We start from the raw sequence: 144,179 nt of genomic DNA, 5'->3' as shown, positions 1-144,179 counted from the left end.
GTCCTCCATGAGTATTCCAGCTATGAGGGCCTGAGAGCATCTGCCTTGTCTGGCCAGTACAATAGCCTCATCGTTGGCATCCTCACCTTCGAGGACCTCATCATCATCGTCCCCTTCCATGTTCTCCTCATCGGAGGAGATGTGCAGCTCTTCCATCTCCTCATTAGCCAGGTTCTTGTTGCAGCGCCAGTTTATGGAGTGTGCAGCAAGTAATGATGATGCGCGACACCTTTTTGGGACTGCATTGCAGAGCAGCACTGGGCCTGTTGAGGCACCAGAACTTCATTTTCAAACTACCTATAGTTTGCTAGTCTGGGTCACGGCATGAGCCTCGTTTTACCGTCGCTGTGCTGCAATCTGAGACCACTGCACAGGCATTATCAATCACATCCTCTGTGGGTAGCCCTTGTCCCTGAGGAGCCAACCCTGCATCCTCTGTGGATGCTGGAAGATGTCAGGGGTCTGAAGCCTGCTAAGGATGTAGGAGTCATGGATGCTCCCTGGGAATTGTGCACAGACCTGTAGGATGGACAGCGTGTAGCGAGGTCATTGGCTGTGCCCACCTCCACCCCACTCCACTTGACCAACTGGTGGCAGCTTCGGACACTGGACTGCATGCTGTGCTCTAAACTCAGGTGCAGGCATTCTCCAAACCCACACTGCAAGGCTGCACTGTTAGCATGAACCATGGGGGGACCCTGGTCCAAACCTGAATAAAGACATTGCAAGGGGCTGTGAGCGCCTCCACCAGTGACTGTGCCATGGGCAACTTTAGCAAGGGGATTGTACAACTTGCCCAGTCAGCCAATCACTCTGCTGCCCCCTAAAACACACATTAATTTGCAGCCTACACTTGAGGGGTGAAAAGTTCATGCTTTTGAGCTTCTTGAGTGGGCAGAAAAGCTTCGAGGGCCCGACTCCAAGCATGCCAATGGAGGTGCTGCTGAATGGCCTGAGCTGTGGAGGAATGCTCACTTTTGACAAGCTTTTCCAAGTATGTGGCCACTTCCTTCACCTCCACCCCCTCACCCCAACCCCCCCCGAAATGAGCTTGAATATTTCCTTCAGTCTGTGCTGTCTTGCTCCCCCCATATCCCCCTGTACCCGCACCTCCCCGCACCCCCCCCCCCACCGACTTGCTTGTGCCCCCCTGCGAATCCACGGCATCACTTCCTTGATGCCCTCCAGGTGATGCTCGCGAGCATGGCACAAGGTTGTGGGCACTCACCTTCGCGTTCCCTTTGAAGTTCAGGTTGCCAGGTGCATATCACTTATGTACAGTGCAACTGCATACCTATGTGCCCAGATGATCCAGTGTGGGGGGATGATTCTGGCTAGCCAGGCTTATAATTGGTTGCAAATCAATTAAAATGATGTTTCCAACATGCGGCGGTGGGAAATGCAGCCGCTATTGATGGGTAGAGTGGATGATCGCAAACTGGTGTAAGACGGGTTTTTGGCCTTCTTGCCATACTGTTAGCCCCCCTTTGCCCACCATGACGCCAGACGCCACTGAGGTCGTAAAATTCAAATAAAAGATGCATTCCGCAATATCATTGTTGTTTAGTTTGTGCCTAAAATTTATATTTCCTAAAAGCGCTTTGTCATTTTTTGTTTGTTGACAATATTTATTCATTGCCGATTAACTGAAACGTGGTTTGATTTCTACTCAATGCATACCCCGAACAGAATAGTTAGTGGTCCTTTGTCTTTTCTTCCTCTTAGTTCCATGTAGAAATGTAGCTGTAAGATTTAGCAAATTTTAGAAGAAAGCCTAAAATATTTAGTTGTCCTTTTAACATTACTAAAAATTGCAAAAGGTATCATCTTTATATTACAAAACATTCGGTATCAGGTTGCTATGACGATAGAAGAATTTTGCACTTACTACTTTAGTAATAGCCATAAGACCACAAGAAAACTGATTGCTTTCAAAGTCCACGTATCTGCAATGTCTTAATCTACCGAATGTGACGATTAGTGTGTTGCTGAGCTATAAACAGAAGCTATTTGATTCCTCTGTGTGTTTTCAGCGCACTTGTTTGTAACAAATGCTTGTGCAAGCTGTTCTAACACCCTCATCAATCCATTTAGTTAAAATAGGTTGGCGACTTTGTGAAATCTCTAATTCTTAAATGCATCTTATCAACTTGTTCAGCTGTTGGGGAGCCTAAAGGTGGATGATTTAAGAATTTATATAAAAAAAAGCACGCATCTAGAGATTGAATTGTCATTGATCTCATTACCTAACCCCTGTTGTCTCTTATGTCACAACAGTTCCAAACAGTCAAATTGCTGAGTGTGGAGCCTCTTAGCAGGAATCCCCTCAGAGTTTTTCCCTATCCAGCAACCTTAATTTAGGGAGAAAACCTGTTTATTCATCTGAATTTCTGCTGCAGTTACAGTGCCTGGAGAGGGAAAATCTCTGAGAAAATTTCCAATTTATGTTTTGAAAAGGTGGCATTTTTAAAATGAACCTGTCCAAAATGGTCCAAATACCTTTCAGCTTCTCTTTTTGGAAATAAATCGCAAGGACTATAGGATCTGAGTGATTCAAAATCTTTTAACATCATAATAATTCAATTTCTAGAGGGTTTTTTGGGGGAAAATTTCAAAGTTTCTACTTTTAGGGATCCATGGTGTTGCTCATGGATTATCCGATATTTGTAGCTCAGTTTGGATGTTTAGTTGTTAACTTAGTGAGTCTCTTTAAGGCTAATGCTCTGATATTCCTGGTGGAATATAGACTTAACAGGTCTTTAATCAGTCAGGATTTTATTGTTCTTCAGAGTTGACTGCCAGAGGCTTATAATTTTCCATCTTGAGATCATTTTTTTTTATCCCTTTAACAATGAGAATATGATTTTTGGATGCTCTCAAACTTTTAAATAGATAGCTTCTAGATGTGAGCATAGGAATTTAATCTAATATTGCAGTTATATTTTTTCCCATATTCTCATTTTTTGTCCTCACTTGATATATTGACTCCTGCTTAAGCACAATTCTGTAGGTTCAGTAGTCATCCAGTGGTTTACCGACATAGACATCATTTACATCGGAGCCTAAGCAATAAAAGTAAACAGGCTATTCATCTGTGAAGTTATCATAGCTAAGTTTTCTCCTGCACTCAACAGAAGCCCACAACATTAGCACGAATTGTTGAATAATGACTGATAGAGGGAATTCCCCCGCCCTGACCAAATGCTACCTAATCTGAGTGTTCAAAGCATTTTCTGTTCTTAATTTCAGGTTTTAAATAATTGGTAGTACTTTTTTTGTAGCAGCCCAGCATTGCCCCAGCTGAGATATCAGAATTCAGCATTGGGAATCTCGAGACTTAAAGATAAGCACGTAATTAACTTTCAGGCTTATCGCTAAAGACGTTTGTTTGATCCTCCATACAGGAAAGGCGCCAAGAGCATTTTGATGCCAAAGCTTAGACATCAGTTTTTATATAATGCTAAGATTGTTCAAGATACGTTAAACAAAATGTGGCAACATTGCAATGATTTTATGATGTGAGTAATTCAGTGGAACCCTTTCAAATTCCATGAGCTCCAATGCCCAAAGCACTGTGCTTGGTAATGCAATGTCATAGAAGATTATTCATGGTGTGCTCTTAGTGACATAAGACTTTTTGAGATTACTTGAATAAAACATTGATACGGGAAACTAATATAGATCAAGGACTTTAGGGTAGGGTTAACTGGCAATTGGGATGTTACTATTGTTAAGATGTAGCTGCACATTTATTTCTTATTTCTTGTAATAGCCATTTGGGCATATTTTAAGGTTAGAACTTAAGGAGAATTTTTAGAAACAGGAAAATATTTGCACAATAATTGCCCTGATTTTACAATGTTGAAATTCTGTCCTTTTGAGAAGATAATTGGGGAAAAGTCTCTGAAATGTTTTATAATGGGGTAACATGGAATACCAGCATGTCTCCATGTTGACCTACTAGGAAACGTTCTCTGCGCTGGAACAGATATATCTGAGATACAAGTGTTCCCATTAGTGGAAGGGTTGGGAACCAGAGGACACCGATATCAGGTGAGCAGCAAAAGAAACAGTGACAACATGAGGAAAAAACACTTTTACGCATCTAATTGTTAGGATTTGCAATGCACAGCCTCAGAGTCTAGTGGAGGAAGATTCAATTGTGGCTCCTCAAAAGAGCATCAGGTAAGTACCTCAAGAGAAAAAACATATTACAGTGCTACAGGAAAAGGATGGGGGAATGAGTTGCTCTCGCCAACAGGACTTGATGGGCCAAACGCCCCCTCTGTACTGTAACCATTCCATGACTCTATGATCGAAACTTGCACCTTGGGTCTTACTTAAGTGAGACCAGCAAGCTGCTTGGAGATGTCTAGCATGTGTTATTGGATTTACCATACTGTATCACTAGGGTACTGCTCAGGTAGATCCTGGGAGGATGGAGAAGTGATCAAGAGGAGGTCCATTGGGAGGGGACAATGCTTTTCAGCAATGAAATAGTGGAGGGGAGTGCACTTTCTGGCTCCATTTGGTTAAGTATTTTTAAAACAAACTTACCATTTTGTTAGCAGCCCTTTAAGGCCCAACACACCGACATGTAAAATGATGCACCATGGCGACGGGTGTGCACCCCGACGTCATTATGCTGAGTTGTGATGTTTCGGTCAGCCGGCGCACTCTGGAGTCGGCTGTGCACCTGCCAATATGTAAATGGCCAATTAAGGCCATTGGGGATTTAATTAAGGTTGGCGGGCAGGCGAAAAGGCTAAGCGGCCTTTGCGTTTTTTTAGGAAACCTCATCCACGAGTAGGATGATGTTTCCTAAAGTTTTTATTAAATAAATTTTAAAATTGTCATTAATATAAAAACATGTCCCAGCTCATGTGAAACAGTCACATGTGGGGACATGTTTAAATTAATTTATCAACCTTTTATTTAATTTTTTGAACATCGATTCAATCTCCCTGGGGAAGCTCCATGCCTCAGGGAGATTGAATTGCTCTTTTGCACGCATGTGTGAAAGAGCGCTGGCCCCAACTCTCCCTCCTCCCCCGCCCGCACAGGTAGAGCGCTACCAGCCAGGCATTATGCTGGGTGGGCCTCAATTGGCCCGCTTGTGTAAAGTGGCAGCACAGAGCCGATTGCAGGTGGCAATTGGCTCCGCGCCCGCTCCTGCAGAGCCTTCGTGTTATATGAAAAATCCTGCCCATTAACTTTATTTCTCTCGCCAAAGATGCTGCCAGACCTGCTACGAATTTCCAGCACTTTTTCTTAATTTCAGACTTCCAGCATCTGCAGTATTTTGTTTTTGTAGACCTTGTATTCCTCAAGGCAGCTGGCCAGTCATCAGTTATGTTCAGAGGCAGACCAATTTTGCAACGAAGGTCTCATCCAGGCTTTAGGCCTCCTTTTTTTATTCATTTATGCAATGTCAGCATTGCTGGCTAGGCCAGCATTTATTGCCCATCCCTAATTGTCCTTGAGAAGGTGGTGGTGAGCTGCCTTCTTGAACCACAGTCCATCTGGTGTAGGTATACCCACAGTGCTGTTAGGAAGGGAGATCCAGGAGTTTGACCCGGCAACAGTGAAGGAACTGCGACATAGCTCCAAATCAGGATGGTGATTGGCTTGGAGGGGAACTTCCAGACCGTGGTATTCCCATGTGTCTGCTGCCCTTGCCCATCTAGCTGGTAGTGGTCGTGTGTTTGGAAGCTGCTGTCCAAGGAACCTTGGTGAGTTTCTGCAATGCATCTTGTAGATGGTATCCACTGCTGCTACTGTGCGTCGGTGATGGAGGGAGTGAAGTTTGTGGATGGGGTTTCAATCAAGCAGACTGCTTTGCCTTAGATCGTGTCAAGCTTTTTGAGTGTCGTGGGAGCTGCATTCACCCAGGCAAGTGGGGAGTATTCCATCACACTCCTGACCTGTGCCTTGTAGATAGTGGACACACTTTGGAGAGTCAAGAGGTACTTACCGCAGGATTCCTAGCCTCTGGTCTGCTCTTGTAGCTACAGTATTTATATGCCTATTTAAATATGCAAAGATCCTAATGCCTATTTCAGACATGGGCCATTACTGCAGCATTAATCAATTTCAAGGCTACTGTGTTTTACTCTGATCACTATATCTCTTAATAGATTTTTTTAAAATCAGGGCTACATGGAAAACCTAAATAAGTGAGCACAGAATTTTCTGATCAGAGTTAATAGGAAACAGGAAGAACAACTATTAAATAGGCAATAATAAATTAAATGAATTATTTTACCATTTATGTTTATTTTCTCTTGAAATTCCATTATTTGCTCTAATTTTCTGTCTTTCCTGAAATATCCTAATGATAAAGTTATACTTGCTGCTACTGCTGCCTCCATTCAAATTAGTTTTCCGAAGAAAGATTCTTTGTTTGATTTTTTTTCTGATCTATATTACCATTATCTGATTTGACTGCAAATGATAAAATTTGTATATGTTCATTCCATCTCAGCAAAGTAAATTCTAGTAGGGCATCTTATATTAAATGATTCATTGTGCTATTTCATCCTTATTGATCTCTACATATGGTAATTTTAATTAAAATTTTATTAAGATTTGCAGATTTTAAAAGCATTAATCTTGCTCAAATTAAGTTGTGTATTTATTAAGAATGGTTCCAGGAATGAAGAACTTCTGTTATGTGGATAGATTGGAAAAGCTGGGCTGTAACCTTGGAGAACAGAAGGCTGAGAGGAGATTTGATAGCGGTATTCAAAACAATGAAGAAGCTGGATGGGGAAAAACTGTTGCCATTGGCGGAAGGGGGCATAGATTTAAGGTAATTGGCTAAAAAAAAACAGGAGGGAAACTTCTTTTATGCAGCGGGTGGTTAGGATCTGGAATACACTGCCTGAGAGTGAGGTGGAGGCAGATTCAATCATGGCCTTTAACAGAGAATTGGATTGTTATCTGAAGAGAGAAAAATTGCTGGGCTATGGGAAAAGGGCAGGAAACGCAATAGATTAACTTTTCTTACACCGAGCCAGCATAGGGAGGATGGGATGAATATATTCCTTCTGTGCTGTAACATTTCTATGATTTTTCCTGGATATGTTACTGAACTAGTAACCCAGAAGCTTGAATCTACAACCCCTAGATTCAGGGAGACATTGGTTCGGCCACCTGTTAGAGTGTGCCAAAAGCAGCACCAATTGAACTTGTGAGTGAGATGGCAGCCTGGTGAAGCCCTATCCATCAGCATCGTAGGGATCACCATTGACCAGTAACCCAACTAGATCAGCCACATACATGCCACAGCTGCTACTTCAGGCCAGAGGTAAGTGGCTAACTTCATCACTCCCAAAGCTCTTCTAAGACACAAAACAGGACTGTACTCCACTTGCTTAGATCAGTGCAGTTGCAACAGGACTCAAGAAGCTCATTATCAATCATGAAAACAGTCCACTTAATGGGAATCTCACCATCTTAAATTTTAACTCCCTCCACTAAAGCATATTTTTTTCATGATTCCCGTGGGGATTGTAAACCAAGCAAATCAAATTTATTGAACAACATCAAATGAAGAAATTATTGAAGAAGATTTCAGTTTTTGTACCTTTTATTTAAAAAAGGAATCTTTTATGTTTTTGGTTATCAGGTTCGCTTTGTCCAGTGAATGTGAGCTGTGCCCTTGATATTAACTCATTAGTTGGTTCTTGAAACAATAAATGCAGAGAGACCGATTAGCTGAACAAACACTGTTGGTTTATTGGAACTAAGAACAATGTGTGTTTCTTCAATCATCTCCAGCTCTAGACTTCCTCTTTTCCAAGTAGCCCGTGCTGTATGGGATGTGAGCCCGTGGTCGATATGGTCACGTGGTCAGTTAATTACATTCTCTTAAAGGTACATAGCACTCCACTTTACCACATTCCTCCCCCCTTTACTTGAAAGTACAATTGACAACCTTCACAACATCCCAATTATTTACATGAATAACTATTTACAAGTCAAGTCTCTCAGGAAGCTTCCTTAGGTATGTCAAGCATTGTGGTTCAACAGCCTCGGCTGGGTTTTCTGAGACCCCCTTCTCAGGGGTTAACTGTTCACCAGGCTCTTCAGTGGAAGTGGGAAAGTTTTTGTCTTTGACCCTCTTGGGTCTAACAGGCCCCACTGGTACTTCCAAATCGTGTGACATTTCCTCCACGTGCAGTGCAGACTCAAATGCCAGTGATGACAGCATTCCTTCTTGTGGGACTGTCTCTCTGACACGAGCACCTCTGGTAACCCATGCAATGCAAATCTCTGTCACAAATGGTCTATGGTGGCAGCAGATGTGGGCGACCAAACTTTGTAAGCATCCTTCCACTTAGAGTAGGCATCTATTAGTAAAAGGAACATTTTACTAGTGTTACAAGGAGGGCCCCACATAGTTGATGTGGAGGAGCACCCATGGCTGCCCTGGCCATTCCCAGGGGTGCAATGGAGCTAAGGGTGATAGCTTTTGTACCTGCTGGCATTGAAGACAACTTTTGACTGGGGTTTCGATGTCCACATCCATCTCTGGCCACCACAGGTAGCTGTGTGTGAACACCTTCATCCTACTAATGCCAGTATGAATGCTATGTAATTCAGTCAGTAATGGTCTTCGCCCTTTCAGGGGCATGATAACCCTTGCTCCCCAGAACAATATGCCATCCCGGCAGGTGAGCTTGTATCTGCGATTGAAATAATGCTTCATGCCAACAGACTTTGGCTTGCCTAACCATCCATTCAAAATCTGCTCCCCAGATGTGAGATAAAAGTGGATCTCAGCTTGTCCACTCATGGATTTGTTTGGTCTGGATAGGGGAGGAACCCAAAAAATTTAGTAATAAGACAAGTTGCTGGGGAATTGGAACCTTCACATTATTATCTGGCGGGGGAGGCGGCTCAGCGCGTCAGCATGTGCAAGCTGGCTTCCTGATCAGTGAATAAAAGTGTACTCGTAAGCAGCCAATATCAATGGCCTCTGGATGCGATGGGGGATATTGCCTTATCTTCTACACATAATCCCAGCAGAGATTTGTAGCAGGATATTATGTGAAAATGATGACTGTGAAGGTGTTGATGGAATTTTCAAATACCAAACACAACAGACAAACCCTCCTTCTCAATTTGAGAATATCATTGCTCTGCAGCACTGAGCATGCGAGATGTATAACAAATGGGTCATTCAAAGCCATCCAGTGTGAAGGTAGAGTCACTTTTCCATAAGGGGATGCATCACATGTTAAAATCAATTCTTTCTTTGGGTCAAAGTGGATCAGTAGGGATGATGATCTTAATAACTGCTTTACTTTCAGAAATGGCTGCTGGTGCGGAGCTTGCCAAATCCATTTCTGGCTTTTCTTAAGCAATGCATATAACAGAACCAGTACAGTTGATAGATTAGGGAGAAATCGCCCATAATAGCTTATCATGCCTAAGAAGGCCTTTAGTTCTGCAGTGTTCTTCAGTGTAGGTGCCTTGCGAATAACATTGATCTTTTCTTGCACAGGATGCAGGCCCTGCACTTTGACCTTATGACTGAAGTAACCTACCTCCTTGGCTTAGAAAACATATTTCTCTTGTTTCAAGTGTACCCCTGCTTATGAGAAGCATTTCAGCACCTCCTCCAAATTAGCTAAGTGTTCTTTGTTAGTTAGTCGAGTGACTAAGACATCATCCCGATAAACAACGACATGGTCCCTGAAGTAGAATTTCCATAGTAAGCTAGAAAATAGCATATGCCTATGAGACCCCAAAGGGTATTCGAGTATATTGATACAATCCTCGATGTGTATTGATGGTCACGAATTCCCTAGAGCCTTCTTCCAACTGTACCTGCTGGTAGGCATGGCTTGTGTCGAGTTTTGAATATGTGATGCCCGCTGCCAATTTTGAATCTTCAGTATTGGGTGTCCATCAAGTTTGGCCACTCTGTTTACAGTTAACTTATAGTCACCGCATAACCAAACACTTCGGTCTGGCTTCAGTATGGGTACTACGGGTGCTGCCCATTTAGAAAATTGCATCAGTTATAAGATGCCCAACTTTTCCAGCCTGTTTAGCTTGGTCTCAACCTTGTCCCATAGAGCATAAGGCACTGGTCTGGCTCTGATAAATCTGGGGTTTGCGTTAGGGTCTACATGGATATTAGCTTATAGCCCACGAATCCTTCCTAGCTCGTCACTGAAAATGGAAGCGTACTTTTGTAACAATTCCTGTAAGTTTCTTTTTCTGATCTGAAAAATCTCGGCCCATTGCAATTTAATCTTTTTGAGCCAGTTGAGACCAATCAAACTGGGGCCTGCCCCAGCTACTACTATAAGGGGTAAATTTGCAGACTGATCCCCATACTGCACCAGGACTTGACATATCCCTTTCACTCTTGTTTCTTTGCCATATATGTTTTTAATTTAGTGTCCAATTCTTCCAAACTTAAAGGATGGACTCCTTTATTCAACTATCTGAACATATGTTCTCCTATAACAGACATGGATGCCCCAGTATCGACCTCCATCTTGATGGGTTGTTCATTGACTCTAATGACGACCTGGATTGGCTCAGCTCTGCCCACTTTCAGGTTGTATAATGAGTAGATGTCAGATTCTGCTTCCTCTGATTCTTCAACAAGACAAATGTCATGATTTTTACCTTTGTTTTTAAAATGCTGTCTCAGCCTTTCTTGACAGTGCCGCATCATGTGACCATTGCTGTGGCAGAAAAAGCATTCAATATTTTTGAACTGTCGATCGCCTGCAGGCTGCCTGGCTGTATTCCCCTCATTAATGTCGTGGGTCCTCACTGTAGTACTGTTGTTCTTCAATGGTCTGTATATAGTGGGCATTTCCCGCCTTTCTGCGGAGTCTGATGTTTTCATGCCTTTTGTTACCGGCCCTTCCTGTCCTGCAAGGTGGACATTTTGTGTATCTTTCATTGCCTCTGAGTCTCTAACAGCACTCTCCATGACTGTTGCCAATTCTGATGCTTTACTGAAGTCTAGATTAGTTTCAGATAGCAATTGCTTTTGAATAGCATTGTCCCCAATTCCACATATCAGTCGGTCTCTCAGCACGTCATTAATTGAAGTTCCGAACTCACAATATTCCTTCGATTCCTTTAAAGCAGCTACATAGCCAGCGATTGCCTCTCCTGGAAGCCTATTCCTCAAATTGAATTTAAAATGCTGCATATGACTGAGGGCTTTGGCTTCAAGTGCTTTTTATACACTATTTACAAACTTGCCCAAAGTCTTTGTATTGGGGATGTTTGGCGACGTGAGGCTGCAAGTCAGCCCATATAACTTGCTCCCACATGTGGACAAAAGAATCACCCTCTTCTTGTCTTCCCCCGTGATGTAATTAGCAATAAATAAGAACACTAGGCATTCACTGTAAAGAGACCAGTTATTGGAAATGGGGTCGAATGGTTCAAGATGCCCAAACTGCAACATGCTCGATGACTAAGGAGACTGAGTTTCAAACAGCGTCAAGGTAGTGGCAAAGTAATGTAGCTGGCTTACCACGGCTTTCTTGGTTGCCGTCAATTGATCCGGTTTATCCTCGTTGTCAGTTTTAAGTTTTTGGTTATCAGGTTCGCTTTGTTTGGTGAACGTGAGCTGCGCCCTTGATAGTAACACATTAGTTGGTGCTTGAAACAAAACAGACAGAGAGACCGATTAACTGAACAAACACTGGTAGTTTATTGGAACTAAGAACAGGACATAAACACAAAGTGTGCATCTTCAATCACCTCCAGCTCTAGACTTACAGTTACCCAAGGATGTTTCATTTGGAATTTGGAACACACTGCCTGAGGGGGTGGTAGAGGCAGGGACCCTCACAACATTTAAAAAGCATTTAGATGAGCACTTGAAATACCATAGCATACAGGGCTATGGCCAAGTGCTGCAAAATGGGATTAGAATGGTTAAGTGCTTGATGGCTGGCAAGGGCATGATGGGCTGAAGGGCCTGTTTCTGTGCTGTATAACTCTGTGACTTTATGACTCTAAGTAGCCCACGCTGTATAGCGTTTGGTCGACATAGTCACATGGTCAGTTAACTACATTTTCTTAAAGGTATATAGCACTCCACTTTACAACAGAATTAAAATCAACATAAATGAATCATAAATCATGGTTGATTAAAGGTATATATTACACATGGAATAGCAGATCCAAAAAAAACTCATTAAGTTTCTAGGTGGTTCATGCAGGCTGTACAGCCAACATTTTCAGCCACAATGTTCTTCCTCTCTTCAGCTCTTCCCTTTCCTTAGTTCTTGTGTCTGCCGTTCAGCTTCAATATTTTAACGAAGTCCACATCCCGTGAATGAATTAAAAAAAACTTCCTTCCTATGATATTGCTTCCAGATAAAGGATCACCAGGTCACATGAACCAATATTACTTATCCAAAGATTGTATTTCACCAACATTTATATAGGTTGTGCAATATATACCAGGCATGACCTACTGAAATGATAACCCTGATCATGAAACTTTTAAATGGAAATTATCCAAAGATTGACCCTGAAGGTTTCAAGTTTTGGAGCTGTGACTATTTCCTTTGGTAGCTTTTCCTATTGTGGTGAAAAATATCCTTGAATTCTCTATCAAAAGCATTGTGGGAGTACTTTTCCCTCTGGGCCGCAACGATTCAAGAAGGTAGTTCATCATTACCTTCTCATGGGCAATTAGGAATAAGCAATAAATGCAAGCCTTGTGAACAATACCATATCCTGAGAATGAATTTTGTTAAAAGTTCAGAAAATTTACAGCCTCTGATGATTTTCTTTGTTTGCTCCTCCTTGACAATAATTTATGTGAAATTTTTGAATAGTTAATTCAGGTATTCACAAATTAATCCAAAATCAGAATTTTTTGATTATTCTGAATGATCAAATCATTTGCAGCAAAGTTAATTTACTTTGAGGCAACTGTCACCCACCATCTTCAAATTGGTAAAAAGAAAAAGAAACTTTGCTCCTCACTTGAGGATATTTTGTTCCATTTGTTGTCTATGCCATTCGTTTGAAGAAGCCCAAAAGATTTTAGAGCAATTCAATACCTCTAAACTACTCTCCACATTCTTGTACTAATTGGAAACTATTTTTCAGAAACCTTAGATTAACATTTTCTGGTGAATAGATGCATCAATCTAACCATTTGTCTTTCCTGCTTCGCTTGCTACCTATTCAAAAGTCAACATTTGATCCATTGCTTTTCAAGCGTGATATAACTTGTTTTGAATAAATGCAGTAATAAAACTGAAGAATATAATTTTTTACTCTTCCTCCCTCCTCACATTATGATTGAGCTTGTAGATGATTTAATAGTACCCTTGTCATGACATGATATTTGTTAATTTCTGTGGTAAAGCAATCCAGAAGTCTGACACAGCATGGCTGAGATAACATATTTTCTACAGCTAATGGTTGTGGGGGGATGAAAGTACCAGATCTCACCAGCATTGTTAATCTAATAAATTGAATTATTATGATTTTTTTTAGCTGCAGATTGATCCTTACAAGGAACTTTTCATACTGGGTCCAATAAAGTTTAACTGATCTGTTCCCATGTTTTTTCATTCATCTTCCTGTGGAAGCTGACAATTTTAGAACTGGATAAATGAAAAATATTTTGATCTCACCATGTGGCTGAAGATACAAGCATAGCATCTTTTTATATGCTGTGCTTTGGTAAATCGAATCCATCCACCTCTTAACAATTTTCTGCTACTTTCTAAACAATAGAGAGTAAAGCCCTAAGCCTGGATTTCTGCAACAATGGCAGCTATCATTTCACGGGGGCAGGAATTGGGATGGGTTGGGATTTGTGCATATGTGTTTCACAGAGGCAGCTGCCCATATAAAACAGCAGCTGCCTCCAGTCATGCCAAATTTTTGTTAGCCAGTAATGGGGATCATAATGGGCAGAATCTTGTGCTGCTCCTGGGAGGAGAAAGCAAGGCGGTCGGGGGAACTTAATTGAGTGGGAGGCCAACAATCAGCTTCCTGATGGCAGGATGGATGTTTGCAATAAAGTTCAGGAACATTTGAAGGCAGCAAGCATCAGGGAGCACATTTGCATGTATCTGCATGTCATGCATTCAAATTAAAAGGCCAGTTCCCAGAATTAAATAATTGGTAAGAGAACAATAAATACCTTCAGATTTACAACTGCACATTAGTCACATGCAGCAGGTGAAGTGGTCAACTTGCTGGAGTTGCAGTGATAGCCAATGTTTTTTCCCATTTTGGGGAATATTGTTCAGCGAGGCAATGATCGCTGGTGGCAATCAAAGGGGCATGGGGCAGGGAGGCTGGCAGAGCCAGAGAGGGAAGGCGAGGGTGGGGGACATGGGGTGGAGGGAAGGGCCTTGCATGTTGGGTGTGGCTGTTGTGTGAATGGGTGGGGAGGGAGCTTTCTGGGCAGGGATGGTGGGAAAGAGATTGTCCTAAAGGGCTAGGTTGGTGCTGTCGACATTGGGGCCCTAAGGGTTGAACAGAAGGTACTGCGCAGCAGAGGGACCAATCACAATGAGAGGGGGTAGTGAGATGAGGTAGGGTGGCAGATCCAGGGTATGATCAGATAGCAGATGGTCTCATGTGGGGGCTCATTGAAATGGATGAAACTGGTGACACAGAGTGGTCAGGGTCAAGGTGGGCATGTGGATGGTAATGGGCTTAGGCTCAGAGGGGAGAGAAAGCATGTTGAGGGTGATAATTATAGGCACAATGGTAATGGGAGGGAGGGTTCAAGGCTAACAGAGGAAAGGAATGTTTATGTTAGGTGGGTCAATGGTAATGGAGGTGGGTATTGATGGGGAGGGTAGAAGGTGGTGAAACATGTCTGGAAATCACACACATCATTTTCTCTAGGCTCTTCTTCACAACACAGTGGCTCTGTACATGTGAATCCTCAAAGTGGGAAGAGACTCTTTGCATGGGTGGGGTTAAATGTGAGCACAATTGGCCAAATAAAGGACACCCTCATAATCATGAGTGAACTGAATGAGATCCCATGCTGAGATGTGTTATCTTCTCAATGGTGAAGCTGGTTTGCTCCCTGATTCATGGGTCTCAACACATTGAGGTCCCAGCAACGTTCGAAGCTATAGTAAAGTCTGCGCTGAAAAGAAACTCAAGTTGACAAAGTCAGGGGATGGAAGGAGGCATGGAGGGAGGGAATCAGGGGCTAGTTCCCCAAGGCCTGGGGGTGGAGAGAACAACAAAAAACAGATTTAGACACTCAAGTGTCTCAATAGATATTCATGGCTGATGATGGTAAGGCAAGAGTCTCCCAAATGTGCCTTAAGGGTGATGGATGGAAGCCCAATAGTATTTCAGTGAAAGCATGTGAACATGGCTTTCATTACCCAGATCAGTGCTGCAGTCTCCATGTACATGGATGTATGAATGAGAGGAGAACTTATCTGTGGTCCTCCAGAATGGGCTTCACCATGGTGGGATGAGGGGAGGCCAATGGTGGACCAATGCTTGTTATAGGGTTTTCCATTGACTGAAATGTTAAGGGTCAGAGAATATTCTGACTAGATGGATCACTGCAATCTGTTCACAGATCACCTCAGGCGTCCATGCTGCTGACTCCAGACAACTATGCACTTCGACTAGCTATGGTCTACTGGCCATCCTGCCACAAAATATGATGTGCTCCTCTCATGTGCATACCTAATGAGCTGACCAGCATGAGATTGTACATGGCCAACCCCCGCCCTGTGTGGAAATCGCACTCACTTCCACTCCCACTTCCAAACTTACAGTCCAGACCAGACCAGTATGAAGATTAGACCTGGTAGGAGTGGATCTAAACTTAGTCATGTTCCTTGGAGAGGTCTGGTAACCTATTGGAAATATAGGATACCCCTTTGGATACCGCCCTTTGGAATTGTTAAAAGGGAGCATGAATGTGCATAGAAAGTTCATTAACTCATTGGAACTCTCAAGTCAGCTGCCAAAAGGGCCCGTCTAAAGCAACAATCAGAAGTGTCAAAAGGAACTGTCAAAAGTAACTGCTAACTTTTCAAGGCCTTTAAAACTCCTACCCTTTAAAGCTTTGAAAAAATAAATGTGTGGTGTGTTCAAAAAAAATCATTGCTTGCTATCTCACCCTGTCTGTTGAAATAAGCCTGTGGGGTATCATTACCAGATTAGCACTATTTGACTGATTTCATAATGTTCCATTATCACATTGGAGTGCCAGCTACTTCGGTTGACAGTTACAAATGGTTAGAGACTCTTTGAAGTGGCACTATTGTGATGAGCCCTGGGGAACTTACCTTAACTAGAAGTTGTAGATCAAGAGTTTGGAGGCCAGAAACTATAGTTCCCGGCAGCTCTCAGGACTTTCATGCATGCCCCAGCTTGGAACTGGCTGTGCATGCGCTGTTCGAGTTTTAACACGTTGTTCAGCCAGGAACCGGCCCAGCATTCATGTGCAGCTGAAAAGGAAGAAAAATGTGAAATGGCATGAAAAGCAGGTCAGCTGACCTGGAACCGGAGCGCCATTGGAGAGAACGTGTCCCAGGGAGCAGAAAACAGGGAGGGGAACAGGGAGAAGGTCCCAAACCAGGAGAAAGTCATAGGATGTGTTAAAGACAGGGATCAGAGATAGATTCCATTGAGTCAAGATGAATGACAGCAGCAGAGAAAAAAGGGTCCAAGTTAAAGAAAGAGCTTCATGGAGAAGACTGGAAACAATGCGGGCTTGAAAGAAGCCCAGAAGATCCGAGGAGGCAGATGAAGGTTGGCGACTCTTTATTGTATACCTTTAGTAGCAATGGTGTTCTGCTTGGCATGACCGAAGATCTGGCATTGTGCTTGGAAGGTGAAGCTTGAGTTTACCTTGAGATCCAGGAAAGAAAAATCTCAGAAGGTGAGATTGAAACCCTGGAGCCGGATCATTGTTGAAGCAACATTTGGAGAGAATTCCAAGGCACAATCTTCAAATGTGGAGATTTGAAATCCTCCCAAGAAAGACAAAGTTTCAGTGAAACTAGTTGGCTCATGGTGTGACAAACATCTAGGTGAGTTGTTGAGAAATCCATAGAATCTGCTTTGGTTACATCTGTCATTTACTTTAGAGTGCGATGTTTCTGACCACAGTTTGCCAGTTGGTTCACATGAACTGCATACTTACCCTGAATATTATAGTATAAGATAGATATGTTAAATTGATTCATCTTTCTGAATTTGTATGTGTCTGTTAAGATATAGCTGGGGTGAACAAATAGTGAATATTTGCATCATATTCTTGTGTTGTATTGAGATCTTTCCAATCTTTTCTTATGGTGTAATATAGTTCATTGACATAGTTTAATAAATGTTTTATTCTTTGTGTTAAAAGTTCATCAGCAGACTCCTGGGCCAGAGTCTTCCATTCGGCGTGTGAGGACGGACCCTGCTCACTGACACGTAAAATGATGCAAGGTGACGTCGGGCGTGTATCCTGACATCACCGCACATCATTTTGATCTTCAGTTCGGCGGGTATGCACCAGAGTCGGCTGTATGCCTGCGAACTGTCAAAGGCCTGTGAAGGCCATTAATTAACTAATTAAGCTGATTGTCAGGGCTGCAGTTCAATCTTAAGGTTGGCGGGCAGGCAAAAGCTCAAGCAGCTTCGCATTTTTCATGAAACCTCATCCACGGGCGGGATGAGGTTCCATGAAGGGTTTATAAGTTAAATAAAATTTTTTATTAAAACTCATTGACACACGAGGGGTCTGAATAATTTTATTTTTAAATTTTGAACATCTTTTGAACTGAACTTAATCTTCCTGAGGCACAGAGCTGCCTCAGGGAGATTTCTGCGCTCTTTCGCACGCATGCGCGAAAGAGCCCAGGCCCTGACTTTCCCTCCTCCCCCTGCCCGTACAGGTAGCACTGAGTGCTTCCGGGTGTGCATCACGTTGGGCGGGCCTTAATTGGCCCGCCCATGTAAAATGGTGGCGCGCAGCCAATTGCAGGTGGCGATTGGCTACATGTCCATCTGCGTCCGCTCCCAACCCGCCCGCCCAATGAGGAGAAATTTCTCTCCCTGGGAACTTGTTCAGTAACTTTACTCCACGGTTTCAAGAAAAATAAAAGGCATTGTCAAGTCAGGTATCATTGTGGGATCTGATTTTTTCCAGTATTAACATCAGCTGGGATTATAACACTATATGCATTCCAATACTTACTTTACAAGCGGTTGAGCATTTGAATGGAATGTCTGTTTCTTAGAGGATTATGTAGTTGAATGAATGTAATTGTAGTGAATAGGTTTTTATGAATGAGATTTTTTTTAAAGTCTGTAATAGACACTTAAGAATTTTATTTTATCTCAGCTCAGTATGTGCCCTAAGGTCTGCCCATGATGGTTACTGGTTGAGCTGGTATGATAGGTGTAAGGGCCATGTGGTGTGGGTATTGAGGCATGGGTTGGCACTAAGTTGGAATGGGGCTATAGAGAGCTTTGGGGGTGCGTAGCGGGCATAAGTTGGCATGGGACCATGGGGTGTGAGGGGGTGAGGGCTGGATGGCTGTTTCATGCTTTTTTTAAAGCCTCTATGCAGTGCTGGTGCACTGAGGCAGGACTTCCGCCCAGCCCTCCTTCAACCCCCGGCATCCTCCTCATTCTGGGGTCACCTGTCACAATTTGCATTTTCACTTGCCCCCAGATCGAAACTCCAATGTTCCAGGGCAACTTTTTCTAGGTTGGGTTTCCAGAGCCAGGAGTTGTCCTGACCTCATGCTCCCAATCTGGGAGCAAAATTTCAGGCTCTTGTCTGAATCATAACTATTCATATTATAAATTTTCAGCAGGTACCTGATACTTTCAGCTTCTTAAATGCTGACTAGCCCTTGCATGAGATAAATTTTTGATTTCTGCAAGGTTCAGTTCCATAGTGCATGGTTTTACAGTGCTACAAGTAGCATTTTGCCTCCAAAATGGGATCTGCAGCATGCACGCTTTTGGTGACAGCTAGGCCGGACACCAATTTGGTGAAGGCATTAGCACTCAGGCAGGGAGCATCCTCAGAAGTATGCAGAGTGGGCAGATTGTAGCACTAATCAGTGTATAGCACTGATTTGATGTCAGCACTGCCATTTTGGACCCTCCTCTTAACTTTGCTCGCTTTCAGTAACTGCAAGCCCACCTCTCCTACCAGCCTGCGCTATTTAAAGGGACCGTCAACTACTTTCAGGCTAGTTGCTGATTTATTTCTACTGGCTGTTGCTGTGATTGCGGAAGCGCTTGGTGGTTTCCATAGTTATTTAAAGTTGTTGGAGTCTGTCGGGAATGTGCAACATGCGCTGTAGGACTTTGTTCTTACTTCAAGGATTCTGCACAAACTACTTGCTTCCAAGCATGAATGCTGTAATTTTCATCCCTCTTAGGCTACAGCATGACAGTGAGAACGAGCAGAGAGAACATAGAATAAGACAAGCTGCGAGAAGAAGGAGGAGAAAATGAGGGAGGAGGATCCTCAGCAGGCGGGTCATATACGCACAGAATGTTCAGAGAACAATTCTCCGAACTGAATCTCAAGGAGAAACAATGGGCTGGATTTTCAACCTTGAAGCGTGTACAGGGAGTCAGGAAAACTCCTGGCTCGGCCCACCTGCCCTGGGCGAAGGTACTCGCAAAGACAGGATTTTCACTATGAAGGGCTGAATGCAAGCTGGAGTCGGGCCAGCCAACCCGGGAAAAGTTCGGAGGCAGCCACAGGTGCAGAGGCAGGCAAGGCCCACCTCGGTGCTGTGGGACTTCATCCCAGTTATAACAAAAATAGAAAGGCCCTCCAGCCTTCAACTCTCATGCTCATCCTTGCTCATTCATGACACCTCATGCCCTCCCCCCCTCCAGTTGAACCTGCTCCATGCCCACCATACAGTGGGCAGAGGGAGGTATAGAGGAAGGCAGAAAAGAGATAATTTCAATTGTTACAATTGCGGACAACAAGGAAATTGGGCTTGTAATTGCCCTCAGCCCCGAGCACCTCCCCTCCCTCGCCATGGGCCATTAGTGATGACACTATGAGTTACATTGTACAGCATATTACGATAAGGAAGGCCATGACCAGGACTATGCACTAATGGCAGCCCCACAGGTGGGATCATTCTTTCTTTTGGAAACAGGAACCGTTTATATGGGCCAAGAAGGAATAGCCTTGCAAATTGACTTGCTAGCAAAAGCGAAGCTGCTGTTCCATCATGCAGACATATCGGCACAGCATTGCACCTTGTATGTTTGTCTCAGCCGCTACGCAAAAGATTTGGGCCCAATGGTTAAGCGACTCTCGACTCGGAAACCCACATTCTCAAGGCTGACGCCTTATGGAAGAATCGGTGTTTTACCAGACTCCGAGGTACAGATCGTCATTACTCGAAGGAGGATCCCCACAATGCTTGAGCGCAAACAACCAGGAGATGATTCCACCCCGAAAACAACAGGAAAACAGGAACAGGAATTACTTCAGCAAGTACCAGCACAGCTGTGGGCTAAGCACTTGAATGAGGTAGGACGAGTTCTATCTGCCAAACCATTTTGCGTTCAAGTTAACCCCGCCAAACCATTGCCTCAGAAAGCGCAATACCTCTTAAGTCCGGTGGCGGAAGAGGGCATTCAGGAGGTAGTAGCGGCCCTCCTCCAGCAAGGAGTTCTCGTCCCGGTCATAAGCCCTTGCAATACCCTTATCCTACCTGTAAAAAGACCTGGTAAGGAAGAATGGCGATTTGTCCAAGATCTGAGAGCTGTTAATGACTGTGTAATCCCAACCTTCCCAGTAGTGCCTACCCAGCCACCATTCAGAGCTGCACAGGCTGCGGAACATTTTGCGCTTACTAGGGCCTCCATCTTATCCCAAGGGAAATCGGTCAATATACATACTGATTCGCAATATGCTTTCAGGATAGTTCATGATTTTGGTCCACTTTGGAAATTGAGAGATTTTATTACTGCCCCTGGAAATCCAGTCAAACATGGGTTGCTTATCAGAAACTTGTTACAGGCTATTTAGTTTCCCAAGTCTGTAGCTATCATTAAGTGCGCTGCTCACACCAATCAAAAAAATGATGTTTCTAAAGGAAATGTAAAGGCAGATTGGGCAGCTAAGGCTGCAGCAGCCCAACCTGACCGGATGGTGGTCAACCAATGTGTGGCAGCCCGTTCCAGTGCTCCCTCTAACCCTTTAACAATTGACAAAGTGTACCGATTACAAAGCACTGCTGATTTTGAGTAAAAGAGAGTTTGGCTTGCCGCTGGCTGTTGCCAGAAGCCTGATGGTCTTTGGATCTCCCATGATGGCCGTGTGGTGGCTCCAAAGAACCTGCTCCCCTGGCTTGCACATGTATGTCATTCTTTCATGCACGGTGCAAAAGGGGGAATGAATTATATTATGCAAAAATCCTGGTATGTACCTGGATTTGCTTCCAATGCTGAAAGCATTGCTACCAAATGTATGATTTGTCAAAAGTATAATGCGGGAAAAACGCCTTGTGTTAAACCTGCATCACAACCCCAACCATGGGGCCCCTTTGTACATATGCAAATGGACTTTATACAAATGCCCAAATGTATGGGACTACAATATGTGTTAGTAATAATGGACTTATTCTCTAGATGGGTAGAAGCGTGCGCCACCAGAAAATACGATGCTACCACAGTAGCCAAATCACTTTTAAAAGAATTTATCTTTAGGTTTGGAGTACCTGAATGGATTTCTAGCGGCAACAGACCCCACTTTACAGGTCAAGTGGTCAAGGAAGTGATGAAAGGACTACAACATATGCAACACTTGTCCTGCATCTACTACCCACAATCAGCCGGAGCAGTAGAAAGACAAAATGGTATTCTTAAGACAAAAATAGCAAAACTCTGTACAGAAACAAGATTAAAGTGGCCAGAAGTACTTCCCCTAGCACTTATGCTAATGAGATCTAGCCCCAACAGAGTGACAGAGCTGTCCACCCATGAGGTAATAATGGGCAGTCCTGTAAAATTGTCTATAAGCGCTCCCCTGACCATCAAGGAAATGAATGTACACGACATGAGTGAAAATATGTTAGCTTTCTGTATAGCACTGACTAGGACCTTGCAAAGTTTTCATTCTCAGGTAAAAGAAGTGCAGAAGGAAGCAACTGCTGAGGTCTGCCATACCTACGAGCCAGGGGACTACGTATTCGTAAAGACCTTCAGTCGGAAGAATTGCCTGGAACCCTGTTGGGAGGAATCGTACCTGGTGCTTTTGACTACCTATACGGCTTTAAAGCTGGAAGAGAGACTAACGTGGATACATGCCTCTCACTGTAAAAAGGCCCCTGCAACAGAAGGACATACGGAACTCTGTGACAGCGTAACCAGTTCTGAAAGGAATAATCCAGAGCGCTAAAACCAAGAGACTAAGCCATTAACTGCTTCAAAATATACAATACAAAGTAGAAACTGTCACACTAGAAAATGGCACCATAATGCTTTGCTAAAATTATGGTTTTGATGTTTGCAGGAACATCTATAGTAAAATGTAACCTAAAGGCGGGAGAGCCAAATTGCTCTCTGAGCCAGGGGACTGGCCAACAGGAAACAGGCACCAATGGAAAGCAGGTATATGATCATTCAGAATCAATAACATGTGTCAGAGGGAACCTAGGGTGTTACAACTGCACAGGCAAGTTTGTAAATTTAAAATCTAACCATGTGAATCCTGTAAGGATTATAAATATAAGATAAACTGCCGAGCGGAGCCCCAGTTAGGAAAAGGATATGTTAAGAATTGCGATGACCAGGTACTGAGGTGGGTTACCTACTATGGCAACATAAATACCCCAGCACCAACAATCACTCCTGTGTCAGAAATGGTTAGCCATAATTTGATCACCACGAAACTACTGCCACTTCAGTAACTACTCCAGGGCCCGCGGAGTGTCTCAGAAACAACACAGTCACAGTGCCCCTAAGTACGGGATTGGTGGCAATACCTGAAAGAGAAAGAGTAGTGATAATACTAGGGTTCATTCATGTAAAGATAGTAAAATCTGACCAAGCTCAATATGCCAGAATGGTGCCCTAATGGACTAAGGAACTTGCATACTAAACTACTAAGAGAAGAAGTTAGCCAAACATGATTAAAATTGAAGGTTGAAAAGGAACAATTAGTAAGTGCCACGACCACAAACCCCACTCAAAAGCACCGTGAGAAAAGAGGTATTCTAGAGGTAGCAGGATATGCAGCAGGAACTGCCACGGTAAATACCTTAGATATAGGTACGTTGCAAACGGAGATTGACAAACTAGAGGCCTGTATGAAACAGATAGTTCAGGAACAATATGATGTCCAAGGAGAATCAGCCCAGACTAGCAAGCCATTAACTGTCCTTATCCAGGGAGGGTTAAAACGCCTGAAGCCAGTAACAAATACAATAAATGTATTTCAACACCTCTTTGTCCTTTTGTCTATAACATTTTTTGGCTATCTTCACCTATCACTGGCCCTCTATCCAAATCTACTTGTCCCATCCCCCCACCTTAAACCAGTTTATATTTCACCTCTTTTCTATTTTTCCTTAGTTCTGTTGAAGAGCCATACGGACTCAAAATGTTAACTGTGTTCCTCTCTGCAGATGCTGCCAGACCTGCTGAGTTTTTCCAGGTATTTTTATTTTTGTTTTGGATTTCCAGCATCTGCAGTTTTTTGCTTTTATTTACAATAAATGCACTGATAGAGCGGGAGGAAGGTGAGGAAACGAACGAAACAAGGGATGCTGTATGCACCTTGTATGGGTCTTGGGTGCTGGCTCAGGTGGACAAAAATTTACTACAGCTTAAAACCCATCAAGTGCCAGATTGGATAGGAGAAAGGGCTTTACAGAAATGGACAGGATCCCTCTTGACAAATGTTAAGAATGTCTCCCTAGCAACCCGCATTCCTCACTGCGCTAAGAATAATGCAAAAGGGAAATAATAATTTTAGGATTGGTTTTGCATATACCAAAAACTAAGGATAATACATTAAGATCACGATTATATAGAATTGAGAATGTTTTCCCATGTGCTAGTAATCATCCAAGCATTGGTTATAGTCATTTTGATCATCCTAGCGATTGTCTTAAAGAAAAAGATTAATGCTTGACAGTAAACCGACTTAAGAAAGACTTGGCCTTGTTAGAGGTTAACACCCACTGGTCTGAATATGACATACTGTAAGGATTGTCCTTTAAAGGACAAAAGGGGCGAATGTGGAATAAAGCTTTAGTCAGCTAAATTAAATGGGTTAAATGGTTTAAAAGTGATTATATTGTAGTATGGTAATTTATGTAATCTTTACTAATCAAGCAGTGTAATCTAATTACGAGAAGTATCTTTGAAAAGTTTGTGGTTACAACTGCATCCTGTTATGTGCTAAACAAAACAATGGTGCCCTGATTACATCTGCTGATATGGTAATTTATGTAATCTTTATCTAACATAGTTATAGTTAAAAACAAAAAAACTGCGGATGCTGGAAATCCAAAACAAAAACAGAATTACCTGGAAAAACTCAGCAGGTCTGGCAGCATCGGCGGAGAAGAAAAGAGTTGACGTTTCGAGTCCTCATGACCCTTCGACAGAACTTGAGTTCGAGTCCAGGAAAGAGCTGAAATATAAGCTGGTTTAAGGTGTGTGTGTGGGGGGCGGAGAGATAGAGAGACAGAGAGGTGGAGGGGGTTGGTGTGGTTGTAGCGACAAACAAGCAGTGATAGAAGCAGATCATCAAAAGATGTCAACAACAATAGTACAATAGAACACATAGGTGTTAAAGTTAAAGTTGGTGATATTATCTAAACGAATGTGCTAATTAAGAATGGATGGTAGGGCACTCAAGGTATAGCTCTAGTGGGTTTTTTTTTATTTTATATAATGGAAATAGGTGGGAAAAGGAAAATCTTTATAATTTATTGGGAAGAAAAAAAAAAGAAGGGGGAAACAGAAAGGGGGTGGGGATGGGGGAGGGGACTCACGACCTAAAGTTGTTGAATTCAATATTCAGTCCGGAAGGCTGTAAAGTCCCTAGTCGGAAGATGAGGTGTTGTTCCTCCAGTTTGCGTTGGGCTTCACTGGAACAATGCAGCAAGCCAAGGACAGACATGTGGGCAAGAGAGCAGGGTGGAGTGTTAAAATGGCGCACTGACCTCTACCACGCGGAGGCTGAGCGTCAACTCGCAGACACTTCCTCCTACCTCTCCCTGGACCATGACCCCACCACTGAACATCAAGCCATTGTTTCCAGGACTGTCACTGACCTCATCTCCTCTGGGGATCTCCCTCCCACAGCTTCCAACCTGATAGTTGCCCAACCTCGGACGGCCCGCTTCTATCTCCTACCCAAAATCCACAAACAGAACTGCCCCGGTAGACCGATCGTCTCAGCTTGCTCCTGCCCCACAGAACTCATTTCTCGTTATCTTGACTCCCTTCTCTCTCCCCTTGTCCAGTCCCTTCCCACCTACATCCGTGATTCCTCTGACACCTTACGTCACATCAACAATTTCCAGTTCCCTGGCCCCTACCGCTTCCTCTTCACCATGGACGTCCAATCCCTCTACACCTCCATCCCCCACTAGGATGGTCTGAGGGCCCTTAGCTTCTTCCTCGAACAGAGGCCCGAACAATCCCCATCCACCACTACTCTCCTCCGTCTGGCTGAACTTGTTCTCACGCTGAACAATTTCTCCTTCAACTCCTCTCACTTCCTCCAAATAAAAGGTGTGGCTATGGGTACCCGCATGGGCCCCAGCTATGCCTGTCTCTTTATGGGGTATGTGGAACATTCCTTGTTGCAGTCCTACTCCGGCCCCCTTCCACAACTCTTTCTCCGGTACATCGATGATTATTTCGGTGCTGCTTCATGCTCTCGTCAGGACTTGGAAAAATTTATTAATTTTGCTTCCAATCTCCACCCCTCCATCATTTTCACGTGGTCCATCTCTGACACTTCCCTTCCCTTCCTTGACCTCTCTGTCTCAATCTCTGGTGATAGACTGTCCACCAATATCCATTACAAACCCACCGACACCCACAGCTATCTCGACTACAGCTCCTCACACCCCACTTCCTGTAAGGACTCCATCCCATTCTCTCAGTTCCTTCGCCTCCGTCGCATCTGTTCCGATGATGCTACATTCAAAAACGGTTCCTCTGACATGTCCTCCTTCTTCCTTAACCGAGGTTTTCCACCCACGGTCGTTGACAGGGCCCTCAACCGTGTCCGGCCCATCTCCCGCGCATCCGCCCTCACTCCTTCTCCTCCCTCCCAGAAACATGATAGGGTCCCCCTTGTCCTCACTTATCACCCCACCAGCCTCCGCATTCAAAGGATCATCCTCCGCCATTTCCGCCAACTCCAGCATGATGCCACTACCAAACACATCTTCCCTTCACCCCCCTTATCGGCATTCCGTAGGGATCGCTCCCTCCGGGACACCCTGGTCCACTCCTCCATCACCCCCTACTCCTCAACCCCCTCCTATGGCACAACCCCTTGCCCACGCAAAAGATGCAACACCTGCCCCTTCACTTCCTCTCTCCTCACCGTCCAAGGACCCAAACACTCCTTTCAAGTGAAGCAGCATTTCACTTGCATTTCCCCCAACTTAGTCTACTGCATTCGTTGCTCCCAATGTGGTCTCCTCTACATTGGAGAGACCAAACGTAAACTGGGCGACTGCTTTGCAGAACACCTGCGGTCTGTCCGCAAGAATGACCCAAACCTCCCTGTCGCTTGCCATTTTAACACTCCACCCTGCTCTCTTGCCCACATGTCTGTCCTTGGCTTGCTGCATTGTTCCAGTGAAGCCCAACGCAAACTGGAGGAACAACACCTCATCTTCCGACTAGGGACTTTACAGCCTTCCGGACTGAATATTGAATTCAACAACTTTAGGTCGTGAGTCCCCTCCCCCATCCCCACCCCCTTTCTGTTTCCCCCTTCTTTTTTGTTTTCTTCCCAATAAATTATAAAGATTTTCCTTTTCCCACCTATTTCCATTATATAAAATAAAAAAAAAACCCACTAGAGCTATACCTTGAGTGCCCTACCATCCATTCTTAATTAGCACATTCGTTTAGATAATATCACCAACTTTAACTTTAACACTTTAACTTTAGCAGTTCTGTCGAAGGGTCATGAGGACTCGAAACGTCAACTCTTTTCTTCTCCGCCGATGCTGCCAGACCTGCTGAGTTTTTCCAGGTAATTCTGTTTTTGTTTTTAACTTTAACACCTATGTGTTCTATTGTACTATTGTTGTTGACATCTTTTGATGATCTGCTTCTATCACTGCTTGTTTGTCGCTACAACCACACCAACCCCCTCCACCTCTCTGTCTCTCTATCTCTCCGCCCCCCACACACACACCTTAAACCAGCTTATATTTCAGCTCTTTCCTGGACTCGAACTCAAGTTCTGTCGAAGGGTCATGAGGACTCGAAACGTCAACTCTTTTCTTCTCCGCCGATGCTGCCAGACCTGCTGAGTTTTTCCAGGTAATTCTGTTTTTGTTATAGTTATAGTTAAACTGACTCCTGTCTTATTGTGAAATGTACCAACTGCCTGTAATTGTATTACAACATTCTCCCTTTGATCGTGCTAACCATGGCATAACTGTGATTTCTTGATGTACGAACCTTATTTGGTATGAATTTCCTGTTATGGGCTGTATAAACGACACTGGATTCTCTGTTCAGGGTGTTACACTGACTAGGAATCACGTGTGGAGTCCTGAGCAGCCGACGCCCAAGCATGCTCAAATAAATATAGTTTTGCTTCTAACATGTCAGTGTTCTTGTAGTTGTGTCGCGATTCGACACCTCCCCAGCTGGACGAAAGATTGTGGTGGAGTCAGAACAAAGCCCTTGAGTGGCCATTAATCAGGAGATAAGTCGAGGTAGGTAGGAAGGCAGCAGGCAGGTAACCCATTTTATTTCACAAGCATAACCCACCACAGCCCTCACCCACCGACCCCACCCCACCCCCCACCCCGCCTTCAAATACACTGGCAGAGGGCCATAAAATTCACCCGTGTGTGTAAGGGTTGCAGCAGTGCTAAGTGTGTGAGGGTGAGGTGAAGCTATGCATATTAGAAATGATCATAATTACCTGGAAAAACTCAGCAGGTCTGGGGCATCGGCGGAGAAGAAAAGAGTTGACGTTTCGAGTCCTCATGACCCTTCGACAGAACTTGAGTTCGAGTCCAAGAAAGAGCTGCTGAGTTTTTCCAGGTAATTCTGTTTTTGTTTTGGATTTCCAGCATCAGCAGTTTTTTTGTTTTTAGAAATGATCATGTTTGATAGAGACTATTGTGTGAGTAGTGGAAGTGTGATGCATTGAACTGTGTGAGGTTAGTGGTGTAGTTGGCAGGAAAAGACTTTTGAAGATATGCTCACTGACTTTGACCACTTGTGTGAGATCATTGAAATTCTTGTGACTGCATCCTGTTTCTCGGGGTTGGACTCTTAGCATTGGCTATCTATGGTTACCTGGTCCTACTGACTGGCTGGCTTTAAGTAATGCAGGCGAGCTTTAGCTTGTGTCAGCACCTCATGATTTTGTACCCCCTGTTCAAATGCAACCACTCAATGACTCTCTTAGTGCTGGTTGCATGTTACAATCAAAGTAATGAGCAGGCAGCACAAAGTTTGCAGGTTGCCTGTATAGAAAGCCATGGGTGCGGGTTAATCGTGCATACACCTGTTTTCGGCAGCTTATCAAATTTCATGCTGAGCAAGTTAACCAACTGTGAATACTTCAGATTAATGATTACATTTTACAGAGAAAAAACACAAAGGAACTGAGCCAAGAAAAAGTGTTTAGCTCTGTATTAACTGTAACTGCAGCTGGCTGAGGGCAGTAGCCCGTGCCCAAAAAGTAAGATGCCTTGTTTCCAAACTAAGTATATTAGTATAAGTGCCTGTGTGTCATAATATCAGGCCTCCTTTATTCACCACAAATGCATATTCCATTTTATAAAACAAACCCAGCATGAGCAATTGAATAATGTGGCTTCAATTCCTTTTCCACTTTATTTGCAGCTAAATGCATCCCATTTTAATATTGTTATTCAAAGCTCTCATTTTGTGGTCTAACTTTCAGAGGAAGGTTTTTCTTCATTTCACAGAATGAATGCAAATTACTTAAATATGTAGTATGTGGGATTTGTGCCATAGTTATACTGCAATGTAAGCATAAATAAGATTCCACTCAGGAATAGATTTCACTTAACATATACTTGAGTTTCTGCCATATTGCCTTCCGTTCTGGCTGTCACAATTCTTATGTTACTCAACATTTGAATAATCCTCTTGTCTTTGTTAAAGGGTTCACAGCCTCTACAACATCTCCAGACTTGTCAATCTGTTATCAAGTTAAATGGAGTCTTCAACATTGTCAGATATGTGAAAACAGATATGGCTCAACACAGTCTCTATCATATGCCACGATGAGAATCATTCACGTTTAAACAATGTTTGAACCAATTGCAAGAATACACATAACCAAGCCTATCACCAGGCTAGCCTATGACTAGTTCTGATGAAGTATCATACGGACTCGAAACATTAACTGTGTTCCTCTCTGCAGATGCTGTCAGACCTGCTGAGTTTTTCCACCTATTTTTGTTTTTGTTTCAGATTTCCAGCATCCGTAGTATTTTGCTTCTATCACTAGGCTTATTTTGTTTTTGAGAAAGGCAATCATAAATTTAACTGAAAGAAAAATAAATCTCATAAACCATTAATATGTTTCACCTGGATTAAAAATCTTCACTTGCAATATAAACTATTTGTTAAAAATGTGATACATTATACCATTTAGGTGGATCATTGTAATATAATAGCCAGAAAGTTTTCAGCAGAATAAACATGTTTACTCCCATTCACATATCTTTTGCTTACCTGAAGCCAATCAATGGTTTACTTTTATTTAATGAATGACAAAATGTTCTGTGAAAGTTGTGGCACTTTAAGTTTTTACCAAAGTGTATGAATTGGAATCTTAGTAGAATAGAACGAATCTTCAATTTTGTTCTTTTGTTCATTCGCTGTAGTCTTGCATACAATTTTTATCATTTTCATGACAGTCCCTAAATTGTATGGCATGAGAAACTACAGCCAATCAAATACTTGTTGCCTCTCCTTACTTACACACAATTCAAATGGACGAATGTGTGAACAAATCTAACACGACTAAATTTGTTTGAACTATGCCAAGACAAAGATTAATATCAAACATGGGAATCAACATAACTATTTATTGTGGTATTGCCACATTTTAAGATTTTGGATTAGGTCACCACAAGGGACCTTGGTATAATACATGTTAAAATTTTACTCTTGAGCAAAACATAGCTTTGAGGATTTGAATTCACAGGGCAGTATCTGATAGGTGTCATAAGGGAACTCTGAACCAGCATACAGCAACAATGAAAGATAACTTTATGTTCCAGTAATCATTCACACTTCTACCGCAACAACTCTATTCAGTTGGCCTCAGCAGGGGTCTTGCTGAGTCAGGCTAGTGGACTCTGCTGGGAATCATCAGTTAATATCGGGGTAAGACTTTGGAACCTGAGAGAACTATAAAAATTAGGGTCTGACAAGCAATGAAATGCTGTGAGAAGTATGGAAATATAAGAGATATCAAAAATTAGCTTTAATGCAAGCAAGATTTGAATGATGTATTGCATGAAGACAATATCAACAACTTTGATTTATTTGGCACCATTAATGTATTAAAATGCCCCAAGGTGCTTCACAGGAGTGTTAACAAACAAAATTTGTCACTGAGCCAATAAGGAGAAATTCGGACAGGTGACAAAAAGCTTTAGTCATAAAGGTAGCTTTTGAGAAGCTTACTAAAACCTACCTTGTAAATGATCATCGTTTATGAACCTGGGCATTGAACATTGGGAGATTATTTGACCATGAGCTTTATCACAATCAAGTTTGACCCTGGCCTCCATCAACTTTTATGTGTGTGCAATTCCAGTAAGATTTATAGATTAGTCATCATAAGAACTTTAACTAATTTGCCTGTTCATCATGACATTTGACCAAAAGTCCTGAAGAGAATGCATAGCTCAAATAATTAGTGATGCTTGTTTGGAAGGGCTACTGGGTCTCACAGTATGAAGGAACATTTTTGACATCTTCAGTGGAAGTTAAGTTGTCTCTTGGATTAACACTGCAGTCAAGAAATTACAGTTGGTGATATTAGTTGATGAAGCTTGGTGCATTGGTGTCTCATTCCTTTGTCAGCTATTTCAGTGGAGGCATTAGCACATTTACTTTAATAAAAGCAAAATACTGCTGCTGCTGGAAATCTGAAATAAAAATAGTAAATGCCAGCATTTGTCTTCATTACTTCACTGAAACAGATGGCAACTTCAGGAGTTCAGACATGTGCAGAGTAACGTGGAAATCTAGTTCTTGTTATTAGTGAGCCTATGTTCCTCCTTTGTAGAGTGCCTTGTAGAGTTCCCATAGCTTTCCATCTCCCTTGAAATCTGTAGTAACTGAAGGTATAGCCTCTCCTACTGCCTATCAGCCGTCGCGTGATTGTTCCTGAAGGCTCCAACCAATAAGCCCTAGGCGCAGGTAATCCAGGAGGGTGGGGCTTCTTGTTGAGGATCTGGTTCAAGCATGTAGCACTTGAAAAGCTCTCTGTAATAAAATTTATCTGTTTCTTGTTGAAGCCTGTCTGGTACGTCAAGACATTACATTTGGCAATGAGGATAAAATAGCTCCGACGCTGCACCTCACCTTGTTAATGTGAGTACATCAAATCTTAAAAAAAAGAAAAGACTACTCACCAGTCATGCCACTCTTCAGCAGAATCTATTCTTACGACACAACTATGGAAGACTGGAGCCAGCATGTAGAGCGCCTTGGTTTTTATTTTGTAACAAATGAAATTATTGCAGAGAAGAAGCAGAAAGCAATCCTTTTGAGTGTATGTGGTAGCAAGACATACAATCTCATCTGCAGTCTTAAGGCCCCCAAACATGACCAATTCTAACTCCTTTAATGAATTAGTGGACCTCGTAAAAAAGCATTACTAGCCAAAGCCACCCATAATCATGCAGAGGCTTAAGTTTAATTCCAGAGTTAGGGACCCGGGAGAGTCTATCGCAACCTATATAACGAAGTTGAAGCAGTTGACAGAACATTGCCACTTTGGAGACAGACCCAAAGATATGCTGCAGGACTGATTAGCATGTGGAGTCCACGATGATGCCATTCAGTGCCGATTACTCGCAGGAGTTGACATTGACTTGAAGCGTGCCATAGAAATAGCTCTAGTCATGGAAAGTGTTGCAAGAGACTCGTAGGCTTTACAACACGTACAGCATGGCGCTGTTCTTCATGTGGGGTGGGAACCTACCGTCGGGCGTGGTGCAAAAACCAGAAACACAGTAACGAAGTGAGAGGCAATGTCCCCTGTTAGAAAAACAAAAAGGCCTGGTAAGAATATTTCAGCAGTGACTCCAAGGTTAATCTGTTATAGATTTGGATGTGATCACGGATCGGACACCTGCAGATTCAAGGACGCAAAATGCCATTACTGCCATAAGAAATAAAGCACTGCAGGGCGAAATCGAAACAGCCCATAAAGCAGCAAACCAATATGATTGAATTGAATAATACAACAGAACCTGAAGCTGCTGATACTGACAACTATTTCCTGTACAACATCACAGCTGTAAAAAACGAACACTTGACCAACCTGGAAGAGGCGCTAAGAAGATCCTTGGATCTTAAAGAAAGAGAAATGTATATTTGCAGTGCCAGAAGTTACTAACCTGGGTCACAGAGTGGGTTTGCATCCAATGAGAGAGAAAGTTAGGGCAATCAAAGATGCACCCTCCCCATCCAGTGTAACCAAACTCAAGTCTTTCCTGGGTATGATCAACTTTTATAGCCGCTTCTTGCTAAACTTGTCAACAGTGTTAGCACCATTACACGTGTTGTTAAAAAAAAAATCATTGTTGGCCATGGAATTCACAACTTGTGAGCTCAACTCAATAATTTATGAAAATGAAGACGCTATTACATTCAATGTGTTTGTTGGTACACTACGGCCCATCGAAAGAATTGGTGTTAACATGTGATGCATCTCCTTATGGTGTAGGAGCTGTGTTATGATACAGAATGAAAGATAGATATGAAAGGCCCATTGGCTATGTCTCAAAAACCCTCTCCACAGCCGAGAAGGGTTATTCCCAACTAGTAAAGGAAGCTTTATCGGTGAAGAAATTCCACCAGTATCGGCATGGATGACATTTCACCATTGTGTCGGACCATAAACCATTAATCTGTTTATTCAGTGAGGATAAGGCCATTCTGCCAGTAGCATCAGCAAGGATACAATGTTGGGCTTTGATATTTTCTGCGTATGAATGAACCTTTATGCACTGTCCTGGCTTGCATATTGCAAATGCAGATGCACTCAATTGTCTCCCGTTACCAGAAATCATTGTACGTGCTCCAGTGCCACAAGAAGTTGTGCTTGTACTGAATTTCTTGGATTCTTCACCTGTATGTGCGAAGCAAATTAGAAATTGGACAAACAGGGATCCAATTTTGTCAAAAGTCCGAGACCATGTATTGCGAGGGTGGTCAAATTCACCAGTGCCTGAAGAGATGAGACTATTCCATGTTCAAAAATCAGAGTTAAGTTGTCAAGATGGAATCTTGTTGAGGGGATCAAGAGTCGTCGTCCCTTCGCAAGGAAGAGAACCATCCTGGCAAAGCTTCACAGTGCGCATCCAGGCATATCGAAAATGAAAATGCTTTCATGAAGCTATACCTGGTGGCCTGGCATTGACAGTAACATTGAAAGAATGACCAAGCACTGTCTCCATTATCAGCAACAACAGAATGTGCCTGTTTCAGCTCCATTTTATCTGTGGGAGTGGCTTGGTTGACCCTGGGTTAGACTACATATTTACTATGTAGTACCACTCTTAGGTACCATGTTTTTATTGATTGTAGATGCGCATTCTAAATGGATGGATGTGTATGAAGTCAGATCACTGACATTGAGCGCAACAATCGAAAATCTGTGTCATAGATTTAGTATACATGGCCTACCGGAAGTCATCGTTTCTGACAACAGTATAGTCTTTACCAGTACAGAGTTTAAGAGATTCATGAGTTTAATTGGAATCTGACATATTAAAACAGCACTATATCATCCCTCATCAAATGGTTTAACTCAAAGAGCAGTGCAAACTTTCAAATCTGGAATGAAGAAGTTATCAGAAGATAGTCTAGAAATTTGACTTTCCCGCTTTCTTCTCAACTATCGTACAATGCCTCATTCAACTATGGTTCACCACCATCCGAATTATTGATGAAAAGCCACCTACATTCAAGGTTAAGTCTGGTGTTTCCAAACTTAGAGCGGAAGGTAGAGAAGAATCAGAGTAATCAAAAATTGAATCACAATATTCATAGCAAAGCTCGAAGGTTTACTATAGGAGACACAGCTTTCGTGTGGTATTTTTGAAGTGGACCCTTGTTGGGTTCCTGGTACAATTTTCTCAGAAACTGGTCCCTTGTCCTCCCAGGTGGAAGTGGAAGACTGAATTGTTCGAAAACATGTGGACCATCTTTGGAATAGAGAGACATTCCAGCAACCAGCTATTCTACCTGTGATTAATGTTGAACCATTAATCCCTGAGGTGACAGATCAACCTAGAATAGACATGCCTGATGTCTCTGTAGAGTTGCCAAGCCTTGAACTGCCACTTTCTAATGATTTATCTAGCGCTACAGTTCCTGATCATGTCGATCCTGTGGAAGAACCTGCTGCTCTAACCAAATAAGGTAACCACCTCAGAGACCTAATCTTTAATCACCTGAGTTTTATGTATGTACATGTTGTCAGGTATTCAGATGTTCTCTGTAAATAGAAATTGTAAAATACTAAAGGAGGAGGAAATATAATAACTGAACGTATTGCCTCTCCTACTGTCTATTGGGGGTCACGTGATTGTCCTGGGAATGCTCTGACCAATGAGCCCTAAGTGCAGGTAATTAGGGGCAAGGGGGTGGGGAGGGGCGGCGGGGATTCTTGTCGGGGACCTGGTTCAACCATGTAGTAGCTGAAAAGCTCTCTGTAATAAAGTTAACTGTTTCTTGTTGAAACGTGTCCAGTATGTCAAGTCATTACACAATCATGGCTTGGTTAAACTTTCTATTTCTACACTGTTAGCTGCACTGTAAAAACAGTTGAAAAAGTTACACATTGCTGAATGAAAGGTAACTGGGCTTTTAATATACCTCTGTTCCTTTGCTGCCACTGGGTCAAGATCCTGGAACTCCCTCCCTAACAGCACTGTAGGTGGACCTACACCATGTGCACTGCAGCAGAAGGCAGGAAAGCAGCTCACCACTACCTACTCAACAGCAATTGGAGTAAGGCAATAAATGCTGGCCCAGCCAGCGATGCCTGCATTCCATGAATGAATATAAAAAGCTAACTTCATAATAACTGCTAAATGCCTCCACTGGCCCTGCTGTGTCAGTCATGGCTCAGTTGGTAACACTTTTTGCCTTTGAGTCACAGGTTCTGTTCAAGTCCCACTCTAGCACAGAGAACGTGTTGTAGATGCTAATCTGGCCTCTAAGGTGGATGTAAAAGATCCCACGGTGCTATTCAAGGGAAAGTAGGGGAGTTATCCCTGGTATCCTATTCAATATTTAATCCCTCAGTGAGCATCACAAGAAAACAGGTTTACCTAGTTATTATCATATTTCCACTGGGAGTTTTTGAGTGCAAATTAGCTGTCAAATTTCCTATATTACACTGTGACTATACTACAAAAAGCAATTAATTGGCTGTAAAGCACTATGTGATGTATGGTGGTTGTGAAAAGTACTATATAAACACAAGCCTTTGTTTCTTTTTCTTTCTGAAAGGCTAACTTTACATTTGTGGAATGTCAAATTTCTTCACCCATGTCGGGTGGGCTTGACGGTGGTGGTCGGGAAGCCGACCGCTGCCTGCGATCGGGGCCAGAAGGTGATTTCACACTGGTGGGCCAATTAAGGCCTGCCCAGCATGAAACGCGAGTGGCAGCACTGAGCAGTGCCTGTGTGGGCGGGGTGGGCGGTAGTGTGGAGCGCTATCCGGCTGAGCGCGACCTTCGCGCATGTGCGCGAATGCGTGCTTCATTTTGTCTCAGGGAGATGAAGCATTATAAAAAAATAAAGAAAATAAAAACATAATGAAACATGTCCCCTCATGTGACTCTGTCACATGAGCAGGGACATGTTATTAATTAAATTTAAAAATTTTAATTTTATTTTTATTTGCTTTAGGAAACCTCATCCCGTCCGTGGATGAGGTTTCCTAAAAAGTGCAAAGGCCGCTTGTCCAGCGAATATCAGACCAGTGAAAAATTCAAGTTAAGTAATAATTTAATGGCCTTAACAGGCCTTTTAGTTATCAGCGGGCGAGCTGCTGACTTTGCGTGCGCCTACCGAATTAAATAGCGTGCGACTGCGTGTTGACATTGAAACGCTCGCCTGACATCAATGCGTGACATTTTACACTCGAGTGGGTCTGCCGAGCTAAAAATTCTATCCCTGGCAAATGCGGTATAGTGTGGGAAAATGTGAAATTGTCCATTTTGGCAGGAAGAATGAAAAAGAAGCATTTTATCTAAATGTTGAGAGACGGCAGAGCAAGTAATTAGGAAAGCTAATAGAATGACACAATTTATTGTGTGGGGAATTGAATACAAAAATAGGGAGGTTATGCGTCAGTTATACAGAGCGTTAGTGAGACCACATCTGGAGTACTGTGTAGAGTTTTGGTCTCCTTATTTAAGGAAAGGTGTAAATGTGTTAGAAGCAGTTCAGAGAAGGTTTATTAGGCTAATACCAGGAATGGGCAGGTTGTCTTAAGATGGACAGGTTAGGCTTGTATCCACTGGAGTTTAGAAGAGTAAGAAGTGACTTAATTGAAACCTTTAAGATCCAGAGGGTATTGACAGGATGGAAATGGAAAGGATGTTTCCTCTTGTGGGAGAATCTAGAACTAGGCATCTCTGTTTATAAATATGTGGTCACTCGTTTAAGACAGAGATAAGATTTTTTTTCTCTCTCTCAGAGAGTAGTGAGCCTTTGCAACTCTCTTTTGCAAAAGGCAGTGGAAACAGGGTCTTTGAATATTTTTAAGGCAGAGCTTGATAGATTCTTGATTAACAAGTAGGTGAAAGGTTATTTGGGGTCATATCAGCCATGATCTTATTGAATAGCGAAACAAGCTTGAAAGGGGTGAGTGGCCTACTTCTGCTCCAACTCGTATGTTCGTATAACGGGCAGACAATCGACTCTTCTAATTTACCCCTCAAAATGTGACAGTAAAAATCATCCCTATTGTTTAACGTTAATGTGGCATGAAGCCATGTATTCAATTCTCCTCGCAATAAATGATGGCAACTATTAGCTTTCCTAATTATCGGGTAGACGACGACATAGTCGTACTGTTGCTGGAATAGTAATCCAGAGACCCAGGGTAATGATCTGGGGACCCACCACAGCAGATGGTGGAAATTGAATTCAATAAAAAAATCTGGAATTAAAAGTCTAATGATGACCATGAAACCATTGTCGATTGTTGTAAAAAAACCCATCTGGTTCACTAATGTCCTTTAGGGAAGGAAATCTGTTCTCCTTACATGGTCGGGCCCACAGGTGACTCCAGACCCACAGCAATGATGCCACACCAGCAATGTGGTTGAGTCTTACATGCCATCTGAAATGGCCTAGCAAGCCACTCAGTTGTAACAACCTGCTACAAAGTCATAAAAAGGAATGAAACCGGACAGACCACCCGCCATCGGCCTAGGCACCGGAAATGACAACAGCAATCTCAGCCCTGTCGACCCTGCAAAGTCCTCCTTACTAAATCTGGAAGCTAGTGCCAAAATTGGGAGAGCTGTCTCATGGAATCATACCTTACAGATAATGTCCCAGACACCACCATCACCATCCCTGGTTGTGACTTGTCCCACTGGCAGGCCAGGCCCAGCAGAGGTGGCGGCACAATGGGGATACAGTTGGAGGGAGTCCTCAACATTGACTCTGGGCTCCATGAAGCCTCATGGCATTAGGTCAAAAATGGGCAAGGAAATTTCCTGCTGATTACCATGTACCACCCTCTCAGCTGATGAATCAATGCTCCTCCATGTTGAAAACCATTTGGAGGAAGCACTGAGGGTAGCAAGGGCTCAGAATGCATTCTGGATGGGGGACTTCAATGTCCATGACAGTATCAGTAGGAGTGACCACAGCACAGTCCTCCACATTGAGGATACCCTTCATCGCGTTGTGTGGTACTACCACCGTGCTAAAAGGAATAGATTTTGAACAGATCTAGCAACTCAAGACTGGGCATCTATGAGACGCTATGGGCCAGCAGCAGCAGAATTGTACTTGAACACAGTCTGTAAGCTCATGACGCGGCATATCCCCCACTCTACTGTTACCATCAAGTCAGGGGATCAACCCTGGCTCAATAAAGAGTGCAGGAGGGTATGCCAGGAGTAGCACCAGGGATACCTAAAAATGATGTGTCAACCTAGTGAAAGTTTAAAACATGATTACTTACTTGCCAAACAGCATAAGCAAGTGATAGACAGAGCTAAGAGATCTAACAGCCAATGGATCAGATCTAAGCTCTGCAGTCCTGCCACGTCCAGTCGTTAATGGTGGTGGACAATTAAACAACTCACTGGAGGAGAAGGCTCCACAAATATCCCCATCTTCAATGATGGGGGAGCCCAGCCCATCAGTTTAAAAGATAAGGCTGAAGCATTTGCTACAATCCTCAGCCAGAAGTGCAGAATGGATGATCCACCTTGGCCTCCTCCAGTGGTTCCCAGCATCACGGATGCCAGTCTTCAGCCAATTTGATTCAATCCACGTGATATCAAGAAATGGCTAAAGGCACTGGATACTGCAAAGGGCCTGACAATATTCCGGCAATAGTACAGACGACTTGTGCTCTAGATCTTGCTGCGCCTCTAGCCAAGCTGTTCCAATACAATTACAGCACTGTCATCTACTTGGCTATGTGGAAAATTTCCCAGGTATGTCCTATACTCAAAAAGCAGGACAACTCCAACCTGTCCAATTATCGCCCCTTCAGTCTACTCTCCATCATCAGTAAAGTAATGGAAGGGGTCATCAACAGTGCTATCAAGCAGCACTTGCTTACCAATAGCCTGCTCGCTGATGTTCAGTTTGGGTTCCACCAGGGCCAATCATCTCCTGACCTCATTACAGCCTTGGTTCAAACGTGGACATAAGAGCTGAATTCCAGAGGTGAGGTGAGAATGACTGCCCTTGACATCAAGGCAGCATTTGACAGAGTGTGGCAACAAGGAGCTCTGGCAAAACTAGAGTCAATGGGAATCAGGGGGAAAACTCTCTGCTGGTTGGAGTCATACCTAGCACAAAGGAAGATGGTTGTGGTTGCTGGTGCTCAGCTCCAGGACATCACTGCAGGAGATCCTCAGGGTAATGTCCTCGGCCCAACAATCTTCAGCTGCTTCATCAATGACCTTCCTTCCATCATAAGGTCAGAAGTGGAGATGTTCACGGATGATTGCACAATGTTCAGCACCATTTGCGACTCCTGAGATTCTGAAGCAGTCCATGTTCAAATGCAGCAAGACCTGGACAATATCCAGGCTTGGGCTGACAAGTGGCAAGTAACATTCACACCACATAAGTGTCAGGCAATGACCATCTCCAACAAGAGAGAATCTAACCATCGCCCTTGATTTTCAATGGCATTACCATCACTGAATCCCCCAATATCAAAATCCTGGGTGTTACCATTGACCAGAAACTGAACTGGACCAGCCATATAAATACTGTGGCTACAAGAGCAGTTCAGAGGCTAAGAATCATGCAATGGGTAACTCACCTCCTGACTCCCCAAAGCCTGTCCACCATATACAAAGCACAAGTCAGGAATGTGATGGAACACTCTCCACTTGTCAGGATGGGTGCAGCTCACACAACACTCAAGAGGTTGACACGTCCAGGACAAAGCAACCCGCTTGATTAGCACCACACCCACAGACATTCACTCCATCCACCATGGACGCACAGTAGCAGCAGTGTGTACCACTGCAGGAACTCACCAAAACTCCTTCAGCAGCAGCTTCCAAATCCAAGCCCACTACCATCTAGACAGACAAGGGCAGCAGAAAGATGTGAATACCATCACCTTGAAGTTCCCCTCCAAGTCACTCACTATCCTGACTTGGAAATATATCGCCGTTCCTTCACTGTAGCTGTATCAAAATCCTGGAACTCCCTTCCTAGCAGCACTGTGGGTGTACCTACACCACATGGACTGCAGCGATTCAAGAAGGCAGCTCACCACCACCTTCTCAAGGGCAACTAGGGTTGGGCAATAAATGCTAGCCCAGCCAGTGAAGCCCACATCCCATGAATGAATTTTTTAAAAAAGCAATAGTTTTTGTTTTAGCAATAAAATATTTTTTTCTGATGTTTTAATATTGTCTTCATGTCATGGAATATCCTTCCATCCTGATATGTGTGTGAATGCTTGTGTGATTTTCCTGGGTTTTTTCTATACCAAATAGCATCTAAAAAATGGTCATCAGGCACATGAAATAGATACTAATCCCTTTAGCAACATTTGACTCACAACTATGTGACATTTCAGGTTTTTTTTCTGCCTGACTATGTCTGAAGAGTAAAATGAGATGCATACAAAGGAACAGCAGTGACATATACCCTTCACATTCTGCTCTAGCACCACAAACCACTCAGGCAAAAACATCTCCCAAAATACTGAAGGAAAAGATAATTGTCCCCCTTTACATCGTAACATGAATTGTTAATGGCACTGGTTTCATTTAATTAATATAATAAATCATAGTAAATTTGGAGAAAGTAATGAAATTAAAATTTAATTAACTATTTAGATGACAGTCAAAAAACCACAAGTTTTATTAGTACTGCTAACAACATTGTCTCAAAGTTTTCATGAAGTTATTTTTTTTTGGTTCACTCATGAAATGTGGACATCACTGGCTGGGCCAGCATTTATTTTACATCCCTAGTTGCCCTTGAGAAAGTGGTGGGGAGCTGCCTCCTAGAACCGTTGCAGTCCATGTGGTATAGGTATGCCCACAGTGCTGTTAGGGAGGGAGTTCCAGAATTTTGACCCAGCGACAGTGAAGGAATGGTGATATGTTTCCAATTCAGGACATTCGGTGACTTGGAGGGGGACCGCCAGGTGTTGGCTTTCCCATGTATCTGCTGTTCTTGTCCGTCTAAATAGTAGCAATTATGTGTTTGGAAGTTGCTGTCTAAGTAGCCTTGGTGAGTTTCTGCAGTGCATCTTGTAGATGGTACACACTCTGCCACTGTGTGTGGAGGGAGTGAATATTTGTGGATGGTGTACCAATCAAGCAGGTTGCTTTGTCCTGGATGATGTCAAGTTTCTTGAATGTTTTTGGAGCTGCACTCATCCAGGCAAGTGGGGAGCATTCCATTACACTCCTAATTTCTGCCTTGTAGATGGTGGACAGGCTTTGGGAAGTCATGAATGAGTAACTGATTGCAGGGTTCCTAGCCCTCTGACCTGCTCTTGTAGTCTTTATATGATTAGTCCAGTTAACTTTCTGGACAATGGTAATCCCCAGGATATTGATAGTAGGGTTTCAGTGATGGTAATGCCATTGAACATCAAGGCATTAGATGGTTAGATTCTCTCTTGCTGGAGATGGTCATTGCCTGGCACTTGTGTGGTGCGAATGTTACATGCCCCTTGTCAACCCAAGCCTGGATATTGTCCAAGTCTTGCTACATTTGGACATAGACTGCTTCAATAAAATGTTTAATAAAACCCTGTGGGCAGCCAGCAGAGTAAGGTATGTTTACAGCTTTTTTTAATGAGTTGTCCCACAAAGAAAGTTTCAGCTGCTCCTGCCCCAAGACTTTTTCCTCCATTGCTACTCTTGTGACCCTCCTGAACCAACTCTGCCATTTCACCTTACCTCACTGGCGGGAGATCTTCAGAGGCCCAAAGCTGGCCCTGGACATCCATTATAGCTGGCAGCTGGCAGCTATTCAATGGGATATTATTGAGGCCACGCATTAAAATGAATCAATAATTCCACTACAGCTGCTGGGTGCTGGGCAGCCATGCATTTGCTGGCTTGTTGCTGAGGGATAAAGTTTCTCCTAAAGTCTCAGATTGTTATAATGTGTGAGAACAGTTCAATGGATATGCAGTTTAGTACTATGGTAATATCTAATTATTACTCATCATTGTATTATTGTTCAGTAAAGCATTGATGATCAGGTTTGTTTATTTAACTGAAAGAAATTGGTTTTACTTCTAAGAGGAAAGATTATTTTGGTGATCAGCAGTCCTGTCCATCTCATTGATAAATATGTAGCTCTCGCTTGTTTACCAGTAGGGACTGTTCCTTTATGCTTGACTGCAATATTTCTTTAAGACAATTCAAACCCTGCTCATAATGACCTTTATAATTTCACCCCATATCAATCAAAGTAACTTGGAATGATAACCTTATTTGCTCAGATCCTGGATCACCAAGAATTCCATTGTAGCCACCATATTGGTTGATATTCCCTCCATAAAGGGCTACAGTACAGCTGATCATTGTTAGAACATGCTACCATATATCAGAGATGGTTCTCTATTCTGCTTGGTCTCTTACCCAGCATATTGCTCAAGGTGGTCATGACTTGTGGGTATTTTGTTCAGACTCCAACAACCTCACCTCAGAAAAAGCTGCTGTAACCTTCATGGTCACATGTCCCTAAATCTCTCCTTGACCTTTCTCATACACAGCTCAGTCAGTTAAGCTTCTACATCACCCATGTTCAGAGAATATTCACATATTGGTGATTCAAGTGCAGAGTCCCAGGTAACGCTATATCTGCTCTGATGCCATGTACGGTGGCAATAGTTGTTTATGCAGTTTCTGTGAGGATTTGTGGTAAAGTTGTGCTCTGTATTTGCAAATGTCCAGAAAGTTCTATGTAGAGATGTTTGTAGAGTGCTATGTGTCCAAATCAATACTGTGTTTCATACAAAGTTATGCAAAACAGATTATCTTGTCCATGAAACAAGCAATCATGGTAACAGCATATTGTGGGCTAAACTTCATGGCCCAAAACTTCTGATGTCCGGAGCAGCAAAACCTGGACTTGAGTCTGTGTTGCATGTCAGGACCGTGTGGAAGTCCTGGAATGCTGTGATTGACAGGGAAGTTAAAGCTTCCAATGGGGTCAGGTAGGCTGCTCTGGATCCTCCACGAAAATCTCCGACACTGAGCTCACGGTCAGAGAATTGGGCCAGGTGTGCAGACCTTAGCTGCACACTTACCTAAGAAAAGCTATGCTGGTTAATACCAAATGTAACTCAGAGATTAGTGATCGTAACTGAACTGAGCGCCACAACCAACCCCCTTAATCACCGCCGCCCACTGAACTGATCCGAATCTCTCACCCACCATTAGCCCCTGACCTGACTAACCCCTGACCTGACTACTCCCTGACCTAACCTGACTATCACCCAACCAGACTACATACCCCAAACATACTCGAACCAACTACCCACCCCAACCATACCCCGACCTGACTACCCACCCCAACCATACCCTGACCCGACTACCCACCCCAACCATACTCCGACCCGACTACCCACCCCGAGCCAACTACCCACCTTCGCCATACTCGAACCGACTACACACCCCAACCATACCCGAACCAACCACCCACCCCGACCATACCCTGACCCGACCACCCACCCCGACCATACCCCGACCCGACTATCCACCCCGAGCATACCCCGACCTGACCACCCATCCCGACCATACACCAACCCGACCACCCACCCCGACTATACCCCAACCCGACTACCCACCCCGAGCATACCACGACCCGACCACCCACCCCAACCATATCCCGACCCGACCACCCACCCCGACCATACCCCGACTCGACCATCCACCCCGACTATACCCCGACCTGACCACCCACCCCGACCCGACTACCCACCCTGACCATACCCCAACCCGACCATCTACCCCGACCTGACCACCCACCCCGACCATACCCCAACCTGACTACCTACCCCAACCATACCCTGACCCGACAACCCACCCCGAGCATATCCCGACCCGACCACCCACCCCAACCATAGTCCCACCCGACTACCCACCCCAACCATACCCCAACCCGACTACCCACCCCGAGCATACCACGACCCGACCACCCACCCCGACCATATCCTGACCCGACCACCCACCCCGACCATACCCCGACTCGACCTCCCACCCCAACCCAACTACCCACCCTGACCACACCCCGCCCTGACCATCCACCCCAACCCGACTACCCACCCTGACCATACCCCAACCCGACCACCCACCCCGACCTGACCACCCACCCCAACCATACCCCGACCTGACTACCCACCTCAAGTATACCCCGCCCAGCCACCCCGACCATACCCCGACCTGACTACCCACCCCAAACATACCCTGACCCGACAACCCACCCCAACCATACCCCAATCCGACTACTGCCCCGATCATACCCCGACCCGACTACCCACCCCAACCATAGTCCCACCCGACTACCAACCCCAACCATACCCCGACCCGACCACCCACCCCGACCATACCCCGACCTGACCACTCACCCCGACCCAACCACCCACCCCGACCATACCCCGACCCGACTACCCACCTCAAGCATACCCCGCCCACCAACCCTGACCATACCCTGACCCGACTGTCCACCCCAACCATACCCCAAACAACCACCCACCCCAACCATACCTCGACCCGACTACCCACACAACCACACCCCGACCCAACTACGCACCCCAACCATAGTCCCACCCGATTACCCACCCCAACCATACCCCAACCTGACTACCCACCCCGAGCATACCACGACCCGACCACCCACCCCGACCATATCCCGACCCGACCACCCACCCCGACCATACCCCGACTCGACTACCCACCCCAACCATAGTCCCACCCAACTACCCACCCCAACCATACTCTGACCCAACTACCCACTCAACCCACTTATCTATGCCCCAAAAATACCCCTGATCTGACTGTCCACACCCACTCACCCACTTACTCACCAACCCACTTGGACACTTGCCTGTTTTCCCACCCGCTCACCCGCTCACTCACTCACTCACAGACCCAGCTGAAAATGGAAAGTTCCTTCAGAGTGTAGTGGGCAGTGGCAATGCCCTCAGCATTAGCATTAGGGTTAGTTCCCAGCATTGCCACAGAGCAGAAGATCTGGGCCCATATTAATTAAGATGCTCTGAAGAAGAGTGACACAGACTCGCGAACGCTGTTTCTCTCTCCACAAATGCTGCCAGACCTGCTGAGTTTTTCCAGCATTTTCTGTTTTTATGCTAAATATTGAGCCTCAGCTCTCAAGTTCATCATTTGTACAGCCAAGTTCCCTGATGTTCAATTCTTCCTGGAGTCAACAGGTTTGTTTTCAGTTTACAGAATCGCTAAACACTAATTATTTCAGCTTCATTTTGTATCAACATCTTGCCTTCCTCAAGAGGTAGTACAAACAATTCTTCTCTTAAGGTCCCGAATAGATGATGTTTAAAAACTCACCTCTTGAATAAATCACCTGAGATCACATCCAGAGAATTATTCTGGAAATGGTCTGCAAGTTAAAGCCAAAACATTATCCAAATTTATACACAATCACTCTTCTTAACTGAAAAAAGAGGCAAAATTCAACTTTGTGTCAGAAGAAAGACAGGTTCTTTGGAGAGGAACAAATAAATGCAGTTCCATTAGCTAAGCAGATAGACCTACCTAGAACTTAACTTTGAACCAAAGGGAAAATCCTTTTTTGCCACAAGAATGATTCAGGCTTCTACTAAATTGTTAGAGGTTACTTTTATTACGGCTCTGAAATTCTACAATGCTCATAGTTATGGTGGCAGAACTCCCATGGAATTTCCAGGTCTATGTTACCAGGTTAGAAAGAATCTTCATGGCATCGTTATTCTTTGTAACTCAAGTGTTGGTGTGCTTTGCTACGGCACTACTTGACAACAAGAGCTAGGTTCTGTCAGGCTGATTCCTAGAAAATTATCACAATACAAGCTAGATCATTGTGTTTTATTCATATGCTTCTGATGTCCACATAGTAATCAAGTGCAAACAACAACTGGAGACACTTAGATAATACCTTTAACTTTGTAAAACATCCCCTCCCCAATGCCTGAAGGTGCTTAATCAGGTTATCATTGATACAACTAAAGTAACTTGGCAGTTGCATAGTTTTATCCTTTTAATCTGTGCTATATATACATAAGACTGTTGATTATATAGTAGTGCCTTTTTGGACATTTGAATCATTTATTTGTAGAAAGGTCTTAAGTGCTTATGTATGAGTTAATATTGTTTCATGGTGATGACAGTCTTAGAATGCATGCAACGTCTTTAGTCAGCTGGTAACAAAAGTAGAGCAGAATAATGTGGATTCTAGAGATCTAAAAGAAAAACATAAAAATACTGGAAATCCTCAAAGATCATTGTCATGAAACGTTAACTCTCTTTCTCTCTCCTCAGATGCTGCCGGACCCATCAAATATTTCCAGCATTTTCTTTTTTTTATTTCTAGTTAATCAGTTTAGCTTACTCTGTTTCTATTATGTAGATAATAAATTCCTATGTGCTTCATTATAGATCACCCTTCACTGCCCACTCAATGAGGTGTGCAATCAAATCTGTTCACTGTGCATTGGAAATGGTTTGAAAATCAGGGACAGCAGTCAGCCTCAAGGCAGAAGTGACTCTTACATTAGGACACTAATAAAACTGTCAGCAACTACACTTGCTACAATTTTCTGCATAGCTCAAAAAATTGCCCCCAGCTTGTACCACACTCTATTTTTAGCTACAAATAAGTCAGTATTAGTTAAATGAGAATCTCTTAAAGAAAGACTAAGTGGACACAAACACAGGGGGAAAAAATATGTTTATTTCAACATATGTGTGTGAACTGAATTATCAATGGTTTATTTAAAATTAATCAGTTAACCTCATCACTTTCCAAGATTCACACATACCTGGTAGAAAATTCAAACTCATATGGTTCTTGATTATTGAAACATGAGAAATTGAAGTGACCACTTAGACATTGAAATCGTTGAAAAATAATTAATAGCAACAGCAAATCTTTTTGCTTAGCAATGTCTCCTGTAAAAAGAATGCTTTATTTTCTTCCATTCCCCTATACTTTGTGTTCTAGTCCTTCCATGTTCTTCAAATTAACTCTTCCAACATTTGTGTGAAATTCCTTTGCTATCAACTTTATTGGAGACACTAACATTTTAACAATAATCAAGATGGTGCTCCTTTAAAATAACAAGCAAAAGAGGGTCACAAAGGAAGAGCATAATTTCAGTGTCGTCTCTTTGCTTTTCCCTTCACCCTATACCTGCCATCTCAGTGACCACCTTAGGAATGAATGCACAATTTTAAAAAGGAGGACCTTAGGTGTATAAATTTTTCAATTGAGATTTCAAAATAAAATTTTTACTTGATGACCATCTTCTGTTTCCTCCAATTCCAACAAATTAGGAAGAAACATTTGTTTTGTTAGCAAGATGCACATGATGTGATGACAATATAATTTGTTTGTTTACCTCATGCACAATCATTTGACAGCATGGTTACAAGGTGCTTTAATTTCCAACAGATTATTTTTTTAAAAGGACAAAAAAAATGAACCTTCTAAGTTCTGAGATCACACCCATGATATGAATATATAAGTTGTTGAATGCATATAAATTCTTTGTTATTCTCTTGTACTACTCACAGGGGAAAAAAAAACATCTGATTCAGGACATTTGATGCGAGATAGAAAGTGTTTGTCAAATATAGTAGGACATATGTGTCTCCTTTGAGTACAGCTCCCATGAAATGTGACACATCACAATCGGCAAATTAAGTGTGGCTGACAGAACTGCAATGCCAGATATTCACAACACTGACAAGTCCTCCATGCAAGAGGCAAATAACGCTCCAGCCCTTAATTCATTCATGCTGGGTGGACTATTTGAATAATATGGAAATATTTATAAAGAGATCATCAGATCATGTCAGACTAAAAGCAGAAAATTCCCAAAGGTTAGGCTTCCTCAGGGGTTCTGGAAGAGGAAAGACTTTACCAATGAAAATTCTTGATACTTTTGGGGAAAAGGATATAATAAAATAAATGAGATTGCTTTCCCATCAAACAGTGGATTTTCATTGGTAGCAGTGAGTTGCGACAGTTCTTTCATGAATGTGAAATACCATGAGCTTAAGCAGTCACATCTATGAGAGGATAAATTTATAAGAGGGTGCTTTCTATAGCATAAAGTGAATATCCTAGTCCAGATATATGCTTGGTGGCAAGTTGAAAAAGTTATCCCAATGATCTTTTCTTTGGGGTGTGACGCATATAGAAACCAAGAGGTTTCCAACAAAACTAGAGAGACCTCAACATAACTATTATCTCTTTTTGCCTGATTTGGAGGACATTCTCTCACCCCATAATAAGAGCCTCTGCTTTCTAGATCATAGAATCTTACAGCCAAGAAGGAGGCCATTCAGCCCATTATACTTGTGACAGTTCTCTGAAAGAGTTACCAATTAACCCCACTCCCTTGCTCTTTTTGCATTTCCCTGCAATTTTTTCCTTTTTAAGTGCAAACACAATTTCTTTTATAAATGTTATTACTGCAAATGCTTCCACCATCCTTTCAGACAGAACATTCTGGTTCACAGCAACACAATGAATAAAAAAATTATCAGCTCCCGGCCCTGGCTCTCTTGCCAATTATCTTAAAGCATTGACCGACCTTCATGTCAATGGAAATAATTTCTCCGTATCGATCTTCTCAAAACCAGTCATGATTTTGAATCTCCTATTAAATCTCCCTTTCACCTTAAACTAATAGCAAAATACTGTGAATGCTGGAAATCTGAAATAAAAACAGAAAGTACTGCAAAAACTCAGCAGGTCTAGCAGCATCTGTGGAGAGAGAAACAGAGTCAACATTTTGTGTCCAATACAACTCTTCTTTGGATCTGAAGAGAGTAGGAATGTGATGGGTTTTATGCTGTTGAGAAATAGGGAAGGTTCAATGGAGCAAAAGGAAGGTTCGGGATGGGTTAGATGGCAGGTAAGATTAAAGACCAAAGATGTTATGGAATAAAAGGCAAAGGGAGTGACAATGGTTCTAGTAAAGGAACAAAGCATGGATATAGAGTAGGTGTTAATAGCAGAATAAAGATCAGCTCAGTCTGAAAGCAGAAAGATATAGATTGACATTTGGAAAAATAATTCAAAATGGAGGACAGAGTTCATGGTCTGAAGTTGTTGAACTCAGTGATGAGTCCAGAAGGCTGTAAAGTGCCTAACTGGAAGATGAGGTGCTGTTCTTCCAGCTTGCATTTGATTTCACTGGAACAATGTAGCAGGCTGAGGACAGAAATGTGAGCATGAAAGCAAGATGGTGAACTGAAATGGTAAGTGACCAGAAAGCCAGGGTCATGCTTGCAGACTGAGCAGAGGTGTTCTGCAAAGCAGTCACCCAGTCTGCCTTTGGTCTTCCCAGTGTAGAGGAGATCACATTCTGAGCAGCGAATTTAGTAGACTAAATTGAAAGAAGTACGAGTAAATCACTGCTTCACTTGGAAGAAGTGTTTGGGGCCTTGGACAGTGAGGTGAGAGGAAGTAAAGGGTCAGATGTTACACTTCCTGTGCTTTCATGAGAAGATGCCATGGGAAGGAGTTGAGGTGTTGGGGGTGATAGAGAACTAGATCAGGGTTTCGCAATGGGAATGATTTCTTTTGAGTGCTGACAGTGGAGGGGAAGATGTGTTTGGTGGTGACCATCAAGCTGGAGGTGGTGGAAATGGTGGAGAATGACCCTTGGAATATGGAGACTAGTGAGGGTGGAAATTGAGGACAAGGGGAACAGTATCGTGGTTCTGGGAGGAAGACGAAGGGGTGAGCGCAGAAGCACAGGAAATGGGTTGGAAATAGTTGAGGGCCCTGCCAACCACAGAGGGCAGGGAAACCTTGACTGAGGAAAATGCAAGACATGTTGGAAATGGACTCCTTATAGGAAGCAGGGTGTAAGGAGGTGTAGTTGAGGTAGCTGTGGAAATGAGGGTTGTAATTAATATTAGTAGACAGACTATCCTCAGAAATGGAGACAGAGAAGTCAAGAAAGGGAAGTGTTGGAAATGGACCGTGCAGAGGTGAGAGAAGGATGGAAATTGGAAGCAAAATTGATGATTTTTTTCAGTTCTGGATGAGAGCAGGAAGCGGCATCGATATAAGGTGGGAAGGTATGGAGGGAAGATTTCCAGAGGAGATGAGGTCAGTGACAGTCCTGGAAACAAAGGCCTGATATTCGATGTTGGAGTCATAGTCCTGGGGGAGGTAAGAAGAAGTGCCTGAGAGTTGTCACTCAGCCGCTGTAAGGCAGAAGTTAGTATGCCAGACAACAACAGCACCACCTTTGTCAGCAGGTTTGATAATAAGTCAGGGTTGGACCAAGAAAACTGAGTGCAGCAAGTTCAGAGGGACCTCCCCTTCACCACCGTTGCTCGAAGAAGAACAATCCCACCTTCTCCAGTCTCCAGTTACCTGCATTTCTCACTATAGCAAATCTTCAAGGGCAAAATGACAAGTTGTCAAGGCTGTGCTTATGACATTGCAAGGTGGTATTCTAATAATATTCGCATGCTAAGGTCAATTGATTAATAAAGATAGCCTAGATATTTTTGTGGCAGAGGGGAGTAGCTATATTGCTGGTATAGTTATGATGAACAAAATGACCTTCTATATCGCATGATCTGTGATTTTGGGCAAGGGGGAACAATCCTGTACTACCAGTTTGTACCAAGCGAGGCAGGAGGTGACAAATTGAATTCATCCTGCCTTCCATGTCTAATGGTAATGGGAGCAGGTGGGATAAAGTTGCCCAACCTAAGGAAGAGTGCCAATATATAACTGACCAGAACTCACCAACTCTAATGAACTACATTGTACGTGTGTCACACTGTACTCTTATCCTGATGTGGCATCAATGACGCATTCATATAATCCTACGTTTCATGCCAACATTTCCGTGCCCATATTGCAGCAGGGTTACCTTTTTGGCTAGAAGTCAAAAATGCTTCTAATGTCATATAACTTTTGTATGTTATAGTCCCAGTTCAAACTGGATCATGTAAGTACTTGCTTACTGTATTGTTAGTCATTCACATAAAGTGGGATGTGGTTGGAAACTAAGATGGCAAATTCTATTCCAATTGCATTCAGCCATACGCTATGAAGACATTAAGGGTAGATGATAGATTATCAAATCAGTGAAAACTCAATTTACAGGAGGAGATTATCTTGCAAATGGTTGAGTCACTTGACATGTGAACCAGGAAGATCTTGATGGGTATTTTATCATGAAGACAGTGCCCCTTTTATTAAAAACAACTGAAACACATTAACAATGTTTTGCTTCTGCAAGCATAACATTGCCTGAAGTGTAATATTGAAGTGGCTGTCAATATGCTGTTGCAAAGTTTTCAGGACAGGTTGTTTCTTGACTGTTTTCAGACTGGTTCAAAATTCAGAACATAGCAGCCCGACCTCTTTAACTTTGTACAACGTAGAACCTATGTTAACTGCAGTAATTACGGTTTTATTTAGTGTGTAATGTACCTTTAAAAATAATACTTGTTAAGGAAGATCACATGATCTATAGTAACCAATAGAAGAGTAGCACGGGATACCTCAGCAGTCAGTGTAGAGAAAGAGTTGGAGTTGAAAACATGTGTCTAGTTGCTGCTGAGTGCATTGTAAATAAAGTTAATAGACAGAATTTTACCTTTGATGGGCGGGTCAGTGGAGGCGGACGGGGCTGTTGGGAAGCCCCCCTGCGATCAGTGCCGCACCGCAATTTCACATTGGCCCGCCCAGCGTGAAATGTGGGTGGCAGCACTGCCTGTGCAGGGGGTGGGGAGTGTGAGCTGGGAGTGAGTGCTGCATATTCTTCCTGAGGCATGGAGCTGCCTCAGGGAGGTGAAGAGATATAAAAAATAATAATAAAGAAAATAAATGTGTAATAAAACATGCCCCCTTATGTGACTCTGTCACATGAGCAGGGACGTGTTATTAATGAAAAATGAAAGTTTTTGTTTTATTTTTATTTGATTTTGGAAACATCATCCCGCCCATGGATGAGGTTTCCAAAAAAATACAAAGGTCACTTAGCTTTTCGCCTGCCCGCCAACCATAAGGTTGGACAGGCAGCGAAACAATTATTAATTGATAACTTAATGGCTTTAACAGCCTTTTAATTTTGGCAGGCATGCTGCCAGCTCCAGTGCATGCCCGCTGACTGAACTGTTACATAACTGTGCATTGACGTCGGCAAACTTGGCCTACGTCAACGCAAGTCATTTCATGCTTGAGTGGGTCAGGAGCGCACCTGCCCACTGAGCGAAAATTTCTGCCCAGTGTTTCTGCCCAAGAAGTATCTGCATATCAACTGTATCAACAATAGTAGCAACTCGGCCCACCTTACATCAAACTGCCGATGAGAATAAAATCGGATTGAACAGAAGAAATCAAGTTAGAAAGAAATTGGCACTGTGCCTCGTCCAATGATTGTAAGTAGCAAGCTCTGTCAGAATTGAAGAAGTTATCCTCTCTCAAAATGTCACGATTTAGGAGATTTGATCCTTTTGAACCAGCCACAGGTGATTGAAGTCATTACATAGACCATCTTACGTTCTATTTTCAAGTGAATGAGATTATGGGGGAAAAGAAGAGATGAGCAATCCTCTCGAGTACCAGATTTTAGTTTCTCCAGATTTGAAGAATTTTGATAAATTGGTGGGCCTTGTGGAGGGTCACTTTCAACCAAAGCCCTCAGTCACGATGCAGATGTTGAGGTTTAATTCACGAAATAGAGCCCCGGGTGAGACAATTGCATGCTACATGGCAAATTTGAAGCAGCTAACAGAACATTATGAGTTCAGTACGACTCTGAATGACATGCTCAGAGATTGTTTAGTGTGTGGTGTGGACGAGGACACTATTCAGAAAAGATTATTGGCCGAAGTGATTCTGGATTTCAAGAAGGCGTGAGAGATAGCGCTGGCCATAGAAAGCACAGTAAGAGACTCAAAAGCAATACAAGATGCACAAAATGGTGCATTCCTCCACATAGGGTGGGAAACCCCAGCCGAAAAGGGCGCGAAAAAGCGAGACTCTACCAAGAAGCGGGAAACAGCCCACGGTAGACGAAGAATAAAGAAAAATGATTTAGCAACAAAATCTAATAATAATTTTAATAGTGGTGGAAACAAGCAGTCTTTTAGCCATTGGCAGTTTAAAAAAATCAAATGCTATTATTGTCACAGAAATGGACATATTATGAGGCAATGCAAGGAAAGATTCAAGCAGGTTTGTAAACAAAAGAAGAAGCCCAATGAAATCTACAATGTAGAAGAGCCTGAAACAACAAATTCAGACACTTACTCAATGTTTAATCTGAAAAACAGAACCAATATTCATCACAGTGAAAGTAAATGGCAAACCTGTTTGAATGGAAGTGGACATGGGGGCTTCCACTACAGTAATTGGGGAACATATCTTCAGATATTTGAATTATGGTGAACATCAAGTAAGCTTAGAAGATACAGCTGCCAAGCTCAAAACATATACAGGTGAAAACATTCAAGTGAAAGGCATGAGCAGAGTAACTTTCCAATATGGAAGTCAATTGACAAAGCTACCAGCGTTAGCATTGAAAGGCAGAGGACCAAGCCTTCGAGGGCAAAATTGGCTAAGGGAAATCAACCTTGATTGGCCACTGGGGTTCCAAAAGGAAGCTGGAAGCATTCCTGATTTGAAAAAGGAGTGTGTAAGGACTCAACAACCTGAAGAAATGCAGGCTGTCTTAAGCCAAAACCTGGAAGAACAGCAGAAGGAACTGGAAGAGACCCCCCTTGATGGCAGAGGTGAGCAACCTTCACACGGAAAAAGAAAACCTGTTGAAAGATATTCACACACAACAAGATTCCCTCAGATCAAAGTTTGTACCTCTGGAAAAGTATGAAGAGAAACAGAAAGAATTCAGCTCTTCTTTGAACAAACTGAAGAATGAGTCAGCAGAGAAGACACAACAATGCTCAATTTTCCAGGAGGCAGCAAACAAATGCAAAAAAGAGACCGAGCAGCTAAATAATCAACTAAATGAAGTCAAAGAAGCTTTGGAAGCAAAAGCTTCAGAATTTTCCAAGAAGCAGACAGCTCATGAATTTTGGGAGACTCAGCCAATGAGCTCAGACAAGTTGAGTTTGCATCTGAAAGAAGTCTGTCCAACAGTGAAAGAAGGCAGCAAGATTAAAGCCTGTGCTGGAAAGAAGAAGGCATGTGAAAAGTAGATACAGAAATACTAATAGAGCTTTAATTCTGGCAGCATATGAATACATTTTTCTACAAAGGCAATCAATTCACAAAAGCCAATGCCCTTAGCTTTTTGCCTTTACAAGAAAATGATGAGCAGGTTCCAGTTCCACAGGAACTTGTTTTACTGTTAAAGTTCTTAGATTCCTTGCCGGTATGTGCTCAACAGATCAGAGACTGGACAAGTCGGGACCCAGTCCTATCTCAAGTATGAGAACAAGTGCTACATGGTTGATCACAGGAGCCCATATCTGATTAAATGAAACTGTACTTCAACAGAAGATTAAATAGTCAGCCAGGATGGCATCTTATTGTGAGGAGCATGAGTGATAGTTCCTCCAAAGGGAAGGGAGCCATTTTGAATTGAACTATACGGTGCACATCCAGGAATTTCCTGATTGAAGACCATGGCACCCAGCTCTCTGTGGTGGTCTGGGATGGATGGAAAAATAGAGTGTGTGCAATGTCAGCAACTGCAAAAGTTGCCAGCGACAGCTCCGTTACACCCATGGGAGTGGCCAGGTAGACTCTGGAGGCGGTCACACATTAACTACCTCGTGGACCTCTCCTGGGAACAATATTTCTACTCATTGTTGATCCCCATTCAAAACGGTTGGACATATATGAGGTGAAGTCACCAACGTCGGGTGCTACAATTGACAAACTACGTCTTGCCATTTACACACTACTAGAAGTGGCTCTTTCCAATAATGGCACAGCATTTACAAGTGCTGAGTTTCAATGGCTTATCAACCTGAACAAATAGGGAAGTCTTGTTAAAACTATACAAAGCACTATTTAGACCACACCTAGAATACTGTGAACAGTTTTGGTCCTCTTATCTAAGGAAAGATACTGGCATTGGAGGCAGTCCTGAGAAGGTTCATTAGGTTGATTCCAGGTATGGAGGGATTTTCTTATGAGGGGAGGTTGAGTAGGTTGGGTCTTTACTCATTGGAGTTTAAGAGAATAAGAAGTGACCTTATTGAAATGTATATGATTCTTAGGGGGTTTGATGGGGTAGATGTTGAGAGGTTGTTTTCACTTGTGAGAGAGTCTAGGACCAGAGGGCATAATCTGAGAGTAAGGGGTCACCCATTTAGGACAGAGATGAGAAGTGATTTCTTTTCTCAGAGGCTAGTGAACCTATGGAATTCTTTACCGCGGAGGTTGGGTCGTTAAGTATATTCAAGGCTGAGATAGACAGATTTTTAATCAGTAAGGGAATCAAGAGTTATGGGGAAATGGCAGAAAAGTGGTTTTAAGGATTATCAGATCAGCTGTGATCTTGTTGAATGTTGGAACAGACTCGATGGCTGAATGGCTTACTTCTGCTCCTACGTCTTATGGTCTTATGGTCAATGGAATCATTCATGTAAAAAATGCAACGTACCACCCTTCCTTAAACGGAGTGGCCAAAAGGGTAGTTCAAACATTCAAGGCAGGCTGAAAAAGCTAAGTGGTGATTCCTTGCCAACCAAGCTAGCACACTTTCTTTTCCATTGCAGGACTACCCCTCACACAACAACAGGTGTCACACCTGGAGAGTTATTTTTGAACCTCAGGACGAGATTGAGCTTAATAATGCTGAATCTAGAGGGGAAGGTGGAAGGAGTCAGGAAAGCCAGAAAACTAGATATGACTGGCATAGTGATGAGAGGAAATGTACCGTGGGAGAGCCGGTATACGTGAAAAACCTCGGAGAAGGACCAAAGTGGTTACCGGGTGAAATAAATGTGGTGACTGAACCTCTATCTTGCCACGTGGAGGTGGAAGGTCGGATCATCCGTAAACATGTGGACCATTTAAAGGAAGAGACAAATCACCAAGATTTGGTTTCACCAGTGATCATGACCAGGTCTGCATTGCCTGTTGAGGATACTCAACCCAAGACAGACACGTCTAATGTTGAGGATACAGAACTACAAGTGCCCACCAAAGCACCTGATGTTCAGGCAATTCCAGAAAAGGAGGTTCCTGAAAAAGAATCTGAAGTTGTGGAGCTGTGACATTCCACACATACCAGGAAACTACCCGAAAGACTGAATTTGTAAATTCCTTACCCAGTGTAAATATTATGTTGTCTTAAAAAATATGTACTTGTAAATACAATATGTGCAGCTGAGTTAAATGGGGAGGAATGTAGTAATTATGAGTTTATTTAGAGTGTAATGTACCTTTAAGAATAACACTTGTTAAGTAAAAATCACATGATCTGTAGTAATCAATAGAAGAGTAGCGCGGGCTACCTCAGCAGTCAGTGTAGAGATAGAGTTGGAGTTGAAAGCACACGTGTAGTTGCTGCTGAGTCTATTGTAAATAAACTTAATGGTCAGAATCTTCCGGTTGACGTGTGGGGGCAGGCCCCCCACACCGACGTGTAAAATGACCCGCGGTGATGTCGGGCATGCGTCCCGATGTCACCACGGGTCATTCCAATCTTCAGATTGTTGGGCGTGCACCGGAGCTGGCTGCGCACCCACCGAAATTTTAAAGGCCTGTTAAGGCCATTAAATAGCTAATTGAACTGATTGTCTGGGCAGCCCATCCAACCTTAAGGTTGGCGGGTAGGCGAAGAGCCCAGGTGGGATGAGGTTTCATGAAGGGCTTATAAATAAAAAATGTTATTAAAATACATAAACATGTCCCAGCTCATGTGACACTGCCACATGAGGGGATGTGTTGAGTATTTTTTTTTTCTGTTCTGTAATGTTTTGTTCTCAAATAAATCTCCCTGAGGCAGCTCCTTGCCTCAGGGAGATTTCTGCACTCCTTCATGCGCATGCGCTAAAGAGCTCAGGCCCCAACTCTCCCTCCACCCGCACAGGCAGTGCTGAGCACTTCCGGGTGCATGTCACGCTTGGCGGGCCTTAATTGGCCCACCCATGTAAAATGGCAGCATGCAGCCAATTTCAGGCAGCATTTGGCTCCACACCCGCCCGACAGTGAGAAAATTCTCCCCAGTGTTTCCACCAAGAAGTGCCTGCAGATCAACTCTATCAATAATAGTAACAACTTGGCCACCCTGACAACATTAACTCCCTGTTTAAACTGAAAAGAATCTATTTTATGGTACTGGCGACATAGGAGAAAAACAGACTCAGGTGACTGGCAAATCTGGCTCACCAGACACTTTGGCATCGCTTTAATTTTCCAGTGAGCCTTTTAGACCAGCCCAACCTAGTCTCACTGGAAAGAACCCACAGATTAAGTTTAAATATAGGAATGCACTGAAACTTAATCTACTGCCATTTTCAATCCCCTTTGGGTGAGATTAGGCTGGGCCTATCTGGAGTTGATCTAAAGGAAGCTCAAAACACTTAAATCCATGGCTTTTTAACCTTTTTATAAAGTCCATTTAGAATATGATTTTTTTATACAGGCTTCTGTTCTTAATATTTTTTGAAAATAATTTTTGGCAAATTTCTTTTATTATTTCTCTCAACTGCACATCAATTTATGTGGAACCTAATATTGCCAAATGTTGTTGTCTATTTCATATGAAAGACACATATAGCAGAACACGAAGACGTGGATAAAAGAAATATATGAAATGGCGATTTCTGCAAAAGAATCTGTCGGCGGGCTGAGGAAAGAACAAGACATATGGCAGGCTTTTGGCAAGTCAAACGGCAAATAAAAATTGATGGTGGAGGTTGTTTTTGACCACCACAAATGAGCTAGGCTCAATTTTGACTTCAGGTACTGAATTTATGGGGTGACTATCGCTCTCCCACAAGAAGTGCCTTCTGGCACTTTCTGCTGTTTTGAGCACCTCACCTTTTTCCACCCCCCAAGCTTTTTATTTAAAAATCTGGTTTTTAAACATCTGTCCAAGTGCCATGCCAATTTCCTCTATCTTCATGGATTTCCTCTCTCAGCCCCTGCACCGAGAGACTTCGCATCCTAGGGCTGGAACTGGCATTTCGGTGGCGAGATTGGAAAATCTTGTGAGAAGGCCTTAAGCATGTTTCCAGGCAACGTAAATCCGGGAAGTGATTGTCCCCTACCTCCACCAATGGCGGGCAGCATTTCCCGCTGCCAGATATCAGGAACTTAATTTGAATGCATTTGCATATTGGGCCATAACTTCCTTGGAGTGACAGTCAGCGTCAGATTGCCATCCTGTGCCCACTTAGCTACACCAAATTTCTTCTGGGCCTGTCTCACCCGACTTTCCGATTCAGGCCGGGCGAGATCCAGGCAGCGCAGCTGACTCCGAATTCCAGTGTTGCTGTCCAGCACTGTCAAATTGAAGGACGCCAGCCCTCTTTTTTTACAGCACTAGATGCCGCAAGGCAGGTAGGTTTAAAGGTCCGATTGAAATTGACAGGCCAGGGAGAAGATAAGTGCTTAAGGTAAGTGGAAAGGATTTGTGGGTATGGGGGTGTTCAGAGGTCCGGTGGGGATGGGGGAAGGCTTTAGGACATTGGAAGGGGACAGGGGGTTGTAATCGGGAGGGGGCGGGGAAGTTGGACATTCGGGGGAGGTGGGGTTTGGACATTTGTGGGCTGAGCGGGTCGGGTGGGGATGGGGGAAGGCTTTCAGACATCGGGAGGTGGTGGGGGGTCAGAATCGGGAGGGGTCGGGAGGCTGTTGGACATTGGAAGGGGAGATGGGGGTTTGGTTGGACCTCAGGGGTGGGGGTCCAGTTGGCTTGGGGGATGAGAGTCGGGCCTGCAGGTTGGGGGGTTGGGGAGGAGGTTCGGTGAGGAGTTTCGTGCAGGTGGGGAGAAATCCCATGGGGGGTCGAGCGTGGGGAATATTGGGTGGGGGTGATTAGTCAGGGATGGGGGAATCCCCTGAGGGGTCGGTCTGGGTCTTTGCAATTGTTACCCAGAAGTTAGAAGATGTTTTCATTCTTCTAACTTTTTCTGGATAACCATTGGTGTAGCCCTGTTGGAACCATCCAAAGTTTATGATTTAAACCATGTTTTTGGATGGTGCCCAGTGCAGCGCAATTGTCCGAAGGAAGTGTGCACTTTTAGGCAATTGCTTGTAAATGCTTACCTGTGAAGTTCTGAGAGGGATTCTCCAGCGCATCTTTGGGGTACCCCCACCAATCCAACGCTGGGGAGCTCGGAAGTTACACCCATTATTGTGATCACACACTGGACGGCAAATTTAAATCCCACATCGGTGTGATTTACAACTGCTTTTAAAAGGTGTGGACTTGGTGACCTGAACGTCAAGGGGAACTTGAAGGTGAACGCACACAACTTAGTGCAGTGCTTGTGAGGATCCCAATTCAGGGAAGCAACTCCACAGATTCAGTGCCAGTCACAGGCAAGTCTCCACAGCAACTTCTTTGAGGCTGGCTTATGGCGTCGGAGTGAGCGCAACAGTGCCAGAGGGAAGGGAACATCAGGACTAGGGCAACAGTGCAAGGGGTGTGGCGTCATGGCAATGCAGGCTGATGGTTGCACACTATGACATGCCGTGGCGCGGGGGTGGGGGGAGGGGGGGGTGGGTGGTGGGATTGGCGGGGGGCAGGAGTAAGAAAATGGCCAGTCAAATGGAAAAACATGTCAAAGATGAGCACTCTCCCTCAGCTGAGACCGTCTAGCTTGAACTCAATCGTCATGCTTGGACTCAGGCTAGTCAAGTGATTGTGTCCACTCAAGCAGCATTAATTCCTGAGGGTGCCAGTGATTGCTCCTCTGCTTTTAGCACCTCGTGCGCAGACTTCAAAATTGAATGAGTGCTATGCTGCTGCAAAACCATTGAGCGATTGGACAAGCTGGAGGATCTCCTTTGGAAAGGTGGCCATCGAACACTGACAGAGAGGTGCACTCTCCGTCCCTTGCTTTATGTTTAAGTTGATATTGAAAAGTCACCCTCATGGTCCAAGCAAACTGCGAAGCCTTGGAGTGCAGATTAGGACAATGTGAGCTCAGGTTGCAGTCGAGTGGCCGAAGTTACCACCACTTGGTCATGTGGTCTGGGGCGGTGGTGGGTTGGGTTTGGTCAGCCATCATGCATACTGAACACTGGGCATCCATGTGGTGGCCACAATTCTCTGGCTTGCATAAAGGGGACTTGAGAGGCAGCACAAGCGATGACTTGACCAAGAGTGGTCCTTAAGAGACAACTGCTGACCCTCATGTCTCTCTCGCTGATACCGCAGTGAGGACACTATAAGTGTGATGGAGCCTGGGGATCTTGCTGTCTGCCTCATTGCTCATACGCAGCAGAGGAGACAGAGAAGAAAGTGACAGAGGGGCCTGGCTCACCAAAGGGAGGGGCAAAACCCTCAAGACCAAGGGGCAGCAGGGCCCCCTCTGCAGGCAGAGGATGAACCCCAGAGAGCTGTCGCTCGTAGGTGCCTTACTAGACCCAGGGTCTATAGATGGTGCATATGCTTCCTGCAGATGAACGAGAACCAGTGTCGCTGATGCCTGCGCATGTCAAGAGAACTGGTCACTTAAATATGCCAACTTCTGCAGGATTTGGTGCCACAGGGACTTCGAGGGCATCCACTGCCCATGGCAGTTAGTTACTTCAATTTCTACGGCAGTGGCTCCTTCCAGAGCTCCACTGGGGACCTGTGCGGGATCTCACAAGCCCCCACCCACAAATGTATGCAGCAGGTCACGGACGTTATTTTTGCCAAGGCACATGACTTTATCAACTTCAACAGGGATCAGACGAGCCAGTAAGCAAGGATGTTGGGAATTGCTGAGATTTCCAGATTCCCACAGGTGCAGGGTGCCATCGACTGCACTCACATGGCTCTAAGATTTCCCTGGCAATACGCAGTCCAGTATGTGAGCCACAAAGGCTTCCACTCTCTCAATGTTCAGCTGGTCTGTGACCATAACAAACAAGTAATGCAGGTTTATACAAGATACCCCGAGAGGTTCCCACAATGCGTACATCCTCAGCAGGTCTCAGATCCCTGACATCTTCAAGGGAACAATATAGGCTGCAGGGTTGGCTCTATGGGGACAAGGGATAGCCACAAAGCACGTGGCTGATGATGCCCATGTGGTGCCTCAGACTCCTGGTGAGAGAAGGTAACCCGAGGCTCATGCAGCAACCCAGAGTTTGGTGGAGTACACCACAGGGATCCTGAAAATGCGGTTCTGGTGCCTTGACAGATCTGGCAGAACACTCCAGCACACTCCTCAGAGAGTGCCACGCATCATCGTGCCTTGCTGCGCACTACACAACCTGGCGATGCAAAGGGGGAAGACCTGGATGATGAGGAGATGGGAGAACAGCACACCTCCTCTGATGAGGAAGAAGTTGAAGGGGAGGAGGGTGCTGAGGTCCTGGAAGAGGAGGATACAGATGATGAGACCTTGCACTGGCCAGACAAGGCAGGAGTGCTCGTGAGGCCCTCATTGCCACAAGATTCCAGGAGGATGATATCGAGATGCAGTGAGGTCACTCCTGAGATCTTCATATTGCATCTGGGAATGTCGGACACCTGTCTGGCTGAGGGCAGTGCACATACTCTCTGTGAAGAGGCTCATATCATGGAGATGCTGTTGAGATACAGCGGGTACATGGACTTTAACAGCACTTGATCCTTTGTCTTTATCACCTGTTCCCTTTAGCACCACACCTTCATCTGTCAGGAATGGTGATGAGATAGGGGGGGCCAGCCCTGCTCCAGTGGTGCTGAGAGCACAGAGAACATCACAGAACCCAGTGACGCTTGGGTACGAGATTCTTGCAGCAAACACGAGGTGCAGGAATCACTAATCTGGACAGTGACTTTGAAGCCGGACAATCATTATGTCAAAATGCTACACTCTGCACAGGGGAGAAACCCTGGACTGAGATGCTTGCCTTTATCTTGTGCAGGAACCAAGGCTTCACATCTGAGTAACACAAACACTGTTCATCATAACAAGGACCCATAGACAAGGAAACATTCTTGGGAGTTTATTTACAATGGTCAACATGCAAGTGATTAACACACCTTCTCAAGGGCAACTAGGGATGGGCAATATGAAGCCCACATCCTGTGAATGAAATTTAAAAAAACCATGCCCACATTGTGCGACTACATTTTCTTGGCCTTTCTAACCCTGCCGCTATGTTTTGATGTATCTCTGACATCCACAGCGGAGGGGCAGGCAGCCTGCTGACTGCTATGTCCTGTTGTCTGTGATTACCTTGGCAGGCATCCTCTGGGGATGCCGAGACCTGGCATTCCCTGCCTGTTTTCAGGTTCCTGCCATGTGGCAGTGCCACCCTCCTTGGTCTGCGGAGCTGGAGCTGCTGGTGCCACAGGAAAAGGGGATTCGAGGGGGCCGGTAACTCCCCGATTCACCTGGGTGGGTGGCCCCAGGACTTGCACCTGCTGATCCCCCTCCCTATGGGTCCTGAGGGCCCCTGGCTGACTCCTTGAGAGGAAGGGGCAGCTGATGTGAGCTCAAGATGCCCCACCCCCCTCTCACATCGACACTGATGGATGCTGGCAAGTGCCTCAGCTGCGGAGTGTAGCTCATGCAGCAGTGCAGGACTGATGTCCTGGGCCAAGGTCTCCGCGGTGGCCACCATTCTACCAGAGTTGACCTTGGTGTGTCCCAGCACTATCACCTCAGCCTGAAGGTGGACGGAATCCTCCATTGTGCCTTACAACCTGAGGAGTGCAGTGGACACCCTTCCTGATATCCCTGAGCTTGCCTTTGCCGCTCCAGCAACTGAGGTATGACCGAGTCTAGAGGCTTGTCATCTGACTCAGAATCAGCAGATTTTTGAACCCCAGGAGTCCTCCAGGTGCCGGAAACCTTGGAAGTTCCTACCTCCACCTGCTGTGGATTAGACAGTGCAATGTGCTCACCAGATTATGACCCTGAGGCTAGTCTAGAACTAAGTCCCACCGAGATGTGTGCCTCTGCACTTAAGGAGGGCGTGGGTGAGCTCCGTGATGTATCTTCAATGTCAGTGCCTGCAGATTCCTCTCTTGTGCTGCCCTCGGAGCTGGAGGACCTGGCTCATGGACACCCTCGATTGTTTACCAGATGTGCCTGCGAAAGCAAGGACCGATAATTAGTGCGTGGCAGTGGCCTGTGAAACAGGACACATCACTCACATTAAGTTTGTCTGATGGATGTTGCACTGCTGGGTCCTTACTTGGTTGAGCAGCACTGACCTCGCTGTCAGCACATGAATGGTCCACATCTTCAATGGCCAGCTGAATTGTCCTATTTTCAAAGTCTGTCAGGACCTTGATGTCAGGCATTCTTCCACCAGTCTGGGACCATTCCTTTTTGTATGAAAACAAATGGAGAGAGTGTAAGCAGGATGCCTGCCAGGCCAGATCTGAAGGATGCCTGGCATGTGTGGATGACTGGTGCCATGGATGGGATGAGGACACGATCCACAGGGCAGGTGCAGGTGAGTGAGTGGTGATGTCTCTTGAGCTGGCAGTGAATGAGATCCCTATGGATCTGTGATGAGCTTGTAAGTGTGTGAGTTGAGAATGATGAGAAGAGTGATGTCCCCTGATGGAATGGAGGAGATGGTTCATTTTCTTTTGGCACTTGGTGTCAGTCCTCTTTTGGAGTGCGATAGCACTAACTGCCATCACCTCCCATGCTGGATTGATGACCTTCCGTGCTGGTCTTCACCCAGAGCGGGAGTAGAGGACATCGTGGTGGGCCTCCACAGCATCTAGTAGGCGCTCGAGGGAGGCATCGCATCGCTAAATTTGGGGGCAGCATGTTTCCTCCCTTTGGCAGCCATCAGTTCCCAGCAGCTTCCTATCCCTTGAAGAGTGCTAGCTCTGTGCAAGGGCAGCCTTTAAATATGGCGCCCAGTTTATTGAAGCTCTGAGGTCAAGGCAGTACGGTCAGCGATCCAGCGTAAAACCCATGATATTTTTTAACGTTCCACACAATACAGGGTGAAATTCTGCTATTGCCGTCGATGGGTCAAAGGCCAATTTCCTGGCCTGGTATTGGACTTTGCTGATTTCAAGGAAAATCACGGCCAAAATGTTTGAACCTCCATCTCAATTCATCATGTCTTCTCTCCTCTGAGTTCAGTGCCCTCTTGTCCTCCTTCAATATAACCCTCCATGTAAAATCCACAACCCATATTCAAGGCCACCCACTTGACCCTGCCATCTCTTGTGGGCTTGCTGTTCCCATAGTACCAATCATAGGTAAGGCCATCTCTGATCACTTCCTTGTATTGTTCTCCATGCACATCCTGTTTCTACACACCACCCCATCCCCCTTCCACCCCTAAACTCTCTTCCCTCTGCACCTACCCCTGGCAGAAACTCTCCCCCATTTTGCTTAGAACTGCGCTCACTTGCCTTTGGCCTTCCATCCACCATAACATTTCTGTAGCTGCTGATCTGCTCAACCATCTCCTCATCTCCACCCTTGATGTTCTGATCCCCAATAAAACCCTTACTCTCTCTTGGCCTGGCAGTTCTCCTTGGTACTACCCCTCATCTCCACTTCTTTAAGTTCAAGGGACACAAACCTGATTGGATAAGGTGGGCAATTGATTTAGCTGTTCACCACAAGATCTGGCTGGATCATATAAATCTATCAAATACTGCCCTTGCCTAGAGAAACTGCTCATTATTCCGGTGTTATCCTGGAATTCAAAGGTAACCTCCAGCTTTTTTTTTCCACTGCAAATCATGTTCTTAAACCCCTCTTCCTATCTCCTCCACCCGCGCCTCAAACAAATGCAAGCAACTAAGAGATTTCTTTGTCACCAAGATTGAGACCACTTTATCAGCTATCACTGCTGCTTCCCTCCCTGCCCCTAGCCCAGTGGTCCAAATTTTCTGTAAGGCTCTCCTTGCTCTAACCCTGAACTTGTTTCCTTCTCCAGTTGCTGTTCCATCTCCTCTCACATCCTCTCTGAGCTCATTTTGTCCATGAGGCCCACCTCCTGCCCTATTCTCAATGCTGTTCCCAATAACCAGCTGACCACCCTAATTTTCTTCTGAGCTCCCAGGTTAGCTGACAATGTTATTGGTTCTCTCTCCCCAGGTATTATCTGTATTCTTCAATAAGGTGCCTCATAAAAGGCCACTACACAAGTTAAGAGCTCATGGTGTTGGGGGTAATACATTTCCTTGAATAGAGGATTGGCTAACTAACAGGAAACAGAGAGTTGGGATAAATTTTCAGTATAACTAATAGAGAACCGTAGGAATCAGTGCTGAAGCCTCACCTATTTACAATCTATATTGTGATCTAATTAATCTGTGAAGTGTATTGTAGCCAAATTTGCTGATGATACAAAGATAAGTAGGAGGGCGAGTTGTGAGGAGGACACAAAGGGCAAAATATTCCCACTCACACCCCCCTCCCCTCTCCCGCCCTGCCATTGGCGGGCTTCATGGGGGGCTGGGCGGACAATCCCACGGGAACATGGGACTTGGTTTCCCGACTGCGAGATTTGATGATGGGAACTTGCAGTCCTGACACCCACAGGCCATCGGGAAGCCCTTTTGCATCCCACTGACAGGATTCAAATTCACCCCTGTCAGGAATATCACTCCAGCCACCCCTCCCCCCCACCACGGCCAATCATCCCACCTCTGCTGACGAGGAATAGCACCGGTCCGGAACGAATTCAGACAAATATGATGTCCACTTGTCGGGACTAACCTGGATGGAGGCCTAGGACAGGCCTGGAAAAGATGGAGGTTTCTGAAGCTGGTGGTTTCCTGAATACCACATGGTCCATCCATTAGGTAGGCCATCGCTCAGGTGGACTCTCCAGCAGCATTCACATTGATCCGGTGGACCCTACAAGAAGATGTAACATAATTCAGGTGGGCTCCGTGAGAAGCTGTCGTATTCTTGGGTGGGCTCCACTACAGTGAATGGCACCATGAGGTTGTGTGGCACAGCGATGGGCCTCGTGTTGTGGAAGCATGTGTATGGGGAGGAGAGGGAGGAAGAGCTGGGTTGGGTACGGAGGCCTCGAGGGGGACAGGGAGCACTGGGAAATAATGAAGAGCTGCTAGGGTCTGGAATAGGTGAGGTGTATTATAGAGTGGGAGTGTGGGAAGGGCCATGGTGGAGTGTGGTCAAGGTGTGAACAGGCAGTAGGGGAGTGTGTGTAGGTGTGAGTGGGCAGCTGGTGATGGGTTTCTGCCGGTGTGAATGGGAAATGGCGGGGGGGTTCTGCTGGTGTGAATGAGCAGTGGGTGGGGTTTGTGCTGGTGTGAATGGGCAGTGAGGGGGGTTTGTGCTATTGTGAATGGGCAGTTAGGGAGGTTTGTGCTGGTGTGAATGGGAAGTGAGGGGGGTTTGTGTTGGTGTGAATGGGCAGTTAGGGGGGTTTGTGCTGGTGTGAATGGAAGTGAGGGGGGGTTTGTGCTGGCGTGAATGCGCAGTGAGAATGGTTTTTGCCGGAGTGAATGGGAATGGTGGGGTGATTGTGCTAACGTGAATGGGCAGTTGGGTGGGATTTGTGCTGGTGTGAATGGGCAGTTGGGTGGGATTTGTGCTGGTGTGAATGGGCAGTGAGGGGGGTTTGTGCTGGTGTGAATGGGCAGTGGGCAGGGTTTCTGCTGGTGTGAATGGGAGGTGGGGGTGTTTGTGCTGGTGTGAATGGGCAGTGAGGGGGGTTTGTGCTAGTGAGAATGGGCAGAGGGCGAGGTTTTTGCTGGCGTGAATGGACAGTGCAGGATGTGTATGCTGGTGTGAATTGGCAGTGGGGGGCTTGTGCTGTTGTGATTGGGCAGTTAGAGGGTTTGTGCTAGTCTGAATGAACAGTGTGGGATGTGTGTGCTGGTGTGAATGGACAGTGGGTGGGGTTTGTGCTGGTGTGAATGGGTAGCGTGGGGGCTCAGGCTGGGGTGAATGGGTGGTGAGGTGGCTTTGTGGTATTGTGAATGGGCAGTGTGGGATGTGTGCATTCGTGTGAATGAGCGGTGGGTGGGGTTTGTGCTGGTGTGAATGGAGAGTGGTGGAGTTTGTGCTGGTGTGAATGGGCAGTGAGTTGTGTTTATGCTAGTGTGAATGGGTAGTGGGCGGGGGTTGTGCTGGTGTGAATGGGCAGTGGCCTGTGTTTATGTTGGTTTGAATGGGATGTGAGGGATGTTTGTGCTGGTGTGAATGGGCAGTGAGGTGGGTTAGTGCTGTTGTGAAAGGGCAGTCAGGGGGGGTTCATCCTGGTGTGAATGGGCAGTGGGTGGGTTTGTGCTGGTGTGGTTGGGCAGTGAGCGGGGTTTGTGCCGATGTGAATGCGCACCGTGCGGGTTTTGTGCTAATGTGAATGGGCAGTGCAGGATGTGTGTGATCGTGTGAATGGGCAGTGGGCGGGGTTTGTGCTGGTGTGAATGGGCAGTGGTGAGGGATGGGTGTGCTGGTGTGAATGGGCAGTGGCTTGAGTTAGTGCTGGTGTGAATGGGCAGTGAGGGTGGTTTGTGCTAGTGTGAATGGGCAGTGGTGCAGGATGGATGTGCTGATGTGAATGGACATGGTGGGCTTTGTGCTGGTGTGAATTTACAGTGGGGAGGTTTGTGCTGATGTGAATGGGCAGGAAGGGGCATTTGTGCTGGTGTGAATGGGCAGTGCGGGATGTGTGTGATCGTGTGAATGGGCAGTGGGCGGGGTTTGTGCTGGTGTGAATGGGCAGTGGTGAGGGATGGGTGTGCTGGTGTGAATGGGCAGTGGCTTGAGTTTGTGCTGGTGTGAATGGGCAGTGAGGGTGGTTTGTGCTAGTGTGAATGGGCAGTGGTGCAGGATGGATGTGCTGATGTGAATGGACATGGTGGGCTTTGTGCTGGTGTGAATTTACAGTGGGGAGGTTTGTGCTGATGTGAATGGGCAGGAAGGGGCATTTGTGCTGGTGTGAATGGGCAATGAGGGGGTTTTGTGCTAGTATGAATGGGGAGTGGGTGGAATTTTTTGCTGGTGTTAATGGGCAGTGGAGGTTGTTTGTGCTGGTGTGAATGAGCAGTGGCTGGGGTTTGTGTTGTTGTGAATGGGCAGTGAGGGTGTCTGTGCTAGAGTGAATGGGCAGTGGGCGGGGATTGTGCTGGAATGAATGGGCAGTGGGCGGGGATTGTGCTGGAATGAATGGGCAGTGGGCGGGGGTTGTGCTGGTGTGAATGGGCAGTGAGGGGAATTTGTGCTGATGTGAATGGGTAGTGCGCAATGTGTGTGTTCATGTGAATGGGCAGTGGGCGTGGTTTGTGCTGTTGTGAATGGGCAGAGAGGGTGTCTGTGCTAGAGTGAATGGTCAGTGGGTGGGGGTTGTGCTGGTGTGAATGGGCAGTGAGGGGGGTTTGTGCTGCTGTGAATGGGCAGTGGGCGAGGTTTGTGCTGGTGTGAATGGGCAGTGAGGGGGGTTTGTGCTGTTGTGAATGGGCAGTGGGCGAGGTTTGTGCTGCTGTGAATGGGCAGTGGGGTGGATTTGTGCTGATGGGAATGGGCAGCGGCGGGAGGTTTGTGCTGGTGAGAATGGGCAGTGAGGGTGTCTGTGCTAGAGTGAATGGGCAGTGTGCGGGGGTTGTGCTGGTGTGAATGGACAGTGGGGTGGTTGTGTTAGTGTGAATGGGCAATGGGCAGGGTTTCTGCTAGTGTGTATGGTCAGTGAATGGGTTTTGTGCTGGTGTAAAAGAGCATTGGGGGATGTGTGTGCTGGTGTGAATGGGCAGTGAGGTGCGTTAATGCTGGTTTGAATGGAATGTGAGGGGTGTTTGTGCTAGTGTGAATTGGCAGTGGGCGGTATTTCTGCTAGTGTGAATGGGCAGTGAGTCGGTTTTGTGCTGGTGTAAAAGAGCATTGGGGGATGTATGTGCTGGTGTGAATGGGCAATGGGGGTGATTGTGCTTGGGTGAATGGGCATTGAGGGGGGTTTTGTGCTGGTGTGAATGGACATAGAGAGGGCTTTGTGCTGGTGTGAATGGGCAGTGAGAGTGGTTTGTGCTGGTGTGAATGGGCATTGAGGGGGGTTCATGCTGGTGTGAATGGGCAGTGAGGGGTGTTTGTCCTATTGCAAATGGTCAATGAGGAAGGTTTGTGCTGGTGTGGATGGGCAATGAGCGGGGTTTGTGCTGTTGTGAATGGGGAGTGGTTGGGGTTTGTTCTGGTCTGAATGGGCAGTGGGTTTTTTTTGTGCTGGTGTGAATGGGCAGTGGGGCAGGGATGTGCTGGTGTGAATGGGCAGTGAGTGGGGTTTGTGCTGTTGTGAATGGGTAGTGGGTGGGGTTTGTTCTGGTCTGAAGTGGGAAGTGGGGTTTTTTTGTGCTGGTGTGAATGAGCAGTGGGTGGGGTTTGGGCTGGTGTGAATGGGCAGTAAGGGGTGTCTGTGCTAGTGTGAGTGGTGAGTGGGTGTGGATTGTGTTAGTGTGAATAGGTAGTGGGTGGAGTTTGCGCTGGTCTGAATGTGCAGTGGGGGTTGATTGTGCTGGCGTGAATGGGCAGTGGGGGGTGGGTTTGTGCTTGTTTGAATGGGAAATGAGGAGGGTTTGTGCTGGTGTGAATTGGCAGTGGGCGGGGTTATGCTGGTCTGAATGGACAGTGATGCGGGATGTTTATGCTGATGGGAATGGGCAATGGGGAGGTTTGTGCTGGTGTGAATAGGCTGTGAGGGGTGTTTGTGCTAATGTGAATGGGCAGTGGGTGGGTTTGGGCTGGTGTGAATGGGCCGTGGGTGGGTTTGGGCTGGTGTGAATGGGCAGTGAGGTGGGGTTGTGCTCGTGTGAACGTAAAGTGCAGGATGTATGTGCTGGTGTGAATTGGCAGTGGGGGATTTGTGCTGGTGTGAATGGGCAGTGAGGTTGGTTTGTACCAGTGTGAATGGGCAGTGGACAGGGTGTGTGCTGGTGTGAATGGGCAGTGGGGGGGTTTGGGGTGGTGTGAAAGGGCAGTGAGGTGGGTTTGTGCTTGTGTGAATGGGCAGTGAGTGGGGTTTGTGCTGGTGTGAATGGGCAGTGTTGGATGTGTGTGCTGGTGTGAATGAGCAGTGGTTGGCTATTGGGCTGTTGTGAATGGGCAGTGGGGGTGCTTTGTGCTGTTTTGAATGGGACGTGAGGTGGCTTGATGCTAGTGTGAATTGTAAGTGGGTGGGGTTTGAGCTAGTATGAATGGGCAGTGGGTGGGGTTTGTGCTGGTGTAAATGGGCAGTTGGGGATGTGTGTGCTGGTGTGAATGGCCGGTGGGCGGGGCTTGTGCTGCTGTGAATGGGCAGTGGGGGTGTTTGTGCTGGTGTGAATGGGAAATAAGGGGTATCTGTGCTCGTGTAAATGGTGAGTGGGCGGGGGTTGTGTTAGTGTGAATGGGCAGTGGGTGGGATTTGTGCTGCTGTGAATGAGCAGTGGGTGGGGTTTGGGCTTTTGTGAATGGGCAGTGGGGGGCGTTTGTGCTTGTTTGAATGGGAAGTGAGGTGGGTTTGTGCTTGTGTGAATGGGAAGTGGGCGGGGTTTGTGCTAGTGTGAATGGGCAGTGATTGGGGTTTGTGCTGGTTTGAATGTGCAGTCGGGGGTGTGGTTTGTGTTGGTGTAAATGGGCTGTTGAGGGGGTGGGTTTGTGCTGGTGAGAACAGGCAGTTGGAGGGGGTGGGTTTGTGCTGTTATGAATGGCAGTCAGGGGCCTTTGTACTGCAATGAATGGGCAGTGAGTGGGGTTTGTGCTGTTGTGATTGGGGAGTGGGGGTGGTTTGTGCTGGTGTGAATGGGCAGAGCTGGATGTGTGTGCTTGCGTGAATGGGCAGTGGGGTGACTTTGTGCTGGTGTGAATGGGCAGTGCGGTGGGTTTGTGCTGGTGTGAACGGGCAGTGGGGGAGGTTTGTGCTGTTGTGAATGGGCAGTGGGCGTGGTTGTTGCTGGTGTGAATGGGCAGTGGGTGGTGTTTGGGCTGTTTTGAATGGGCAGTGGGGGGGTTTGGGCTGGTGTGAATGGGCAGTGATGTGGGTTTCTGCTCGTGTGAATGTAAATTGCAGGATGTATGTGCTGGTGGGAATAGGCAGTGCGGGAGGTTTGTGCTGTTGTGAATGGGCAGTGAGGTTGGTTAGTCCTGGTGTTAATTGCCAGTGCGGGATTTGTGTGCTGGTGTGAATGGGCAGTAGCGGGATGTGTGTGTTCATGTGAATGAGCAGTGGGCAGGGTTGTGCTGGTGTAAATGGACATGGTGGGGTTTGTGCTGGTGTGAATGGGCAGTGAGTGGTGTTTGTGCTAGTGTGAATGGGCAGTGGGCGGGGTTTGTGTTTGTGTGAATGGGCAGTGGCCGTGGTTGGTGCTGGTGTGAATGGGCAGTGGGTGGGGTTTGGGCTGTTTTGAATGGGCAGAGGGGTGCGTTTATGCTGGTTTGAATGGGATGTGATGGGTGTTTGTGCTAGTGTGAATGGGAAGTGGGTGGGGTTTGTGCTAGTGTGAATAGGCAGTGAGTGGGGTTTATGCTTCTGTAAATGGGCAGTGCGGTATTTGTGTGCTGGTGTGAATGGGCAATACCGGGATGTGTGTGTTCATGTGAATGAGCAGTGACCGGGGTTTGTGCTGGTGTGAATGGATAGTGGTGGTATTTGTGCTGGTGTGAATGGGCAGTGAGTGGCGTTTGTGCTAGTGTGAATGGGCAGTGAGTGGAGTTTGTGCTGGTGTGAATGGGCAGTGACTGGGGTTTGTGCTGGTGTGAATGGGCAGTGAGTGGTGTTTGTGTTAGTGTGAATGGGCAGTTGGCGGAGGTTGTGTTAGTGTGAATGGGCAGTGGGCGATGTTTGTGCTGGTGTGAATGGGCAGTTGGGATTGTTTGTGCTGGTGTGAATGGGCAATGTTTGGGGTTTGGGCTTTTTTGAATGGGCAGTTGGATGCGTTTATGCTGGTTTGAATGGGATGTGAGGGGTGTTTGTGTTAGTGTGAATTGGCAGTGTGTGTGCTGGTGTGAATGGGCAGTGAGGGGATTTTCTGCTGGTGTGAATAGGCAGTGAGGGGGGTTTGTGCTGGTGTGAATGGAAAGTGGGGGTGTTTGTGCTGCTGTGAAGGGGCAGTGGCCGGTGTTTGAGCAATTGTGAATGTGTAATGAGGGTGGTTTGTGCTAGTGGGAATGGGCAGTCGGGGTGTTTATGCTGCTGTGAATGGGCAACAGGAGGGGTTTGTGCTGGTGTTAATGGGCCGTGGGGGGGATTGTGCTGGTGTGAATGGGCAGTGGGTAGGGTTTGGACTCTTGTGAATGGGCAGTGAGGTGTGTTTATGTTGGTTTGAATGGAATGTGAGGGGTGTTTGTGTTAGTGTGAATGAGCAGTGGGCAGGGTTTGTGCTAGTGTGAATGCTAGTAGAGCATTGGGGGTTGTGTGTGCTGGTGTGAATGGGCAGTGAGGGGGGATTGTGCTGGTGTGAATGGGCTGTGAGGGGGGTTCCTGCTGGTGTGATTGGGCAGCGAGGGATGTTTGTCCTATTGTAAATGGTCAGTGAGTGAGGTTTGTGCTGGTGTGGATGGGCAGTGAGCGGGGTTTGTGCTGATGTGAATTGGCACCGTGCGGTGTTTGTGCTGGTGTGAATGGGCAGTGCAGAATGTGTTTGCTGGTGTGAATGGGCAGTGGTGGGGGCTTGTGCTGGTGTGAATGGGCTGTGAAGGGGGTTAGCGCTGTTGTGATTGGGCAGTGAGGGGGGATTGTGCTGGTGTGAATGGGCTGTGAGGGGGGTTCCTGCTGGTGTGATTGGGCAGCGAGGGATGTTTGTCCTATTGTAAATGGTCAGTGAGTGAGGTTTGTGCTGGTGTGGATGGGCAGTGAGCGGGGTTTGTGCTGATGTGAATTGGCACCGTGCGGTGTTTGTGCTGGTGTGAATGGGCAGTGCAGAATGTGTTTGCTGGTGTGAATGGGCAGTGGGTGGCTTTGTGCTGGTGTGAATGGGCAGTGAGGGTGGTTTGTGCTAACGTGAATGGGCAGTGCGGGATGTGTCTGTTTGCGTGAATGGGCAGTGGGCGGGGTTTGTGCTGGTGTGAATGGGATGTGGTGCGGGTTGTGTGTGCTGGTGTGAATGGACAGTGTGGTTGTTTGTGCTGGTGTGAATAGGCAGTGGGGGTTGTTTATGCTGGTGTGATTGGGCAGTGGCGGGCCTTTGTGCTGGTTTGAATGGGACGTGAGGTGGCTTTGTGCTAGTGTGAATTGTAAGTGGGCGGAATTTGTGCTAGTGTGAATGGACAGTGAGTGGGGCTTGTGCTGGTGTGAATGGGCAGTGGGGGTGTTTGTGCTGGTGTGAATGGGCATTGAGTGGGGTTTGTGCTGATGTGTATGGGCAGTGGGCGGGGCTTGCGCTGGTGTGAATGGGCAGTGGGAATGTTTGTGCTGGTGTGAATGGGCTTTGAGCGGGGTTTGTACTGTTGTGAATGGGCATTGAGGGAGTTTGTGCTGGTGTGAATGGGCAGAACGGGATGTGTGTGGGTGTGAATGGGTTGTGTGCTGGATTTGTGCTGGTGTGAATAGGCATTGCGGGACGTGTGTACTGGTGGGAATGGGCATTGAGGGGGGTTTGTGCTGGTGTGAATGGGCTGTGCGGACTGTGTGTGCTGTTGTGAATGGGCAGTGGGCGGAGTTTGTGCTAGTGTGAATTGGCAGTGATGAGGGTTTGTGCTGGTGTGAAAAGGCATTGGGTGGGGTTTGTGCTCGTGTGAATTGGCTGCGAGGGGCGGTTGTGCTAGTGTGAATGGTCAGTGAGGGCACTTGGTGCTGGTGTGGATGAGCAGTGAGTGGGGTTTGTGCTGATGAGAATGGGCAGTGTTGCGGTATGTGTGTGCTGGTGTGAATGGACTGTGGTGGGGGGGTTTGTGCTGGTGTGAATGGACTGTGGGGGGGTTTGTGCTGATGTGAATGGGCAATAAGGGGTGTCTGTGCTATTGTGAATGGTGTGTGGGCAGGGATTGTATTAGTGTGAATGGGTAGTAGGTGGGGTTTGTGCAGGTCTGAATGGGCAGTGGGGGTTGTTTGTGCTGGTGTGAATGAGCAGTGGGTGGGGTTTGGGCTGTTGTGAATTGGCAGTGGGCGGGGCTTGTGCTGGTGTGAATGGGCAGTGAGTGGTGTTTGTGCTGGTGTGAATGGGCAGTGGGGATTGTTTGTGCTTGTGTGAATTGGCAGTGGGTGGGGTTTGTGCTAGTGTGAATGGGAAGTGGGCGGGGTTTGTGCTATTGTGAATGGGCAGTGAGTGGGGTTTGTGCTTGTGTAAATGGGCAGTGGGGGATGTGTGTGCTGGTGTGAATGGACAGTGGTGGGGGCTTGTGCTGGTGTGAATGGACAGTGGTGGTGTTTGTGCTGGTGTGAATGGGCAGTGAGGTGGGTTTGTGCTCATGTGAATGTAAAGTGCAGGATGTATGTGCTAGTGTGAATGGGCATTGGGGGTGCTTGTGCTGGTCTGAATTGGCAGTGAGGTGGGTTTGTGCCAGTGTAAATGGGCAGTGGGTGGTGTTTGTGTTGGTGTGAACGAACAGTGCAGGATGTGTGTGCTGGTGTGAATGGGCAGTGTGCGGGGTTTGTGCTGGTGTGAATGGACAGTGTGTTGGGTTTGTGCTGGTGTGAATGGACAGTGGGTGGGGTTTGTGCTGGTTTGAATGGGCATTGGGGGGTGTTTGTGGTAGTGTGAATGGGCAGTGGGCATAGTTTTTGCTCGCGTGAATGGGCAATGCGGGATTTGTGTGCTGGTGTGAAGGGCAGTGGGCGGGGTTTGTGTTGTTGTGATTGGGCAGCGAGGATGGTTTTTGCTAGTGTGAATTGGCAGTAGGCGGGGTTTATTTTGGTGTGAATGAACAATGCGGGATGTGTGTGCTTGTGTGAATGGGCAGTGGGCGGGGTTTGTGCTGGTGTGAATGGGCGTTGTGGCATGTTTGTGCAGGCATTGAAAGGCAGTGGCGGGAGTGTTTGTGCCAGTGTGAATGGGCAGTGGGTGCTGAGTGGGGTGTGCAGGCATTAAAGGATCTGTGAGAAGCTGTCGTACCGATTGTGTGGGCTCTACTACAGGTGAGTGGCAGCATAAGGTTGTGTGGGCAGCGATGGGCCTCGTGTCATGGGAGCATGAAGATGGGGAGGAGAGGGAGGAAGAGGTAGAGTGGGTTTGGAGGCCTCGACGGTGGCAGGGAACACTGGGGGTTGTATGCAGGGGAAAGAATGAAAAGCTGCTGCATTCTGGGATGGGTGAGGTATTTTATGGAGTGGGAGTGTGGGAAGGGCTATGGTGGAGTGTGGGTGAGTTGGAGGCGTGCGCAGGTGTGAACGGGCATGGGGCTCGGGGTGGTGTGTGCATGTGTGAAGGTGCATGGAGGTGTGGGGTTGTGCAGGTGTGAACAGGCAGTTGGAGTGGGTGGAAGGGTGGAGCGATTCAGAGGGAAGGGTTTGTGTTGTCTACTGCTGAGTCCTGGGGAGCAAACTGAGGGAATTGGTGACATGAAGCAATGATGAATATTGGAGAGGGAAGTGGGATCCTGTAGATTGGGAGGATGAGGGTCCCATGAGGGCAGGTTAAGGGCCGCAGAGGGGTTAAGAGGCGCTGAGGGTTGTTGAACGGCAGGCGAAAATAAACATGGATTCTGGGAGTTAGCAGGACAAGGGTTGGTATCTGAACAGTTACTGGGGTGAGCTGTTTGAGAGGGAAGGGGGTGATAATGTTAACCTGCACTGGATGAAGGGTGATGGGGATGGAGTTCTAGGGTGGATGTGGGGAGGTCAGAGGTAACACCAGAAGCACCAATGCTTATGGGGGGCAGGGTGTGGGTAACTTTGGGGCAGGTAAAAGGTATTGAGCTGCACCTCAAAAGTCACTCGTACCATGGACACTCACAACTCTCCAGTGCCTTTAGAATGGAGGTGAGGAGAAACTTCTTTAGCCAGAGAGTGGTGAATCTATGGAATTCATTGCCACAGAAGGCTGTGGAGGCCAGATCATTGAGTGTATTTAAGACCGAGATAGATAGGTTCTTGATTGGTAAGGGGATCAAAGGTTAGGGGGAGAAGGCAGGCGAATAGGGTTGAGAAACTTATCAGCCATGACTGAATGGCGGCACAGACTCGATGGGCCAAATGGCCTAATTTATGCTCCTAAGCCTTATGGTCTTATGGTCTTAACAACTAGGAAACACAATGAAAACATATCAAACCTTCTAAATGTGAAAATGACCATATAGTTACAAAATTGTATCAATATTGAACCCTTGCAACTACATGTGACATCAGAACTTCTTCATTTTTCATTGCCTTCCACTGTGTCTAGGTGCTACCCTGATATCCACAGCAGGGGTGGAGGCAGCCTGCTGACCACTAGGCCCTGTTGTCCTTGATGACTTTGGCAGATGTCCTAAGTGTCCTTGAGGCATAGAGGGCCTCGGCTTACATTGGGTCTCCTGCTCTGGTGCAGCTGCATCATCTGCGGTCGCAGAGGCTGAAGCTGATGGGATCGCAGAAAAGGGGAATTCAATCGGCCACACACCCTCCAAGGGTCCTGAGTGGAGGTCCCATGGGTGTCCGCCTGCTGCTCCTCTTCCCTTTGGGTGCCCAAGGGCCCCTCCCTGACTCCTTGAGGAGAAGGGACCCCTGGAACCGTGGATGGAGTTTAAGATATCCTATACCCCTCTCACATAGCCAATGTGAAACTCGCCATTGGAAAATGGTCTGCGCGCATCCACACCAGAAACTGGGTATTCTGTTGGACGAGGGTCTCTATGGTGTCTATCAGCCTCAATGTGCACACATGTTGTACTATTTTGAGAAGCCCTTTATGTATGGGCAGCACAGATGGTGGCCTGGCCACTGAGGTTCATGTCCCAGTTCCCACTCTATGAGGTGAGTTTGAGCAGTAGAGGGTTCACTTACCCTGGCAGCTCGAATGAGGTTGTTCATCCTTTTCTTGCACTGCAGGACTGTCCTCTGGTATGTACTGTTCACACTCACCACCCTGGTGGCTGCCTCCCATGCAGGGTCGGTGAGTAGGGTGGGCATCCTCCCTCTATCTCTGGAGTAGAGGATGTCTCTCCTGTTCTCCACTAGTGCATGGTTCAGTAGTACTCCCAGGGATGCTGAATCTGTAATGGGTCTGCCTGGGGTCTCCGAGCCCGGATATGACGGTGGGGTGCGCGACTTCCTCCCTGCCCCACCACTAACAAGGCCGGGTAACTCCCGGCTGCATAATTAATGAGCCCAGCATTGCGTGATTTGATGTGATTTCCCGCTGGACTCCACGGAGGGAAATAATCCCGCTTCCTGCCCCTGCCATGGGACTTAGGCCCAGAGTGGAAAATCCTGGCCAAAGAGTCTGCAAAGGGATATAGATATAATGAGTAGGCAAAAACTTGGCATATGGGAAAATGTGATGTTGTCAACTTTGGTGGAGAGAAAAGCAGAATATTATTTAAATTGGCAAAAACTACCAAATGCTACAGTACAAAGGGATCTGGGAGTCTGGATACGAAACACAAAAGGTTAGTATGCAGATACAAGAGGTGATTAGGAAGGCAAATGGAATATTGACCTTCATTGCAGGTGAGGTGCTGTATAAAGCAGGGAAGTCTTGCTGCAGGTGTACAGGATGTTGGTGAGGCCAGACCGAGAGTGCTATGTACAGTTTTGGTCTCTTTAATGAGGGATATACTGTCATTGGAGGCAGTGCAGAGAAAGTCCTCTACATCAATTCCAGGAATGAGGGGATTGTCTTATCGAAAAAGTTTGAGCAGTTTGGGTTTGTTCCCATTAGAAGAATGAGAGGTGACCTTATTGAAATGTATAGGATTCTGACAGGGCTTGGCAGGGTAGACACTCAGAGGATGATTTTCCTCATGGGAGAATCTAGAACTAGGGGGCTCAGTTTCTAAATAAATAGTCTCCAATTTAGGATGGAGCTGAGGAGGGATTTCTTCTCTCAGAGGCTTTTTAATCTTTAGAATTCTCTACCAGGGAGCAGCGGAGGCTGAGTGATAAAATATATTCAAGCCCGAGTTAGACAGATTTTTGATCTACAAGGGAGTCAAGGATTATTGGCAGGGTTTAGGGTGGGGTGGGGTGTAGGAAAGTGAAGTTCAGGTCACAATCAGATCAGCCATGATCTTTTTTAAGGGGGAGTGGCCTCGAGGGGCTGAATGGCCTACTCCAGCTCTTATTTCTTATGTTCTTATGTAAATTTGTCATCATCATCCCTCCCCTCAGAAAACTAGCCTTTGACTCCCTCTATTTTTGCAAACTACCACCTCATCTACAACCTCCCTTTCCCCTCAATAGTGCTTGAATGTATGATCGCCTCCCAATTTCATGCTGATCTTTCCCAAACCTCTATGTTTGGGCCCACCCAATCAGGTTTCCATCCCTGCCATAGTACTGAAACAGCCCTTATCAAAGTTAAAAATGCCTTTGTATGTCAAAGGTAAACTACTCCTCTTATCCTTCTCAACCTGTCTGCAGCCCTCAGCACAGTTGTTACTATCATCCTCCTCCAATGCCGCTCCACTGTCACCCCACTGGGTGGGATTGCACTCACCTGGTTCCATTTTTGTTTACCTAACTGTTGTCAGAGAATCACTTTCAGTGGCTTCTCTTCCCATTCCCATGGAGTTGCCTCTGGTGTCCCCCAAGGGATCTATCTTTGGACCCCTCCTTTTCATATCTACACACTGCCTCTCAGTGACCTCATCGAAAACATTAGTTTCCACTTGTCTGCTGACGAAATGCAGCTCCACTTCTTCAAAACCTCCCTCGACCGCCCCCCCCCCGCCAATGTCACTAAACTATCAGGCTGCCAATCCAACATTCTGCATTGTATGAAATGAAAGTTCCTCCAATTAAATATCGGGAAGACTGAAGCCACTGTCTTTGATTCCCACCACAAACTCCGTTCTTTTGTCATGAATTTCGTTTCTCTCCCTGGCAATTGTCTGAGGCTGAACCAGACTGTTTACGACCTTGGTGTTGTATTTGACCCTGAGATGAGTTTTCATCCACATATTTGTGCCATCACTAAGACTGCCTATTCCACCTCCAAAACATCACCCATCTCTGCCCTTCCTCAGCTCTACTGCTGTTGAAACCCTTGTTCATGCCTTTGTTACCTTCAGACTTGGCTGCTCTAATGCCACCTGACAACATTCCACCCTCCATAAACTTGACGTCATCCAAAACTCCAATGCCTGTGTCCTTACACCAAATCCCATTCACCGGTCAACCCTTTGCTCACTGATCTATAGTGGCTCTCAGTTAAATAAACTCTTCCCAATTCTGTCCAATGCTCACAACAAATGTCACTCATGGAGTTACTCATTAATAATCTCCTCTTCTTTCTGCAGGACAAGGTGGCTCACAATGCCAGGAAGCAGACTGGACCAGGCCAATGGTCTGCTCGTCTCCAGATCCTGACTTCAATGGAGTAAAATGCCCTGGACGTTCAGAGCACACTCCTTCCTCTCAGAATTGGGGATGGAGAGTTGAAAGTAGTGGATCAGCAAGATCTTTGATTGTTCTCTTCTATTTGTCCTTGATGTGCTTCTCTTTCAAGAAGCTGTCCAAATTATGGATATTCTGCCACTCCCAAATGAACATGGCTCCCTAACTTTACAATACTTGCTTCTCGATGATCTTTATTTCTTGGCTTCCAGGTCTTTCTACAGAATCGGGCTCTTGAAGAAGGCCACCTGAGTCAGCATCACCAGCCTTCAACACTACACCAGCTCAGAGATCAGAAGCCCATGTGGGAATAATGGTGAGTTAGAGGGATCTGAACAGATGAAGTTCACTTCAGAAGTGAACAGGAGCTGGCAGCGGTGGAAAGAAAGCAGAGGACAGAGGTGGATGGGGGATAAGCTCTGGGTCCTAGCATTGCTGGTGACAATGGGAATGAAGACTTCAATGCCCCAGCCTTTCAGATAAAGATCTTGAATTGCATCAAGAGAGAGAGGATGCATTGGAAAACCTGCCAGGGAGCTGCCACATCATGACTTTGGAGTCTTCCTCCAGCATGTGTGATGTCCTGGTGTAAGGAATGAGTTCTCTGCAATCTACCATAGAGTTGGTGTCCTCTTTGAAATGTGGAGTGAGGCTGACAATGCAAGAGCCCTTGTCACCACCAATTGTAGATTTGATCAAAGGTCAAACTTCTGTCATTGAAGCTCTGGCCATTTTTTCATTAGCCTCGAAATGTTATACAGCAATGTTAACAAACTGGGAACCAAGTGGAGAATGGCTTTTGTCAGCTTGGTGACCTCCTGCAAAGCATTGGTGAAACAGCTAATGCACAGTTCATGGGAGTGGTACTGGCTCTGTGGAGCTGCAAATGCTGTCCAGTATCAGGAAGGCTATATATCTGAGCTATTCTGAGGCCCTTGTCAATTGTCAGCACAAGTGCCACCAATTCAGTTGGGCCAGAGAACCTCTGCAGCAGCTGAGATCTGTCTGCAGTCAGTCATCACAATTGCCTTCCACCAGCCATGCTGAAACTATAGGGGCATCACCACATTGGAGCATGAGAGTTAGGAAAAGCACATTGAAGAGAGGGATTATCGGTAGCACTCAGGCGAATATTAAATTGAGTGGAATGTATTAATTTAATATGAAAGAATCAGATTTTTATTGCTGCTAATTGTGCAGCTTGGTTCATTAGGAGCTGCAGGACCTTCACCCATGATGTAATTTCATTTGGGTAGGACGACTGGGCCAAATGGAGTGGAAGAATGGAGTCAGTGAAATTTCAAGGCCCGCAATTCAACAGAATCACTGGTTGCTCACTGTTCCTGGATTGCTTGCACTGCAAAATGTTTCTGGTAGGTTCCTTCTTGTCTCAGCTCTTCCTTGTCAGGGTCCTGCGAAACTCCCCATTGCACCACATCCAGGATCTGTCCACAGTAAACACATTTGCAGGATGCAGCATGTCACCATCAACTGCCTTATTGAAGTTCTTCTCCAACTCTTCCAAGCATCTGAAAGCTGCTTCAATAAAAGAGTAAACAAGTTTGTGATATAGGGAACACAGTGACTAGGCAACAATATGATGCTGTCCAGATAATCTGCTCCAGCGCAGTTGGTTGAGGCATAAATGTTGGCTAAGACATCGGAAGGCGATCTCCTGTTCTCCTTCAAAGTACATAAGAGAGCAGATGGGGCCCCAGGTTAACATCTGAACTGAAAAATGACACTTCCATCAGTGCAGCACCCCTCATACTGCATTGACGCATCAGCCTAGATATTATGCTCAAGTTTCTGGACTCGGATATAAATCACAACTTCCTGAATCAGAGACGACAATGCTACCAACTTAGTCACAGCTGACAGCTGACACAGCTGACATGTATTGCAAAGATCTACTCAATGATGTTTCCAGTAGTCCCATGACCACTGTTGTAGCAGTGTTCAATGAAAGACTGCAGAAGTTGAAGCCCTATGGTAGGCAAGGAAAGGCAATTTTCAAAAACAATCAGGTCATTTTTCCAAAATATCTTTCGTCTTCCATATCCTGCTTAATCTTCTAAAAGCAGCAGAAGCAAGTTCGATCCTTCTTTTGATGCCTTCTTCACTGAAGTGTACAAACTTTTCTAACTGTTCATCCCTTCTAATTGAAATGTCAACATTTTCCAGATGTTTCCCAAATTTTAGTTTTATTTTGTTGATGTGTAATCCAATTTGTTTTACCTTATCGATTGGCCTCTGCAAATCTGTTTTGATGTTGCTATAAGATGAATGTCTTCAGTAAATCTGAAATTGTTTAAAATCTTGCCACACAATGAGACTCCCCTGATATCATCTTTTAGTTCAAGATTCATTACTGCTCCCAATTACTAGATTAAATAAATCAGGTGACAGTGTACATCACTGTCTCACCCTAACTGGTGATCTAAACCATTCAATTTGTTTCCTATCCACTCTAACAGTACTCAGAGACTTGTGGTAGGTGTTTTCTCTCAATCTGACAAGTTTCCCATGAACATCGTAAATCCTTAAGACATGCAGTGTCCCTTCTCACCACACACTGTCAGAGGCCTGCTTAAAATCTATGAAGTTGTAACAATGAGTGTTCTGTTCTAAAAATTCCTCTGAAATCTGTCTTATCACAAACAGTTTATTGTGCTTTATCCTTATGGAAACCCAACTTGTTCCAGCATCCGCAGTTTTTTTGTTTTTATTTTTGTTCTTCATTTAGTACCACTTCTATGATCTTTTCAATCTCCAATGCACTAACTTAGTAAATACTGTAGCTTCTGATGTACTCGGTAAGTTAATTCCTCTGTAATTGCTGCATTTGTGCATCTAATTTGATGCAGGATTTGTATTGTAGTTGCCTTTCCACAGTCATCAGGAACTCGCTCTTTGTGAATTTTGTTCAACAGTCTTTGTGTCAGTTTCTCAGAATGTTCCCGTCCACCTACAATAATTCTGCAGTTCTATTAACAATACTAGGGACCTGGTTTTATTGCAAACTATCAATAAGAATCTTTATTTTGACTTCCAAGGAATCTATCATCAACTCCCCTCTGTTTGCACAGGGTCATTTCTCCAGAAGTGATCTACCTTGATCTTTACAGAGACCTTTACATAATAGATATCTTTAAAATATTCTGTACCCCATTTGCTGCTCACCTCTTCATCCTCGATTACATGATCATGTTGGTCTTTCACTGTAGCCATTTTAAGTTTGCAAGATTTACTCACTTCTCTTATCTTACAATATAGACCCTATGTTTCTTTTGTTGTCATCTCCACTTTTTGCACATTTTTATCCAGTTGTTCTTATCTATCTTTGTCTTTAACTTAATTACACTGGTTTGCCTGTTGTATTCAATCCTCATATTAGGATCTGCTCCCAGCCTTGCATTAAGCTTTCCTTGCTTTTCACTCAACTCCATCTGTTACATTCTTCTACAAATAAATGCAAATATAAAAGTTTAATCGACAACTGTTATAATTCAAATTGTTTTTGAAGTAATAACCATTGTATCCAATAAATATTCTACTTGGTACTTTTAGATTTTGTGAATTAAGTTAGAATTTTAGAATTAATTCCTAGGTCAACCTTCTTCCTTCCTGAAACTGTTGAAACTTAGGAGCGAGGAATAGGCGTAGGCCATCCTTCCCCTCACGAATATTCCAAGATTCAGGTAAATCATAGCTAATCTGTGCATCAACTTTAGCATTGTAACTCTTTCGAGTACAAACACGTTTCCATCTGTTCCTATTCAGATGAAGTTACATTGTTTCATAGTATTGCCATTGTGAGATTTGAACTCTTGATCTTGGGGTTACAAGCCCAGTACCATAACCACTTGGCTATTTAGGCCAAGCAAAAGCACCAACGTAGGGCCGAACAATACAATATGAAAACGGGAGTGAAATGCACAAGTGCCAGCACATTATTGGATGCAACTTTAGCATTGTAAACTCCTTAAGGAAAGCAAAGTTTGGATTTTCCAAGCAGAGCCAATTGTCCATGATGTCCATTTTCCATTGTCATTCTTGATGACTGCAAGAAGCACCTGATATTCATTGTGGGGTGATTTCATGCAACTGAAGTGAATATTTCTGTCATTCGAGCCTCATTGTACTGGTTCCTCTCCTATCCGTATAAAACATAGGGCAGAATTTTGCCCATATCGGGCAGGCTTGGCAGGTGTAATTGGGAGTGGCCGGGAAGCTGACTGCCCCCCGCGATTGGGGCCTGACTGTGATTTCAGGTTGGTGGGCCATTTAAAGCCTGCCCAACATGAATGCCGGCTGCCAAACATCCGAGAAGGGCCGGGTGGGGGCTTGCTATCTGTCAGATTCAATGGCGACTCGGTGGCCGGTTCAAAAACATGGCTGCAAACGAAAATGCAGAGACCAGACATGAGGTCGGCTGGGCACTCAGCGCACCATTTTTCCAATGAGTGACTCGCTGCCCTCCTGGACGCGGTGTCCCCAGAGATGGGAAGAGGAGGCCACCTCACCTCACAAAGAGGGCATGGGAGGAAGTGGCAGCCTGGGTGAGCAGCCATGATATGGTGTGACCCACCTCGGTGAAGTGCCTGAAGCACTTCAATGACCTGCAGCGCTCAGGAAGGGTGAGTACCATGTTGGCATAGGTCAGTGTGTTGAAGTGTTTTGGGCTGGCATCCACCTCCCCCCCCATGGACCTCAGGGGTGTTATAGTCTGAGTGCCAACTGTCAATTACGCCAGAGCTGGCCAAGATGCTGAGCCCTGGATGTTTGTATTGAGTGCCTTACACCTTGAGGGCCATGAATCAGATCTGCTCCTGAGGTGCTCCTCAGCTGGGGGTTGGCCAGGCAGCAATGGCGCTGCAGGTTAAGAGTGGACTAATCAATGCTCCTCTGTCCTTTCAGAAGAAGATATCGCATAAACATGCTGAGAGGTTGCGGACTGGCGGAGGACCCCAAACCTCCTCATCCTCTCCTGATATGAGCAGGAGGCCTTGGAGGCTTGAGAGGTGCCATGCACATTGGTCAACTGGCCACAGTGAGGCTGGGGTGACAGACAAAGGTAAGGGTGCAGTGCTGAGAGGTGAGACTTTCAGATGGTGCAAACAAACTTGTATAGTCTCATCATTGATGGGAGCCTCCAGACTGAATTCCTCATTGATCATTGAAAGATGATGGCACCACGATGCAGATCTCCATTGTCTCACCAGGGTGCCTGGCATGCACAGTGACTGTGTGATGACTTAAATTAATGACATGTCCTTCTCCCTTAGATCTACTACCAAGTAGCCAAGTGCAGGACCTCCAGGAGCTACCCCTGATCCCGGAGGACCACCATGCTTCCGAAGCACCTGTGTCACACCCACTCTCTGAACCAGGCACCAGTGCAGATACCAGCATCTTTGTGGCCATTAGACCGGTGGCTAGTATCTCAGTACACATTGGTGAGGGCAGTTCACACTCACTTGAGGTGCAGGCAGAGGCAGAGAGTTCCCAGGGCACCGGCAGTCGGAGAACTGCTGGAGACCAGGACGATGCTCAGTCGAAGGCTAATGATGGGCCTCTGGAGTCGTCCATTAGGCAGCAGATGCTGGATATCCTGCGGGAGGATCTGGCAGAGATCCAAGAGGCTATGCGTGCCATGGTCTACATTGTGGAGGTGTCCCTGCGGAGCATGAGCAGTACGTTGATCCTCATGGTTAAGTGCAATGCCTCCTTCATGGAATTGGTGACTCTCATGGAGAGGCAGCTCCAGGAACAGCATCAGGGGTTCCTGGGCTTGCGTTCAGACCTGCAAGCCGTCACACAGGCAATGACCTCAATTGGTTAGTGTCCATGTGTGAGATGGATGGGGTATACAGTGTTAGGGGGAAATTAAAAATGCTGAAAGAGAATACAGTAGGAATTTACTGAAAAACCCTTAAAATCCCCAGGCAGATATAGCTGCTAAATATATTAAGAGTTGAAGTATACCAGATGAACATTGCACAGCCTTGAGAGTCAGACTGGAGACAAAAAATATGACATAAATTAGTTTAAGTGTACTCTCCTCTCACATAGGGAAGGGGCAGATGGTTTTAGCTTAAATATGGGAAGATGAACAAGGGACAAAGAGGGGTCTTTGATGAAACAGTCTTGAGCTGTGAGAACCAAGGTCTTTGCAAAGGTGTTTTAATTTTGATCGGATAATATAATTATGTATACATCCTTTAGAATAATTGGTTAGCAAAATCACATGTTTATATACTCAAAAGGATAGAGTTAGCATGGGACCGATATGTCGGTTACTGATTGGATGTATTCAAATGTACTCACATGTGTTATGATAAGAAAAAAGTACAAAAGTAATGAAATGTAATTGATCTGGGAGCTGGGTCTTCATTCTTAGGAATTATTGCATCTCCCTTACATATGCTTGAATAAAACCGGTTAAAGGAAGCCTGAGTCCCTGTGGTCACTGTGGGATCCGAGAGTGTAACTTCTCCTCTTCAACTGGCCTATGTGGTTGTTGCAGGATTGGAGGGTGTAACTTCTTCAATTGGCATAGTCAGCAGGATTCACCCAGACCCCTGTGAAGGCGGAACAATGATCTGGTGAGTAATTTCTTTTGAAAGATACTCGCCGGTTGTTCACGTCAGACTAGAATGAAGGTCTAATAGGGCTGATCCGAACGTTTCAGCCAAGGAGACTCAGGTGGACAGTTGAGGCAATTGAGCCTTTGGAGACAGAGTGTCTCGGGGGAACTGTGAGTCCCTGGTTTGGTGTGTGTGTGTGGATATGGCCGAGGAGACCAAACTCGAGTTCATTGCAGAATGGGGAGGTGAAGGAACCATGTCCCTTCACCTCACCAGGAAGCTTAAAAAGCTGATCAGCAGAATGAAACAATAAGGTTGGCAGCTGGGCAATCTGCCACCACACTAAGGAGTGGTGGAAAGCTCAGATTAACGATAAAACTGACAAAGCTACTGTACTCATTTTGAGTCTGCATCTGCAACAAACTAAACTAATCCAGAAATATCTCGGTCGTGTTGTGCCGGTTGTAGGGGCAGATCGATTTCTCCCAGGGGCCACCTACAGGTATTGGGAATATGTGGAAGGATAATTGGGACCTGAAAAGTCCCCTACTGAATTTGTAACTTAAAAGAAATAAATTGATCTAAGTTTCAAGAGCTGTTTGTGTTGAAGAGAGAGAGAGGGAAAGGAGGTACCCCTAGGGGGTTAATGAGCAGTGACAGCAGCAGCAGAGAAAATGTGAGTTTCATTCAGTTTGATTGTCCCTATAGGTGGATCCTCCAAGATCCCTTTATCTCCCCTACTGCTACTTTAAGTTTCGTTTAGAGTTAAATTCAATATTATAGGAATATAAATACATACCTTTTTATATATGTTTGTTTGTGTGCAAGGAAGCATTTGTATGTGAACTTTAATGTGCTTTCATCCCTAAATTGTCATTTGTGAGTGTAGGTCAGCACGTTAGAGTCGAAAGCCCCATATTAGATTAAAGGAAAAGAATACTCAAACATCCCAAAGTTTTGAGTATAGGGTTTGAGTTGAGATTTCTGGCAAAAATCACAATCTGAAGGTATTGTAAAGATAAAACAGTGCTTGCCTATGTTTGAGATGAATCAACCCCTGTACCACCCCCTTGCAGACTAGTAGGGAATAACCTTCATCACCAGATTCCAAACTGATTGGGATTAATACATATGAGTTGGTATTCTAAAATTCTGAGAGAAAAAAATTACCTGAAATTCAAGAGGATTCTAGGAAAACCAAAAGACATAGGTGGTTCTAATGGATAAAAAGGGGTTTCTTTTGAAGAGATGAATTAAATATCAAAGGAAATCTGCATTCCAACAGCACTGTAATTTGAATTTGGGACAATCTTGAGATGTAAAGTGCAATGTAATTTAACAGGTTACTTTGAATAACAAGGATGCTATCCAAATATAAAGACTGTGTCAATAAACATATGGGACTTCTAATCTGGATACAAATCATTACACATGAAAAAGACATTGTTTTAAGTTTGATAGTGTAAATTGCAGTTCTTACAAAGTTTAAAAATTTAAGGTTTGGTTCTTGATAAAGTTCTCAAAAGGGAATTTTCATTTTAAAAGGTTTTTGACAACAATTGGCACTAATTCAAATGCTGCAAGCTTTTGTGTTTGTAAGTCTGTTCCCAAAATGTGAAGTTAAGCTCAAGACCTTGACAAAGTTTGGCAGGAATCCAATTTTTGGTTGAGTTAATGAATTTGGGATAATGCTTAAAAAAAAGTCAGACATAATTTAGTGGATTACTTTTGAGACAATAGTATGTTGTTTGAGAAGAAGATAAGGAAGCAAAACGTGTCAACGCCTGATTTCTGTTTTAAAACTGTTATGAGAATACTTTATTGGACTGTAAAGTCTCTCCAGACAACCTGAACAAGATAAGATGGTAGCTATTGCATGTGTAAAATGGTATGAGGAAAGGATTAAGGGTAGAAGAAAGAGTTAGGGAAAGAGGATATCATAATGTACAAACTGTTTTAAGGGAACTGAATTTGATAATCTGGCCATCAACTGAGACATTGGAACTGCACAGGGGAAGATAAGCAAAGATCTAGAGACAGAGATCCCCGTTGACATGGAATAGTTAATATGACCTAAAGGAAATATTTTAAATAATCAAGACAATAGAGAAACTGACCTCAAGAGAATATTAGGATGATCGTGCTCATGAAAAAAAATCCTTAGAGGTAAGACTATTCGGAATCTGTTGTTGAGGCAACTGAAGGGTAAGGAGAGATAATACTTAACAACAATTTACCACAAGATGAATACAGGTAAAGGGAAGGTTGGGAAAAGGCTAAATCGATGTATTACTGACTATATTAATGTGCATGTGAGCTACAAAGAGTAAGATCACATGATTAATGCCCTGATGACAGGCAGAGTTAAGTGGCTGCCAGAGAGAACTGCCACTGGAAGTGAAGATACTGAGCCATTGAAAGATAGGATAAGAAGGTGCATTGTAGAGTTATGTAGGCAGCTTAAGGAATTGAGATCCAACATGAGGCAGCAGGAGATAGTAAACTGGAAGGTGTGGGGGTGCCTACACAGCTGGATTCAGATCAGGGAACTCATTTCACAGGGAGAGTCATTAAAGGAATATAAATTTATGGAGATTAAACCGAAATTCCATATTCCTTACCACCCTCAGAGTTCAGGGATGGTGGAAAGGATGAACCGAACTTTAAAAACATCCATAGCCAAAACAATTCAGGAGACAGGGAACAGCTGGGCCACCGTATTGCCCAGCATTCTGATGCGCCTTAGGGCTACGCCAAATAGAACCACCGGGTTCACCCCATTGAATTGATGACAAGAAGGGCCATAAAATTACCTGAAGGCATTATAGTAGGAGAAGGAGATGTAGGGCCACTGAAAGGAAAAATATGGGACTATGTGAGGGAATTAAGTAAGCAATTACATGAGTTGAGAGAGGAAGTTGGGACTGACAAATAACTAAGGATATGGAAACAGGCAAATCCAAAGAGCAACAATGGACCCCCCAAGTGGGGAATAATGTGATGGTCAAGGTGAGCCCTGAGCAAACAGGGTTTGCCCCAGATGGCCTGGACCATACGAGGTAATTATGACAGGTGATACGTGCTCACATGTAGATATGAAAATGGGAAATAAATGGAGTCCTTCCACACAGTTAAAGATATATAATGAATCACCAAGCGGTAACCCGGACAACGGGAGCCACTGTTAATGCTTCTACAGGTCCTTGTTCCTGGCTATGGTCAGTGCTGGCATGGGAAGCACTAACAGTCAAAGTCAATAATGACACCTGCCTTCACAATGGGCAGTACATACTACTTCCCCAAGGAGGAAGTGAGGAATGGATAAGAAAGCCCAACACCTGGATTACAGATCAAGTCACTACACAGACACATCAGATGAACAATTGGGAACAGGACCCCCACGTGTGATCACACAAAAAGTTGTAAAAGCACTTTACATTTAATAGTACCAGGGCAGCCAGTCCAGCTAACACCACTCGAGTGTAACAACAGGAACTTCATGGAATGGTGGTACCTACCCAAAGGTAAGGACAATGATGAACTGATGAATGCATTTTTGAGGATACACCCCAGCTAGAATACACACCCAGTAACACCTCACTAAGCATAAGCATAGACATGAGTGGTGGGGTAACAGTAATTGGGATTTATGACAATATAACTGGGCTGGGTTGGCGGTATGGGGGATGTAGAATGTACGCACCCTCTTCCAGTTTTCCATCAACAAGCATTTGGATGTATCAAGAGATTAACGTGACCGCCAAATGGACAGACCCACCTCCCTTTGTTTGGGAACTGGGTGTTGAGGAACAATATTGTCAAGAAACATGTAAATATATAATAGATAGGCATAATTGTTATGATACACGATGTTTTACTTTGACTATGTGTGGATATCAAAGACTCACTCAATGTCCAGATGTAGTAAGTCACCCCATAGATGGGATGGTCGGGATAGGAAAGTCAAAACCACTACTGCATGATGTAACTATGGTCTCCATGGAAGTAACATACAATATCTGAGGACTCCTGTTGGTGTTACATACCACTTGTCACAGCCACCAGAATTCCATAAAATGGGCTAGAAGCCAACAGAAGAGGATAGTTAAAGACTATAAATTTTGAATTGTCCCGGGAATTAGAGCTAGTTTAAAAATAAGTATAATAGGAGACATCAGAGGGCTATTTGAGAGTGCCAATTCCATATTTAATTCAGATCAGTTCTGTGGCTTAAATGATGATGCCTCCTGGGTGGCTGCTGAGACTGCCTGAGGACTGCACTACAGTGCGTGCAGAACAGAGCATGCCATAACAGCCATGGAGCTACAAGGAGAAGGTCTGCTACGGATCCTTAGGCAGACTGTAGACGGGGTAATAGACATAGCCGAATCACAAGCTACGGTGAGGGCATGCGATATGCTAGCACGAGATGTAATTGATGGGGTAAAATCCAACATTGAAGATATCAAATTTGGAACAATTCCCGAACACCTGTTTGAGTCAGTATACCAATTAAACCTCATAAATTTATGCCAGGAATGACAGGAATTGGTGATTACACAACCTCAAGGTGGAGGAGAGGATGGCGTTATAAAATTTATCATGACCATTCCCCAAGAACATCATCCAAATGGGGCTTTCCCGAACAGCTATAGGTTTCGGTCCCTAGGGGTAGATGGGGGGATGGTATTCCACGTAGGGCTACGTGGATAGATATCATATGTAAAAGACATGGTACTGACGAGTACTAGAGATTGTTGTACAGAATCAAGAAATTACATTGTGTGCTCATGCCAAACGCTGGACGTATTTACAAACACAAGCAAAGTTACATTCACCGCTTCACCGATTCAGGAAGCATTTAAGGCAGTTCAGTTATCCTCAACTCAATGGTGCTTCATGACCAGCGAGGCTGGTTCCTTTATGGGGACTTATTTTGTGCTACCAACTCAAGTTTTTGCCTACAGGTGACCAATCCTTTTACTATAGGAGACTTCCATTTGCCAGGCAGAACCACAGGATACTTAGTTAGCCCTTGATGGGATGACTCATTGTTCACTGATCAAGCTCCTGTCAGAATAGCACGCCTAACCATGCAGGAAACCACAAGTATAGTTCAATCGTATGTAGAAGCTTCTAGAGAGCAAATCACGAGGAAGCGTGTGCAAGTGGATTTAGCCACCCAATCGGCCAGGAGGTTAGCCCAATCAGCTACTTCCTATGCTACGGCTGGAAGATTGATGAATTGGTGGGAGATTGTTAGAATGGGTATGACGATAGTCACAAGAATTATGATCTTATGGGCTACCGGACTCTGCTGTTACCAACATAAAACCTGGAAAGGGACTCTCCAGGCACAGACAGTAACAAACCAAAGGTGCGCATCAGTTCCCCGACCTATGCATACTTCGAGGGAGAAGACAAGGGAAGGGGAGGTTATATTATACAACCAGGTGGATTAGGATTCCTCTGGCGATCTGGACGACTGGCCACCTGACGGACTAGAAGAGGATTTCTCAACTTAAGGTGTGGCCAGCTTGGACTTTGCCAAGGGCCAAAAGGGGGGACTGTTGGGGGAAATTAAAAATTCTAAAAGAGAATACAGTAAGAATTTACTGAAAAACCCCTAAAATCTCCAGGCAGACATATTAAGAGTTGAAGTATACCAGATGAACATTGCACAGCCTTGAGAGTCAGACTGGAGACAAAAAGTATGACATAAATTAGATTAAGTGTACTCCCGTCTCAGATAGGGAAGGGGCTGATGGTTTTAGCTTAGATATGGGAGGACATACAATAGACAAAGAGGGGGCTTTGATGAAACACAGTCTTGAGCTGTGAGAACCAAGGTCTTTGCATAGGTGGTTGGATTTTGGTTGGATAATATAATTATGTATACATCCTTTAGAACAACTGGTTAGCAAAGTCACATGTTTATGTACTCAATAGGATAGAGTTAGCATGGGACCGGTGTGTCGGTTACCAATTGGATGTATTCAAATATACTCAAATATATTATGATAAGAAAAAAGTACAAAAGTAATGAAATGTAATCAGTCTGGGAGCTGGGTCTTCATTCTTAGGAATGACTGTGGCTCCCTTGCATATGCTTGAATAAAACCAGTTAAAGGAAGGCTGAGTCTCTGTGGTCGCTGTGGGATCAGAGAGTGTAACTTCTCCTCTTCAACTGGCTTATGTGGTCATTGCAGGATTGGAGGGTGTACCTTCTTCACCCAGTATCCCAGCTCAGTGCCCATCCATCAATGGGGAGTAGGGAGGTCCGCAGCAACTTCACGTTGGTGCTCGAGCTGCTCGTTGTCTCTGTGGGCTCCTCTCTGGGTGTCCTGGATGACTGCAGCAGCTCCTCCACCCCTCTGCCAGTGACCGTGGCATCTGATGAGGTTGCAGCCACTGAGGAGATGCCAGCCGTGGCACTGGCCACTCCCTCCCAGGCAGGGCCAGCACAGGCTCCACTGACCAGAGGATGACCACCAAGGTCATCAAGGCCAACAAGACAAGAGTCAGCAGGCTGCCCCAATGCCAGTGCCAGTGTGAGGGGAGAACCTAGATGTAGCATTCGTAAATGCAAGTTTAAAACACCTTTAGCACAAGAGGGACTGGCCACGGGTGATCTTTTGTTCCCCTACTTTGTTTTACTTTTTTTAATGGTGTGACCAACAACACTGAATATTGTTCTGTTCAATACCATGTGAGTTCCAACATTAAATTACATTTGCTTTTGTGTTATTGGCCTGAGTATGTTTCATTTGTTTTGTAGGTGCAGGGCAGGCCAATATGTAATGCTGGACATGGGTGGCTAGAACCTTTATTGCATAGGCACTGAGTGTATCTTGGGCACCAAGGAAAAGATCATTTCTGTGATACAGGATGTAGCGGAAGCCCTGGCATGAGGTGGTAGTTCTATTTGGTGTTCTAGCTGAAGGAGTGTTGGATCAAGGAGCTCCTGATGTTCCTGCCTCCCTAGAGGTCACTGAGGTTTGGCTCCATGCCCTCAGTGCTCTCCTCACCGTGCTCCTCTTCTGACTCAGTACTGGACATCATCTGTGGGCTGTGCAGCTGCATCAAGATCCTCTTCTTCAGTATGTGCCCCCTTGCCAGAGCCATTTTGTGGAGAGTGCAGCATGCAACCACTATCAGTGACACCCGCTGTGCGGGGCATTGCAGTGCACCCCCTGAATGGTCCAGGCATTGGAAGTGCATCTTGAGAAGACCTATGGTTCTATCTACCACCGCCCATGAGGAGGCATGATTCCTGTTGTACTGCTGCTCCACTTCTGGATGGCAGAGAGGCGTCATGAGCCACCTCTTCAATGGATAGCCCTTGTTACCCAGCAGCCATTCATCCAGTCGAGTGGAGCACTGAAGAGCCATCCATCCAGTCGAGTGGAGCACTGAAGAGCCATCCATCCAGTCGAGTGAAGCACTGAAGAGCCTCGGCACCTAGGAGTGTTTCAGGATATACACGTCATGGGAGCTGCCAGCGTACCTTGCACAGACTTGCAGAGTCTACATCCTATGGTCACACACTATCTGCACATTCTTGTTGATAAAGGCACCTGGCTGACCCACTGGAACCTTGATGGCCACATGTATGCAGTCAATGGCACCCTGGATGTGGGGGAACCCAGCAATTGTTGCAAAGCCTCTGGCTTGCTCCAGCCTGTCTGGCTTCGTCTGTACAATAAAGAAAAAAAGTCAACATCCACCAACTTAACGCAACCATGGACACCTGATTGGGAGACTCCACACAGATCCCCACTGGTCTCTGGAAAGAGCCAGAGGCATAGACGTTGAAGGCCACTGTGACCTTCAGCGGCATTGGCATGGGGTTCGAGCTGATCTCAGGCCTGATCACCTGACAAATGGAAGTCATGGTCTCCCTGGAGAGAGGGAGCCTCCTTCGGCATTGCACGTCGGACATATTGAGGTAGCCATATTGCTGCCTGTAAACGCTGGCAGCAGGATAGTGGCATCTTCTGCAGCCCCTCTGCCTTGCACTACCTGCTGGCCCTGCGCCCCTTGTGCCTGCACCTCTCCTCCCACAGGTCCCTCCCCTGGAAGCTGCATTGGGACACCTGGCCTCCTCTCCTTTCTGTCCCTCTCTTCCTCCTCAGAGTAGGTGCCTCCAGCGGAGAGCATAACCCCCATTCCCAGGGTAACGAAAGGCTGTCTGATACCTGGAAGGGTCCACATGGTCTGTATCATCCGCAATATCCTGACTCTCGCTTGCGCCCGACGACTGAAATACTGCGCGAGTGTACGGTGATGTCAGGACACTCGCCTGACGTCTTCGCGTTTCATTTTATGCTTGTTTGGCTACCCAATGAGCAGAAAATCCTGCGCAAAGACACATGATACTTGGGAGAAGGTGAAATAGTAACTAAAGTCCCCAGAAAGAACATTGGTAACGTAATTAAGAGTTCATCTCAAACTCATTTTTGGAGGGGTATTTCTGCTGTTGCAAACAACTTTGAGGTATGCCTTTGTACCTTCTACTGTGGAGCTGACATTTTGTCACCACTATTTTAAACAGGACACCATGAATTTACTATTGGAAATTCCCTAATGCCTTCACTTTTTGGAAAGAGAGTAGGTTGGTCACACAGAACCACAGATGCGTGACACCCATTCGCTGATGACTCAACATCACAATGCTGGCAGAGCAATATGTACCTACATCTGTGAGTGTGTGTAAGAATTTATCTTACCAAGATGGCTGCCACCAAGTTATTCTACATGCTGCATGCAGACCTACAGCCCAACTCCACAAAAGGAACAGCACTGGTCACGAAAACTATTGCCACGAGTATCCTTTATGACATAGGAACACACCATACTGTCTGTGGGGAAGTTAGCAACATTAGCTAATCTGCTGTATACAGCTAATACAAAAAATACAAACCAACCTAGGAAATTAGCAAAACCTGGTCAACAGCCTCAAGAATGTTGAAAAATCAAGTGCAGCTTTAATATGTGGAAGCAAGTACTTACATTGCCTCTGGAACTTAAACCATTAGAGAAATAACATTCTGATATTTATATTGTAGAGAAGAAAAATAAATGTGCATGAAGGCTTGAAAAGAAAAATTTAAACATTGAAGGCACAAAATTGGTGGGGAATTACTAGGGAGATCTAGCGACATGCTCCTCTGTAAGATTTTGAATTTTTACATTAAAGTGACCTATTCTGGTTAATTTTAAGCACTTTTACATTTCTGATCAATAATTTTTAATATAAAAATGGAAAGGAAAGTGACATTTTGACTTTCATAAGTTTGACTACACCATTGCTTGCTGAAATGTTAGCTCAGTAACCCCTCTCCTACATTCAGTTCATAAAGGTTCTTCACCCACTCTGGACCCAGTCACAGAGCCAATTACCTTACCTAATTCTCCCATCTTTCACAGAGATATGGCCTTCCAAAATCTTTCAATTCAAAGTGGCACTATCCTCGCTTTCCATTATTAATTCAACCTGGCATTCTTCAACTGTTTTGCTACTCTTCTTCTGCTGTCTCAGTTCAAACTGGCAACCTCCCTTCCCCTCCCCTCTATGGTTAATATTGGACTCTCCCTCCCTACATTTGTAAGTTAATGCTGGCACTCAATCCAAGCTTCCAGCTTCTCCCTACTGTTTCTGTCCCTCCCCCTCTGTCTTTCATTACCGTCCAATTCACTGCTTCCCTCTCCTCTTCAGTTACCCCATCTCTCCTTCCTTTTTTATCCATTGCCCTCTTACTATCCATTCCTGCCTCGTCTTCTTCTCATACAATCTTCTCCTCTTTGACTGTCATTAATAACAAGTAATAATATTTGATGGCAGATAAGTCTCACATTGCAATCTACATTGCCCCTTTCAGATGCTCACTGATCTGTGCATTTTTAATATTGCCTGCCTTCTGGCCAATTTCTAACTTTGACAGTTTTCCTTTTGTCTCTCTTAGCACTTTTGGTTTCTCGTGACTTGATGGAATATCTCATGCCACAGTACCACCAAGAGAAATTTATTGCACACGTACTGATGCTGCTTGTAGGAAAATGGGAAGTAACAATCTGAATCATTCTTCTACCTGGCAGAACACTGAAATAGGTACTTTAAAAAGGTACATTAATGTTACATTGAACCATATTACTTTTAGTTTAACCTTATGATCATAATATATTGTGATGGTTGTTCTTCTTTATCTAGGCTGTTTAAAAATAGTGAAGTCAATCAACAGATTTAATTTCTCTGCATGCTGTTTCTGGTTTTGTGTTAACTCCAGCCTGCAGTGTTGTAACTTGGTTGTTACCTCGCTCAAATTAAATTCTTGTTGAAAAACAAAGGCAGAAGTTTATGCAAACAGATTAAGCAGTGCACTAAAAGTAGTACACTAAAGAAATCAAATTGCCATGTGGATGCACAGGTTAAGCTCAAATTTAAAATAAATGTGAAGATGATTATTCCAAATGATAAGATATAAGTTTTGTTACATATTTATTTACATGTTTTGATCAGTCGACCATTTTGTTTTGATATAGCCTGGAAAGGTACTATTGATCAAATGAAATAACCTGAAGGATGAAACTCATTTTGATCAACAGCAGGAGGGGGAGTAAATTCAAAATTGTTGTGCCTATTTTACTATTGATGTCATATTTAGCAATGCCTGTGCCTGATCTGCACACTTATTCAGGCCACTATTAAAATTCACCAGGGATTTTTTTCTCAAATGGCTCTGATCGCTCCACCTGAGGAGCGCTGCACAAGCAATTCATTTGAATATTCAAATCGGGCTCCTGTGCCAGTTTCAGGACCAGTTTATTAATTTTGTTAAGACCAGTTGGATCTTGTGCTGTGCCAGCTGTGATATGTTTCTCTGGGTGTACAATGAGCTTTAAAGGGACTGCTAGAGGCCCCGGACAAAAACTGTTAGGTTTTTATATATGCCTCAATGTGAAACTAGGAAGTTCCTCCCGGCTCAAATTGATAATGAGAGTCACTGTTGACCTGTACTCGTCCCCTTCCAATTTGCTTCTTCCCCATTCCCACTGAACTTAACCTGCTGCCAAAACTGGAGCAGAACCTCTGGTAGCACAATAAGCATTGGTAGCCTGATCATCACAATTATTAAAAAGACACCTGGGGCCCAATTTCCCTCAAGTCTCAGGCTCCTAGTTTGGTCATGCACTAGAAGCGGCCCTCGGATATGTGCCTAAAAATGGACAATAATGAATTTCTATGCCAGCATATCCCATTAGTGCAGAATACACTGCAAAAAATACATTATAATCCTGTGAAGAGGATAATGTTGCTCGTGAAGGGCATATCGGAATTAAATCCAAACTCATTGAGCTAAAAAGCTACTATGCGTCTAAGTTGAATGCAAAACATAGGAATGTAGTTTAAATGGTCTTTTATATCTGTTTCTTACACAAGCTGGAAAGTGCTGAACAAAGCATCCCAAAGTGCTGACTAAACGCCATGAGAAGCATCTTTATTGTTCTTTCTGTCACTACAGCCTTACAAAAGACTGCACAATAGTTTATTGTTCAAGTGTAAGAAGATTTATTTATTTTTAAATAAGGAAAATCTGCATTAAAGTTCAACAGTCGGGACTATCTTTTTTTTTCTCATTTATGTTATGCCTAGGCTGGAGATTTTTTTTTATTATGTTGCTGCATTTGACAACATAGTTGAAAGGATCATGCATGGATCAAAACTGATTTGATTTTCAGCCACATAAGGTGCCGCATTTAACAGGATAATAATAATAATAAACTCCAGGGGCAGAATTTTCTGCCTGTAGCGCGGGTGGAGTGCGGGTGGGTATGGTCCCAATCGGCGCCCCTGATTGGGTCCCCACTTCCATTTTACGTGGGTGGGCCAATTAAAGCCCTCCCAGCGTGACGTGCACCCGGACGCTCTGTGCACTCTCTGTATGGGCAGACGGGTGAGGGGGTTGGCGGGGGGTGGGGGGGGTGGGGGTGCCTGAGTCGGGAGTGCACTTTTTCGTGCATACATGCGCAAGAGCACAGAAATCTCCCTAAGGCACGGAGCTACCTCAAAAAGGTTAATTTGAATGTGAAAAACTGAAAAAAAGATTTTTTTAAAATATCCGGATATGTCCCCTCATGTGAAACTGCCACATGTGCTGCAACATGTGCGTTACTTTCGATAAAACATTTTTTCAAGATGTAAAATCATTCATGAAACCTCATCCCGCCCGTGGATGAGTTTCCATGAAAAATGCAAAGGCCGCCTGGGCTCTTCACCTGCCCAGCAACCTTAAGGTTGGACGGGCAGCTCCGTTAATTATTTTATTTGACAGTTAAATGGCCTTAATAGGCCTTTGACACTTCGGTGGGTGTGCAGCCGACTCGTCATTTTACACCTCAGCGAGTGGGCCCCGTCCACACTCGCTGAGCTGAAGATTCAGCCCCAGAAGCCTTTGTGGTCTCTTTTATTTAATGTTTGAACAAATTATTATCACCAGTAGTACAAAGTTACAATGGGTGATGCACAATATTGAAATCAAGCAGAAATGATTCTGTTGTTGTGAGAATTATGGGTGAAGGAGTTAAATATTTAATGTTTCCAATGAAATCTATAGCCAGAAAGTAGAGATCAGGGGCAGAATTTACTGCTGTTCCTGGGAGGGGGAAATGAGGCAGACTGAGGAAATTAATTGAGTGGGAGGCAAAATGTCAGCAGTCCAACTTTGGAATTAAATTTGGGAATTAACTCAATTAATCCCCAATTAAATCAACTAATTTCCCACTTGGCAATGGCATCAGTCATGTGACACTATTTTAAAATGTAAATATCCTAATTGTGCTGAAGGTGAGATCACACACCCAATCACTGGTGCCAGATGTTTCCAGAAAGCAGAGCTGCCTGCAGAGGATGAATCACAAAGGCAGATGGCAGACATGTTGGAGCAGGCAGCACCTTGGGGAGCCAGCAGCCTCATATGCACAAGACAGCCGAAACGACCAAATGAAAAGTAATGTGCACCATCCAATGCAAGGTGCTCCGGATCCAAACATTTTCCATCTTATATAAAAAAAATCACTTCTCCCCACATTGAACCCAGCAGCAGGACTTTTCGGGTGCACTGCTTTCAAGATTGAAAATTCTCAGTCTCCGCAGCCCATTATCAAACTCTTCCAGAAACATGATAGGTCATTAACTGGAGGCGAGTGGGTTCCCCTCCCTCACTTTGAAAATTGGAGTGCCTCCCTGGAGGCATCAGTATCCAGAGATGCCTTCCTGGAATGTGATTTTTAAATTTCACCCACACTAGTTCCCGGACACTACTGGTATTTGAAAGTACGGTGCAATGTGTCAAAAGTTGACCAGATTGTGGTAACCATGGGCAGAATTTAATGCTCACCCTGGAGGCAGGCTGGGAACACAGGGGGCAAGGGAGTTCTATAATTGGGTGGGAAGGTATGGAGTGGAGATATTGTTGCTTTCCCTACCTTCTCCAATTATGTCCAGGGTTGGAAAGTTCGACAACAGCCATTCCGCCTGGAGGCCAACTGAGGTCCTTATCTTGCCTCTTAAAGGCCCTATTGTGTCACTGATGGTATTTAACTACTGGTGGGCAGGGGCATCAGCATTTGGGCAAACCGCCAGTGTTTGGTGAGGGGAGAGCATCCTCCTACTTGGAGAGCTCATGCCCAACAGAAAGATCCGTCCGCAGCAGGGACCATCCATGCTTAGAGGCCCCTCCCTGCTCATAAAACCACCTCCTACTCCCCACATTGCAGAGGCCTCCCTGACTGAGACCAGTGAGCCTGCAACCTCCTTTCCTCCAACACCAACCTTCAGGCTGGGCCTACAGTAGTACTAGCACTAGTCACCCCACCACACCTTGTGGTGGTGCTTGTACTGCAGGGCTGACAGCCTCTGATTGACCAGCAGGTCATTTAAATCAGGTCTGGAATGGCTATGACAGTAATACTTTCAAGACCACTCCTATTTGACTGGTTAGAAGAAATTCTGCATATATTGTCACAAGGGGTACTTGAGGCATATTGTTAGTGATGTTATGACACCTGTCAGGTCTGAGCCTTTCCTTTCCACTTCTTAAGTGACCTATTTTATTTATTCATGGGATGTGGGCATTGCCAGCAGGCCAACATTTATTACCCATCCATTGTTGGCCCCTAGTTCATAGGGGCATTTAAGAGTCAACCACATTGCTGTGGGTCTGGAGTCACATGTAGGCCAGACTTCCTTCCCTAAAGGGCATTAGTGAGCCAGATGGGTTTTTATGGCAATTGACAATGGTCATCATTAGACTTTTAATTGAATTCAAATTCCACCATCTGCTATGGTGGGATTCAAACCTAGGTCCTCAGAACATTACCCCGGCTTTCTGGATTAACTTGTCCAGTGACAATACCACTATGCCATTACCTCTCACCTCTTGCCTCCCCTCTTCCCCTTGACCTTAATAGTATTTTTTGCAATTTATAAGAATGAAGGTATGAATTCAATGTCTATGCTTAACTATTTACATGCTGATTGTAAAGAAATCAATCCAGTAGCCCTCTTGAATTTAAACACTAATGGGGTTAGTTTTTTATTGTGCTAAAAACCCACCAAGGTAGAGATATGAAGATATTTAAAAAGGTAGAGATGTCCTGACCTTTGCAACACACACACACAAACACAAGAACACACACGCACATGCAAAATTACAAGTTATATGGTAGAGGAAATTAACTTTTGGCCAAATTAATATCAAATGATAAAAGGCAAGAAAATAGAGAGTTCACTATTAATGAGTCCTTCGCTATTGTTCGGGGCTGAGGCAGATATTTTTCACAGTGTTCTTTGAAACTCCAATGTAGTTGAGGCTAATGTAAATTGGAACTTCTGGAGACAGTTGCTTTTAAACTGCAATCATCTTTTTGAAAGCAGATGCTATTGTACCTGAAGTTCCTTTCAATTGAAATTCTCTATCCCTGTGATGGATTCCAAAATGTAACAGCGATAGGGTCATGAGAACAACAGGGAGAGAGATGGTGTTAATTTTCCATTTGCATATTTCTTCTCAGAGTGCCTAAAAGCAACCAGGGTGCTGTAATAAAAGACATTTCAAAATGGTTATTCTGGTCACATGACCCCTCTCCCCATAATGATTTGAGTATTCCATAGAAGGTAATTGATTAGCTCATGTCTGGACAGACCTTAGCTATGGTGCTATAGCCTAGGAGATTAATTTCTTTAACATCCCAGCCATCACTTCTGAATAGACCACTGTTCCTTGTGATGAGCTAGGAAGAACAGTCAGTATCTTCGAGATGGCCATTGTCCCAACTGACATTCCGTCCTCTGAAAGGTAGCTTTATAAAAATTCAAATGCTGAGAGCCAGTTCCAGACTTCAATTTACCTTTAAAGTAATTCATGATATCAGCAGGTTTTAAACTCCATAGAAGGTTTACCTTGGCATGTCCTAACTGTAATCCACATTGGAAACTTCCAGAAACTGACCAACTTGTAATACGTGTAGGTGACTTGTGGCAGCCATAGTAAATCAGTGTCTTTACTTGCTTTAAAAAGTCCTTTTAAAGAAGTTCAATATATATTTGACCAGCCAATAAAATTACAGATTACTATCCCACACCTTGTTATCACAGGGAACATTGGATAAGTCAAAGATGTAGGACTATAGGAGGAGAGCAGGCTGGCATTAGGATTAGATTTAGAAGGCAGTGGCCTTTAACCTGATCACAAACCTCTGCTGAGGTGATTAGGTTATATTGACCAGGATCTTCCATGCCTGCTGGCATCGGGCGTGTCTGGTGGCATGAGCAGACAAATGGCGAGAAGGCCAAAAATCTGACATTGTGAAACAAATTTGCGATCATCTACTTAGCTGTCGATGGCAGGCCACGTTCCCCACCATTGGACGTTAGGAACCTCATTGTAAAACATCAGCATATCATTATAAGGCCAGCCCATCGGACTCATCCCACCCACCCACCCCTGGATCATCTGCCCACGTCAACGGGAAAACACACCGGTGCAGAGCATGTCCTAATAACTGTAACTGTTGGGACTTGCTGCCAGGGCCTTGCTCACATCATGGATATCCGAGGAGCAGAAGATGCTGGAGCCCAAAACTAATGGCACACTGGAGGAACGTCCATGGCATGCTGGGTGTGTTCTCATGGACGTGGCTCTGCTGCGAATCAGCTCACAGAAGTTGGAAAGTATCCATTGATACTCATGATGGAAGATGTTCGAGAGAATGGGAGAGGAATGCCTAAGATTGACTGGGAGAGAAAGTGGTGTCTGGGCAGGGTGAGGCTGGGATGGGGGGAATGTAGGTGTCCAGGGAAAGAGGCTAGTCGGGGGTGGTAGTGAAGATGTCGGGGGGGTTGAGGTTGGGAGGGGGGGAAATGAAGGTTTGGGGTCGAGGTTGGGAGGGAGTATGGGTAGGAGGGGGGAACGGGGAGAAGATGGCAACAATGGAGATAGGAGTAGGAGGATGGAAGGTGCCAAGGAACGAGTTTGGAGAGTGGAAGGAGTCAGGAGAGGGGAAGGAGCCCAGGGGATGGAGGAGTGTGGAGAGGGGAAGCAGTCCAGGAGGAAGAAGGGGTGCAGAGAGGGGAGGGAGTAAGCACGGAGGAAGAAGTAAGGGTGGAGGAAGGAGTTGGAAAGGGGGAAGGAAGAATTAAGGGTGTCTGAGGCAGTCAGGAAGGGGGAAGGTCCAAGCGGCGGGGGAGTCTGGGATGGTAGGGGGACTAAGCAGGGAAAGGGGGGAGAGGGGATTCAGTGGGGGAAGGGGTCTGTAGGAGGGAAGGGGTTCTGGGGAGTAAGGGGTCTGGAGGGGGACAGGGTTCCAGGAGGGGAAGCAGTCTAAAGTGGGGGAAGTCCAGGTGAATGTGCAAGGAAGGGGTCTGATAAGTCCATGATTGCCTCCTGGGGAGCGAACTGAGGGTGGGCGTGGTATGAGGGAATTGTGAGAATGACCGAGGGCAGAGTGAGGTGGTAAGGTGGGAGGGTGAGGTTTCAACGGTAGCGGTGGAAGGGACGGCGAGGGTGATTGGTGGGGACACGGAGGCAGACATAGACCATGGGGATGGGAAGGAGGAGGTTGGGAAGGTTAATACGGATGGGGTTCTCAGGAAGGAAGAGAATGTGCATGTTCACCTGGACATCCCTGAAGGAAAAGCATTGTGGCTGGTAGGTCATGAAGGGGAGGTGGAAGGTGATGCCAAGGGGAGTCAGCTGTGATGTGGGAAATGAACTGGGTGACTGGTGGAGGGGAAAAGACATGGGAGCACATGAAGATCCAAATCAACACCATGCTGTCCAAATTGAAAGTGAAACAACTCGTGATGGGTGAGGTCAGGGGCTGCATGGGAGTGTGATCATTGGGTGGGTGGAGATGCAGGTTGGTTCAGACGGATAACTGAAAGTGAACCCCAGTAGGCAGCATTCAAAATGCTCAGGGCATTGAAATGAGTGTGATACGGGAAGGATCCGCGTACCTGGCAGAGTGCTTGCAGGAGGCTCTGAAGGGTCCTGCCACATACACATTCCTCCCTCCAGAATCATTCATGGGCTTGCTGCTCCCTCTGTAGAGACAGAGAATGAGGTTCAGGAGGTCACAGGCAAAGGGAACTTGGGGGGAGACGACAGCCTATAAGATTCCTGAGTGGATGACCTAGGGGTGTCCAGCTGCCACTCCTCCTCCCGTCAGGTGCCCGGGGGCCCCAGCCTGACTCCTTGAGGGGAAGGAGCACCTGGAGGAATGTCAAGGTGCCCTGTTTCCCTCTCGTGTTGCCATTGCAGGAACTCACCCATGGCTCCCGCGATGGAATGCAGTCTGCACACATCTCTGCATTCTGCTGGACCCGGGTCTCCATTGTGTCCACCATCCTCCCCATGGACACCTCCATACACGTACTTGTGGGCACCACTTCATCAGAGAGCAGGCGGACGCACTCCTCTGACTCGGATGCCACTCTGTTGAGGATTTCCACCAGCTTAGCGTGATGTTCCCACGCCTTCTGCCGACTCTCCAGGATGAATTGAAAGGCCAAATCTAGAGGCTTATCAGCTGACTCAGACCTCACAGATGCCTCTTCCCCAGCAGTCCTCCGAATTCCAGGCAGCACGTACAAACCTGCCTCCTCCTGCTGCGGGCACGTGTCCGTGCGGTGACCACCAGGTTGTAAACCTGAGCCTGCTCTAGATCTAGGTCCCACCGAGGTGTGTGTTTCTGCGCTGGTGCAGGGTGTGGGTAAGCGATGTGACGGGTCTTCCAGGCTGTTTATTTCCATCTATTCAACAGAAGAGGAGTCCTATTGACTGGAGGTGAGGGCCTAGATGGAGCTGAGGGATTGGCTGGTTGAGCGTGTCGGTCGCTTGGCAGGGCTCCCTGTGAACCAAAGTAGATGCATGGTAGCAGAGTCAAAAGCAGGAGAGAGAGCACTCACATTTGCATTGAGAGATGGATAATTTGATACAGGATCTTTACGAGGGTGTTCGCCGCCGACCCCACTGTCACTGCCGGCACAGTCCACATCCTCACCAGTCAGCATGATGGCACACTCCTCAAAGTGAGCGAGGGGCCTAATTGAGCTACACCACCCCCGGTCTGGGACCTCTCCCTGCTGATGTGAGCCAGCTTCTCCTGCATGAAAACAGATGGAGAGAGTGTGAGTGGGACACATGGTTCTGCGTGGAATGTTTGTGTGGTGAGCAGAGCCATGGAAAGGATGAGGACGTGAGCTCAAGAGGGTATGAGCCTGATGGAGATGTGAGGGTGTGTGTGAGAGTTAGTGGTGTTGTCTCTTGAGGTGTGAGATCCCTGTGGATGTTTGATGGGTTTGTGAGTGTGTGAGTTGAGAGTGATGAGGTGGTTGACTTATGCTGGTGGAACAGATGAGGCCATTCATCCTGTAGTGGCACTGGGTGCCTGTTCTCTTTTGCAGGGCATTGGCGCTGACCACCACTGCCACCACCCCTGAAGCCAGATTAGTGAGATTAGTGAGGTTGTTGCCTATCCTGCAGCCAGAGTGGGGGTAGAGGACTTCACGTGAAGGTATCATGGGAGATAATGGAGAAATGCTGGAGAAGAAGAGGCTGCAGCTTTCCTTAGGGGGTCTGGAAGGGCAATCCTGCTCCTACAAGCCCTGCAAAGAGAAGAGTTCCACTCAAATTGAAGGATCTGTTTGACCTCTGGACTGTTGCCAACCTGTCAGTAAAGCAGTGATGGTTTTCCCGCTCAGCATTAAGGTAAAATCCAATTGGCTCCCATGGAATCCCAATTTACATACATTTCTGTGGTTCCTGTCTGATTCTGATAGGGGCCTCAGTCGCTGTAATGTAGTGAACAGCTAAAATGGTGGAAAACCACAATTCAATGGAAATCGAAAAGCTCCACTTTCAAAGCACCCCCCCACCAACCTGTTCCCACAGAACTTGAGGCCTCATGAGGCATCACACTGTCCATCTATAACTTGATGTTGCATTTGGATCTAACCCAACTATGTAGAAGCCAAGTATGTGGGACCACAAGTAGAGACTGCCTGACACTAGCTCATATTGGCCCCATAAAACCTCCAGCTCAGCACTAGGCAACATTCTAAAATGGTTCATTCAACTGCCTGAAATTTTAAAATATTATACAGTATAATTTTAATGTATGAGAGAATGGAGAGTCTAGCATATACTAATATTAATAATTAGCAACTTAGGGAACAGAATTCTGTGCATGTTTTTAAACACATTCACAATGCTGCCTTGCGGCTGACTGATGGATAGGCAAGTTTTCGGCTGGTATTTAATGAAGCCTGTAAGAGTGGGGAAAGTACTGACCAGGTTCGGAACTTAATTAGGCAAGAGCTGAAATTTCACTTTCCCGATGTCGCGTTGTGTTTGTGAGATAAAGTAGGTGGCATTCAGCAGTGGAATGTCCTATACGCCATCAGGTGGTGGGAACTTATTTACCATTCATTTGCATACAATGAATACACATTAATTTGGAAGCACATCAATTTAAGTCTCACCTCCAAGATTAAGTCACTGGCTCACAGGAAACTCATGCATCCTGTTTCCCGATAGCTTAAAGATAGCATGCACCAGGCAAGGTTATTCAATCTTTAGGTTTTGTTTCTGTCTAACTCAATGACACAGGGGACATTGGCAGGGGAAGATGGATGGTCCGGCAGCTGAAAGGATGAGGTAGGGCTGGAGAGTGTGATGCTCAGGTCCTCAAATGTTGCTGCAGTTGGGCTCGCAAGAGCCTGGGGCTTGTGCTTGGATTCTCAAGCAGCAGCACAACAAAGCAGTGGCACATTTGGAGTCGGTGGGGGGAGGTGTCTGAAGGGATCCAGGCTCCGGCTTAGAGGGCAGGGTCCATTGTTGTGGCCTCGGCCAGTGTGTGTAAGGGAGGCAACTACACCATACATGGCAGGTCAGTAGGCAGAGAAGGGACCTGGAGTTTGAAGCAGGGCAGGTCCGGCTGCAGGCTCACAGTGTTAGTGTCCGTCAACATGACTGCTGAGGAACTACTACCTTGAAGGAAATCAGGCACTACTGGGAAGTTTTTACCGCACAGGAGATCAGGTTGTTGTGGGAGAAGGCCAATGTGGAATGGGTGGAGCTCTGGGTGTGGTCCAAGGGGAGGGCCATGTATTCCCATTGGTCAACTACAGCTGCTCCAGGAATAAAAGCCGTGTCAATGGAGGTGCTCATATCTTTGCCTGCCTTCTTCACACAGCTCATTTTATGGATCTGCAATGGGTTTCATATACCTAATCTTTTTGCAACCTCAGCCAGTGGAAGAGGTTTCACTACAGGGAGGCCTTGGCCGTACAACAATATTTGCCAAAAGGCTGTCAGCCGGCATCAGTCGGAGGGGAGAGATGTCAAAAGGAACCAACTTGGGCCATCTTCATCTGTGAAGAGCATTAGCGCATAAGCATGTGTTCAGAACATGCGCCAACTACTTCTAAATATCTGAGAGGCAATTTTGGAGATGGCTAGAGCTTTCTCAGGAGTTGGTTACTTTCTTGGTGTGTACCCTGCAACAAGGCCTGCAACCTGTTGCCTTGGAGGGAACCCCACATCAGTCAACCTGAAAGTAACTGTGGCACAAACTCAGGGCTCCATGGAGATGTGTGGCATTTTCCAGGTAGCAACGTATAGCTGCATACAGGAGGTGACCATTTTCTTGTTCAGAAGGGCCAACAAATTCATCAGATTCTCAACAGGGGCTGATAGCAAGGTTGTCAGAGCAGTTGGCTTCAGGGTCATTGCGCAGTTCCCACAGGTAAAGGGTGTAGTTGAGTGCACTCGCCCGGCCATTAGAGCTCCCTGGGAACAGTCAGCTGAATTTGTAAATCAGAAGGGGTTTCACTCGCTTAATGTTCAAGTTATGAACAAATAAGCATTACAAATTAGGAGCAGGAGAAGGCCATTTGGCCCCTCGGGCCTGCTCCACCATTTTATTAGATCATGGTTGATCTGATTGTGGCCTCTACTTTCCTGTCTATTCCCTACACCCTGTAATTTGCTTGTCAGTAAAGAATCTACCTAACTCAGCCTTAAAAATATTCAATGACCCTGCCTCCACTGTTCTCCGGGGAAGAGAATTCCACAGATTCACAATCCTCTGAGAGACAAAAGTCCAGCTTAAATGGGAGACTCCTTACTTTTAAACAGTGTTCCCTAGTTCTAGTCTCTCCCACAAAGGGAAGGGGTTCTTTCAGCATTTTTATGTCTTGGGTCGGTGAGTTTGATTGTCAATCGAATCCTGACTGCACGCCTTCCTATGTTCTCATCAATTGCTGCTAGTAATCAATAACAGGGAGAGACTGATTTAAGAATAAACAGTGATAGCTTATTGAGACATATTTGCTCACTTAGAAACCTCCCAAACTAGACTTCCAGTTCCCAGTTGCCCATGCCTTACGGTGACTCGTCAGTACTGCCACACGATCAGTACACTTGCATTCTCTTAAAGAGACATGGTACCTCACTTTACACATCCCCCCCTTTACTTAAAAGTACAGCTAATAAGTATAAAACACATTAACTATTTACACAATAACTATTTACAGGTCAAGTCTCTCAGGAGGCCTTCTTTGACAGGTTGAGCAGCATAGCACAACAGCCTCGGCTGGTGTTTCTGAGATTTCCTTTGCAGAGGCAGTTGTCCACTATGTCCCTCAGTGGATGATTTCACCATCTTCCGGGTGCAGTTATGTTCACTCCTGCTGCCCCTCCCCTCCAAACTGAAACAGATAAAAAGCAACAAGCACAAAGCAACTCAACAATGAGCTACATGATGTGTGAGGAGAAAGAGGAAAAGGGAAAAAAATTATTTTTATTTTCTTTCTGAGGACTGTCAATAATTTCTCTTTTCCTTCCTGCGTGTCTTCTTGGGAGCACTGATCCGTATCTCTATCCTCTCTTTAATTTCACTGTTGGCTAGACTAGACTCAGGTACAAGCTGAACGTGAATGAGGTCAGTAGTCAGGTTTTCTGACAGCTCTTCTGATAATTCAGGACCTTCTAGTTTTAAAACTTCAGGGCTTTTACACAGTTGCTGCTTCAGCTCTTCCAATTCTTTCCTATTCTCATTAATAGCTTCCTGGAGAATTGCATATTGTTGCCCCTTCTCAGCTAATTCATTCCAGAGACAGAAACTGCCTTAACACTTCCTTTTCTTCTTCATATCTTTTTTGTGGCACAAATTAGGAGCTGATTGAATGTTATAGCGCACGAAAGTCCTTTAATAGATTTTCCATTTCCTTTCAAAGGATGCTGACTTCAACTTGAACTCTGCCCAGTGTAACACTTCTACAGGCTTCTCCTGTTGGGTCTTTGCATGCTTATTTTTTCTTGCAGTAACACTTCTGGCTTCAAATTGGGAACTTAGCGGGCCTTCAAGATTTATCTCTCCCAGCTAGTTCCTTCCGAGGAGACTTGATCCCCTGCCTGACATTACAAATAGGGGGTAATTTTGCAGACTGTTCCTTCTACTGCACATTGACTTGACATATCCATTTCACATTTATTTCTTTGCCCATGTATGTCCTCAGCTTTGTGTCCGAAACTTGTAATTTCAAAGGATGGGTTCCTTTACTCAGACATCTAAATCCATGCTCTCCAATGACGGACATCAACGCTCCCGTATCAACTTCCATCATAATGGGTTGTCCATTAACTGTAATGACTACTTGGGCTGGCTCGGTTCTACCCACTTTGAGGTTATATAATGAATGGATGTCTGATTCTATTTCTTCTTGGTCTTCCATGAGGCATATTGCATGATTTTTCCTTCTGCCTTTATAGTGTTGTTTTGTTCTTTCTCTGCAGTGCCAAAAAAGTACTTGACTTGTTTGAGTTGTTGTTTGCTCACAGGAGGCCTGGATGTATTTCTCTCATTTGTTTTGTGGGTGTTCATTGCAGTACCGTTGTTTTTCAATGGTCTGGAGCTAGAGAGCATTTCCTGCCTTTCCATGGGGTCTGAAGTTCTCGTGCCTTTTGTTGCCGGATTGTCCCACTCGACAAGATGGACGGCGCCATTTTGTGCATCTTTTTATAACTTCAGAATTTCTAACAGCAGTCGCCATCATGGTAGCTAATTCTAATGCCTTATTGAAGGTTTGGCTAGCAAATGCCTTTGGATGTTATCATCTCCAATCCCACATAACAGCCCGTATCTCAACATATCATTAACGGACGTTCCAAATTTGCAATGCTCAGTTAATGCCTTTAAAATGGCCACATAGTCAGCTATTGTCTCCTTTGGAAGCCTGTTCCTTGAATTGAACTTGAAGCGCTGCATAGTGACTGAGGGCTTTGGTCTTAGGTGGTTCTGTACAATTTTTATTAACTCATCGAAAATTTTCAAATCTGGGGTGCTAGGTGACGTAAGGCGCGGATCAGCCCATACGTTTTGCTTCTGCATGAGGACAAAAGAATCACCCTCTCCTTCTCCTCCCCTGCGATGTCATTAGCGGTAAAAAAGAACGCTAGGCATTCAACATACTGAGACCAGTCATCTGAAATGGGGTTGAATGGATCGACACACCCAAATTGCAGCATCGTGAATGACTGCAAGGGGACAGTGCTTCCAATGGGCTCCCCAGGTAATGATGAATTTAGGTGTTTGGCTAATGGTGGAATTGCACTCTTTCTGGGGTTTCTTTTAATAATTTTCTGCCCATTGCCATTTTTCATGTATTTACCAGTTTAAATGCATTTCCGCTTTAAGAGCAATCACTGTATTTTTTTTTAGCTCTGTCTCTGCAGCTGTCGCCTTTTCTCTGCTGAGTTTTGTGCTCTTTTCAAGTTTTGGACAGATCCCCACAATCGTGATTCTGCAGGGTTTTTATTTATTTCAAACTGCAGCACTGCTTTCTGCTCCGATTGCCGGCTGTCACCTATTTTGCTAATTAGGTACAGATGCTCTTTCCAATGCTTTGATCACCCGTCTTGTGGACTCACACTCAGGAGACTTGCGATGTTTTTATCCTCGTCACCGTTTTTATGTCTTGGGTCGGTGAGTTCGCTTGTCAATTGAAGTCTAACTGCATACCTTCTTATGTACTCCTCAATTGCTGTTTACAATCAATAACAGGGAGAGACTGATTTAAGAATAAACAGTGCTAGTTTATTGAGACATAGAGCAGAGCACCAGATCATACGTGCCCACTCAGAAACCTCCAGAGCTAGAATTCCAGTTCCTAGTTGCCCATGCTGTACAGTGATTTGTCAGTGCTGTCACATGATCAGTACACTTGCATTCTCTTAAAGGGACAGGGTACCTCACTTTACCACAAGCATCTACCCTGTCAAGTTCCCTCAGGATCTTATATGTTTCAATAACATTACCTCTCACTCTTATAAATTCCAATGGGTACAGGCCCAACCTGTCCAACCTTTCATCATAAGAAGACCATTTCATTCCAGGAAACAGTCAAATTAACCTTTTCTGCACTGCTCCTTAAGGCAATTATATCCTTCCTTAAATAAGGAGACCAAAGCTACACACAGTACTCCAGTTGTGGTCCACTAATATACTGTACAGCTGCAGTAAAACTTTTATACTTGTATATAACATTCCCTTGCAATAAACAACAAAATTGCATTTGCCTTCCTAATCATTTGTTGTACCTGCATACTAGACTTTTGTGATTAATGTACCAGGGCACCAAAATTCCTGTGTAACACAGAGTTCTGCAATCTTTCTCCATTTAAATAAGATGCTGAATTTGTATTCCTCTTGCCAAAGTGGATAAGTTCACATTTTCCCACATTCTATTCCATCTGCTAAATTTTTTGCCCATCACTTAACCTAACTAAATCACTTTGCAGACTCCTCAAGTCCTCTTCACAAATTACTCTCCTACCTATCTTTGTGTCATCTGCAAATTTAGCCACCATAGGCAGGATTTTCAGCTCGGCATGCGGATGTGCATCCGACACGCCCAAGCGTGAAATAACACACGTTAACTTTGGATGAACATCATGATGTTGTCGCGCACTCGCGCAATATTTCGATCGGTGGGCGTGTTGTGTATCCTTGACAATTAAGAGGCCTATTACAGCCCTTAAGCTGGCAATTACATTGAATTTTTTTGCTGCCCCTCCAACCTTATGATTGGTGGGTGGATGAATAGGCCAGGCTGCCTTTACGTTTTTTGTGAAACTTCATCAACGGGTGAGATGAAGGTTCCAACAGTGAATAAATAAAGTTAAAAAGTTTTAAACTCATTTTCAACATGTCCCTGTTCATGTGGCAGAGTCACATGTTTCCCTTATTTTTCAAATCTTTATATTTCATTTTTAAATCCTTCCTAAGACAGCACTGTGCCTTCAGGAAGCTTTCAGTGAGTGCAGCCCTGCACATGCACAGACTTCAGCTCTCACACTCCTCCTGCCCACACCCTGGCAGCGCTGAGGCCAGCCAGCCTGAAATCATGGCCGGGGCCTGATCGCGGGCGGCTGACTATTTTGCAGCCGCTCCCAGGCCCGCCCACCGTGCCCGCCCGACCAGGGAAAAGTCCTCCCCCATACGTTTGGTCTCTTCTTCGAAGTTATTGATATAAATAGTTGAAATTGTAGGTGACAACCAGAAAGGAATTATGCAGATGCCTGCTGTTTACACAGGGAGCTCTCATGATGCATACATCTTAAGGAACTCCGAGTTGCTGCAGCTATTTGAGGCCCCTGTCCAAGTGTAGGGTTGCATCCTGGGTGATAAGGGCTATCCCCTCAGAATGGAGCTCATGGCACTAGTAAGCCATCCCCAAAACCCTGCAGAGGAGCGTTACAATGCTCACCCTGCTAAACAAGGGCCACAACCTTGACCAGTCCAGCACACTAAAGAGTGTGTCCAGGAGTGTTGCCATCTGCTGTGCCTTGCACAGTGTGACAACATTGCTAAGGGAAGAAGAATTGCCATTTGAGGACATGGAGGAGCTGCTAACCTCCTCAGATAAGGATGACGGGGAGGAATATGAGAAGGAGGACAGATCTCGCGGCAACTCTCCCAGATGTGATGGCTACGCAAAGACCTGTCAGGGCTATCAGGGACAACCTCATTTTCAATTGGTTTGCCCTTGAGTGAGACACCTCCCTGATCATCAGTACCTCACCTGCAAACCTTTGCCTGCTCTGCGTGCGTGTCCTCCTCTGCCAGCCTCCGTCTGAAGCTACATCTCCTCTACGCCCTAGAAGAACAAGGGGAGTGGACCGTTCTCACATGGGATGTAAAGAGATGACACCCTCTGAGGATTCTGGCTTTGCACTTGTATGTTGTTGTGGTTGTCTAAGTAAGAGATTCAGAGGCATGAGTGAGAGCAGTAACTATTTATTGTAGAACATAAGTATGTACAGACATACAAGACAGTAGGCTTGTTCAGTCCAAGACATGAGCTACCTCCATTCAGACTGCTACCAGACTATGACTCGTCATGTGACACCCTTTACATCATCATGTGGGTGGTACTGTTTTCCCAATTCCACATTAATCCTTTTAGTCCTGAATACCCTAATACTACACCTCCCCCAAATCTTTATCCAAATATATTTACATTTATATTTACATGCTACCCATTCTCCACCCCCCCAAGTCTCTGACTTCACAAGTTTAAACGGTCTGGAGGTTTCACGGCTCTCCCTAATTGTGTACTTTTGAAGTTTGGAGGGTTGTTAGTTTCAACTTGGATTTCATTGTTATGAGTTGGCTGTTCTCCAGTAGAAGATGCAGCATTTGATCTGATAGCATCTGTGGAGAGAAAGACAGAGTTAATGTTTCGAGTCCATATGACTCTTGTTCATGGCTCTGAAGAAGTCTTACAGACACGAAACGTTAACTCTGTCTTTCTCTCCACAGATGCTGTCAGACCTGCTGAGTTTTTCCAGCATTTTTGTTTTTGTTTCAGATTTCCAGCATCTGCAGCATTTTGCTTTTATGCAGCATTTGGTGTACGTCTGATGTTTTACATCTGGTTCTCCCAAATATATGATAGAAAGTTCTCCTTGAGGAATGTGGATAAGACTTCTCCTGTCCCTTCTTATTGTGCTTTCTGGGGTATATATTAAGTAAGATCATTGTTGATCTTCATCCCTTAGGACAATGACTCCTTCTCTGCTGAGGTCTCTGATCCAAACCTTGCCTCCGTCATTTAGCTTGGGTGGGTTTCCAGTACAGGATCTCTGATTGTAAGTGAAAGCATGTTGCTTTCTGTAGGACTGACTGTCCTCAGTCCTGAACCTTCTGATAGTCCCAGACTGCTAACCCTGTGATTAACTTCTTGGGCTGCATGGGAAGTTGAGTATGAAGTTTTCTACACTTCAGCAGCTCTGGTAGTGCCAATCCACATTGCAGTGGAGTGGACAGATATTTCAAAAGTGCCATTAGAACATCGTCATCTTCCTTCAAGAGAGTTTTAATAATGCGGATGACCCTTCCTGCCTCTCCATTAGATTGTGTCAGGTTGACACAGATGTGAATGGGCCGGTTTGGTTTTGGAACCAGGACCATTCCAGAGCACTATTCCATCAGCTGAGTGATGGAGGAGGTGATTCCCTTGTTGGTTATTTTGTCAAGTCACAGTTGCACTTGCTTCATGTGCGGATGTGGTATTTTCCTTGGAATAAACAGACACAGAGGTTTGCCATCGTTTCTCAGTGTTACACTGTCTTCAGTTGCCCCAGCCCAGTGATAGTTTCAAAAAATCCTTTTTAAAACCAGAATCAGACCCTTGCTGGTTAATCACTTTGATCTTTTGGATGAGGTTGAGGCCAACACAGACTTTCCTGCTCTGAAGAGGGAATGCTTGGCTGCAAAGCATACATAGTGTTTCCTGTATCTGTTTGTTTTTATATGGAAACATCACTTGCAATGTAACTCTTTCGAGTACAAACCCGTATCCATCTGTTTCAGATGAAGTTACATTGTTTCATAGTTTGCCATTGTGAGATTTGAACTTTTGATTTTGGGGTTATAAACCCAGTACCATAACCACTTGGCTATCTATCTTTGACCTGGAGCTTGATTCCTCTTGGTCTGTACAACTGTTGTAGGTGGCTGCAGAGATTGCTTAACCAGCCACGGTTCGCTATCAGATAGGACAGTCATACTTGCTCTTGTGTCTAATTTTAAATTACTAATGTGTCCATTAATGCATATGTCACCATTCAGAAGGTATACCTGGGATGTTTAATCTGTCCTAGGAAGCATTTTTGTTCTTTGCCTTGGTGTAACTTTTCTATTTCATTGATGACTTTTTGTACAAAGATTCATTAGTGATCTTCTGTTTGTTTAGGTTTTTTGGTCTGCACATTTTCCCAGACTGTCCCAGCCTTTTACAGTCGAAGCACTTTGCCATGCTTGTGGGATACTGTTTGCGCCAATGAGGCCCTTTGGTGCCACAATACTGGCACAGTTTACCACCATTTTGTGTTTTAATTGCATACAATCTTCTTTGCCCTGAAGTGTCTTTCGCATTTTGTTGTTTGATGAGCTGTACCATCATTGGGGGTGCTCTATACCATGGTTTATCTTAGATAATATGGACCCATTTTGCTGATGGACCTCAGATTGCCTGACAATCTCCAAAATTAAATCTTTTGGATTGAAGCAATTCAGAAAGGGTATTATCAGTTACCCCAACTACTGTGCGGTTTTGTATCAGCTCAGACTTAAGATCACCATATTCACAGTCTTCAGCCATCTGATTCAAAGCATTGATGAAGATATCCACAGGTTTTCCAGTCTTTTGGAGCCTTCTATTAAACTTTGCTATTTCCAGAATGTTGTTACTCCGTAGGTTAAAGTAACGGTCAAAGGATTTTATGACCTCTTCAAATTTGTCAGATGATTCATTAATGCCTTGTCTGGCTATCACATCATCATCAATTGCACTAATTGAATACAAATAAAGTATTAATGTGCTCAGTCTCTGATTTATTAGTTAATCCTGAGCCAATTCTGTATCTTAAAAACCTCCTCCTCCCTACTGTCCAATTCTGTGTCTGGTCTGGCCTTTCATCTGCCCAAATCATTCTGGAAAAGTAACATTTGAATCCATCGCTGTTTTCAGCTCAAGAGAGATTTGCCTTAAATTTTTCAAATGCTGCTTCAGTAATGGACTTTCTCTGTGCTGATGAGGGTTTCTTGGATACCCGTCACAGTTACTGAGGTGTTTCAAACCTTCTCTGAATCTCAGGAAAAATCATCAAAATGTTTATTAAGGCCAGTTAATTACTTGGCTCTCACTGGAGGATCAAATTTAGTAACCGATTTTTCTTCTCCCTTTTTTTTTCACCTCGTGTTTTGGCACCAACTCTGGACCCGTGCTGCGGCATGTTTCAAGCTGCGTATTTAAAGATGACCTGTCTCCCAGTGCTGCCTGGTTACTGCGTCTTGTTTAGAAGCTTTTTATAGTCTTTTTTTTAAAGTTTGATCACCCTTCCTCAATCGTCACTCGGTTCTTTGACTCTGCTTTTTGATCAGGATTTTCCACGAACCTGCACGTACCATGGTGGAGTCCTTCTTGAGCTGCACAGTGGATTTCGTCCCTGCCTCTCAGCCTCCATGTTGCTATGGAGCTTTCCTGTCAATTTCCAACTGTTTCACTGAAGTCTTCCATTTTGGCATGGTTTTTTTTTAGAACAATCTGCAGATTTTTCAATTTCTATCTTTGGAAATTTTGGGGCCCTTCACCTGCTGCCATCATGTTGTATGTTGTTGTGGTTATCTAAGGAAGAGTTCAGAGGCATAAGCTGGAATTTTCCTGGCCCACTGGCATTGGGCGTCATGGTGGGCCGGTGGGGGGAGGGAACAATTCGGTGTGAGGGGTGGAAATTGGTTTCACGTCGGTATGAAAGCACAGTGGGATCATCTGATGGTGTCTGCCATTGCAGAATGCGAATCCAACTGGAGGACGGTGTGAACCCTATTTGCATCCCGCTAATGGAATGCAATTTAAGGCCCAGCCGGAATCATCGCCCTCGTGCCAAAATTTCCGTTTTGCCGACAGGAAAACACGCCCGCCCAGAATACATCTGGACAAGTAAAATGTGCAGAAGTCGGGACTTACTGTTAGGGCCTTGCTCAGATCGCGGCATCTGAGGAGCAGAAGATGCTGGAGCCCCACAACTACTGGACCCTGGAGGAACACGTACATTGCATGCTGGGTGGATTCTCATAGATGTGGCTCTGCTGCGAAGCAACTCACGGAAGGTGGGAGGTCTGGCTGATGTCTCGGGTCTGCTTCGGAACATCACGGCCTTGGTCATGGGCTGCTACAGATGACCGGTGAAGGGTGGTGGGGTGGGGGTGGTGCAGGAGAGGAAGGTCCAGCTATGAATCCAAGAAAAATGTGTACCAGGGTGGGTGGGACAGGGAGGTCTAGGTTTGACTGGGAGTGGAAGGAGTACTTTGGGGGAGGGGAGGTGGTAAGGTTGGGAAGGAGGGGATGAAGGTGTCAGTAGGTAGTGAGGTTGGGGGGGAATAATGGTATTTGGGGGGCTGAGATTGGGAGAGAGGTCGAAGGTGTTGGGGAGATAAAGTTGGGAGGAATATGGGGGAAGTATGAGGGGAGGAGGGTGTAATTGGGGAGATTACAGCAAGGGGGAAGGAAGGTGTAAGGGAGGGAGTTCGGAGGGGGGAAGAAGTTTGGAGAGGGGAAGACATTCAGTGGGGAGAAGGTGTCTGGGGGAAGAAGGGAGTTTAGAGGGGAGGACGGTGTCTGGGGGGGAGGAGGGAGTTCAGAGAGGGGAACGTGTCCTGGGGAGGATGGAGTTCGGAGGAGGGTAGGTGTCCGGGGGTGGGGGGGAGGAGGGAATAAGGGTGGAGGAGGGATTAAAGGATAAGGAGTGAGTAAGGGGGTGGGGTTGTTCAGGTGAACATGCAAGGGAGGGGTCTGTGGAGTTAATGAGTGCCTCCTGGGGAGCGAACTTAGGGTGGGTATGGTAGGAGGGAATGGTGAGTTTGAGAAGGGTCAGAGTGAGCTGGTAGGGTGGGAGGCTAAGGGTACATCAGTTGCAATAGAAGGGAAGGCGAGGGTGGTTGGTGGGGACTCAGAGGCAGACACAGACCCTGGGGGTGGGAAGGAGGAGGTCAGGCAGGTTAATGTGGATGTGGGTGGGATTCTGAGGAAGGAAGGGAACATGCGCGTTCACCGGGACATTTCCAAAGGAGAAGGGTTGTGGCTGGTAGGTCATGGAGGGCAGGTAAAAGGTGATGCCGGGGGGGGTCAATTGTGATGGGGGAAAGGAAATGAGTGACTGGGGGAGGGGAAAATACAGGGGGGTGCACGAGAAACAGAATCCAGACCAAGTTGTCCAAATTGAAAGTGAAACGAGAGTCGTGGTGGGCGAAATCAGGTGCTGCATGGGTGTGCGATCATTGGGCGGAGGGAGATGCAGGTCAGCTCAGAGTGTGAGAGGGGACAGAATGAGCTGGAAGGGTGGGAGGTTGAGGGTTTGTCGGTTGTGGTAGAAGGGACAGCGAAAGTGGTTGGTGGGGACTCAGAGGCAGACACGGACTCGGAGGGGGGAAGGAGGAGGTTGGGGAGCTCAATGTGGATGGGGGTGGGATAGTCAGGAAGGTAGGGAACGTGCACATTCACCTGGACATCCTCGAAAGACAAGGGGTGGAATTTTCCATGCCTGCTGGCGTCAGGCATCGTGACGGGCATGAGCAGACAATATGGGGGGAAGGCCCAAAATTGACTTCACGACGTCGTGCAATCAGTTTGCAATTGTCCGCTCTGCTGGTCAATGGATGGCTGCGTTTCCTGCCACTGCACGCTGGGAACTTCATTGGAATACATCTACATATCATTTTAAGCCCAGCTCGCTGGAACCATCCTCCCACATCAAATTTACCACCACAACAGCAGGAAAACTCACCAGTGCGGAACACATCTTGACAAGTGTGAAGTGCAGGAGTTGGAACTTACTGTCAGTGCCTTGCTCACACCGCAGACTTCTGAGGAGCAGAAGATGCTGTTAGGGGGAAGAAAGTAAGTAAGAATTTTTGGTAAGGGAGAATTTATTGAAAGGGAATGAATTACTTGCTAGCCGTTGCTACCAAGCACGTTAACATTTAAAGGTTACCAGATGAACCTTACACAGCCTTAGGGCCTGCAAGCCACAGAAAGGCTTTGGGAACCGGACTGGAGTCAGAGGATGGCAATAACATAGATTAAGTGTGCTCTTCAACAGATAGGGGAAGGACAAGATGGTCCCAGCTTAGATAGGAGGGAAGGTCTCTGCCTGGGTGAAAATAGGGACCCACGATGCATGTACCTGTTTCCAGAGATGTCTGTTTAATGTAAACATATATGTTGACGAGATTAGAATCTGGAAACTGTTCTTGTATGTGACCAATAATGTATAAATATGTGAACACTTGTAATTTAGCAGAGTGCTATCTCAAGCTGCATTGAGATGGTGTTCTCCTTGCGATTGCTCGAATAAATGATCGTGACCTGTACCTGAGTCTCCTGTGGTCCATTTGTCAAAATTACCACATCAATGCTAAAGCCCAACTGCAACAGAACGCTGGAGGAATGTCCATCACATGGTGGGTGGATCTTCATGGACATGGCCACACCGCAAAGCAGCTCACAGAAGGTGGAAGCTCACCAGTGAGGGTCTGCTTTGGGACGTCAGTGTGTTGGCCATGGTCTGCAATGGATGATCATCGAGGGGGTGGAGAAGATGGTCTAGGTTTGATTGCGAGAGAGAGGTGTATGGGGGGATGGGAGAGGAAGGTCCAGGTATGACTTGGAGAGGAAGGTGTTTTGGGGAGGGGGGCAGGTGGTTGAGGTTTGTTGGGGGGGAATGAAGGTGTCAGGATGGGATGAAGTTGGCGGGGGAACAAATGTGTCTGGTGGGGGAGTGAGGTTGAGAAGGGGTGGAAATATGGGGGAGGAGGGTGTAACAGTGGAGAACATGGCAACTGGGGAGGTTGGTGTAAGTGGGGTGGAAAGTGTAAGAGCAGGAGTTCGGAGGCAGGAAGGAGTTCGGAAGGGGGAAGGACTTTGGGTAGGGGAAGGAGTTCAGAGGGGGGCAGGGCTTCGGGGTTGGAAGGAGTCCAGGGAGGAAGAAGGAGTCCACGGTAAGGAAGGAGCCTGAGGGAGGGAGGAGTAAGGGGCGGCAAATGTCCAGGTGAATGTGCAAGGGAGAGAGGGAGAGGTCTGCGGAGTCGATGATTACTTCCTGGGGAACAAAATGAGGGTGGGCGTGCTGGAAGGGAATGGTGAGAATGAGAGAGGGCAGAGTGATCCAGTAGGGTGGGAGGGTGACGGTGTGACAGTATTGGTAGAAGGGACGGTGAGAGTAGTTGGTGGGGACTGAGAGGCAGAGACGGACATTGGGGGTGGAAAGGAGGATGTCAGTGTGGCCAATGTGGATGGGGGTGAGAATTTCAGGAAGTGTGCACATTCACCTGGACATCCCTGAGAGAAAAGGGTTCTGGCTGGGAGGTGATAGTGGAGAAGTGGAAGGTGATGACAGCAGGGGTCAACAGTAATGGGGGTAATGATATGGGTGACTGGGAGAGGTGAAAGGAAAGGAAGCTAAAGACAAATGTTACATGACAAATTTTAAAACCAAAAGTGAAAGGAGACTTTTGTTGGGCTGGAACAGATGCTGCATGGGAGTGTGATCAGTGGGTGGGTGGAGATACAGGTCAGTTCAGATGGACAACTAAAAGAGAACAGGCAGCATTCAAAATGCTCAGGACATTGAGATGAGTGTGATGGATGAAGGATCCATGTGCATGGGAGAGTGCTTGTATGAGGCTCCGAAAGGCCCTGCCACACACACACCTGCTTATCTCTCCAGAATCACTCGTGGGCTCGCTGCATGCAGCTGACCTGCTAACGCCGGGGGCCGAGGTGGGGGATGCAGTCAGAGGACTCACAAAGCCTGTCAATGCAGCTGAAATACACCATTAAACATTAATCAGTGAAAGTGAGTATATTTTCAAATTATAAAGTAATTCACCTGTGCAACAAATTGTGATCAGAATTTCTTAACTTTTCTCGGTTTGGCAGTTTTAGGTGCTGCCCTGACATCCGCAGCAGGGGTGGAGACAGCTTATGCAATGGTTGGCTCTGTTGCCTCCGATGACTTCAGCATGGGTCCTCTGGAGAGCCGAGGCCATGGGGACACCGGCTTACTTTGAGCGTCCTGTCTGCCAGCTGCTCCCGCTGCAGTGACAGAGAATGAGGTTGAGGGGAGGTCACAGGCAAAGGGGACTTGGAGGGAGAGGACCCTCTGAGGTTCCTGAGTGGCTGACCCAGGGGTGTCCAGCTGCCGCTTCTCCTCCCTTCGGGTGCCTGCTCCTTGAGGGGAAGGATCTCCAGGAGGGACATTGAGGTGTCCCATTTTCCCCTTGCATTGCCACTGCCGGAAGTCACCCATTGCTACCCCGAGGCAGTGCAGGTCTGCATACATCTCTGCCATCCTTCCCATGGAGAACTGCATGTGCACACACGTGGGCATCACTTCATCGGCGAGCAGGCAGACACACTCCTCTGTCTTGCGAGTTGCTTAGTTGAGAGCTTCCAACAGCTTTTCATGATGTTCTGCCACTTTCTTTCCATGTTGAGTTGGAAGGCTGAATCCAGAGGCTTGTCTCAGACCTCATAGATGCCTCTTCCCCAGCAGTCCTCCAAGTGCCGCTGACCTCGGCTGAATCTGCCCACTCCTGCAGCAGACATGTGTCTGTGTGGTGATCACCATATTGTGAACACAATCTAGGTCCCACCGAGGTATGTGTCTCTGCGCTGGTGGAGGGTGTAGGTAAACACTGTGATGGGTCTTCCAGGCAGCTTATTTCCAGCTCTTCAATGGAGGAGGATTCCTCTTGGCTGAAAGTGAGGGCGTGGATGGAGCTGAGGGACTGGTTGGCTGAGGGTGTTGGTCGTTTGGCAGAGCTCCCTGTGAACCAAAGTAGGGATAATTAGCACATGGCAGCAGAATCAAAAGCAAGGGAAAGGTCACTTACCTTTGCATTGAGAGAGGGATGATGAGGTGCAGGATCTTCATGTGGGTGTTCACTGCAGACCTCACCATCGCTGCAGGCAGGTTCCACATCCTCACCGTCAGCGTGATGACACACTCCTCATAGTGAGGGAGGGGCCTAATGTGGGCCACTCCAGCCCTGGTCTGGGACCTCTCCCTGCTGTTGTCAGCCAGCTTCTCCTGCATGAAAACAGATGGAGAGAGTGTGAGCAGGACACATGGCACAGTGTGGAAAATTTGTGTGGTAAGCAAAGCCATGAACGGAAAAAGGACGTGAGCTCGAGGGGATATGAGCCTGATGGAGATGTGAGGGTGTGTGAGAGTTAGTGTTGTTGTCCCTTGAGGTGTGAGATCCGTGTTGATGTGTGATGGGTTTGTGAGTGTGTGAGGTGAGAGTGATGAGAAGGAAGGTTTACCCTGGCAGAACGGATGAGACCATTCATCCTGTAGTGGCACTGGGTGGCTCTTCTCTTTTGCAGGGCATTGGCGCTGACCACTGCTACAAGCGCCTTCCATGCTGGGTTTGTCACCTTGCTTGCTGCCTTCACCCAGCGCAGGGGTAGAGGACATCATGGTGGGCCTCCACAGCAGCTAACAGGCTTTCCAGGGATGCGTCACTGAATCTGGGGGCTGCAGCCTTCTTGCCTTTCAGGGCCATGTCTTCTATAAAGCAGCCGTGGATTGGAAGTACTGAGAGGCGTGCGCACGGCTGAGGAAGCGATGGGGTGATGTCGTGCTGGGCGAATCAGAGGCCATCCGCAAGTGAAACAGCATGCTTCCTGGGAATACATGATTAATGAAGCAGGATTGGGACAATAAAAGTCATCATTGTGGCTGACGGGTAAAACGTTCTTTTTCCTGCCCGCTACCGTGCTTAGTGCAAATTTGGAACGATTCTGCGCAAGGTTTCAGGTTGGTAGATGATGCTGCGGAGGTGGAAGCTGATGCTAGGCTGATCAACAGTGATGGGGGAGAAGGACATGGGTGAGTGGAGGAGGGGAAAGGATGGGGGAGCTGATCCAAAGCTTCACTACTACCATGATTGTCAAAATCCGAAAGTGAGCTGAGCCTCATGTTGGACAGCCACAGGTGCTGCATGTGAGTGTGATCGTTGGTGGACAGAGATGCAGATCAGCTCAGACGGACAACTGAAAGAGAACACCAATAGGTAGCGTTACAAATGGTCGGGACAGTGAGATAAGTGAGAAGGATGAATGCTCTGCGTACAAGGCAGAGCGCTTGTACAAGTCTCCAAAAAGCCCTGCCACACACGCTTCTCTCTCCAGAATCCAGGAGGGATGCAGTGGGAGGACTCACAAAGCCTGTAAATGAAGCTGAAGGACAACGTCCCACTTATTCAGTGAAGTGAATATATTTTTAGGTTATAAAATGATAAAATGTGTTCATCTATCCAATCACTTGTGATCAGAATTTATTAACTTTTCTAGGCCTACCACTTCTTCTAGGTGCTTTCCTGACATCCACAGCAGGGGTGGAGACAGCCTGCGCAATGGGCCTCTAATGACTTTGGTGTGAGTCTTCTGGAGAGCCAAGGCCTTGAGGGCACCAGTTTGCTTTGGCTATCTTCCTGTGAGCCAGCTACAGCCTCTGCAGTGACAGACTGTGAGGCTGAGGGGTCACAGACAAAGGGGACTCAGAGGGATAGGACAGTCTCTGAGATTCCTGAGTGGATGACCCAGGGGTGTCCAGCTGCCAGTCCTCCTCCCTTCAGTTGCCTGAGGGACCCGGCTGACTCCTTGTGGAGAAGGAGCACATGGAGGGACTTCGATGTGCTCTGTTTCCCTCTTGCGCTTCCACTGCATAGGTGACTGCTATGGAATGCAGGTCTGTGCCCATCTCCACATTCTGCTGGACCAGGGTCTCCATGGTGACCACCATTCTCCCCATAGAGACCTCCATATGTGCACATATGTGCACCGCTTCATCAGGGGACAGGCGGACACATACCTCCGACTCACGTACCACTCTGTTGAGGGCTTCTAACTGCTCTGTGTGATGTTCCCACAACTCCTGCTGACTTTCCAGGATGAGTTAGAAGGCTAAATCCAGAAGCTGGTCATATGACTCAGACCTCACAGATGCCAGATCCCCATCAGTCCTCCAAGTGCCGGAGAGCTCAGCTGAACCTGCTTTCTCCTGCTGCGGACACGTGTCAATCCAATGACCACAAGATTGTGAACCTGAGCCTGCTCTAGGTCTAGGTCCCACCGAGGTGTATGTCTCTGCACTGGTACAGAGTGTGGGTAAGCGCTGTGATGGGTTTTCCAGGCTGCTTATTTCCAGCTCTTCAATGGAGGAGGTGTCCTCTTGGCTGGAGGTGAGGACGTGGATGGAGCTGGGGGACTGTCTGGGCTGAGGGTGTCGGTCGCTTGGCAGAGCTCCCTGTGAACCAAAGTAGAGCTAATTAGTGCATTGCAGCAGAGTCAAAAGCAGGACAGAGAGCACTCATATTTGTTTTGATGTGGTGCAAGATCCTCATATGGGTGTTCGCCACCAACCTCACTGTCGCTGCTGGCACAGTCCACATCCTCACCATTCAGCACGATGGCACACTCCTCAAAGTGAGTGAGGGGCCTAATGTGCACACCGGTCTGGGGCCTCTCCCTGCTGATGTGAGCCAGCTTCTCCTGCATGAAAACAGATGAAGAGAGTGCCAGCAGGACACATGGTGCTGCGTGGAATGTTTGTGTGGTGAGCGGAACCATGGATGGGATGAGGACGTGAGCTCCAGAGGAAATAAGCCTGCTGGAGATGTGTGTGTGAGAGTTAGTGGTGTTGTCCCTTGAGATGTGAGATTCCTGTGCGTGTGTGGTGGGTTTGTGAGTGTGTGCGTTGAGAGTGATGAGGTGGTTGACTTACGCATGTGGAACAATCGAAAGCATTCATCCTCTTCCTGCATTGGATGCCTGACCTCCTCTGTGCTCTGGTGGCACTGATCACCACTGCCATCACCTCCTGGGCCAGATGGGTGACTCTGGTGGAACTCCTGTGGCCAGAGCCAGGATAGCGGACTTTGCAGCGGCCTTCCACTGCATCCAGCAGGCGCCCCAGAGAGGTGTCACTAGATTTGGAGGCTGCCATCTTTTTTGCTTTCGGGGCCATCTGTCACCTGGAGCAGTCCTGGTCTGGAGACCTGAAGTAGTCTGCACTCTAGTGCACTTTAAATATGGCACCCAGAGCAAGGTAGCACTGATCTGAGCCAGTCTGCCAGCGATCGGAGTGCTCCCCATGAATGCATCATTAATGAGGTGTGAAGGGGATGATATGACGAGAAATCCACCATTGTGGCTGGTCGGTAAAGCGACTTTTTTCATGCCCACTACCACACTTAGTTCGATTCTGGGACGATTCCACCTATGGATTCTGAACAGTAACTATTTATTATAGCACATACCTATGTACAGACATACAAGACAGTAGGCTTCTTCAGTTCAATCCATGAGCTATCTCCATTTGGGCTACAAACAGACTACAACTAGTCATGTGACTCCCCTTACATCATCCTGTACTGTTTCCCCAGTCCCACATTAACCCTTTCAGCCCCGAACACCCTAGAACTCAAGTCAATGAAGTTATCACTGCAGACCACTTACATGCCACCTTCTGGTGCACTGAGATCTGAATGCGGACTGCCAGCCCATCATCTTGCCTGGATTATGATGCATGGCATGCGGGTGATCTTAGAATGGTAGAGTAAAAGGGCAGGTAATCAGGCCACAAAGCAGATCAACTGTGATCTTATTCAATGCCAGAGCAGACTTGAAGGGCTGAATGGTCTGCCTCTGCTCTTAAGACCTATTTTTCTTATTCCTATGAGCCATCTCTGTTCCTTGCCCACATTGTCAAGGCCATGACTGCATGAGCAGTGCATTACTTCAGCAGTACATTACCTCAACCAATCTGCTTGGCAAATCATTTACAGCGAGGCCAGCTGATGCTGCCTGTGCATGTTGCATTTCCTTGAGGATACAAATCCGGCCACACACATTACCATCCAATAAAGACTGATCTCTAACACACCACCACATTGTTGCCTACAAAAGTGAGATGTCCCTCAATCCCCATCATTCAGCTGCGACTGCCAAACATAAAACATGACAGTGCAATATTCCCTCCAATGGAGGATGTCCCAGCAAGTGTACATAATGTTCAATAGTCAATTGAGCAAATATATTTTGATACATATCTATATACATGTGTATACCACAACACTGTCTCAGCACCCATGCCACTATTGTGCTCTCAGTACTTCTTAATTTTTCTTTTACGACCACCACTCCTTGTTGTGACACTGACATCAGCAGCTGATGAGGAGGCAGGATGCTGAGAGTGATCCCCCACTACATAATTGCATGTGGGACATGTGCCCGCCGCATGCACTTACACATGATTGTGTGTGTGGCGGTGCCCGACACGTAAGTAGAAGTGGAGTCCACTTCCTGTCCCGCCAACAGGAGCCACGCTCTTTTTATTAAATTTCACTCTTAGTTAGACTGGAGTTGCTGGCTGCATTGACAGCTCATTATCCAGCATAATTGCAGCCTCTAATTTTGAAACTGTGTTTGGTTTACTGGAATTAGTAATCTACTAAACTGAAGAAAATGGGCTATCATATGTAATCATAACCTGTGTTCTACTTTGTCACTGAATCTCTCTGTGCCCCACTTGTCTATCACATTCAGATTGAGGTTGTGCGCCACTGTAACCCCCATTTTGGAATTCATAGGTTGGGAGAGGTCATAATTTAGCAATCATGCCTTTGTTGAACCAGAACTTCTGATTGGGGAGCTATGCCGAGATTTAACTTGAGTGCATTTGAGGTACATTCCTATAAGGGGGGGAAGGGAGAGCAGCCAAAACCAGAGGTTCCTAGATGGAGAAGAAGCTGGAAAGTATTGATTATACAAGGGAGAATCAGGCTGAATATAAAAAGTACAGAGCAGAAGTAAAAAAGGAAATACACTCCTATCAAGAGAGTAAGAGGATAGATTGGTGGCTATCTTAAAAGGAAATCAAAGTTCTTCTAAAGACATTTTAATACTAAAGGGCTGTCAGAGGGGCAGAGGGGCTGAGTCATGATAAAATTGGAGATCTATTGATGGAGGTAGAAGGCAGCTTTGAAGTACTAAATGAACACTTTGCATCAGTGTTTACCAAGAAAGAGGAGTTTGGCAAAGCTTTGGAAAATGAGGATGCTACTGGGATATCAGATGGCTGAAAACTAGATAAAGATGAAGTATTAAAACAAACAGTTGGTACTCAAAGTAGATAAGTCACTGGTCCAGATGAGATAAATCCTAGGCTTTTGAGGGAATTAAGGATAGAAATTGCAGAGGTATTGCCCGCAAACTTCCAGTCCTCTCCTATAGGGATAGTGGCAAAGGACTGGAGGATAGCAACGATTACACCCCAGTTCAAAAAAGGGGAGAAATATAAATCTAGCAACAACAGGCCATCAATTTAATATCACATTTGGGGAAGCTGTTAGAAACAATAATTTGCGAGAAAACCTATAGCTCTTTGGATAAGCATGGACTAAAAAAGGAGAGCCAGTATGATTTATGTTAAAAGCAAATTGTGTTTGACCAACTCGATGGAGTTTTTTGGGTGGGGCAACAGGGTGATTGAGGCCAGTACAGTTGATGTAGTGTATATGACTTTCAAAAGGCAGTTGATAAAGTATCACATGTTAAGCTTGTTGGCAAAATTGAAGCCCATGAGCTAAATGGGCCAATAGAAGCATGGAGACAAAATTGGTCAAGGGATAGAAAACAAAGAACTGTGGAGCCTGGCTTTTTATGGACTGGAGGGAGATAGGTGTGGTGTTCCTTAAGGTTCAATACTAGGGTCGCTTTTGTTTTTAATATGCATTGATCACAGAATCACAGAATCTTAATGGCACAGAAGGAGGCCATTTGACCCATCGTGTCTGCACCAGCTCTCCAAATGAGCATAATGACCTGGTGTCATTGCCCTGCATTGCCCCATACCCCTGCACGTTGTTTCTATTCAGATAATCATCTAACTTCCTCTTGAATGCCTGGATTCAACCTGCCTCCATCACATTTCCAGGCAGTACATTCCAGACCTGAACCACTCGTGTGAAAAAGTTTTTTCTCACATCACATTTTCTTCTTTTACAAATCATTTTAAATCTGTTCTGTCTTGTTCTTGATCCTTTTATGAGTGGGAACAGCTTCTCCCTATCTACTCTGTCCAGCCACCTCATGATTTTGAACATCTCTATCAAATCTCCTCTCAGCCTTCTTCTCTCCAAGGAGAACATTTTCTCAATCTTTCCAATCTATCCTCATAACTGAAGTTTCTCATCCTTGGAACCATTCTTGTAAACCTCTTCTGCACTGTCTCCAATGTGTTCACATCCTTCGCATAATATGGTGCCCAGAACTGTACACAATATTCCAACTGAGGTCTAACAATATAATAACAATTATATAAATTCAGCATAACCTCCCTGCTCTTGTACTCTATTCCCCTATTAATAAGTCCAGGATACTATATGCTTCGTTAACTCTTCTCTCCACCTGTCCTGTCACCTTCAATGACCTATACACATATACACACAGGTCTTTCTGCCCCTCCACCCTCTTCAAAATTTCATCCCTCATGTTATATCCTCTGTCCATGTTCTTCCTACCAAAATGCATCACCTCACACTTCTCCACATTGAACTTCATCTGCCGCCTATCTGCCCACTCCACCAACTTGTCTATGTCCTCTTGAAGTTCCACACTGTCCCCCTCATAGTTCACAACACTCCAAAGCTTCATATCATCTGCAAACTTTGAAATTGTTCCCTGCACACCAAGATCTAGATCCTTAATATATATCAGGAAAAGCAAGGCTCCCAATACCGACCCCTGGGGAACTTTACTACAAACCTTCCTCCAGCCCGAAAAATATCAATTGACCATTAATTTCTGGTTCCTAGATTTCAGCCAATTTTGTATGCATGTTCCTACTGTCCACTTTATTCCATGAGCAATAACTTTTCGCACAAGTCTGTAGTGTAGCACTATATCAAATGCCTTTTGAAAGTCCATGTACACCACATCAACAGCATTACTCTCATCAACCTTTTCTGTTATCTCTTCAATAGACTCCAGCAAGTTAGTTAAACATAATTTCCCTTTTAGAAATCCATGCTGGCTCTTCCTTATCAACCCATATTTTTCCATGTCACTGCTAATTCTATACAGAATAATTGTTTCTGGAATCTTGCCCACCACTGAAGTTAAACTGACTGGTCTGTAATTACTGGGCTTATCCTTACAATCTTTTTTGAATATGGGCATAATGTTTGCAACTCTGCAGTCCTTTAGCATCTCCGCTGAGTCAAGAGAAGACTGAAAGAATGTGGCTAGTGCCCCTGCAATTTCTACTCTCACTTCCTTCAATATTGTTGAATGCAGCTCCTATGGCCCTGGTGCCTTGTCAACTTTAAGTACCAACTGTCTATTCAACACTTCCTCCTTATCAATTTTGAACCCTTCTAGTGACAGAGTCATCTGTCATCATGGCCTGGGTAGCATCTACCTCCTTCGAAAAGATGGATGCAAAGTATTAATTTAATACCTCAGCTATGACCCCTTCGTCCATGTGTAAATTAATTTTTAGGCCACTAATTGGCCCTACTTCTCCTTTTACCATCCTTTTACCATTTATATATCTATAGAAGACTTTGAGATTCCCCTTTATGTTGGCTGCCAGTCTTTTCTCATAATCCCTTTTCACTTCTCTATTATGCTTTTTCACCTCCCCTCTGGACCTTCTTGGTTCTCAATTGTATTTTCCACCTGACACTTGTCATAAGCGCACTTTTTTCTTCTTTATCTTAATTTCAATCTCCTTTTTCATCCAGGGAGCTCTAGATTTGTTTGTCCTACCTTTCCCTTTGATGGAATATACCTTGACTGTGCCCAAACCACATCTCTTTTGAAGGTAGCTCATTGTTCAGCTACAGCTTTTCCGACTAATCTTTCATTCCAGTCTATTTGGCACTGCTCCGTTCTTGCCCCATCGAAGTCGGCTCTTGTCCAGTTAATTTATTCTTACTCTGGATTGCCTATTGTCATTTTCTATCATTATCCTAAAATGTACAATACAATGATCACTGCCTCCTAAATGCTCCCCCACTGACACTTGATCTACTTCGCCAATGTCATTTCCGAGAACCAGGTCCAACAGTACATCTTTTTTTGTCTGATTAGACACATTCTGCTGTAGAAAATTCTCCTGAACACTATCTGGGAATTTTTACCCCTCTCCGCGCTTTACACTATCACTGTCCCAGTCTACATTTGGATGAGTAGAGTCACCTACTCTTTGGTGCCTACATCTCTCTGTAATTTCCCTGCAGATTTGTTCTTCTACGTCTATCTCACTATCTGATGGTCTGTAGATTACACTGAGCAATGTAATTGCACTCTTTCTGTTCCTTAGCTCTAAACAAATTGATTTTGCCATCCTTTTGACATCCTTTTTCTGCAGCACTGCAATGGCCTCCTTAACCAATATTGGCACACCTCCTCCGTTCCTTCCTTTCCTTCCTTTCCTATCTCTTCTGAACACCTTGTACCTGGGAATATTTAACACCCAGTTCTGCTCTTCCCTGAGCCAGGTCTCTGTTATCGCCACAACATCATATTTCCACATGGCAATCTGCGCCTGTAACTCCCCAATCTTATTTACTATACTCCGTGCATTCACATACATGCATAGTAACCCTGATTTAGATTTTGTTACTTTCTCTCTTACCGCGACTTTACCTATTAAGTTATTATTCTCTATACTGGTGCTATCTGTCTCTCCCAGTATTTTGTGCACCCTGGTATTCCTCTCTAATATTTTCTCTTGGTTCCCACACCCTGGCCAAGTTAGTTTAAAGCTCTCCCAACAGCACTAGCAAAACGCCCTGCAAGGCACTCAGCCCCAGCTCTGTTCAGGTGCAACCCATTCGGCTTGTACCACCTCTCCCAGAGCCATTCCCAGTGTCCCAGGAATCTAAAGCCCTCCCCCCGCACCATCTTTCCAGTCACGCATTTATAAGCCTTATTCTCCTACTTCTGTACTCACTGGCACATAGGGAGTAATCTGGAGATTACTAGATTAGGGGGTCCTGCTTGCTAATTTTCTACCTAGCTCCCTAAGTTCTGATTGCAGGACCACATCCCCCTTCCTACCTAAGCCATTGGTACCAGTGTGGACCATGACCTCTGGCTGATCACCCTCCCCCAGAAGAATATCCTGCAGCTGCTCTGTGACATCCTTGACCCTGGCATCAGGGAAGCAACAGACCATCCTGGAGCCACATCTATGGCCACAGAAATTCCTGTTTCTTCCCCTAACCAATCAATCCCCTATCACCATAGCTCTTCCTTTCTTCTTTCTCTCCTCCTGTACAGTCGAGCCACACATGGTGCCACAAACTTGCCTCTGACTGCACTCCTCTGAGGAACCAGTGCCCTCATCAGCTTCCAAAATGAAAACCGATTTATGAGGGGGACCCCAGGGGACTCCTGCACTACCTGCCTACTTCTCTTGGACTGCCTGGTGGTCACCCATCCCCTCTCTGTCTCTAGGCCTTTAAGCTGCGGTGTGACTGCTTCTCTGAACGTGCTAACCATATAGCTCTCAGCCTTGCAGATGCGCCACAGTGACTCCAGCCACCGAGGATTTGGATTTAGGGATACAGGACACAAATTTAAAATGTGCAAATGACAGGAAACTTGAAAGTGTTCTAAATAGTAGGGAAGATAGCAATGGACTTCAAGAGGACATAGGCTGGTGAAATGGACGGACAAACGGGGCTGAATTTTGATTCTGTAATGACTTGATGTGCCAGACAGGTTTCAACAAGAAACAGATAAACTTTATTACATAGAGCTTTTCAGATGCTACATATTTGAACCAGATCCTCAACAAGAAGCCTTGCCCTCCCTACCCCACTGATTACCTGCGCTTAGGGCTCATTGGTCAGAGCCTCCAAGAACAATCACACAACCCCTGATAGGCAATAGGAAAGGCTATACCTTCAGTTACTACATTTCCTCCCCCTTTATTATTTTTGTACATCTTCAATTTACAGAAAACATTTGAATATCCAACAACATATACACATATACAACTCAGGTGATTAAAGATTAAGTCCCTGAGGTGCTTTCCTTATTTAATGGCATAGCTCTACTACTTGAGGTTCTTCCAAGGATCAACATGATCAGGAACTGCAGCACTAGATACATCATTAGAAAGTTGCAGTTCAGGGTTTGGCTACTCTACAGAGGCATCAGGCATGTTGATTCTAGATCGACCTGTCACCTCAGGGATTGACGGTTCAACATTAATCACAGTGGCATATCTGGTTGTTGGAATGTCTCTCTATTCTGAAGATGGTCCACATGTTTTCAAACAAATTTGTCTTCCACTTCCACCTGGAAGGACAAAGGACCAGTTTCTGAGACAATTGCTCCAAGAACCCAACAAGGTCCACTTCCAAAAGTCCGCAGGAAAACTGTGAGCTTTGCTATTTTTGTTAAATAATTTTTGTGATCGATTTTTGTTTACTCTGATTCTTTTCTACCTTCCCCTCTAAGTTTGGAAACACCAGACTTAACATTGTACATAGACAGCATTTCATCAATAATTCAGTTGGTGATGAACCCTATTTGAATGAGGTGTCATATGATAACTGAAAAGAAAGCAGGGAAGTTGAGATTCTAAAGTGCCTTCTGATAACCTCTTCATTCCAGATTTGAAAGTTTGCACAGCTCTCTCAGCTAAACCATTTGGTGAGGGATGATATGGTGCTGTTTTAATATGCCTAGTTCTATTTAAACTCATGTATCTCTGTACTGGTAAAGACTGTACCATTATCAGAAACTATGACTTCCGGTAAGACATTTATACTAAAACAATGACGCAGCTTTTCGATTGTTGCGCTCAATGTCAGTGATCTGACTTCATACACATCCATCCATTTAAAATTCAAATCAACGATCAATAAAAACATGGTACCTAAGAATGATCCGACATAATCAATCCATAGTCTAACTCAGGGTCAACAAGTGTCGACCAGGCCACCGCCACGGACGCAGTGGAGCTGAAATAGGCAACTTTTGTTGTTGCTGACAGTGGAGACAGTTCTTGGTCATTCTTTCAATGTCACTGTCTATGCCTGGCCATCAGGCATAGCTTTCGTGCAAGCAGTTTCATCTTCGAAATGCCTGGATGTGCACTGTGAATCTCAGTTAAGAGAGGTTCTCTTCCGTGCAAAGGGACGACAACTTTTGATCCCCACAACAAGATTCCATCTTGTCAACTTAACTCTGTTTTTCGGGCATGGAATGGTCTCATTTCTTCAGGCGCTGGTGAATTTGACCACCCTCGCAATACAAGGTCTCTGACTTTTGACAAACTTGAATCTCTGTTTGTCCAATTTCTAATTTGCTTCGCACACACAGGTGAAGAATCCAAAAAATTCAGTACAAGCACAACTTCTTGTGCCATAGGCACATGTATAATGCTATCTGGTAACGGGAGACAGCTGATTGCACCTACATTTACAATATGCAAGCCAGGACGGTACGTAAAGGTACACTCATACACAGACTATATCAGAGCCCAAAGTTGTATTCTTGCTGATGCTATTAGTGGAATTGCCCTATCCTCACTGAATAAACCCATTCATTATTTATTGTCCGACACAATGGTAAAATGTGCAGACACTAGTAGAATTTCTTCACTCTGAATATCACTGATAAACCTTCCCTTTCTAGTTGGGAATAACACATCTCGACTGCGGATAGGTTTCTCGAGACATAGCCAATGTGCTTTTCCGATCCATCTTCAATTCTATGTGATAACACAGCTCCCACCATAAGGAGAAGCATCACATGTTAATACCAATTCTTTCGATGGGTAGTAAGGCACCACTAAACATGATGGATGTAATAGCTTCTTAACTTTCACAAAGGCTTCTTCTTGTTGTGAATTCCATGGCCAATGATGATTCTTTTTTAACAACAAGTGGAATGATGCTAACACTGTTGTTAAAGTTGGCAAGAAGCAGCTATAATAGTTGATCATACCCAGGGAAGACTTGAGTTTGGTTACACTGGACGGAGAGGGTGCATCTTTGATTGCCCTAACTTTCTCTTCTACCAGACGCAAACCCATGGCATCCACCCTGTGACCCATGTGAGTTACTTCTGGCACTTGGAATGTACATTTCTCTTTCTTTAATTGTACGCGGCTTGCAAGAATCTTCTTAGCACCTCCTCTAGGTTAGCCAAGTGTTTGGTTTCAGTTGACCCTATGATCAGGTATACTACTACCCAGGGAAGTCCTTGCAAAAGACTCTCCATTGTTCTTTGGAAGATTGAACATGCAGACAATGCTCCAAAGGGTAGGCGAGTATATTGATACAGACCCTAGTGCATATGGATAGTCACATATCTTCGAGACATGCTATCCAGCTCTAACTGTTGGTAATCATGGCTCATGTCCCATTTTGTATATGATTTGTCTCGAGCTAGCTTTGCATATAAGTCGTCTTTCCTCGGGGTAGGACATTTATTCTAGTTTGGCTGCCATGTTCATGGTCAATTTATAGACTCCACAAATGCATATAGCTTGGTCAGGCTTCACTACTGGAACTATGGGTGCTGTCCATTCCAAAAATTGGACAGGTTGGATGGTGCCTAGCTTTTCTAACTGGCACAGTTCCGCATCCACCTTCTCCTTTAAGGCATAAGGCACAGATCTAGCCTTAAAGATACAGGGTGTTGCCTGAGAATCCACATATATTTTTGCTTGCGAGCCTTTTAACTTCCCTAATTCATCACAAAATGCACTGTCATATTTCCTTAGCAGTTCAGGAACTCCTCCTGTTCTCAAGTGAAATATTTCAGACCAGTTAAGCTTGATTTTTTGTAACCAGACTCGGCCCAGAAGGCTAAGTCCTTTACCTGTCACTATGATCACTAGAAGCTGAGCTGTCTGTTGCCTATAGGACACAGGTACTCTAGCAATGCCCTTTACCTGTATAGATTCTCCAATGTCTTCAATTGAGCAGTTGTCCGTTCCAGAGTCAGTGGCTGGGTACCTTCATTCAGGTATTTAATGTGTGCTATCTCACCACTGTGGTTGAGGCTCTTGTATCTATCTCCATTATTAGTGGCTTTCCATTAACTTGGATTGTGACAGTGATAGATTCAGTTTTTACAGCTGTGACATTGTACAGGGAATAGTTGTCGGTATCGGCAGCTTCAGGTTCTGTTGTATTATTCAGTTCAGTCATGTTGGTTTGCTGCTTTATGGGATGTTTCAATTTCACCCTGCATTGCTTTATTATGTGGCCTTTCTTATGGCAGTAATGGCATTTTGCCTCCCTGAATCTGCAGGTGTCTGGCCCATGGTCACCCCCACATCTATAACAGATTAACCTTGGAGTCACTGCCGGAGTGTTTCTACCAGGTCTTTTCGTTTTTCAAACAGTGGACATTCCCTCTCACTTTGCTGCTGGGTTTTTGGTTTTTGTGCCATGCCCGGCAGTAGGTTTCCACCCCACATGAAGAACAGCGCTATGTTGTACATGTTGTAAAGCTTGTGAGTCTCACAGCACTTTCCATGATTAGTGCTATTTCCATGGCATGCTTCAAGTTAATGTCAACTTCTGTGAGTAAACGGCGCTGAATGGCATCGTCGTGGACTCCACAAACTAATCGGTCCCACAGCATATCATTGAGTGTGTCTCCAAAGTCGCAGTGTTCTGTCAAATGCTTCAACTTTGCTATATAGGTTGCTATGGACTCGCCTGGGGCCCTTACTCTGGAATTAAACTTAAACATCTGCATTAATACAGATGGCCTCAGCTGGAAATGTGTTTTCATGAGGTCCACTAACTCATCAAAGGACTTTGAATTGGGAGCGTTCGGAGCCAACAGGCGGCAGATGAGATTGTATGCCTTGCTACCACATATGCTCAAAAGGATTGCTTTCTGCTTCTCCTCCATGGTAATTTCATTTGCTGAAAAATAAATACCAAGGCCCTCTACATACTGGCTCCAGTCTTCCATACTTGCATCGTAAGGATCAATTCTGCTGAAGAGTGGCATGCCCGATGAATATTCTTTTCTTTTTGCTTAAGATTCGATGTACTCACGTTAACAAGGCAAGGTGCAGCGTTGGAGCTATCTTACCCTCATCACCAAATGTAATGACTTGACGTTCAACAAGAAACAGATAAACTTTATTACAGAGAGCTTTTCAGGTGCCATTTGCTTGAACCAGATCCTCGACAAGGAGCCCCACCCCCCTGGATTACTCTCGCTTAAGGCTCATTGGTCAGAGCCTCCAAGAGCAATCACGTGACCCCTGATAGGCAGTAAGAGAGGCTATACTTTCAGTTACTACTCATGGGATGGCAGTGACGGCAAGCGGGAAAACTGGCGATAATCCCACTTCAGCTGTTTCGGGGAGCCCCAACCAGATTCTGTGGAAATCGGGCAGCTGATGAACTGTCATTGGGGTTCTGGATGGCATCCCTCCTCCAAGAGCTGCCAGCCAATTGGAGGGCCAGCAACTCTTCGGTCCCAGCAGTGCCCCAGGAGCAGTGGCCACAGCTGGCACTGTACCCAGCTGGGAGCAGCACATGGATGCACCTCTGAAGAAGTTAAGAGGGTTCGGGATCTCTGGTGCCAGTCAGGCAGGCTCCGTGGTGTGGTGGAGGTTGGTGAGGACTGAGGGTCACAGGGATGGCCATTGCCCCCTCCCTGTGCAACAGAACGCATGATCAGGAAAGGGTCTCTCCCACCGAGTCCACAGGAAGATTGTTAGGTTCATCAGGCAGTCTCCTCAAGGCAGGGGGGCCACCTGCTGTTGGTAGAATACCAATGGAGGCAAGAAGAGGTCCTTAATTGGCCACTTAAAATCTTCAATTGGCTTCTAGGTGGGAAGGCTGTCTTCCACCTTGCCTGCCCTGATGGGGTTCCATGGCATTGGGAAGGAGATGGGCATTCCAACCCTTGCCTCCCTACCCATTCAACCTGCCCATCATCAGTGAAATTCAATGCAAAAACTTGTGAAGTGATGCATTTTCATGGGAAGAATCAAAGAGAAAGTAAGCTAAATGGATCAATTTCAAAGGCATGCAAGAAAAAAAGGACTTGGGATTGTTTGTGCACAAATCTTTGAAAGTGGCAGGACAGATTAATGAAGCAGTTAATAAAGCATATGGGATGCTTGGTTGTATAGAGATATTGAATACAAAACCCAGGAAGTTATGCTAAACCTATAAAAAAGGCTAATTCAGATCCAGTTAGTGTATTGTGTTAAATTCTGGCACCACAGTTTAGGAATGACGTGAAAGCTTTGGAGTATGTACAGCAGAGATCTATAAAATGGTTTCAAGGATGAAGGATTGTGCTTATGTGGATAGACTTGAGAAGTTGGTGTTGTTCTTCTTCAAGCAGAGAAGTCTAAGCGGAGAAATGATAGAGGTGAAACAATAGATATAGAGAATATAGGCTGGGATTTTCCGGTCTGGCATAATGGTGGGCAGGAAGGGAAAATATCACAGGCAGGAGAAACAGGTTGTGATCGTCCGCTCCCGCCCTCAATGGCAGAGTGCATTTCCTGCCGCACCATGTTGGGAATGCCATTTGAATACATTAGAATATCATGAAAGCTCTTTATCAAGGCAGCTCACCAGAATCACGGCCCATGTTGGGTTAAAAGGCCACGCTGGTGTCTAATTAAATCAGGTGATTCACTACCGCATATAAGTGACATGCAGCTGGCGACCTGCATTTCACTCGTTACTTCGAGGTTTGTTAGCCTAACTTGCATCGCACAGCACTTGTGGCACCTCGGACTCCATGCCAGGTTCAAAGGCAGCAAAACTTCACTTTCGAAGAGGGGTTACAGGGGCAAGACTCTATATACCACAGCAGTGATAAGGTGGGGGTGGGTTAAAATGTGCTGCAGGGCAAGGGCTTGACTGGGAGGATGGGGGAAAGACAAGACGGAGGCAAGGGTAGGAGTTGGAGGGCAAGGCATTGGCTGGAGGGAAGGGCGAAGACTGGGGAAGGTTGCTCTCAGACGTATGGCTTGGGCGGGGTTGAGGGGAAACATCCTCTGGGCCAGAATTGGGAGAAATTCTCTTACAGAAGGACATAAGCAAGTTGGGGCCAGAACTGAAAGAGAGTCTCTTGCAGAAGGACATAAGTGAGTTTAGGCCAGAGTGGGAGGACTGCGGAGTGTAGAAGTTCTTCAGCTTACATTGCTGAGCTTCCGAAGTCCATGGAGGGGGAGGGCATTTCCATCCACTGTCAGTCGTGCCTGGCATAGTGTGTGCAGGTAATGGTCATTACCTCACGCACAGTGGTTCGGGGGCTTTCTGGCATTGTACTTGGTTGCAGATGGTACAGGGGAGAGATCTGCAGCCTGTAGTTGGGGAACAGATAGTGTAGTGGCAGGCACTCAATGGTCTCATGGTGGGGGGGCTCCAATATGTGACGGTGCGGTAAGCCTCAAGATGGGAAGGGGTAAGGTCTACATGGGGCATAGGCACATTCACCTCAATCGACTCAGGTGTAACGCAGCGTATCAACCACAATTACAATGGGATCATGGATTGCAGTGGGAGCACTGAGAGTAAAAGGAGGGAGAGAAACCTGAACATTATGCTCTTCCGGGTTGATGGGAGGGATTTCCACAGTCAAACAGGGAGGGTCAAAGCTGGTCTGGAAAGAAAACCTGAAGACCACCATCTTAGAACCTCAAACAATGGCACAGCAGAAAGTGAAACTAAGAAAAATGCTGCTAGGGAGGACTGTTTTGCTTCTGAGAGGAATGGATTACAGCTCTGGGGAGCCAATTAAAGGCACACCCGTCTGGAATCTGTATTACCACACGAGAAGGAATAGAATCATAGAAAATAGAAGCAGGAGTAGATCATTCGGCCCTTCGAGCCTGCTCTGCTATTCAATATGATCTATCTCAACGCCATACTCCTGTGCTCTCCCCATACCCCTTGACACCTTTAGAGTCCAGAAATCTATCTATTTCCCTCTTAAACATATTCAGTCATAGCTGAAGCATGTTAGGAGCACCTCAATTACTATAGAGCCTTCAATGTGATAACGCATTCATGCGAAATTAATTCTGATGCCTTCCAATCATTGATTTCCCATTGTACCAATCGTGGTCATTCCTCAGTGTGATAATGACTGCAAAAACAAGAGTGCACCTGGACAAACAGGAGAAGTGTCTTGGAAACTCCACCTCAGACCCCTGCAGCTACCAGGTTCAGAGATGGGAGCTCCCAGGCTCCCAAAAGAATCTCATCCCCTCACAGAGATTGTGCCCTCATGTGTATTCAAAATGGTGTAGTCACAGAGCCCACTGAATGAATAATTTATCACCTCGAATAAATGCAGGACATCCAAGTGCCTGGTCAAATCCATCTCATAGCAGTAAGTCTACTGAAATGGGGTTGGGATGTAATGGGGAAGTAGCATGCTGTGACACTGAGAGCAGTCATTGCGATGGCCAGGATTGTATTGGCTAATAGGTGCCTAGACTGTAACCAAGACCTTGAACCCATGGTCAGTCATGAGTCAGCAACTAAAAAATGACCTTTGGAGGCTGATGCTTAGTCATGTCTTTCTTTCAATGTTCCTGCAGAAAGGAAACCTTCAGGGAGATGGAGGGTGCATTTAATGTTGCCAACAACATCGCATGCAGGCAGGAAGAAAGGTGGAGAAGAGTGCTACAGCACTGCCAGGCTCATCATAGGGGGGAGCTTCACTCTGATGAGCAAGTGGAGGCAGGGTCCCCTCTGGACCCAGAGGATGAGGCTCACAGAAATGCTGCACGTAGGTGCCTCTCAAGACTGTGTTTGTACAAAAGGCTCATGTCTTTTCTGCAGATGAGCAAGAAACTGTGTTATTGACATCTCTCCATGTTCTTGGATCTGGTGGCTCACATCTGCCACATTTTCTGTGAGTTGGCACTGCGGGGACTGCAAGGACATCTTTTGTCAGTGGCTCTGAAAATCACCGTCGCTCTTAATTTCTACACAAGTGGCTCTTTCCAGGGCTCCACTGGGGACTTCTGTGGGATCTTTCAAGCTTCCACCCATAAGTGCATCAGGAGGTGATGAATGCCCTCTTTGCTAAGGCCCACAATTATGTGCACTTCACTGGAGATCAAGCTAGCCAGGACACCAGAGCACTGGGCTTCGCTGCTATCTTCGGATTCCCACGGGTGCAGGGTGCTATCGACTGCACTCAGGTGGCTATATGAGACCCCTGGACACAGGCACTCCAATACATCAAGAGGAAAGACTTCCACTCGCTCAATTTGCTGCTGGTCTGCGACCACCAGAAACACATCATGCAAGTTTGTGCGAGATACCACAACTCCTACATCTTGAGTAGATCACAGATCCTGGACATCTTCGAGGGACCATACAACATCCAGGGTTGGCTTCTTGGTGACAAAGGCTACCCGCAAAGGATGTAGCTAATGACGCCTGTCCGATGGGCACAAACTCCAGCTGAGCTAAGGTACAACGATGCTCACTCTGCCATACGAGCATTGACAGATCAGGCCATTGGCATCTTGAAGATGTGATTCCAATGCCTCGACAGGTCTGGTAGAGCACTCCAGTACGCTCCCCAAAAGGTCTCATAAATCATCGTGATTTGCTGTACACAACCTGGTACTGCAAAGGGGGATGACTTGCCAGAAGCTGATATGGGGGATCTGCACATCTCCTCCCATCGAGGAGGATGAGATTGATGAAGTCAAGCTAAGGCTGCAGGGGAAGAAGGCATAGCATGGGCTAGGCGCAGTAGGCATGAGTATGCAGTGCTCGTAGCCACCAGATTACAGGAGGATGATGACGAGCAGCAATGTTCATTCTGTCGGATGAGTGCCTTCCATGGTGGACCCAAATCACCACCAACGTGACTAGTCTTCTCAACTACCCTCCATTCTGAGGCCCAGTATTTACACATTCTGCTCGCCATGTCCTCATCCTTTGAATGATGATGAAGTCTCGGGGTCATGTGTCTTTGCAGAGATGAGGTACCAACTGCAGGAAGTCTCTGCCTCAGAAGGCAGTGGGGATGAGGCCACTGAGTATTTTTAAGGCAGAGGTGCATAGATTCTTGTTAGGCAAGGGAATCAAAGGTAATCGGGGGTAGGTGGGAATGTGGAATTCGAAACACAAACAGACCAGCCATGAGAGGAGGCGAAGGCATAGTGGCATGGCAGTGTAATGCTCTGGGGAACCCAGGTTCAAGTCCAGCCATAGCAGATAGTGGAATTTGAATTCAATAAATACCTGGAACTAAAAGTCTAATGATGACCATGACACCATTGCCAATTGTTGTAAAAACCCACCTGGTTCACCAATGCCCATTTAGGGAAGGAAATATGTCGTCCTTACCTGGTCTGGCCTACATGTGATTCTCGACCCATTGCAATGTGGTTGACTTGAAGTGGCCTAGCAAGGCACTCAGTTGTATCAAAACTGCTACAAAGTCACCAAAAAAAGGAATTAAAAGGCACGGACCACTTGGCATCGACCCACGTGCCGGAAATGACAACGACCCTGCAACGTCCTCTTTACTAACATCTGGAGTCTAATGTCAAAATTGGGAGAGCTGTCTCATAAACAGCCTGACATTGTCATCCTCATGGAATCATATATGGTAGACAATGTCCCAGACACCACCATCACCATCCTGGGTATCTCCTCGACAGAACCAGCAGAGGTGGTGGCATGGAAGTATACAGATGGGAGGGAGTTGCCCTGACAGTCCTCAATATCAACTCTGGACCCCATGACATGTGTAAGGAAACCATGTTTACCACATAGCGCCCTCCCTCAGCTGCTAGACTGGGTCTGCGGCAGGTGGTGAGGGAACCAACAAGAGGGAAAAACATATTTGACCTCATTCTCATCAACCTGCGTGCCACAGCTGACAGTATCGGTAGGAGTGACCACTGTGGAAATGAAGTCCCGCCTTCACATTGAGGATACCCTCCATCATGTTGTGTGGCACTACCACCATGCTAAATGGGATAGAGTTGAACAGATCTAGTAACTCAAGGCTGGGCATCCATGAGGCACTGTGCACCATCAGCAGCAGCAGCAGAACTGTACTCAAACACAATCTGTAACCTCATGGCCTGGCATATCCCCCACTCTACCATTACCATCAAGCCAGGAGATTAATCCTGGTTCAATAAACAGTGCAGGAGGGCATGCCAGGAGCAGCACCAGGCATACCTAAAAATGAGGTGTCCACCTGGTGAAGCTATAACACAGGACTACTTGCATGCCAAACAGCATAAGCAGCAAGTGATAGACAGATCTAAATGATCCCACAAACAATAGATCTAAGCTCTGCAGTCCTGCCACATCCAGTTGTGAATGGTGGTAGACAATTAAACAACTCGCTGGAGGAGGAGGATCCACAAATATCCCACCTTCAATGATGGGGAAGCCTAGCACAACAGTGCAAAAGGTAAGGCTGAAACATTCACAACAATCTTCAGCCAAAAGTGCTAAGTGGATGATCCATCTCGGCCTCCTCTGGAGGTCCCCAACATCACAGGTGCCAGTCTTCATCCAATTCAATTCATTCCACCTGATGTTAAGAAATGGTTGAATGCACTGGATAGTGCAAAGGCTATGGGCCTTGACAATATTCTGGCAACATGACTGAAGGCTTGTGCTCCAGAACTTGCTGTACCCCTAGCCTAGGTGTTCCAGTATGGCTGCAATATTGACATTTATTTGGCTATGTGAAAAATTGCCTGGGTATGTCCTGTACACAAAAAACAGGAAAATCCAACCCGGCCAATTACCGCCTTATCAGTCTACTCTTGATCATCAATAAATTAATGGGAGAGGTTATCGACAGTGCTATCAGGTGGCACTTGCTTAGCAATAACCTGCTTCTGATGCCCAATTTAGGTTCGGCCAGGGCCACTCAGCTCCTGACCTCATTACAGCCTTGGTTCAAATATGGACAAAAGAGCTGAACTCCTGAGGTGAGGTGAGAGTGACTGGCCTCGACATTAAGGCCGCATTTAACAATGTTTGGCATCAAGGAGCCCTAGCAAAACTGGAATCAATGGGAATCAGTGGGAAAATCCTCCGCTGGTTGGAGTCATATCTAGCACAAAGGAAGATGGTTGTGGTTGTTGGAGTTCAGACATCTCAGCTCCAGGATATCACTGCAGGAGTTCCTCAGGGTAGTGTTCTACGCCCAACCATGTGCAGCTGCTTCATCAATGACCTTCCTTTCATGATAAGGTCAGAAGTGGGGATTTTCACTGATGATTGCACAATGTTCAGCACTCCTCAGATACTGAACCAGCCCATGTCTGAATGCAGCAAGACCTGGACAATATCTAGGCTTGGGCTGACCAGTGGCAAGTAACATTCACACCACACAAGTGTCAGGCTATGACCATCTCCAACAAGAGAATTCAACCATCGCCCCTTGATATTCAATGGCATTACCATCACTGATCCCCCACTATCAACATCCTGGGGTTTATCATTGACCAGAAACTGAACTGGAATAGCCATATAAATACTATGGCTACAAGAGCAAGTCAGAGGCTAGGAATCGTGTGACGAGTAACTCACCTCCTGACTCCCCAAAGCCTGTCCACCAACAAGAAGGCACAAGTCAGTGTGATGGAATACTCCCCATTTGTCTGGATGAGTGCAGCTCCAACAACACTCAAGGAGCTTGATACCATCCAGGACAAAGCAGCCCACTTGATTGACACCACATCCACAAATATTCACTCCTTCCACCACTGATACACAGTAGCAGCAGTGCGTACCATCTACAAGATGCACTGTATGAATTCACCAAGGCTCCTTGACAGCACCTTCCAAACCCACAACCACTACCATCTAGGAGGACAAGGGCAGCAGATAGATGGGAACACCACCATCTGGAAGTTCCCCTCCAAGTCATTCACCATCCTGACTTGGATATATATAGCCTTTCCTTCACTGACACTGGGTCAAAATCCTTCAACTCCCTTCCTAAACAGCACTGTGGGTGTACCTACACCAGATGGA

The sequence above is a fragment of the Carcharodon carcharias genome, chromosome 3 (genome assembly GCF_017639515.1).
Source record: "Carcharodon carcharias isolate sCarCar2 chromosome 3, sCarCar2.pri, whole genome shotgun sequence".
Lineage (NCBI taxonomy): Eukaryota > Metazoa > Chordata > Chondrichthyes > Lamniformes > Lamnidae > Carcharodon > Carcharodon carcharias.
This window is presented reverse-complemented; position numbering follows the sequence as displayed.